We start from the raw sequence: 102056 nt of genomic DNA, 5'->3' as shown, positions 1-102056 counted from the left end.
CAGTAAGCATTCGCTTACTAACTACAGGCAAAAATGAACAGATAGCCGCTGGCACTCGCTGTCAGAACGCTGGCGTGACGAAGAGCGGCAGCAGCGGCGAGCGAACGCTTCGTGTTGCCATTTAGTCTCAACGCGCCTTCGAAGCTTGAAATTACAGCGTCCATGATGCCACAAGCTATCTCGGCTCTTACTGCTTGGAGATCTTCTTTTTCGTAGTTGCCCGAGCGCCGTGCACATTCATGAGTTTGCGAGAGAGACATCTGGGGACCTCTGGGCAGGTGTGGGAGGGTTATAACTGACAAACCACTAACCCACACCCCTTCCTTGTGGACCACTGCACTTGTGGACTAGAAAATCCAAAACGCGAAAATCCGCAGAAAGTTCTGTATCCGTGCATATTCTCATGTTATCAAAATAACACACCATCACACCTTAAGGACACAGTTTTAACATTACACAGAACCGAAGCAAGCACAAAACACACTGCGTTGAGAAAACGCTGAGACATGCTCTCGTAAGCATGCGTCCTATTGCAGCAATCTGCCTGTAGCTTCCAAAAAAAAAAAAAAGCTGCGATAATTTATTACACTTATATAATGAGAACCATATCTCCATGTTTTACCTCGGTTATTGTTAAACTTATTATGTGCGTTCTTGCTTTATGGTTACGCTCTCTCGCTTTGATCATGGGCTTAATTTTATAGTTCCTAACAGCGCTGTCTCCGTTTGCTTGCTTTTATTTAGTATAAAGGCGTACTTGAAGTTTTGTCTTTCTTAAAGGGACACTAAAGGTTACTATTAAGTCAACGTGGACTGTTGAAATACCCTCCCAGAAACCTCGAAACGATTGTTTCCTGCCAAGGAGAGACTTATTTTAAGAGAAAATGCGTTCTCAAGCGTCCGCGTACCTCTAGCGCAGTTCAAATCGCCCGCCCTCCGATCGAGGAGTACTGACATCATGGTCTCTTAGTGACGTTGCGCCATCGGTGAGTAGAACGGCGTCCGCAGACAGCGCTACGGCTTTTCTGCGCAAAACGCAAACGCACGGCCAGAAACAGAGCCAAGACAGAGCCGACAGGAGAGCGAAAGCGGGAGTATGGTGGCTAGCGGAAGGAGAAACGCGCGACCATAAGCCGGTACTTTATTCTATGACGCAAACTTCGACGCTCGTCGCAACGGACCCTGACAACGACAGAATGGCTCGTGATGCTGGGCTCAACTCCAGCGATTTGAGCACTGACGAGCGCGACCTGCTGCTGAGGGCTCGCGCTGCCGGCGTCGTTGCGTATTACGACGGCGGCCTCGACACCGGCTCTCCGGAGCGGGAAAGCAACGAGGGCTTCCCACGACATCACATGGACGTGGCATTCTCGCTGCTTCTTCCAAATGAAAGTTTCGCGAGCCAGCAGAACCCTCACAGCACGACGCGATAACGAAACTACTGAAACTCCGAAGCGTGCCCGGTGCAAAGTCGAGCGAAAACGAAACCTTTCGACCACCCATATTACTGAAGGGTAACGTCAAAATGTTATTTTTCTTAGAATCGAATAGACGTAGACAAGTAGCATTTTTTTCGTCTTATAATCGAATGAAATTATATTTTTAATACGAGTAGTTGAGTATTAGTAACACAAATTATGAGGAGTGCTTTCGTCATCGGGCTAGTACCGGAATGTCGCGGGGGGGTCTCAAATCGTGTCATGCATTTACCTCAATTTCTCGGTTACTAAAGCTCTGTTCGCGATTATATTGACGCCTTAGACGTTCTAGAACATTGCTCTACCACTTTAACTTGAGTTTCTGGTAGCCTTTAGTGTCCCTTTAATCTTTCCACGTAGATTACGTGTATTGGTCGGCTCCTGCCTGCTCTATAATTACCGTAAGCATCAGAGGTTAAGCCTTTTTATTTCGCACATTATGCTACCGTTTCGTAGTGCGACGGGCACAAATATAAAAACGCGCATACTGCCGTAAGATATAAACAAAACATGTGCCTGCTCCCTTTAATGCCAAACAACCTCAGTGAATACAGTCCTGCGTAGCACGTGTAGCACACTGTATTGAATTATTATCAGATATTTTATTAAAAAAATGAACCTAGCCTATCACACAGGCTGAAGTATATACCCACCTAAGTTTTCTGAATGCTGAAGAACTGAAGAACTAAAGATCAGAAACTAGAAATTTTCGTCACGTAAACCCGTTGCCGAAAGAAGAAGGGTGCACTCTGATATCCGACTATGCGAACTCTGTACGCGGACATAAATTTATTTTTGCTTCGTCTCTGCATTCCCGAAGCACTTGTCCTCAGGTGCGCATATCTCTGTGCTTCGCCTCACCCCACACCAATCCGTATTGTCCTGTACTGCTGCCGAACAAGACACAGGTTCACAGGAAGATGGAAACTAGAAGCGATAAACAGATGTAGAACAGTGAACGTCGCTGGAGTCAACGTTTTGACCATGGTATATACTTGTCCTGACTAAGGCAAGTTTCGTTGCCGAAAAGTTCGACCACTGTTTGTCACTTCTTGTACTACTGTGCATCACAACTTCGAAGTAAAATTCTAGCGCTTGTGAAAAGGGGTCTGATCAAATTAGCATTTGTCGTAGTGGGCACCTCTGACTCTGGAGATCGAGGGCCGAATTACGCAGACGTTTCCTTCGTAAGCGTCTTTTTTAACAATATTTTCATTCCGGCCCATGCACCTCCGTTCCCCTATCCTGAACCAGCTTCACAATGCTGCAAAGACAGGACATCTCGGCATGTCAGGCGCATACAACGTGCATGTCGTCATTTATATTGGCTTGGCATGTTCCCACTCAGAGAGTCGCTCGTGGCCTCGGGTTATGCGTGTCAGTGCCGAAAAATGCTGACGCTCCCATCTGCTGGCCGTCTTCAGCCTCTCGATGTTCGATATGAAACATTTCATTCCATCGGCCTCAACTTACTTGATCTTAGTCCCCTATACCTATCTGGAAAAGAGTGGGTCGCCGTTGCCACTGATCTTGCGACGCGGTTGGCCGTTACTCGTGCTCTTCCCGCTAGCTGTGCCACCGACGTGGCAGACTTCCTGCTGCAGAATTTAGTACTCCAGCTCGGGGCTCCTCGGCAACTCCTAACCCACCGAGGCAGACAGCTCCTTTCGGAAGCGATCGATGATATTCTAAAGCCTTGTTCGACACAAGTTTTCTACGGCATACCATCCAAAGAAGAACGGCTTGAGAGAACGCCTGTGCCTAACAGTTACGGACGTGTTGGCAATGTTTATGTGTCCGCCGACCACCAGGATCGACACTCTGCTTTGGCTATTGTGACATTTGCATACAACACTTTCCGCTATGAGAACACTGGTCATTTGCCCTTTTTTTACGCTCGAAACCCTACCGTGATCATGGACACTCTGGTGCCTCCTTCTGGGTGCCCCACTGAATATGCTCGAGAGACTATTTTCCGTGCTGCACGCGCACGTCAAATTGCACGCGCTCGATTTTTCGTGTACCAGAATCACTAACAGTCTCGCTACAATAGGCACCACACCGACTATGTCACTGGATCACTTGTACCCTGTGGTCCCCAGCACGACGTGTAGGCTGCTACGAAGAGCTGCTCCACCAGTACACCGGCCCATATCGCTTGAGCCGCCAAGTGACCAATGTCACCTATGTAACCACTACTCTGTTGCTTTCGTCCCTATCTGATGATCCCTACACTGGCATTGTACACGTTGCCCGCCTCAAGCCTCGTCATGTCCCGGACACTCCTTAATACTTAGTAAAGGAGCAGTCAAGCACAAAATGTTAGGGTACACGGAATCTGAGAAGAAATCTGAATATCTGTGAAGTCACACAATGCATCTCAGTATTCGCCTTTACAGCCTCGACCAGTATATGTAAACAACATTGTGTTCGGTTTTACTCACTACTGTTACAGGCTGCTCCGAAATTGAACGTTTTCTGAGATCCCGTGGTCCGTAAACTTTCGTGGCTGACTGTACTTTTCTCGCGCAGTCTTTGTTCGATTGCACCGAGTCGGCGCTTTCGCCGCTGGAGGGAAGTGTTATGAGCCACTGTTACGGTAGAAGCTGTCGAAGGAGGACGAAGTGTGACTCAGTCGTCATCTTTGTTGTTGTGACCCCGCTTGCCGTACGTCTTTTCGTATTGTGTACATAAACCTCTTGTTTGAACATTTCCCCGTAAGGATATGACGTTTGACGTTTGAAGATGATTTGCTGAAATTTGCTCATGCTTCTTTGTATACGGTGCAGAAGATGGATATTTTAACCTCGTTGGCGAACCGCGCCGCTGATGATCTTTTCGCGGAAACTTTTGATACAAATATTTGCGCCATTCCAGACACATTGCGGTATGCGCGTGGGCAGGCTCCCGCCTTGTATCGTTTCGGGCCTCTTCAATAAAAAAATAATGGCCCCAACGCATTCCTGCCCAAGCGCCTGATAGTTTAACAATTTGGTCGAGCATTTCTTTTTCTTTCTTATCTTTTGTTAGGCCACACTCTTTTGTCGATTCATCTCATTTGACAATGCCGACTAGCTCTTTGAAATGGCTGGCGTGTGCATCACGTTGCATAGCCCGAGCGAGAGCATGTGCGCGCTTCAATGTCCTTTAGATAATAAACACTAATGGAACGCGCGAATAATAGCAAACATTAGCACTGTCTTTCGCTTGAGTAACGTAGCACAGCAACAAGTTGTTTATGAAAGCGAGAGACCCCCGCGCCAGTTCCTCCAAATATTCCCTCGTGGCAGCTAGCGCCTTGAGAAGCTGTGTTAGACTGCATTCCATTCGGGATCGGTCCACATTCCTCAGGTCATCCCTCGTAGTACCTAGCGCAACGTAGACACTGCGCGGTATTCTGCCGCTTTCAGGATCGGTCCGGCTAACGGAACATGTTGTGAGGTTTCTTCGCAGGAGTAAAAAAAAAAGGAATAATAATCAGCCGCCATGTCATCCCCGCCGCCGTCATGCTAACGTCGTTGTCGTCGTCGTCTTGCTGCTGTCGTCACAACCAGGTTCTTGTAACATGTGCACTATTGCTCGCCTTACACAAACACGTTGGCCCATATGGTAACGCTTTGCTGAACTCCAGATACCTGAAACATGCTTCGCATGACATCGATACCACAGTGCGTGGGATCTGAACAATGTATTAAGTTCCAAACGTCGCGAGTCAACAACGCAATGTTGTATTCATCTCCGTGCTCATGTGCACGGTTCGGCAACGTTTACGACGTACTGTGCGACAACTGGAAACATTTAATATCACCGTGTGCCGGGACGAGAAAGCCAGATACAGAAATTTCTTCTGTCCTATGGAGCCATCGGCGAACCCAAATGTGTTCACGTTTGTGTCTTGCAGTCTTATGATCTTATAGCCCACCATCGACGTGGACAGTTTATGTCCAGGCGCGAGCATTTATACATCTGAGAAATAAATACACCTACCATGTGCACTTATGGCGAAGTAGATTTCAATAATCTATTTTTTTTTCACTAAGTAAGGCGCACTTTTGCGAGTTTTTATTTCCGCACATATATTCGGCATTTTTCGGTGAATGCATTTTCCCAGATAAAATTTCACGGTCGACGTTTTTGGACGAGTAATGTTTCGCGTCAAGCTTATCAGGTGTTGTTTTCTGTGAATATCCGACTCACAAATTTTTACACGTTAAAACGGGTCGTATGACGGCACATTCTGTTTTTATTAGCTGTATGTGTAACCAATACATAGAATAACAAAGTTTTCTCGACGTAGTCGAGCGAGGGCATGGGAGCTATAACGTAAAACTATTCCAAATTTTTCTATTCCAATTCTGCTATCAGCCCTCCACGATTGGTCAAAAACTTTTTTCGACCACCGCCCATTTCACCTGTCTGTCACGCGACGTCACGAGAACCGCGATACCTCCCCATCTGATATGATGAGTGCACACTGATTATGCATGATTTCAGAGAAAAAAACAAAAACAATCGACCCCTTTTCGCCATTAGCCCTTGGTAAAAAGTTGTCGGGCTGAACCCACTTCACCTGCCTGTCACGCGACGTCACAAAACCGCACAAACTCACCGCGTCAAAGTGACGTGTACGCGATAAAGATGCATTAATATGCCGAACAAAACTGAATGTTTTTCGGAATAGCTGCAGGCTGCCCCGTTCTGAAAGGAATAAAAGATGGCTGCCGCCGATCACTGAGACGCTGGCTACTCGCACCTGCCGGAGAGCATGGGTGTATTTGCGTGCAATAAAACTTCTTGCATAGCCGTGTAACGTTTTCAAACACTTTCGGCACGTTTACTACCTCATTCTGCCAACTCTTCTTTGCTGAGGGTCAGTTTTAGCGTCATTCTTAAGCTTCCGTAACATGCCGCCGCGATTTTCGACCAGTCACCACAAGCAAAGTAAGGGAAAGCCGACCAATCGCAGACGCCGGCACCACCCTCTTCATCCAGTTATCGATTTTCAGTGCACTGGCTCTGCCCCAGTGAATCCCTCTCCACTTGAGCGTTCTCCTCGCCTCTTGTCAGCCAATTAGATACGACAAGCCGCTCAGTGTAGGCAATGTTATTCGTTTTTCAAGCAAACAAAAGTGACCTCCTATGAACGAGGAGAGCATTTGATTGGTCTGTTCAGACAACCCTGCGGGTGCCCTCCCGGTGCTTGGGTCGGTGGTTACGCAAATTTGACGTCAGGAAATTGGAATAGAAACGCATTGGAATAGTTTTACGTTATACGGCCCCATAACTCCGTACGATGATGCGACTATACAGGGATTAAAGAATGAGTGCATTTTACGTTGCAACACAAATATGATGAGGCTTTATTTGTGTCTTTATGCGGGTACACAGCTCCACATACATAAGGAAATGAGTAGTTATACACGATTCGGCGTCATCATCAGTGAACTACAAAAAATAATAAAGGATGTCTGCTAATCTGTTTTAAACCTTGGCCTCCAGCACAGATGCACGGTAACTCTGTGCTGAGGGGGGGGGCAACAAAAAGGGCAAATAAACTCGAAATTTCAAGATAACGCTTGAGACCCTTGGCGCACTAGGCGCGTCACATCGCAACAATTTACTTATAAGTGATCGCACGCCTCTTCCAGACGACGATCAAGAGTATTTCCAGTATATATTCATCCCCGAAATTGCGCTCTCATATGCTAAGTTTTATATTGGTTGCAATGCTAATAAGAACACTTGTAAGATCGCCTCCTTATGGGCCATGCTCCCGCAGTGGGTATGGGCCATATCCTTGGAAAAAAAAACAAGTAATTCACTGCACCTACCTTATCATACTGCTGCAATGTGGCGTATTTCTGCAAGGTTAAGCAAGCCGTGTCTTGGGACTAAACACATTTTAATGCCGACTAAATGTACCGCTTACTCTGTAAGATTAGTCCACCATGGTGGCTGAGGGGTACGTTCTTCACTGAAATCGGCAGCGAGCCCCATGCGCAAGCTACCGCTTATAAAGACCTATAGTTGGTTCTGCCGAGATTTTCGCTCCCTCGGTTTCAACCGAAAGCGCTGAACCATAACTATGCGCTACTGAACCTCTCACGCACGCTCTAGTCTAACCAACTCGCAGCAGTCAAACCGAGTTGGCGTCTGCGGCATTGTTCGCGCAGCCGAAGTGCAGGCGGAACCGGTTCACACTAGTGCTTTTCGGTCGCATCACTCGTATGCGCTTAGCCGTTGGTTTTACGCTATCTTTCTGGCGTCGTTACCTGAGCACAGCAACTACGTGAAAGGAAGCCGTAAAAACCAGACCTCCACGCGCTACGTGCATTCGCGAGTGCGGAAGCTGTTGACGACGTCTGTCTAAACGGCTTCCGGTCTCCTTGTGTGTTAGACCTTGACAATTATTCACTGTTACATTTCGGCAAATAGCGTGAGAGACATTTTAAACACCCCCAGATAAGATGCACCGATTGTGGACAACGGTATAAACATTAAAAGGGTTCGATGACGAATCTTGGCGATTTGCTTCTTCGCATTTCTCTCGTACTGTATCTCATATTACGGAATTGTAAACGCACTCGAACACGCCAGGTGCAGCGTATTCGACGACAACGATAAACGGCCAGTCCAGCACAGCCGTACTGCAACTTAGCTTCTTTTATTTTTTCTTATCAGCCAGAGCACATTCTTCGCGCAACCATTCAAACAAAGCTCTTGCATATTCCGTGATGGTACGGTCCGCGAAAACCCCACGCCACTGAGAAAGATGAAAATTGCGAAGGATTGAAACGCAGCCGAGGAAGAGGCGAGCAGGGACAGTGTGGAAATGACGGGTTGTTCAGCAAGCCCGCTGAGCACAAGCTACAGTTGTTCAACAAGCCCACTGAGCACAACTGCCATGTCATTGCTTTTCTTGTGTTTCCTGTTGGCCACCATAAATAGTAATGTCACTTGTTAACGATGCTGGCATTGGTTCAGATATCAATGTTTTTTAAACCCCCGCTTAATTTAAAAAAAAAAAAGCTCCGTCAGTATATACCAGAGATTGAAAGCCACCAAATGCTTAACTCAGCTTTTCTTAGAGCAGATACAAATGTGGCCTCTTGAGTTTTACTCTCAAAGTAGAAAAATATTTAAAAACGAAGGGGCGGGGCACTGCAAGGTTTAGTGCGTACGTGGGTCCAAGAAAGTCCAACTCCTGGTTTTATCGTCCCCATGATCGCGCTACACTGATGTATTTCGCGGAAACAGATCTGAATATTACATTTAAGCAGAGGTCGGTAAACTCTTTTATTAGTCGACGTACTGAGACTGACTCAGAATCAGACCAACTACTAAATGGCAGTTAGCTCGAGTGCATCGCAGAGGTGTGAGTCTGACTCTGAGTGAGCCCAGATGAGTAGAGTTTGGTGAGCTTGAGTCCCAGTAAGCATAGCGGAGTAGAATTTTGGTGAGTCTGAGTTGAAGTGAGCTCTGAGCGAAAAAAATCACGAAGAAACTCCTCTAGTAGTCCTCTAATTATGCCTAAGCATTGTGCCACTTGCTCATCTCATTAGCACGTCACTATCAATGTTATGAAACTTGATCCGACCATTATAAACCGTTATCAACCCTCATTGGTCGTTCGCTTATCATGTTCAATAGCGAACGTGACCACTGGGGTTAATTAAGGTGTAGTCAATTAGCCACAGTTAATTAAGATACAGTTACTAAGGCACTCGCACCCTCAACCTTTGGTGGGAGTCGAACCCACGACCTTTGATGTCAAGTAAGGTGAATTAAGGTTAATTTGGCGAAGCTGTTGCAAAACCACCTTGCTGAGGAATGGAATGGAATGCATTATTTATGGTTCGGATGCTTGTTTTGAGCGTGTTTTTTACTGAAACATATGCTGTTCTGTGTGTTGTATGGGTGATTTCAATGAATGTGCGCACTGCTCGCTTCACTTTGCTGAGCGCTTCTAGCCTCTGCCTTACGTGGCTATGAGCCATTCATTGTCTTGAGTGATGCACAAATTTCTCTACAGGTAGGCATACAAGTGCTTACGTATTTAAAAAATATTTCATGAGTGAGTATGGGTGAGTTTTGTCTATTTGACCGACCTGTGCATGTGGGTGCTTATGCGGCTGAGACAACTCTCGAATAAAATTTAAAAAAAACTGTTATCCCTAATTTTAAATGCCCCTGAATCAAGGCACATTAGTACTCCACGTGACTCAAGATAATCCTGAACCCCTCAGCGCAGCGCGCTCGATGTCCCAGGTGTAGCATTGACGGGCTCAACAATTGGTCACTTTCAGTTAAAAGCCACTTGGCGCCCTTTCTTGGAAGTGACCCAAGTACAACATTAAGGGCTGTCTATGAGCATCAAAGGACCTAGATAGATTTGTTCGATGTTTAGAGTAAAAGCGCAGGAACATCTTGAAAAATGAAATGAACTGTAAGTTTCTCCAACGCTGTGACGTCGGTGAAAAGCACCACGCACCAGCCAAAGGGAAAGTCGACAATTATAGACAAAACTGCTTGTTCGTAAAACGGTCGTGGCGACGCGTAGTGTCAGGCAATAGAGCAGACAAATAATTTGAGATATTTTGCCTCTTCGCTATTCTCAACATTCAGCAACAATATCCATGAAGCAAATTCTTAAAGCGTGCACATGTCTCTTGGTCTTAATCTTGATTTTCGATAAAACTCACGTCTGTAAAGGATAAATGCTTTTCCTTGCAGAGAATATTGCGACAGTCACGGCGCTCTATCTTTGTAGTATTTCGCACTGTTTCTTGCTTATAAAAAACTATAGACATGTATGTATGTATGTATGTATGTATGTATGTATGTATGTATGTATGTATGTATGTATGTATGTATGTATGTATGTATGTATGTATGTATGTATGTATGTATGTATGTATGTATGTATGTATGTATGTATGTATGTATGCATGCATGCATGTATGTATGTATGTATGTATGTATGTATGTATGTATGTATGTATGTATGTAGAGGAAAAGAAGGAGGGCACTATGCTTGTGCTAGTTATTCAGAGAACAAAACAAGCTATTTGCTGTATGTGACAGGCATGAATCACAGCCCTATTGTACTGCAGAGCTGGATTTCTTCATTTAATTGGCGTCTGTGCAGACGCCATATAAATAGAAAAGAATCCCGGTCACATATGTCGCGTGTCGACCATACCTGACGCCGACGACTGTTCTTAAAATTCTTTTTTTTTTGTGACGGACCTTCTGACAGTCAGTTCATATGATGCGCTTGTACGGGATAAATTCCACGGGAAGGTGAAACGTCAGAGGCTGCATTGCTATCCGTGAGCGCCGTTGGTTGACCTGTACTGTGGCCCTTTCGGAAAGCAGCGGTTGAAACCTATATCGTGCTGGCGCCTTGTTGATTCGTGGTTATACGGGCTGCGCGTGCTTTTCATGTGACTGCACACGCTTGTATGCACGTGGGCCGGCGCTGGAATGTTTCCTTTATTTATCTTGTTTGTGCATCAAAGTCCACCATCGAGTTCGACGAGTGCCCATGTAAGTCTAAAATTAGAACTGCTACTGTACGATTAAGTACAGATGCACTGTTCCAGTGAAAAACGAAAATCCACAGACGGCGTCGTTTGCAAATCACACGAAGGCGGTAGAAATGGCGTTGTATACAAGTAGCAGACGTGGCCAATAATCCACTATAAAAAGACGTTCATCAAGGCAATACTGGGTATTTGCTTTACTGTCTCCAGTACCGTTTGCGACGCATAAGAAAAGGTATGTTAAAGAAGTGTAAATATTTCCGTGGAAGAGTGGAAATTTGTGAAACAGGAGCAGCGATATCCAGTGAATTACATTTATTATACTCCGCAAGAAATCAAGTACTTGAGCTCTTCGTGTTGCCCAATATATACGCAGCTTTTCTTTTCCCTCCCCCGATGTTTCACATCACGCCGAAGAGTGCAGCACACAGTCTTAGTTAAACCAGTTAAGGCGCTTCCATGACAATGCTCACAGATATTTAAAGATGGGACTCGATACAAACTAGCAAACTATTTGCTGACTAAGCTTCAAAGCGAACATGAGAATTGATGATGTCTTGTCTCCAAGCACCATGACAACGACTACACGAAAATTACTAAAACTCTTTTCTGAAGCAAACGAGTACACAGTTTTCCATCGAACCGTTGATGCGGTTAGACATCCTCGCTTATACTCGAGCGCTGAAATACGCGGACGTAGATATCTCTACGCAAGTGTCGCCCACAAAAAAATGTCTTTTTTCTATGCTTAATTATAGGAGGAAAGGCCAAAAATGAACAGATATTATTTATGGAACGAAAATAAACCAAAAAGATTTAGTGACGTGATGGTGACGTGAACTCGTTTGATCGCTATAATAATAATAACCAGAAATATATTGCAGCGTGAAGAGAAACGTCACAGGCTCGGACTGTCTGAAGCGTAGTCACCCAGAACGAGTAAACGAAGCGTGCAATTAGTCCTGGACAAAAGGTGAGTACCAATTCCATCACGCACTACACTGGATTGAATCCCGACACACGCGCGTTTACCGAGTTATAAGCACGTACACCAGTCCGCGATGCGGTCCAAGGTGAACGGTAAGTACAGGTAAGCGCGTACAGGTAAGTAAAACACAAAGGCGACATAGAACGCGCGCGTGAGGCACAACAGTCAAAAGTGGGCTTCGTCGCATACGAGGCACAAATATGAATAAGGACAACTGCTTTTACAATGAGAATCCCAGCATTTTTTTTTCACAAGTCGTGTTTGTTCGCATCAGTCGCAAACATGTGTTTCCGCGCTACAAGTAAAACCAATTGACATCTCCATCTGTACCGGCCTTCTGCGTGGGGGGCACGCTGCTTGCCGCTGGCGTAATACGAACGTTATCAAATAGATGACTGCATTCTGCAAGTTAATGTTCTGTCTTGATTGTTTTCTTTACTAAATTTCCGGGCAGATTATCTACACTCGTTACCCGCCGTGGTTGTTTAATGGCTATGGCTATGGGCTGCTAAGCACGAGGTCGCGGGATCGAATCCCGGCCACGGCGGCGGCATTTCAGTGGGGGCGAAATACGAAAACGCCCGTGTGCTTAGATTTAGGTGCATGTTAGAGAACCTCATGTGATCCAAATTATTCCGGAGTCCACCCACTAAGGCGCGCCTCATAATCAAATCGTGGTTTTGGCACGTAATAGCCCGCAATTTAATGTTTTAATATGCACTCGTTATCGAAATTACCAAATTCTATCAAAATCGGAGGCGGGTATTACCACCGCCTCACACTAAACTGAACAGAGCTGAGTCCGTTACTTGGAGGCGACTACAAACAGAAACTTATACGAGTCCCGTGCAACTAAAAACTTTCTACCCCGATATATACGAGAGCGATACGTGCAAGCTATGCAAGTCTGTTAGAGCCACCCTTCAACACATGTTGTGGGGATGTCAAATATACCAAAATAAAATGGCAGTCTCCCCAGAAAATCTACGGGCGCGGTGGTCGGCCGTGCTGCTCAGCTCAGAACTCCAAGACCAACTTTGGGCCGTCCAGCGAGCCAAGGAAGCCGCACGGGAGCCGCAGCTCCCAGTGGCCATCTAGGCGGCCCCAGGCCCGGGCCTCCCAATCGCCGGATTCCAAATAAAGTTATCACACACACAATATGCACTCGTTGGCACCCTTATTTCGTTTAGGACTTGCATTGTGTTTCATTTTCAATCATTGTTTAATTTTGTGGCATGCTCCTCTCACTTCGTTTGCCTGATTTTTAAACTGCTCAGCAGACTTTTCTATATATTTCAAACAAAAGCGATTGTCTGGACCTCCTTCGGCGATTGCAGCAGCAGAACTTGTGGAACGCAGCCACAGAAAGGAATGAATAGACGTAGACGCAGCTGCAACTACGTCTATTCGTTCCCTTCTGTGGCTGTGTTCCATAAGTTCTGCTTTTTCAATCCTCTAAGAATGAACCAACTAGCTCAGTTAAACACCCTTTTGAGTCTCAACCTCATTTCTCTCCATTTAACTTGGCCCCAAGAACGGGGCACTGTCCTGCATAGCCTACCTGTCATTCATTCTTTTCTCTCTCCTTGCCGGCCTAAATGACACTTGACGCAGGTACGCGTATTCTTATTATAAACGGTCATACAAGCAATGCATTTAGTTGTTATGTTGATGAACCGAGGGCTACCAGGGACGTCGCCGTGCGTTCTACATATGCATATTATTTATTACCGCCATAGCTTGCACTGTCGGGAACCAGCTGGTAGTTCAAATTGAAGCGTCTCACTGCTGCGTCCTTCGTATCCCACTACCTTTAAAACACATTCCTTGTTGTTGTCGCATGCTTGACGCAAGCCTAAGCTCGACATGGCTTTGTCTTCAGCTGCTCCGTTCTCAATTTGGCGGCCCAGCTCGGGCTGAGCGGACAGCTGGCGAGTGGGGTCGAGATTACGGGGTGTTGCACTAAACGAGTGCACAAGAGTAACAGGTTCTCGTCTACATCATGCATGTCCTTATTCTGCTCGAACTGTTCGCTTCATTTTTTTTTTCACCGCATGTACACAACAGTCGTGTTCGGTTTTCTCGCTTACATTATGTGCGTGGTGTAAGTAAAATAGAGCAAACAATGCACAGCCTACACCGCGACGGCTAACGCCAACTACCACTTATGAAATAAGTGAGCGAGAAGTCTTTTATTTAATATACTGGGTGTCCCACGTAACTTGTGCCAAAATTTTTAGAAATATATTCAAGTGCCTTTTAGCAAGAGCCAGTTAGGGAGTCAAACAGCAGCTCCTCAGGATCAAATAAAGTTCGTTATCTATCTGCCTTTTAGCTGGACAGAACCAAGGTAATGTTTCTTGCCGTTGCTTGGATCAAGTCAGCATATGTTATTTTGTTTCGCCTAATTATATATTTTGTTAATAATAACTAAAAACCGCTCAAATATTACATTAAGAGTAAAGGTGCCGATGGGAAAATATGTCGAACATCCTGAAAAACTCCGGATCCAGCTTTCTGTTACTCAATACGGGCTGCAAAAAGTTATCTCCAAGCCTGAAAGAAAGCCCGCGAAGCACCAAAAAGTGCCAGGCGGCTAGTGACAGACAGACAGACAGACAGACAGACAGACAGACAGACAGACAGACAGACAGACAGACAGACAGACAGATAGATAGATAGATAGATAGATAGATAGATAGATAGATAGATAGATAGATAGATAGATAGATAGATAGATAGATAGATAGATAGATAGATAGATAGATAGATAGATAGATAGATAGATAGATAGATAGATAGATAGATTTGGTCAGTGCGGTCTCAGACGATTGCCCCATGCGCGCGACAGCATGAACGTGCAAGAGCTCATAACTTGATCCCAGATAATAAAGAGAAGCAAAAGCGCCGTTTCAAATGCATGCCACGAAAGCGACAATCTACGTCATCAGGCGCTGCTCGACCTAGAATGCTCATCAAATGTCGCAAATATTTTTATCAGTTCTGTACAGAGTGGGGTAAAGTTTCTATAAGCAAAGATGCAATGAAAAAGGAAGGAAAAAATTTCTTCTCACACTCTCACAAAGGATGACGTCAACGTGGTGCAACGCAGCGCTTTGGGAACGTGTTGTTCTCACGAATATGTCACGTGTGTCTAGGAGCAAGTAAACGTCTTTCCACAAAACAACTATGCAGCAATCACTGTCACGAGGCCGGCCTTTCAACCCTGCAGGTAGGATCTAGCACACTGCGCAGAATAGCCGAGTGATTTGCGCGGAAGCTAAGTATATGCACGGATGCAGACTGACACGTGACACTGAGGTGTCGTTCGTCAATGAATCTATGCGTGTTTGAGAAACGTGACGACTCCATGACTACTTCCAAGGTCTCCTTCGGCAGATAAGGGGAAAACGCAGTTACAAGGTCCTTCAAGTAGCTGCGGCAAGCGATCACTAGTACATTCGAAAGCAAAATTTCTAGATATTTACACATATCGGTTACCCGCACCGAACAGACTGTCACATTGCGCTGTGTAGAGCCTCGGAGAGCGATCGCTTCCGGTAGAATTTGCGCACCATTTAAGTACGGCCACATGCCTACCATTGAAAACAAAGCATATCTCGCTGAAGTAAATGTTTGCGCAATCAACTGCAACTCACACATTCCGTGTGTGTTCGAGCACGTAAGTACTACGTGATAAGCGGGCCGGACAAGCAGTACCTTGCATTTTCTTTATTTACGATTTGCTTTGCTCGGTGTGAGTAATGTTTTTTTTTCTTCTGAATAATGTCTGCACGTTGTACTGCTGAAGCGGTCGGCTTTATATCAGAATGCTCATTTTGTGTCTCTGTTACAGTTTATCTGAGTGGAGCAGACAGGACGCTTCTAAGTTTGCGCAGCTTCCTGGTTTCCCGGATGTGGAAAACGCGCTCACACCATACGATATATTTGCGATCCAGGTCTTGTTGCCTTAGCTACAGTGCGTTTTTACCTTACCACAAAAATATATACGTAAGCTCTTCCATGGCGACATTCTTTATTAACTTATGCATTCTCCGGAAAAACGAATCTTAGTATCACTGCGAAGCTGCTGACCGTAGCATCTTTCAGTTGTTTTTAATATTTTATTTTTGTTGTTGTTGAACGAATGACTGCCCAATAAAGGTATTTAGCCCTTTTAATGTCGGGTGTTTTCCGTCGGACAACTAATTTGATTTCTAAGTAACACGTTCACAAGTTTTAAATTCAAGTGTTATTTATTGGCGATACTTTCCTGAACATTTTACGGTTTTCAAAATTTGAAAATGAAAGCAAGAACTAAGACCTATGCGAGCTTTTCCTGATACATCATGGCCTCTTTGTCGCTGATTCCCTTAAGGACACCTCTCAATCAACATCGAATACCTCTAAATCCGAATTAATAAGGAGAGCTTCTTTTTTAAATTTCTGCAACGATTACAAAAAACACACACCCAAAAGAAAGGACACGCGGGCTTCTTGCGTAGTTCCGCCATGTCGGAAAACGAAACCAGCGAGGAACACCGACAGTCGATAAGCTTTGTCGCACCATCTGTCGTATAAAAACTAAACCTGCCATAAAATTTTTAGATTAACGAACTCGAGTAAACGGCGCAACCAGTGTACGGGTGTTTTAAGTTAACGTATCATCTCAGGCAAGGCCAGAAATGTAGATGGCCGTCCAGACGAGTGCACTCGGTTACGGCACCTAAAGGGGCAAAATAAACCTCAAATATGCAGTGAACCACAATGAAACGATGGATGCTGCAAAAATATACAAATCAAAGTGCGAAATTGTAGGTTCATAATGCGCATTTATACTGGTGACATTTTTACGAAAGTCGAATAAGTCTTCACGTACCTGTATACTTTTGTATATACATGACTCGTGTGCATGCCTTGTGATGCTGCACGCATTCAGTATACCTGTTTTATTCTTGGCTGCCTTATTGCTGACTTATTAAGGTCTGTGCCCACAGTTTTACGTGCCATGTGCTCAAATACATGCTTGTTGTTCTACAGTCAAAGCTATATGAGGCCGAACGTTCTATGACTACAGGTCAAGTACTCCGTGTGTTACTGCCGCTTTGCATCAGTTTCAATGTTACCTGCATACCTTAAATGCGGGTATTTTGGTCATTCCAAGTCGTTCATCGTGTACGCATTGTAAGTGCGTACGGAAAAAGAAAAAAAGTTCCCGTAGACTTGTGCAGGGGGACGTGGCACAGGCGCGACGCGCTTAATTTCAGCGAAGCAAGGTCACAGACGAAGAACCCACGGTGTCTCGACCATCTTGCCGGCAAACATGCGTACCTCACCGCTTCCAGTCACCTAGCCTATAGCCACAGCTGTTTCGCTGGCGGCACTGTACACTATACTGCCTAACAATTAGCGCTTCGTAGTCAACATTCATCACATGACACACTTTCAAACGCTTGGTTCTCAGCGCATATGTACCCCGAGAAGGACATCGGGTATGCGCCTGCAAATATTCAGGCAGAAATAGTGAGCTGCTTGCTTACAACACATTTAACCGTAACTTCACTGCTCAAGTTAGCGTTTCCAGGATTCCGACAGACCTTTGGAAAGATTCCACGGCGCTGCCAATGCGCCCAAAACGTTCAAGTCTTCGCAGCAGGTGTTTCTCAGCACGCAGTTTATTCCAACGAAGTTTCATATCTATAATTCAGTGCCTCATAGTTTGCGAACGGCAAATTGCTTTATAGCTCCCGACAAGCCTCGAGAAGAGTCCCCAATAGCGCAAACTGGATAACATCCCACAGACGCCTTAAAAGAATCTTACAGTTTTGGAATTTCCTCAACATGCTTCTTTTCTAAAATACAGTTTGTTCTTATTATGCTTTATCGTGATATACCTGATCTGAACCGGCGCACTTCTTGTAGAGCTCCATGCTAGCCATATTCAACAGAAATTTAGCAATTTTCCGCAGAGCGGATAGCTACTACACGCTTTTCTAACTTTTCTCCACAACACCTTCGATATTCCCAACATCCTCTAAATTTCACTATACTGGCTTCAATAGTTTAAAAAAAAAAAGTTTTGTCGACATTTGGTGCGCTCTGACATTGACCACAATATCTAGTCGCAATAATAGCTTCACTGAAAAGTGACAGAGTATAGAAATGATACAGCGTACAGCAAGGACAAAATAATTTTGCTTACGTAATTGCACTATTGTGTTGTATTTGCACTATACAAGATTATCATAGCTTCGCATGTGGTATCAAAAACCGCAGCGAAGTGGTCGCTTGTAGCCATGAGCTGAAGAAACGCGGGTCGCGATGTTAGCCTTTTTTTATGCTTCAGTTCTTCGAGTACAAGGGCACTGAACGAAGCTTCCCACGATATGCAATGCGGTGTAGTGAACTCCTATGCAAAACCACCTTGATAATCTTGGACTGCATCGTGTTCATGTGTGGGTTTGGAAATTATCTATACCATGTGTCCCAGCTAACATTACCCATTCTGTTCAGAGAGAAAAATGATTATAAGAACACAGCCCAACATACAATTATAAGGCCTACGGTATGTCATCAGAGGTCTGACAACAGAACACCGTTGGACTTATAATCTTATCTTGCAACGTAGTTTTTATATCTTTCTTTTCTTTACACCGCCTGGCTAAAGTTAGCTGAGACAACCTGTATATATGTATGTTGGGACTCAATATAGTGTGGGATAGAACCTGTCCTCGCCTCTCGTCTCCCTATGAATTAGTGTGTCCAGGACTATAGCGGACATCATTTACTCCGGGGTTTAAGATATGCTTCCCATATCGCACCCCTCCAGCGCATTCAAAATCAAGCGCATCGTATCATTACTCACAGACCCTAGAGCGCACACATGACCAACATTTTCAGAAGTCTTCATATTCTTCCCGTAAACGAAGTGTTAAGCTTTAATATAAGTGCCCTTGATTGCCAGTTGGTAAAAATCTTAGCCTACCGTACCTCATATCTATACAGCAGCTCACTAATCCCAATAACACAAGATTTCCGTTCTATAACAAAATTTTATTTCCAGAAGCACGCACGGATTATGCCAAAGGAAGAACTGCATTTGCTGCGATAAAATGCTGGAATATCTTGCACTCTACTGCTGAGAGAGCTCCTTTATTTAAGGAGTATCTTCAGACACATATTCTAGCCATTTCGTCTGATGTATTTTGTATTCCGTCAGCTTCTGCAGCAATATCGATGTATCTGCTGGTCCATCAGATTATTTGTATGGTGGTGATTTGTATGGTGTATTGCAGTGCTTTTAATAATCTAAATTTTATTATGCTCTTCTGTAGTACTGCATTCGCGAATGTAAGTTTTGCTTTGGGCAGTTATGAGTGCTTTCTTCCTATGGTGCTTTCGCATTTACATTTTTTCTTCTCTCTCTTTCTCCCTTTTATTTGATACTTACTTTTACTATTTATTTATCATAACTAATGAACTTCTTTGGTAACCTTTGAAGATAAGTTAGATGGAATGGAGTTACCACTGTACCATCTTTGGTCGATTGATTTCCATTGTACAGTTGTATGATCTCCTGCATATAGCTCCTGCAATATTTATATATAACGGTTGCAAGAGTTCCGAAATCATCCTTGAGCTAGCGAACCTCTTTCTGCATGTTTCCATCTAATGTACTCATATTTCGAATGCTTTCTGTAGCTGACTCCGCTGTATAATTTCCGTGCCTGTGACGGCACTTGTTATTTTACAGTATTTTCCTTGCTAGCTAGTCTTACTATTGCGTGAAAACGAGTAGGCATCATCATAATAGGTGTCTAGATCTCCTTTTTTATCTTCATTTCAATAAAAAAAACTCACAGGACGATTACGAGTCTGCAATGTGAATGTTTGAGCGTTAGATGTGGTGGTTTGGGCATTTTCGTTGCCGAATCGAGCTCGCCGAATCGCTTGCTTCGAAGGTCCTGCTTCTTCCTTGAAATTTCAGTGTAAATAATGTTTTATAGCGTTTTGGTTTAAACTTCTACGTTCCCCTCTGATGCACGAGCGCTTGCCTGTTTTCTAAGCATACACTAGCGCAGCTGAATACAGTACGACGGAACGACCATGGAATGCTGATTCTAAAATGATAAATATAGTGTAACGACGACAGCGTGAAGACGACAGAATAACAATAGGATGACGATTGTGAAATGATGAAGATATTGGAATGACGACGGCTTGATTTCGATGGTATGACGACGGCAGCATAACGATGAATGTATGACGACGATGACGTGACGAAGACGGCGAGACGACAACTGTATGACGACGATGGCCTGATAATGATAGCGTGACGAGGATGGCACATACCCTGTGGCCTGACGACATACCCAGCGGCACACACCTATGGGACCTCTAGGCTGCGCTATATCTCCGGGATCGGCCCAGCACTGTGGACGGCACCAACGGCACAAAACTGAGCAGCGGCCTATTAAAAGCTAACGCTATAAAAACACGTGCACGTTTTGCTATTTGGAGAGCTACTCTGTAGTTCTGACTTCGTGTGGCTAATGTTGCTCCTGTTCAAGCCGCTGGGTTGAACTGAAGTTTTAACGTGAACCGTTGTCAGATGGGAAGAGGACTTGGCACCTTTGAAGGCGCCGCGTCCATGAGCGTTCTTGTACTCATCAACCCAGCATCATCCGATACATTGACCCCGGTTCTCCCCCTCAACCCGGGCTGACTGGGTGGGGGGACTTGGTTCGGGCCAACGGTCCTTCCCGGACACGGGGGCTGTTGTGGTGCAGCAACACAGAGTTACCGCATTCAACACACAAACAGCCATGTCGGTCTTACAGGACTCAAGCCTGACTGACCCTCGGACTGCCTCGGCGCAAAAGAGGCCGAGGCATACAACCATGGAGAGCACCAAAGCCGTCCGCGGAGCAGCGCGACCAACCAAGGGTGCGCCACCACCGGTTCCAGCTCTGGGTTCCACTGAACCAAACAAAACCCCGCAGATCTACTGGCGCACACGGCCGAGTCGAGCGACCTTAGGAGCATGCATCATAACCTAATGGATAGCTTTCCACCTGACTCATCAAAAATCACTGCAGGACGGGCCCACACTTGGAGAAACTTCTTTTCGCCCAAGCGGTGCCGCTCCCGGGTGAGATGGAACCAGACCTCCTTCCGTGCTTTCGCAAGCACTTCGTGAAGGCCCGGTGCCCTCCCCCCGAAAACTGCATCGCGGCGTGCCAACCAAACTTGGTAGGAGCACTCGGCGAGGAGAAGCACGAACTGGTTGACCGCCTGATTAGGCAATGGGTGCAAAAATCGAACTGTCTGATAAGGAATGCCTGGGAGATTAAAAAGACTAGCAATCCTACAGAGAAGAGCTGCACGAAGCAAACACTGCGTAAAGGCATGAACCGAGTCCTCACGAGCGCCACAGAACGGACACACTCCACTAGCCGGTACGGCTGTGAAGGGCCTGTAGCCCAATGGCAGGCACACTCGCGCCAGGCGATACATGAAAGTGGCTCGCCTAGCGTCGAGGAAACTGGCCGTGATGAGCTTCCAGTTTGGCCTGTGAATGGACAGGTCATACATTTGGCAATGCGGGGGGAGGCCTGGGGTAAGTATGCCTACTAATTCTTGGAGTGGAGTTGAAACTACGTCGATGTCGGGGCGAACCGTGCGGAGGCTTACCAAAGAGTTGGAAGCCGCCGCATAAATGGTGGACGGGGTACCTGAGCGAGGAACACAGTGGGAAAATGTGCTCTGCGAAAACAAGCGGAGTCGGGTGCTAAGGAAAAACGAGGTAAAGCTTCGAGTCAGGAGCATATCCGAGTTAAGAGCGACCTGGGTCCATCTGACGTGTAGAGCAGTAGCCACGATACCCAGGTCGGGAATTCTGAGTCCTCCCTTATCCCTGGGCAACTTGAGCACCCGCCTAGCTACACAACCATTTGTGCCCTTCCAAAGGAAGCGAAAGAGGACCCTCTCCAAGATATGCTTGGTTCGGGTTGGAACAGGAGACACACACGCCACATACGTCAGGAACGAAAACAGAATTGAGCTCAGGATTGTCGCTCGACCAGTCAATGGACATGACAACGCGCTGAACTCCTGAATTCTGGTTTCAAGCTTCTCCTTAGCCTGTTGCCAGTTTTCAGGAGACAGACCATCTGGTTCGAATTGGAAGCCGAGAATGCGCAGCCGCGTTTTCACGGGGAGACCATGAACGGGCTGCGGACTGGACGGAGTGGACGGAGTGGAGTTCAAGTAGATGGCTGCACTTTTCGACCTATTCAACCTTGCACCACTCGCCTTGCAGTAACTGTCCATGACCTCCAAGACGCCGCAAGTTGATGCTTCGTCCGGGACGACAATGGACAAGTCATCCGCGTAGGCAAATAGTGCAACCGGAGGGGAACCTGGTGGGAGGAGGAACCTACCAATTCTGCTGTCACAGAACAACCTCTGCAGAAGCGGTTCAAAAGCGAGTACGTAGAGGGCAGGTGAGAGGGGGTCCCCCTGCCGTACACCACGTCCCACAATGAACGCCTCCGAGACGCGGTCCCGTATGACAACATCAGAAGTCGGTCGAGAATACAAAGCTTGGACCATCTGCCGAAAACCCACACTAAAACCAGCCTCTTCCAAAACACGGAAAAGGTACCTATGGCTAATAATGTCGAAAGCCTTCTCCTGATCAAAGGAGCAAAGAATACCTGGAAGTTTCCTGGTGTTTGCCCAGAGGAGAAGGTCCCTCACTGCTAAACCGTGAATCTGAGTAGAGCGCCCCTGGACACTACATGCCTGGTACGGACCCAAAACAGTGCTGAGCGCTGGCGTGAGTCGCGTACACAGACACTTTGCTATGAGCTTATAATCGCAGTTCAGAAGCGTGATAGGACGCCATGCTCTCACATCGGTGCTCCTCGACTCGTCCTTACAAAGGAGAGTGATTAGCCCCTCCCGTTGAGACGCTGACAAAGTCCCTTCACTGAGTAGCCTGTTCACCAGTGATGTGAACGGCTTCCCTAACACTGTCCAAAATTTAACATAAAACTCGACTGTAAGACCATCAAATCCTGGACTGCGCTTACGCTTCATAGACTTCAAGGCCGAAAATAGCTCGTCCTCATCTATGGCTGAGTCGCACACTTGCGGCGGCTCAGCTGGTAAAGCAAACGGAAGAACAGCAAACGGAAACTGCCTCGCCAGTGCAAGAACTCCATCTGGTGAGTCGACTATGTTATTATCGCTTGGATCTATTAGGGAAGAGAGTTGTGCTCTTCCTTGAAAGATGTTTACGTAGGACGTTTCTGCTTCACCACGCTTCCATTTCCCACAGCTCTGCTCGGGTTGTGGCCCTCAAGCCATCCCAGCGTCGCTGCAGGAGGAACCGAAGTTCCTTTCGGAGTGAGGCCAGCGCCGAAGCAACTCCAGGCCCGCCGGACAGTGGCCTCGAGAGCAGGAGAATCACGTGGGAGACGATTTTTATCTCCTCACGCTCCTCGCGCGCTCGACGCTTGCCCCAAGACCTGAAGCACTCACGCACCCTGACCTTCACGTCATCCCATACCGTACCACTTAGATTCGCTGTGTTATGAAGCGATCGAAATAGTATGGATGATACCTCTGCGGTTGCTTGCCTATCTTTTAGGAGACGTGGATTTAAGCGCCACGGTCTCTTCGCTCTTGATACTAGGCTAGAATCGGCGATCCGCAGAATTAGGAAGCTGTGGTCGCTAAGAGCAGAAGGAATTAACCACGAAGAATACATACTGGGAGCCAGTGACGACAAGATGTAAAAACGGTCGATGCGGCTCTGCATGCCCCTCCCTGTCCATGTCATTCCTGACTGTCCAGGGCGAAGCACGCGCCAAGCATCGACCAGTCCCAGCCCATCGACGAGCTGTCGCAGTACAGCATTTCCACGCATATCTTTAGATATTGGAGTCCCTCTACGGGAGGGGCGGTCAACCAGTTCTAACACACAGTTGAAGTCGCCTACTAGAACTAGTCGAGAGGGACCGACAAAATAGGGTTCTAATGTATCGAAAAACTCTCTCTGTTCTCTAGCCCGGGTTGGAGCATACACATTAACAATTCGAATGCCACAATCAAGATCCACCGACAAGACGCGGCCCTCGGAATCCCTGGCATGGCGAATAACAAGGCCGTCGAAATTCGGCATCAAAACGATGGCCGTGCCTCGGCTGCCCGTCGCGCCCTAACTCCAGAAAGACCGAGTTCGAAAAATCCGGTCGAAGTGGCTGATCTGGCCTAACCTATGAATGAAAGCTTTAAGAGAGCCGTGTCGCAGAAAATGCGGCGTCGGCCTCTCGGATCGAAAAAGTCGTCCCGAACCACGCATCTCCAGCCACGCAGGGCCTTCCGCGTGGCGCATAGGCGTTACTGAACTTACTGAATTTCTCAAAGTAAAGTATGAGTCAGAAAATTTGTGAAGTACGACTTACACACAACCTAAAGACATGATACCGTCGGATTTTAATCTGAATATACGAGAAAACATAATTCCGTTATTAGAAACTCCAGCACAAACCCTTTTTCCATCTGCCGCTTGAGGTATGTCTCAGTAGGAGCGGCCCAGCCTGCTCGGTTCCTTGCAACACCATCTAAAAAAAGAACAAAAAAACTAGCCTTCTTGCATAGCGTTCCCCGCCAGCTTTTCCAGGAGAACATTATGGTAATAAGCTGCAGTTGCCGGAAGCGAGAGAAGCAGTCAGGAATCTTTGAACGCTATCGCGTTCCACTCCTAAAGGCGACGCATAGGCGTCCTCTCAATTTTTATTAATTGTCAAAGATAGCATTAAAATTGAACCGCTGCTTGCGCTTGGGGATCGAGTATTCTCTTGCGCTCAAAGGACAGGCGGCGTAGTTCTCATGAAAACTATGGAGGGGGTGAGGGGGGACGCTTGCATAAGTGCACGTCCATCAAAACCTGTTGTCGAATCAAAACTAACTCGCTGCTTTTGTTGCGCTGCTCTGGCGCCGACGCGACGCCTGTCTTGAAAACGCCCAAGGCGTGTGCTGTCAAACGTCAAGTATACAGTCCACGCCGCTTCGTACTCTAGCGTAGAAAGATGGCGTCTTCAAATTCTGTGCACTGCGCAGTAAAGGTGACGCGCCGTACGCGGTTCGTGATGGGAGCCTGCAGGAAGTGCCCGCGATGTCGAAACGCGGAAGTTAATATACTATATAGTTTGACGTACCCCAAACGCTTGCTGTCCTGTATTGTGTCCGGCATAATTCATCGCGTCGCATCATCGAACTTCTACACGAGACCTTCGCTTGGTGACGGACTGTATATATATCCAGAAAGAGGCGCTGAAGGCGGAGCAATTGCCGGCCTCGTCTGTCAGGCTGAAACTGCTGTAACAAGATCACCACGACCCCCTGGTACCATTCGAAGCATAACTGCCACTGCTGCGGGCTGCTGCCCGCTTCCTGTGCAGCCTACCAGCTTTGACAAAGCCGAATTGGTGAACTCACACATCGCCCTATGCCATGACATATGACTGAAGTGCTGCATCGTTTTGCCGAACGGCGGAATGAGAAGTACAAGAAAAGAGCACACATTCAAACAAAAAACAACAAAAATAAACAAATAATGTCGACGTTTGCTCAATATTTCACTTCACGGTGTAAACAGCATGTTTTGTCTTTGTACCTTTAGTTGCAGAGCGAAAACCAAATGTTTTCCTACTCCACAGACCCATTCTGAACGACGGAAGTATTGATTGAACAGCTGCGAAATGGATATAACAGAGTCATGTTTAGAGCCGTCTCTTTTCAATGGCGTTGTGGGCTCTTCAGTCACAGGTGGAATGCTGGGGTATGGAAGAGTGGGGGAGGATGAGTGAGTCTTGAACTTAGCAGTTTTTACCTCTTTTCTGAATGGGAACATATTGCTGCTCTTTGAACCTTTTCAGCTTGTATCAATGTCCAGTGTCTAATTACATGGCTTGCAACATTGCACACACAACACTAAGTATGCTAGGGTGGTTGCTTGGGCTAGTTGGTAATTCATGATCAAAAATAACGTACAGCGCGAAGGATAAGGACTGCGAGAGACTACATACACAGCACTGTTAAGAAGACGAAGAGAAAGGGCCCATTGTACTAGACATGAAGTGAACTAGGGTGGTTGCTTGGGCTAGTTGGTAATTCATGAACAGTGCTGTGTATTTCGTCTCTCGCAGTCCTTGTCCTTCGCGCTGTGCGTTATTTCTGATCACTAAGTACGCATTTCATGAACCAGCATACTTGTTTTCACACATTTCTGAGAGCCAAGACACAATGTTGGATCGCAATTTCCAACTATCTTTGAAAGGTCATCGTCGTCTCACGCGGCTCCATCCAGGTAGCGTTGCATTATCCAGTATCAAATAACAATTAAAAGCATTTTGTGGTTCATATCACTTTAATACTGGATACAGCCCAACCTTACAACTGTTGTGGTTAACATGTAGAGCTGTTAGGGAATTCGACCGTGCAAGGGAGACTATGGCTGAAGGAGTCACAATAGCAAGCGAATAATTACGGCCGTTAACTTAAACAAGCAAGAAAAAATATGAAAAGCGGGAAGCGTAGAACCTAGCGTATATATTTCTGATCCGGGGAAAAACAGAAGACATGTCTGCAGAAATAGAGAGAATAACAAAATGTGTTGGGAACCCATCACCGTATCTTAGAATGTGGTAATTGAGCAGCGACTGAAATGCACTCATAAGGACTTGGAAACTATTTTCGAGGCAGTTGTTGTTGTTGTTGTTGTTTTGATCGAGAAGCTTTGTGTCACCGACGTTCCGAACTGCGTGACCACCCGGAGCTGGTTCTCGCGGGGGCGCAGTTACGTCGAGGTATACTCTGGATACACGCGCCACGCATAACACCGTTATCTAAGACTTTCACATCCATCACGTACGAGCAAGCGGTCGTCGTCGCCGCTTGCCGGGAATCTTTATCTACGAAGACGACGACAACGACGAGACAGGACGCGCGTGCGATCGTGCGCTACAAGACAGGGGCGAGGCGAGCGCGTACACAAACCTGACAACGACGACTGTCCACGTCACACGCCCACTGCCGCGACGCGAGTAAAACAGAACTGCTCATATCTGCTTCCTGTGGCAGCGTGTATACGATCTGAAGCGACCTGACACGCTCGGCCCAGCTGCTCCCTCATTCCTCTCGTCCCTCGCTCTCATCGGAAGCCCCCTTCCCCCCCCCCCCCTATGCTGGAGGCTTTAGTGCTTTCCGAGCACACGCGCGCGACATTTGCGCTAGCGCATATATACGGGCTGAGAGAAGGCCGCTCAGCTGTCTTTGACACTCTGTGCGGTGTGTTGCGCCGTTTTGTGCTGCATCTCGTACCGCCTCATTTGGAACAGTGAAGGCAAGATAGATACCCCATCGGGTGCGCCCTACGGAGGAGCGCCCATTCTTCTGCAGGTTCGTGACGGCTCTTCTCGTTGTTGTTTTTTTATTATTATTCTCTTCCTTTTTCTACTTGTTTCCCTATTTTCTGTACCGCTGTTGGTGGCATTGGGATGAAACTTTCTATGGCACGCGACTGGTCACATGGCTTCAGGAAGCACTGGCGTTCTCAAAAGAATACTCCATTGCTGGCACTTCTTGACTGTCGATATTAAGTGTCAGGTAAATCTGTTTCATGGTTTCTCTTGCGTATTGTACGCCTCGGTACATAGTTTATCGACCCTGTTTCCGGCAGCAAGAGCTCGGAGCCTTTCCGATATCGCGCCGAAAATGTTCGAAGGCTGTAAGTCTCAGGAGATCACCATAAAAGTAACTTCAATGTCCACGCTTATCATCAATCATGTATACTTCTGGCAGACTTTGGAATTGTTTTTTTTTTTCAAAACGATTATGATGCATACATAAAAGGTATGCATCATACCAAGCAAAAGCTGAGATGGAAGATAAAGGCGCTAATTTATTCACAATATTTTTTGTTAGACACCGAAATCAAGTACTGGCTTATAAATCATAGAAGACAATTTATGCGTGTCAAAAGAATCCTCTAAACATGATGCCATTGTTACTGTTTGTTAAACGTACTAATCCCCACGTCTGCTACTAACGCGTTGCAAATTTATCAATGTACAATTTTTAGCTTTTTTCGTGCGTGTGCTAATCGAGAGTTATCTTATTCTATTTATAAATTGCTCACGGCTCCTTCACCGCAGTACAACCATTTCATAGCCCTAACTGGTGCCAGAACGTCGTTTAGAGTTCTGGCATTCCGCATGTGTATGGCAGCCAGCCTCAATATTTCTAGTTCATCATGACACTGATCATCAAATTGAGCTTCAAGAGGTCTTCTCCCACGGCCCAATTTCTGAAGCTACTTTAGAGGGAAAGTGTGGAATGCTTCTCGGAGACTCCCGTTGAAATTTCCAATTTCTATGATGGTCCCGACAGGATCACACCGGTGTAATCAATTATCGATGACAAGCAAGACTAATATTCACGCTGAAGAGAACGTACACACTGTGCTTGGCAATGTCTGGCCATTGAGAATAGTAGGTCAGGATGACTGGAAAGATTATACGATTCGAAACGACTCAACCGTCAGCTCTGTTTATGTTGATATCCGCCATCTTGCTTGCGCACCCAACCGTATGTTTTCATCTTCATCACCCTGGAGGTCCCGGGGCGTGGATTCGATTCTTATAATGGCTCATCATGTGTCTCACTGAACTGTGCACCGTTGGCAAGACCTTTACGACCTTCGCTTGGTCTCCAGCATTCTAGGTTGCGCCTCGCCGATCTAGATATTGCGAAGACATAAGGCAAACCACTTGCGATTAGATTTATAACCGATAAGACCGCCATTACTCCACGAGACGTGTGCAGATTTGTGAACGCTAAAGCTGACGCCACTTTTTTGGCCGATTGGTCCTACGTGCTCTGTCATCTCGGCTAAGTGGCCACAGCAGGAAGAAGGCGTCTAGCGCGGAACTTCAACTGCCGCTCTCCTACATCAACCAGTTATATCTCAAGCTCATTCTTCCGGTTATTGCTCCACCACCATCGACTACACTTTCCTTCCAATGTGTTTTAGTCTGCTACTCCAAGATTGAGTGAGTAAGGGAGTGAAACAACTTTATTTGGTCCACTATAGACGTAAGAAAACTCCACGCCACCTGGCTAGGCCCACTCGGGGACCATCAGGTGGAACCTGACGGCCCTGTCGCGAGCCCTCTGGACTGCCAGGATTTGAGAGGTCTGATCCTGGGCCCTAATTAGCTTCATCGTTTCCTCTTGGGTGAAAGGGAGACCGGCAGAGGCGCAACCCCACAGGAAATGTTCGAAGTCCGCATAATCACCACACAGAGGGCAGTCCGGGCTTGGACACCGTTCGGGGTACATTGTGTGTAGCGCCGCGGGGCTCGGGTAAGTGCTTGTTTCTACTCCAACAGAAGCCGGTTATTCGCAGGTATGCCTGATGCTATGCTAATTACATGATAAAAAAGTGAACACGCTTGGTCAGCCCGTTCTCTGATATACTTTCATTCGGCAGGCATGTATTATTTGTATATATATCAAGAAATATATATACAAGGCAGCTGTGCGTGAGGGCCTACGCCCTCACGCACAGCTGCCTGTTTTTTGACATGAGCCGTGCAACATCTCGTATAAATTACGAAAGAAATTTTGGAATGGAAGTATCACTGCGAACATGTTTTGCTTGCCAGTGCGCATTTTAAGGCGTATCTTTCTTTGCCTACTTTCCTGAGTTTGGTGTGGCTGCCTGGCTGCTGGGTGTTGTTGAGCCGGTCACTACCTTGAGGGATATATTTCTTGATATATATACAAATAATATATGCGTGCCAAATGAAAGTATATCAGAGAACGGGCTGACCAAGCGTGTTCACTTTTTTATCATTATTATGCGTAACCGAAAGAAGGATTTCCCACATGAAGCCAGAACGTACAAGGTCGGCACACAGGCATTTCTAATAAGCGCCACTGACCTGTTAGTGGAATGGTCGGTCTCACTTACAGGATTCTCTTGATTTACTTTATTTTATTCGGTTTAGCTAGTCAGTATGTGCGACTTGGTGTGCGCCCGTTCTTGGCCCGTTCTTGTGTGCCCGTTCTTATGGTGGGGCGTGCCAATAATGGGCACAACCCACCATAATTGCCTGCGTAAAGCCTGAACGTATAATGTCGGCACACACTGCAAATATATCTAAAGCGCACCGACCTGTTAATATAATGGCGATTTTTATTTACCGGATATTTAAATTTATTTTCTTAGATTTAGCCATTCGGTTTGTGGCACGGTGGATGTGCCCGTTCTTTGCCAGCCCTCCAGAATGGGCATGTCGCACTGCGACGCAAGAGGTGCAGAATCCCTACATGCTGCTTGATACGTGCCATATTTTTCTGTGTCCGCACCTGTAGTGACTGTTGTTCAGTATGTAGAGTGTGGCGAATAAATGACACGGACACAAGAAAGAACGATGGGAGACACAAGGCCGCAAACTTACAACAATTTTATTTCTAATTTTATTCTAAATTAGGAGATGGGTGCATCAGTTAGGCGTCAATTGCACTGTCAACAAAAGAGATAGCTTTTTTTTTAGTGAATGCACACGTGTGTACAGATATTTACACACGCTGTGTTGTCGCAAGTGTATAAAAGGGCCACGATCTTTCTCGAATAAAATTGTTGAAAGTCTGCGGCCTAGACTGTGCGTCACCATCGTTCTTTCTTGTGTCCGTGTCCTTCATGCAGAGCACTGTACATACTTGTGGCATACCAACAAGCGCAAGTAGCTACCTTATAGTGAAGTGTGCTGTTCTACCCTCGGCCAGCAACATGTATCGCCTTCGTCCTTGTCACATCGCTGCGTACACGTGTCACACAGAGCCTCCGCTTGACTTGAAGCTTCTATTTCGTCATATCTTGTGAGGGAAACCAAATCGTACGCAGCGCCTTTATAGTTGCGAAGCTTTCGATTAACCGCTTAACTAACGCTTTCCGTTCACGTAGATCCCAACACGTACAGCCGCCCTGATCTTTAATAATATAGCGCGAGCGTCGACTGAACTGCTGGTGAGCGCCTTATAACGGCGATAAGCGTGCAACAAGGCGAGAGTTCGCGCACGAGCCTTGTTGCCTTGTTGCACTCGCCTTGTTGCACGCTCTTGTTGCACGCTTATCGCCGTTATAAGGCGCTCACCAGCAGTTCAGTCGACGCTCGCGCTATATTATTAAAAATCAGGGCGGATGTACGTCGGATCTGCACATTTCTTTAAACCCAAGAGTCAAACCTTACGGCCGAGTAACGATATTGTCTATACACGCATGCAAGGCATAAAAAGTAAATTAAGGCGTTAAAAGCGCATTGTCACCACGAGTACGAACGCGAGATATTTTTTTCTTCTGGAAGGAGCCGCCGCAAAATTGACTTTCTGAAAAAAAAATGTTCCAATAATCTCAGCACGATATAAAATCTTTGACGTACGAGCCATCGCGCCATCCCAGACGGCTGTTTTGTATAATAGCCGCTCGTATCTACGTTCCCACTTTCTTTGTTACCTTCCTTAGTTTAGTTTACGATTGCATCCTTTTGTGCTGCACCTGCTCTTGTTCTGCATCCGGCTATTGGGGCAAGTCGCGCGTGAACAACAGTCAGCTGTCAATGCACGTATGTTAAGCCAGGTGCGTTTCTTTCAAACTGGTTGGCCTTTTCACGAATACATCCGTTTCGATACGGCCACTAAGAATGCCTAATAGCACAAGTAAATGTTAGATGAATATAGCAATATCATTGATGATTGCTTGTTATGAGGCCATATCTATAAAGGCATCCTTGAAAAACAGTGACACGTACAGCACAGGTGAACAAAACTGCCATACACACACAAAAAAAAGAAAAAGAAAACAAGAGCGATATAGTCCACAGCTAAGGTTCAGGGCTCTGGGTTTTAAAAAAATAAAGAAGTAACCTTCTGTTTCTTTCCCGAAACGTGCTTTAACTGAACTGAGTCAATGAAAGAAAATTTGCTCGAGTGACAGTTAGTCGTAGACTCGCACACATGCGAGTCTACGTACACTTCTATGCAAGGAGTTGCCAGGCGAAGTCAGCCTGCCACCCAAGCAAACCTGCAGCTGCGACAAAAATTAGAAGTCGGTTTTGGATACACAGAGAAGGTCGGAATAGCTCTGATCCTTCTAGTTTCCGGCCACTGGGGTGGTTGAGCTGCGTGTCACTGACCCTAGGGATACGTTCAGGTATTATTTGTTGAACGTTTTCATCTGTATAATGTTAGATATGAATGCTAGCTCTAATCGCGTTCGACTGTGAAATGCATTCAACCGTATTCTTAGAAAAATCCCGTCGCAGTGTCGCGCTTTGCTTTTGTCTAGACTGATTCTCGAAAACTTTGTTGTATATTGGACGTAACTAAAGTGTTGAAAGGAAGGATCTGCGGTTATACACAACGCGTTTCAACGTCAGCACATAATAGCCAGCTACATATCCACGGAAAAGAAAAAGAAATACTAGACGCTAAAACGTATTCACTGAAGCCGATAAAAGTTCATCTGGAAAGATATGTTCATTGAGAAAAACCCACTAATTGTCGGGTAAACGTAACCGAAGAAAGTATGCGCCAAACTTTGGGAAAATAAAAACCGATAAAGCTGAAACATGCGCTTGGGTAATAACCATGGGGGAAAGAAGCCTATGCCTACAATATTTGTTTAGCTACTTGTTTCATAGGGGCGACATTAAAAAAGTTACAGGATGGTAAAGGAAATGTTACTAATTTCCATCAGACAGCATGCTATAAGATTGCGCTTCCTTGTGCAAACACGGATACAGAAGTGTTTTTTCGCGGAAAATATTTAGCTGTCTAGAATTATTCTTTCAGATTTCAAAAGTTCTCGCACACCTCCGACGAATAAACGAAGCAAGAGCAAAGCAAGGCGCCTCGAACCCTTTCAGTCATGGATTATTATTCCATTTTTATTAAGGCCTCTAAATTTACGTTTGTATAAAAATCAGGCGCGAATTCTGCAGGAAAAAGGTTTCGAACCTTTAGCACGATTATTCACACTTTAGGCCAATATCCACAGTTGGCAAAGCTTATCAATTGCGAATATTGACATCTCATAAATGTTTATTTGTTACAAATGGACGCGCTGCTTAAAATTAGGTTGATGGGCTTCTCATGCAAGAAAAGGCACGAATTGACAGCAATAATAAAAAGCAAATGCTAGAATTAAGTTCTCGTCAAACCAACTTCAAACCAACTAGCTCTCTTAAATTCCGTTTGTTTTTCATTACTCTCTAAAGTCACGTATGACATTGCTTTTTTGGTTAGCAGAGGGTTACATTTACATTCAGCACCATGTTCAAGTTCTGCCTTGTCGTCACCGTCGGGAGATTTAAAAATGTAACTTGCGTCACAAAATGGTGACACCGTGACTGACAGGGTTAAGCATAGGTTCCTTAAACTATTTATTCAGCAAAATACTGCAGGTCCTGAACTGGGAACTAGCAGGAGGGGCACTTAGTACTTAAAGAACGAATATACAAGATACATAGTAAGAGATCCCAAAAGTAGTTCCCAAAAGAAGAAATAGTACAAGAATAACGACTTTAAAGGCGCACCAACAAAGTACAACAAAACATTGTCAATTGGGCACTTGCTAATTGGTGATATTTTAATTAAGGCTAAGAAGAAGTGTTATCGATTAGGTCATAAATAGAATAAATAAAAATGAAATGCATAGCCCAGATCCGCAGAGGTCCATTAGTGACGCAGAAGTATACGGGAAGCCCGGAAAACCCAGACGAGTGTGATGAGAAGGAAATGAAGCTGTGCGATTAAGAAATCGGTGGGTCCGGTTTGCTTTCGGCTGACGCGAGACAGCGGCACACGGATATTTTTGCAGAGGTCCTTGTTCAGCAATGGAACTTTGTCTTGGGTTATGTCTTTGTCTTTGATGATGGTTATAATGGCCGACAGCCTTGTGCATTACCGTAAAAAAAGGAGAGGGCTCCTCGGTAAAAATAATTATGACGACATACAGGTGAAGTGTGCGTTGAGCTTAGCGTTTCTGTGCTTGTCGATGTAGGAAGCATCCGTGACCTGGTTTCAAAATGGCACTGTTTATTTTATTTTTGGAGGAGAACGTCCTCGACGCCGACGAACACCGGAAAAGCGTGCTTGCTTACACACCCACACACTCGGTGATCAAGAGGAAAGGGCAAGCCCATGTGATAAAAATGGGGCAATGCAAGTTCTGTTGCCAGAAGCTAACAGCTAACATGTCAACGGTGGCATGATCCATAACGCGTAAATATTGCACGAGCTACAGGTAATATTTGTGTTGGAGTTCATCATCATCATCATCATCATCATCATCATCATCACCACCTTTTATGTCCACTGCAGGACGAAGGCCTCTCCCTCCTGCGATGTCCAATTACCTCTGTCCTGCGCCAACCGATTCCAACTAGCACCCGCAAATATCTTCATTTCGTCGCACCACCTAGTCTTCTGCCGTCCTTTATTGCGCTTTCCTTCTCTTGGTACCCATTCTGTCACCCTAATGGTCCAACGGTTATCTAACCTGCGCATTACATGACCTGCCCAGCGCCTTTTTTTTTTTTAGTTAGTCCTCCAAAAGCAACAGATTGCCGTTGCAAAAAGCGCTCCTAGCGGGGGGGGGGGGGGGGAAGGGGGGGATTCACATGAACTTGAACCATCTGTCGAACTTTGACCCGCACCCAAAGTGCGGCAGTTCATGCGTCTAGCCCTAATTGCGGTCCCCGGAAGTGGGAATCGAGCCCGCTACCTATAGTGTTCACGAGCCGAACGCCATAGCCACTGGACCACCATGGCAAGTGCGTAAAGATTTGTTATATAAGTAAACGATGTCTGCTCATCAACAACCTCAAAGAGGTAAACGTCTGGCTTTAGAGGATTGAGAGTCTTTAAAGCGACACTTTCTTTGCTTACCCTTCCCGTTTTGGCGTAGGCTACACACCCCGCTTTCTATATCGGATTCGGAAAATACCCTCTTCAGACGACGTACTCTGGGGCATACATAACTCCTCCGTAAAGCGCGTCATCATCGGATGTCCACGATTTTACCGAAATCGGAGGGAAATGTCTAAATAGGCGTCCTTTATCAGTGAAGGAATGTTCGAAAAATGGAGAAGCTCAAAAGGCCTTTCGCAATTTCCATCTGGACAATAGCTTCACTAGTTCCTTCTGAATAGAGCTAAATAAAATTTGTGTGACGTAATTTTTTACCCACTGTAACGTTATGATGACTTTTCCGTGTCAGTGACATGTTTTATACTTAGGTGGGATGTTTTATTACATCTCAGTTTATTGCCACGAAAACTTTTCCACACACACACACACACAAAAAAAAACACACATGTGCTCCTTGCAATAATGAAAAATAAAAAGCGAGGCAATTTCGCGCGGCCACTCACCTGTTGCGAGTGAGTGTATGCGGTGCTTGCGAGCTCTTTTTCGGTATCAGCAGTCACAGGAGCACGCTGTATGGGAACGCACGACAAACTGCTTTCGTAAAAGGTCTGTACACATCAATATCTTATTGCGATACAATTAAATGGGTACTCTAGGCACATTTCAGCCATCGCCGTCGCCGTGAGGTTCCGTATAAAATCCAAGGCTGATAAAATCGTCGCCGCACGCCGTATGCTGTATGCAGGGCCGCTATCTTGTACACGTTCGAAAAGCCGACGTTCGATTTCGCCTTACGCGATTGGACTAGATTGGCCTAGGCCGCGATATCGGCGCAGCCTGGACAATCACGCTAGGCGAAATCGAACGTCGGCTTTTCGAACGTGTACAAGATAGCGGCCCAGGAGTGAAAGCGCGCAAAGGTCAGCCGGCGAACGCGGCTCAATCTCCAGTGTGCTAGCAAGGAAGCCTCCCCCACCCCCCCAACCGCAAACGCACCGTCTCCTTTCGAGGGCGCGAATAGGGAGGTGGGGCGTTCTTCTCCCGCGGCTGCTGCTTACGCCACGGCCGTACGGCCGCCCTATCTTGAACGCGATCTGCGACGGGACCAAAGTGCGCGCCCGCGTGGGCCTCATCTTCTAAGCGATCTGCGATATTTGCAGAACGCGCGTAGTGCCGGTAGCTTCGCATGCGCTGCGCTTTCGACGTTTCGTTCGCGTTGAAGCGACAGCTGCACGTAGGTCAATGGGCTCGCTGCTGTTGCCGCGCTTGTCAGTCCAGCGTTTTGACAGCATGTTTGCGAGATCATCGGATGAGATGTGTCTATGTTTGCTTGTGCGCACGTGACATCATGTTTAAAATATTAAATTATGGGGTTTTACGTGTCAAAACCACTTTCTGATTATGAGGCACGCCGTAGTGGAGAACTCCGGAAATTTTGACCACCTAGGGTTCTTTGACGTGCACCTAAATCTAAGTACACGGGTGTTCTCGCATTTCGCCCCCATTCAAATGCGGCCGCCGTGACCGGGATTCGATCCCGCGACCTAGTGCTCAGCAGCCTAACACCATAGCCACTGAGTAACCATGGCGGGTACATCATGTTTGTTAATTTACTTAGTATGCCTATGTCTACAACTTGATGCGGCCAATAAAACTAATGTCCTTCGTTAGTATAGGTGTCCACTAATTTGCAATCGCAGTCGATGCTTCACCTTTCGGGCGATACTGCTACTTTTTCTTTAGTGTTTACGCTGCTCAATAAAAAAAATATATGTTGCATCGTACTACTCTGAACGCGTTGAGGAGTCTCGTGATAGTACTGCCCTGATGTCTACAAGCACGTAGTGACGACAATCCAGCGTTTATTCGACATCTCCTAGGTAACAAGAGACCTGCTTCTACTGATCTGTAATGCCGCGCGGGAAAGCCTATGAACTGTAATGGCGAGGTGCTGGTGACAGCGCGATCATACTTTTTTACGACGCGGGGTTTTCAACACAAGCGTCAGCCGTCCTATATCTGAAGTCACAGATAGTGCGTACAGGCCTTCTTTTGTACGAGATGTCTCGAAATCCATCAATGTAGATATTCGGGCTTGTTGGTGTAACATTCTGAAGTTTTTCTTGCAGCGCAAAATACACGATGACGCAGAAGAGTGTGTGTCTGTTTTTATCTTCTGCGTCCTCGTGTTTTTTGCGCTACAAGAAAAACTTGAAAAAGAGAGGTCTTAGTTCACTGCGGGCACACGAAGTTAGCAGTGCCTCTTTCCTGGTTATGCTTGCAGCTGCAGTCCTGCTGAATACAGGCTTGCTGTAAGATCGCATCGCGAGAAATTCGCCGACCACTGCGCAGCGAGCACGTGAAAGCCCTCAAGCGATCCCATGGAGTCTGTGTACACTCAAGCGTCGACGCTGCTGCATTTCCCGAGCAGCCAGGAGCTTCTGGCGAGGTTCACGTACTACGATTACGCGGTGTTCGTGTGCATGCTGGCCATGTCCGGCTCGCTGGGCCTTTGGAGCGCCTGGCACGACAGCCGCAGCGACGCCAAGAGCGGCATCTCGCTGCTGCTGAACGGCGAGCGGCGGCTTCCCGCGGTTCCCGTGGGCGCCTCGCTCATGGCCAGCTTTATATCGGCCGCCTACCTGCTGGGAAATGCGGCCGAGGTGTATCGCAATGGAACGCTCTACATGATGACCTTCGTGTCGTACGGGCTTGCTTTGGCCGTGACGGCGCACCTGTTCATGCCCGTGTTCTACCAGCTTCAGGTCATGACAGCCTACGAGGTGAGTGAACAGTGAGCGTTGGGTCATGGAAATGGAAGAATGTGACTTCAAATGTACCTATGTGCGTGATCAATTCATTGCGGAGAGTAGCACAGGGGGCGCTTTGCCCTCGCTAAACATGCTGCGGCGGCCGAAAAGCTCTGCGTCCCGACCAAAAACACGAACTTAAAAGGCTCTCTGTCGAACGTAGAAATGCAAGCACGCTTTTTATTCCAGTAAAACTATGCAATGTCGATATAGTCTGCGTGTGTACCTCTGCTATGATATTAGGTCTCAGAATACGCGATTACCAGAGAAAAAGAAAGCCTGGTAGTACAGAACATGTGTCGACGTGGCTCATTTTCATAGACGCAATGGCATCACTAGCGTCAGCGGCGCCCAGGGAGGTGGCCCGCCGCGACCCCTTTTCCCCCTTCAGCGCATTCTTGTTTCAAGTAACGAAGCACAATTTTGTCTCACTGGCTCAATTCAGCGCGGTGTTCGTTCTGGAGCTAACGACTAATTATCACATCACATCACATCACATCAAAAGCGCATATTTACGTATTTATTTTGTAGCAACAGGCACAAAAACAGGAGCACGCAAATTTTTAAATAAAGAAAGAACCCTTCTCGAAAAATAAACAGAGCAAAATTACTTTCGTCAAATGAATGTCCATATTAACATTATAAAAATAAACGTGCACATAAAACACAGCAAATAGAAACTTTGAAAAATAGACAGAGAGTGCTTTATATTAGAAAACACGTAATAGAAGATATTATTGACGATTTTTATAGAACCACTGACATTCTACTCTCTATAAGGACGGGGAGGGGATTACAAGTCATACTTCACTTGGAGCGCAAAAAAAGAAAGAGGACACAAGAAAGGAAGAACAGACAGGAACGAGCGCTGCTTCAAACTAAAATATATGCTCGGAAAACAACCCTATTTATCAGTCGACACAGATTAAAAGCAAAATACATCATTGGTCAAACGTACTCCAAACAACCCAAAAAGCTTAAGATAGTTGCAAAATTCAGTCGTGACACTGCTATGCGCATACAAACATACAAAAAACTAAAGGCTCCGAGAACGTAAGACAGAAACAAGTCCTGACTCAGGCCCTTATCATGTGGGCAATGGCAGTATTGGATTTGTATCTATGTCTTACGCTCTCAGAGTCTTTAGTTCTTTTGTATGTTTTTCATGTGCATAGCAGCGCTATGATTGAATTCTACAACTATCTTAGGCGTTTTGGGTGGTTTGGAGCACGCTTGCCCAATGATGTATGTTACCTTTAATCTGTGTCGACTGATAAATGGGGTGGTTTTCCGAGAATAAACTTTAGTTTGAAGCAGCCCTCGTCCTGTCTGTTCTTCCTTTCTTGTGTCTTCGTTTTTTATGCTTCAAGTAAAGTATGAATTCTCACAAACTCGCCCGAATTTCAGTTCTTACAGGAATTAAAATATTCCAGAGGAGAGTGAAAAAAGAAAGAAATAGAATAAAAATATGTAGGAAACTCACCAGTGAACCTGATAATTATTTTTACAGGTGAGACGATGGGTGAATTCAGGATTTTTTATATCATACGGTTACTCTTTAGGGCTTTCCGACAAATCCAATTTCTGATAGGTATTGGATCAATAAATCCAGAACCCACCGCTGCTTTGAAGGGCCGGGCATTGGACCTAAGCTGCTAAGTAACGTTAGCGAATAATGACAAATCATGTCCATTTGGCACTCGAAAAAATGTCTTTCGTCACGGTGCGCGAGACATTCAATGTTTGCTCCACTGTCTCTAGCCTGCCGCGGTCATCACAGTAGGGATCAGTGGTACGCCCTGTGCGATACAAATAATTGTTCGTGAATGCTACGTTCAGTCGAAGCCTATGGTACAATGTCTCTAAGTGGCGAGGAAGGGACTGTGGAATTCATCATTTTACTGCAGGGTCATTCGACTGCATAAAGCTACCTTGGTTAAGCGGAAGATTTTAAAGACGATTCTTTTCTTCACGGGCATATATTTTTGCCATACTCGAAGCGTCGGCTTTTGTAAAAAAACGTTCTTCTAAAATTTCGGTATTCAAGTCCATTTCGGGCAGCTTCATCCGCTTTTTCGTTTATCGAAATACCGGCATGGCCAGGTATCCACTGGAAATGTCACAGGCTGCAGGTTGGTTGTTACATCGCTTTTGCCTGTTCTACATGATTTGTAGGGCCGCTTTCGAATCCATAAATATCACCCAGCTCCTGGGCGACTGATATCGAAGTACTGCATAATTCCCTTCTTAATGTTCTATTAGCTCTCAGCTGACGTAGATGATGTCACGCACTCAAGACGAAACGAGAATCCTTGTCCTGTAGAAGGCACAAAAGAACCGCACGACGCGGGATTATGAGTTGTAGCGCATGAGTTGTAGACTATGAGTTGAGCGCGTGAGTTGGAGACTATCAGTTGTAGCACGTGTCAAAATGTGTGCTGCCGGCTGCGTATTCTTTAAATATTCCAAAGAAGTCTGGTGTGCATCGCTGCAGGAGGCATTTTTTCTTGCACTGATTCCAGGTATATATAGCACGATGTCCGGTAGTGACGTATGTTTCGTGGCATAATCGGCGACACCTGAGCAGTAATCGAGACAGATATGCTTCCGAAGGCCTGCCCAATACTACACGTAGAACTGGTTCTAGAAATGTCCTTGGACATATTGTTTCCCACAAGCAAACGAAAACTTGAGGCAGTACGAAACAACTGTCTGCGAGTATGTCTTGGTTATCCGGAGGAGCTTCACAGGAGAAACTTCGAATTCATCTCAGACACGCAAACTTCGAGCACTTGAGCGCGTACAAAGACCTGTAGCGATATGTACGTACATGTATGTGTAAGCATAGTGCATGTAAAACCAGGTGCGTTGCACATTGCATACGTAGCCGCGTAAGTACATACAAGAATAGGTGATCCACACTTTTAAGTGAAGTTGAAAGAAGCACCTCCAAAGGAGGAAACTTTAAAGGGAAAGGAAAGGAAAATGAGGACGAACCAGGAACAGTAGGCGACTAGGCGAAGAAGAATGCAGTCTACGTAGAACGTGTGATATTTTAAACGAGCTTTCGTAAGAACATTAAGGCACAACTTTATGCTAATCTCGCACCATTCGTTAGCGCAGTCGGCCCCGGTGGGGAAGTATATCTACAGCGGTTACAACGAGCCCTACGCGGGTGCTAAACCGATACGTATTATGCGCGTCTCAGGGGTGACGTTGCTAATGCATATTTAATTTTAAATCTACGTTCTAAAGCACCCTAAGTCATTAAGCTTTGCTAAGAGCACTCTCCGACAACTTTCCTGACCCGCCGCGATGGAGTAGTGGCCATGGTGTTGCGCTGGTAAGCCCGAGGGCGCGGGATCGAATCCCGGCCACGGCGGCCGCATTTCGATGGGGATGAAATACAAGAACGCCCATGTACCGTGCAAGGTAAAGAACCCCAAGTGGTCAAAATTCATTCGGGGCTCCTCGCTACGACGTGCCTCATAACCAAACCGCAGAGTAAAACCCCAGAGTTTAATTTTTTTGCCAATTTCCATTCTTTTTTTTTCTCTTCTTTAGCCAGCGCATAGGACCACTGTTCCACTAAGCGAAAGGCGCCCGGCAACTTTTCGCTTCTTTGACAAATAATTCTTTTCAGTTTCCCTCCCCCCATGCCCCTCCTTTCTGTGCCCAGCTGCACCCCCCCCCCCCCCCCCGAGCGCAGCACCCGGTGTGCTCCGCCAATTTCCATTAGTCCTATCTTATTACAACCATCGCATTAATAGCTGTTTTGTATTTCATGTTTGACTCAAGTTACGCGATTAACTGTTTAATTATTGAAAGCGCAGACAGGGCAGATAATAAAGTTGGAGGTCGTTCGGCTGCAACAAAATTGAACGCTATATTGTTTAGCTCACCTACGCAACAATTCGGGCTCGAAAGTCACGGCGCATTTGTTACTTCCGGTCATTCGCAGCTGTGCAGTGCCCGGTTCCAGGCAGGCTGATGAGCGATAGGCTGGCGTCGCTCAAGCGCACTTGTGGTGGAGGTTCACGACTCACATGCGTTGTTGTGCCTCGAACGATAGCTTTTGTCATTACTCTTACGTTTTTTTTTTTTACGAGCAACAAAAATGCGTGCGAAGAAAGGAGATTTATTTCGTTATCATATATGTACTGCTTTGAGCAAAACTTCCCAGTCCATACGAACATGCACTCAGCGTGGGTAAATTTTATGTAATTCAGCAGCGTAGCTTTTGGGGCTTGTTGGTGCATGATTTGAATAGCAATAGATAGCGCGCAGAGGACGAGACAGTAAAATTCAGACACAAACATACTGTTCGTGGGTGTCTGAATTTTACTGTCGCGTCTTCTGCGCGCTATTCATTGCTATTCAAATTTTATGGCAGTGATGTGCTTGCTGGCACTGGTTTGAATTGTAAGGTAAAAAGCTGCAGGAGGCCTGGAGGCTTCTAAGTTTAAAAAAAATGCCATTGATGGCTGCGTTACCCTCACCACACGGCAATATCTCCGAGCTAGATGCCGGTTTGTTGGCCGGGCAATTGCACCCATATACATGGTGCTTCGGCGAACACTTTAAAAATTTCTAAAAACTCCCTGTGGCAGATCGCACAATTCTAGTCCATGAGCTGATTTACTCGACGAGGCGGGCATTACTTGCCCAAGGAATTGAAATGCATGATCGAGTAATTAACAAGAAAATCGATAATTAATTTTTAACTAATTACATTATGGCATTTTATTGCAATTTATCAAATCCAGCGGGCGAAACTTCAAGGCGTATCCGCTTGAAAAGAATTGTGTGGATAACGGCATTACGAGATATGCGCCGTCAAACTTGCAGTAAAAATGCACTGTCGTTCCACTTAATTTCTTAGCACCACGTCGTTTTATGCACTAAAGCACAAAAGTTCGCAAGTTAATATCTTGAGACTGGTGCCATCTTGACAATTCCTTTCAAGTGGATCCACCTTGTGAACTCCTATGCCAGAATTTGTGAATTGAAATATTTGCAATAATGTAATTAGCTAAAAATATATTTAGATATTTTTTTACTTAGTCAATTCTGCGTTGTAAATTTTTTTGTGTGTGAAAATAATGTCCGCCTCTTCGAGTAGACCAGCTCATGAATTAGAATTGTGTTGTCTGCCACAGGCAACTAAAGAAATTGAAAATCTTCGCTTAAGCACTCGGTATAGTAAGCCATGACAGACATTATGAAACATCGTTCCAGCGCACAATTGAATTGTGCGCTGGAACGATGTTTCATAATGCCAATCACAACCAACAAGCCGAGCTGTCCATACTTAACCATGACAGAGCAGTGCGCGATAAAAGCTATCTCTCGAAAGCTCAAGTGTCCATGCTTTGACATGACGTTTGGAGTAGTGAAGTTGATTGAAATAGGCACAATACGGTCAATTAACCATATTGCATCATTAAGATTAACAACTTTCAATGTGTCCTTTCTTTCTGATGCACGGTGTCCTGGTGTACTTTCTTTTCATAGCCTATACTTTGTAAATTAAAGGATATTTTCGTTGTCTAGTAGAAGTTAAAATGTCTAAAAGGCCTCAGACTCAAGAGTGGTGAACATGTAGGATCGTAATGCAATATATTACGTGAATTATGTTGGTATTCAATGTTTCCTGTTAAATGCTGAAGGAAAAATTGCTGACTCTTATTGCTCTCAGCATATTCTGTCCAGATGATTTGTTTAAATACACTCAGCTTTTGTGATACTATACACTTTCTTGTGTGTTTTTCTTTATTTTTGTGCTTTTGCATCTTTTCTGGTTACAGTATCTGGAATTACGCTTCAGTCGGATCGTACGGATGGCTGCCGTCATCCTGTATATGTTCGAAATGGTAAGCAGTGGTGCAGAGCGTGTCAGTCAAATGAATTCAAAAGCGTACAAAGCGCGATACGACGTGAAATAAACCATCCTAGCTAAAAGAAGCATATTCAAGTGCCATGACATGAACGAACGATTGTTTGCGCGGTCGACGTTGGAGCAAGAGGGAGCACAAGTCCACTGCTCTTTTCAACATTCACTTGACGGTTACACGTACCAGAACTGCAGTTGTCGGCGCCAAGCTGCTGCTTCAGTTATCTGCAAAGAGGCGGGGAACTGAGCACTAGGCCAATGGATAGGACAGCAAGGCAAGCAGAGGAGCTATACCTACCTACCTACCTACCTCAACACGCTGATAAGAACTCGACCGGGGGAGGTGTGTCTTCACCGCAAGAATCAGGAAACGACGACGAAGGCGAGCATCTTGACGATGAAAAAAAAACGTTGAAAAGAATGTATTCACTTTATTGGTGCCGTTTTCAGATGGGAAGATGACTTGACACTCAGAGATCCCGCGTTCCAGAACTTTCATGTGCTCATCAATCCAACATCATTCGGTACATTGAACCCGGCACTCCCCCTCTACCTGGTTTGACTGGGCGGGAGGCTTTGGTTCGGGCCAACGGTCCTCCCCGGACAAGGGGAGTGCTATGGTGCAGCGCGACTGAGCTACTGCACCCAAAACACAAAGTGCCATGTCGGTCATACAGGACACGAGCCTGACAGACCCTCCGATTGCCTTAACCAAAAGAGGTAGAGGCATACAACCATAGAGGCCACCAAAGCCATTGGTATATGGTTGTGACTCTATCCGAGTATCGAGAGGTTCTGCCTAACACGTGGGCCAGGACGGCCTTAGATAACCCTTGCGGTCTCGTGATAGGCGATGCCTCTTCGGGAAGCTTGGGGAACTTGAGTGTCAGTGCCTTTGTCAGGTTGTGAAGTCGACGACCTCGTCCCCTTCGTGTCCTCTCCATTGGGTCTGCTAAGGGCGTAAAAGGGTGATGCTTTCCAGGGAAGAAGACAACTATCTCGACGTGGGAAAGCATGCTGGAAAGTTTCTCACACTTTAGAGGTCGAAGTCCATGCTGACCATAAGAGCCTTCTCGGGGATTAGGGAAATGATCTCGACATGGGAAAGCACGCTTGAATATTCCCAACACTTGAAAGGTCGAAGTCCAGGCTGATCACAACAGCCTTTTCGGGGATGAGAACTATCACCTCGACATGGGAAAGCAGGCTTGAACGTTTCCCACATCTGAGAGACCGATAATAACAATGTCTTTCTTTTCCTTTTGGGTTACAATAAAAATAAATGTACAAGGATCCAGTGAAGCACAAAGTGACCAATTGGCTAAGATAATAGAGTGAAGTTTGAATGGGAAACATTTTACTGACTGTCTCAATATCTATTTTCATTGTTTCAGACAATTTACATCGCGATATCTCTGTATGCTCCAGCTCTGGCACTTTCTCAACGTGAGTAAATGTGAAACACATTTTGTGTAGTACGTTATTTCCAATTTCGCATAACATTCATGCGTGAGATCATGTTTATTAGAATCCTTGACTACAGCAAATAAACTTGCTTTCACTACTGATTAAAACGTGGGTGCGCCGATTACATTAAGGTTATGCCGCAAGGCGCCTACTGTCTTTGCGTGGAAGTTGTTTTTTATGCACTTTGACGCAATGTAATTACAAATTAAGTGCGCCTTCTTTTTGTGTGTGGTGGGGTCATGCGGCATTTTTACGACGGCGCCCGTAGCCACGCATAGCGATCCCGGTAACAAACCGTGCACACTTAGAGCACGAGTAATGAAGGGAACTTGAAAGGGCATGACATTTAATGTGATCCAGAATGGCGTGTTGTCCTAACATTTGTTGGTTCGTTCACGTTGCAGTGACTGGAATGACGCTGTGGTCGGCAGTCGTGGCCATCGGCCTGGTCTGCACTGTTTACACAAGCGTCGTACGTGTTCCCTTATTTAGACATTTACTGTGAACATTGCGATTCTCTGTGTGTATATATATATATATATATATATATATATATATATATATATATATATATATAGAACGCACTTGCGCCCTCAAGGCATCGCATGATTAATGGTTAGGTTAGATATTAGACAGCTTGATGTAATGTGTGCTGTGGGAGGAAACCGACTCTCCAAACACAAGCAATGTCAGCTGTTTTCATTATACAAGCTTGACGCTTTCAAACGGCAAGAAGATGATGGCAGAAAAAGTGGGATAAAAGGGAACGAACCGGTGTTCTACCTAAACTGCTCTTGCATAATTCGCACTATTAGGTCGAACTGTGGTACCAGACTTGACAAACACAAGACGGCACCAACAGCTTTAAGAAGCCTCGTTGTGGTTCAGTATAGTGCGAGACTGAAGAACAGCAACAAGGGCACGAGAAAAAAAAGACATGACCGGACAAATTCTAGTCTCCTAGCATATGTCATTCAAAAGACGGTCAAAGAGATAGAGAGAGAGAGAGAGAAACTAAGAGATGAAGGGCAGAGAGGTCAATCAGATTAAAGAAAGGTCAGGATTTGCAGTGTTTGCTCAGAATAAGGCAGAACGCTTCCTTATGCATACAAATGTGTTCCCAACGACTAGCTTTGTTCAAGTCATAGTATTATCAGACAGTGCAATTGGTAGCACAACGACACATTTATTTCTAGCTTTTCGTGCTCTTTTCGTTTGGCATGCGGTTTTTTTTTTCTACTGCCATTTTTCAAGCAGCAGTGCTTCTCTTTTACGTAAGCCAGAGGTACACAGTCAAGTTAGAAGGTTGCAATAACTGTGTACAGCGGAGTACATAGCCGCCTGTAAAGATTGTAGTCGTTTGTGATCTCGCACTCAGCGACAGTGCATGGTATTCCGCACTTTATTGCAGGGAGGCATCAAGGCAGTGGTCCTGACGGATACCTTTCAGGCGGTGGTGACAGTGGTGGCTATGCTGGTCGTGATATCACTGGGCATGTACCAGATGGGAGGACTGCAGGCAGTGTGGCGGACTTCACTCAGCGGCGGCCGCGTGCAGTTCAATGTGTGAGTTGCTGCGGCGAGCTTGTGTCTCTGCATGTAGGAGAAGCGCTGCTCAGCATGCATCAAGTTGGGAAAAGATACAAACTTGACCATGGAAAAATTATCTTTATTTGTTGGCACAAATACTGATAAGAAGCAGAACGTTTTGGAAGCTCTAAATAAACAGTGAATTTCTATTGAAATGCAAAAAAAATGATTTGACGACTCGCGGCAGAATTCTAAAGTTTAGGATCCCCTCAGAAAATAAAATATATTTGCGTCACTCTAGCTTTTGTTTGGTGTTTTCATGTGATTGAAGAAGGGACCGCTATTCTAAAACATTGAAATTGGTGTGAGAACTCACGGGTAAGCAACATCCCGCACCTCAGCAACGCTGCTCTAGAGAATAAACTAAACACGCTAATGCATGAGCCCTTTGGTACACGTTGCGACGGGTGATATGACGACGATAATGATGATTATTATGATGATTATGATTATGTTGGTGGTAGTAGCAAGTCTGGTCCAGGCCATGCCAAGCTTACCACTCCGAGTAAATAAACACTGGAACACGCACAGCAAACAGACGCATGAGTATATATAATGGAGGAGAAATAAACGTTTGTTGTACTAAACAGCGAAAAAGTGTTATTTCTTCACCCTAGGTCCAGGAAGCCAGAAAGCCGTTGTCCAGAAAGCAGTCCAGAAAACCGTCGGCAAATGCTGCAGCCCGTTCACAGTTCACCAGATTTCGCTAATCCTACAAGCTCGGAGTCGCTAACATTTCCTCCTGCGTTTCTTCGATATCCTGTAGGGATTCTGAAGCTTCATCTTGAGTGTTTTTCTCGCGGTGTGGGCCCACCAACACCATGTGTTGAAGTTTGCCCGTTGCCTTAGAGAATCGGCATAGGTATGAGAATTGTGTGTGGTGCATCCGGGGCATAATTATTCCATGGACATGCGCAGTCTGCGGAGGGCGGTGGCTTCTTCCTTGCTTAATTTTGGATGTGGTAGTGGATGCTGTCTCCTTTCCACTCGGTAGTATTGTACTATTGCGGCGTAGTTGATGCGAATATCCTCCACCTTTTTCGCTTTCAGGAGCCCGTGCGACAGAAAATTCCGGCTGGTATGCTCTCGGGCGACAGCATGTGATGGTTCGTTTCCAGCCAGGTGTTCATATAACGGAATGGAAAATAGAAAAACTTTATGATTTAAGTTAATGGAACGCTGTCCTATGGTAACCTACAGGAAGAATAGAAATAATACAAAAAAGGGGTCAAACAGATCCTTGTAAGCATTCCTGATTCACGGGCGGAATTTCCCAGCGACTGCACGAACCCGAGTAGCTTCGGCTTGTAGCGGGGGTGAAATTTAGTGTTCGCGTTCGTGAAAATTTAATACATATCCACAATGCACGCGTATTGACTCACTCAGAGCTTACAGAACCATGCGAGCACGTGACTAAAGCCTGAAGTCCTGTGGTTCGTTTGTTTGACCTAGTTTATCCGAACAATTTTTTACTATGTTTGAATGAACTCCTCTTTGTTACAGAACTGTAGCCATTTAATTCAGGGCAACTTTGTCTTCTGCCGTCTCATTACATGTTGTAATAATGTAATAATTCTACTTTTTATCACCCTATTTAGTGCCATCCAAGGCGTTTAGGTTATCTAAACAAATGTAAAAAGCACCGAATCGGAAAGCCTTATTCATGTTCCTGACGCCGAAGTGAATTCATAATATGTGCATGATGTTCGGTGCTTGCGCAAAAATCTCCTAAATGGCTCATAGTGTTTGGCTCGTTCATTTCTCAGTATCGACCCGGACCCCACGGTTCACTACACTGTCTGGGGCCTGGCTATTGGATCTTTCTTTAACAACGCAGCCAGCTACGCGACCAACCACATGATGGTGCTGCGCTACCTGACTGTACCCACACTCAGCAAAGCCAAGTTGTGAGTACCTGTTAGTACGTGCTCATTGCAGCATGATCAATAAGTATACTGGTGCCCGAGCTCAAACATAATTTTAGAAACAAAAGAAGCTGTTTAAGAAACAGCTCCAGGTAACATCTACGTATTGTGAAGCATTACGCCGATGTCATCGTGATTGCGTAGAAGTTGTGATATCCAGTGACCCAAGTTGGCGTCAAAGAGTTTTATGTCTACGGGCGCTGTGGGTAATATGATAAATACATAAAATTGAAGACTGGCACATATCCGGTGGCCCCAGTCGCCCCAGTTGCGAATGCCCAAGTTGGCATCAAAGAGGTTCGTTGAAGAACGGCACGTACCCAGTAATGACACACATTCACGGGAAGTTCCGGAATATTAGGACTGTGCTATCTTCGGAATCAGTTCACGAAAGCGACCAGAGGTCATGTACCGGACAGACAGTCGTCACAAAGTTGAACTCGACAAAAATGCTTCGCTTTAACACAGCTAGTAATAAATTATGTACAATGCGAACTTCAACGAAGCTGCCCAGAAGCAAAGGAACCACATATATATATATATATATATATATATATATATATATATATATATATATATATATATATATATATATATATATATATACTCGCTTTGTAATTTGTTGATTCTCTGTTCTTTGTTTTCCTTTCCAAAGCGTGGTCTGGTTCAACTTTCCCCTGCTGTGCATTGTGCTGTCGCTGAGCGGCTTGGCTGGTCTACTAGTCTACGTAAAATACGCCAGCTGTGATCCCGTGGCAGCACATCAAATTTTTTCAGAGGACCAGGTGAGCTCCCCAGCATGAATTTATACCACGTTCATCAGCCAGCGTGTGTTATACGAGGCAAACAAAAGTGACCTCTCTGCCTACTCGATACCTAATAATACGCATTTGAAACAAATGACGCCTACTGGGGCATTGCTGGTGCGGTTAAAACAATGCATAATTAAATAGTCGTTGGATCTGTTCCAAAGTGATGGGGAAACCTAGACTGCGCACTAGTGCATATTTCATATGACGTAAAGTGGCACTGCTTTTATCTTTATGCACCGCTTTAGAAGTAAAGTTGCCATTCAAGTTATGTTCTATCCTTTCTCGTTCTAGTCTGTACAATAAAATTAATGTTTGGCACGACGCTTCAGTCAGTCGTAATTTCTTTAACCATAGTTATCATTCTATAGGTCTTGTTTCAGCGACAATGCTAATGTATAGTTTTCGGCTGACTAACGTTACATTTATTATTTTGCCTAGCAGGTTCGGAGAGACGCCATCTGCTTTCATAAATTTAATTTAAAGGCGCAGCTGCCCAGAAAACGCGTGCGTTTTCGCTCATAGCTTATTCGAGAGCTTTATTGTACATGTAAGATTCTTTCACTTGCATTTCAGATGTTGCTGTTCGTACTTTTTTTGCAGCCTTTGCATACACTTATTCAGATGGTGCCAGCTGACGTCCATATACTTGTACTTGTTTAAGCAAATGTGCACCTCCGGACGCTTAAGACGTCAATAATGCTTTATCGTTAAAAATCTGAAATTAAATAATAAAATTTATTACATTTAAAAAACCATATAAATATGTATTGCATCCAGCAGTTAGCAGAGTGGCACTATTACTCTTGGTTAATTGACGCTGTTACAATGGAAATGTTGAAGATCCCAGGTGGCACCACCCGGGGATGATCTTTAAAAGCAATCGTTTCGCGCTTAGGGCTAACAAAAAAATTAGTTTCGTTTACCTTGTTTAATCAGACAACAAAGTGAAGTAAACATGACGCCGATTAATGTTAAAGCCATGGTCTTTCGGTTTCCGTAGCTGCTGCCCTACTTTGTGATGGACGTGCTTGGAAAGATGACCGGAGTTCCTGGCTTGTTCGTTGCCGGTATATTTGCGGCTTCACTAAGGTGAACGTCCCCTTTGCAGAGATTTCAATCGAGGTTTGATATGTCTAAGCAGTGACTAAATGAAGGTGCATCTAAATTTTGAAATTTCATTTGCTGACAAGAAAAGGATCAAACTGGGAAGTATTGAGTGAATGCTTACTCTTTATGAGACATCTTTTATCTAATTAAAAGCACACAACTCAAAATATTCACACACGGCCGTACTTCTGTACTTGGTTCGCGTAACTACTAGGAATAAATCTGTTGAAATCCATGCATTGGAAATGATTCGCTTGAAGAAATATTGGACAAAATTCTCACAAACGCGAAAGCATTAGAGGCTGATCTCATTGTCATCAATACAGCACACTTCCTCTTGCCACGTCTCAGTGCATCGTCGAGCAGCTTCAATGCCATTTTGTCATCTATTCACTGAAGCTCTAAGTTTCGCAACAGCTATTTCACTCTCTTCATCATCTTGCCATTTTAAGACAGAATATCTTCCCTTATATTCTTGCCCCATATCCCATGAAAGTGCCATGTAATATGGACAACTTTGTCTTTCGACCCTTGCAAAAAACTTACTGATATCATTTTTGTTTCATTGTAATGCCTCTATAGCTCCATATCATCTGGAGTCAACGCCTTGTGTGCGGTGTCGTACGTGGACATCATTGCCCTCATCAAGCCAGACATACCAGACAAAATCGGCGCAAAGATTATTATGGCACTAGGTAGGTGATGGCACTTCGTCACCCAAAGAGAGGGGAAGAAAATCTAAACATAAGGAAAGGTGATGCACGTTACACCTTTTCGTCGGTCTCGTCCTAAACCTTTACATTTGTCAACGAAACATTCGGTGTTTACACCCGCATTATCATTTCTTAAGAAATATATTGCCGTCTTTAACTTCAGAAAGGTCAGAAAGTAGCCCCACGACTCACTTTTTTTCTAAACGAGCATAACAAATGACAAAGATAACGCCTTTTGTCATTCTGCCTTTTCCAGCCGTAGCTACTCCAAATCAAGGCTTCAAGAGGGCAGTTGTAAGGGTCCGATAAAGGGATTTTTCAATTATTTTCTGTTGATGGTAGTATAGTGCCGCAGCTGACGACGCATAGTTGATAACGCTAATGAGAAATCAGCGCACTAGAGTTGACATTATTGTGGCCGCACGGTTCTTTCCGCCCCTTTCTGAACACCGGCTCACAGCGCTGCAACGCGTCCCAGCATCACTTTGCGCCAGTGTCGAATGACGCGTCGATAACGTGAGAAGACCCGGAGGACAGCTGACAAAGCCAATCGCGAACGCGTCCATTCGTAAAAGGGCAATAAATTTATTGCACTTAAGACACACTTGTACGAGAATGCACACCTTTACATTTTACAACGAAAGTGTGAGCTTGCAAGCAGACCCTTCAAATCTCTGAAAAGTAGGCTTTCCACGGGGAACTGCTGTCGTATAGCGCACCACCATATATGGAATCATCATTCCGAGAAAAACCGCGCAGCAACAGAACCAAAGAAAGCCAAAAAAACACAGGCGGGTGTTTTTAACGCGAATAGCATTCTTGGCATTTTCACAGTAGCTTCGTTTCAGGTTATCTCTTATACGACGGCCTCCATTCCCTGCAGGATCGGCCCACGAAAACTAACTGTATTCGTGAGCCGATCCCGTAGGTAGCGAAGTCCGATATATGGGCTGATCCCGCCGATAGCGCTGTGTAAAAATGTGTGCCTAACCTCGCTCACGACGCTCTTTAATGAATTTTTTTTCGTACTTCTCCAAATTCGTTTTCGTCTCAAAAGAATGTTATTCGCCTAATTGGATAGTCGTCGCAGATGAAGTTCTGCGTGAATTTTGTTACTATATGTATATATTTTTTATTTCTTCAGTCTAGTTGCTGCCATGTCTTTCTTGGAATAATGTTCTAACCGAACTTTGCACTATTGTAATGAAGCCATGTTTTGATCGCTGGTACGAGCACAAGCACATCCGTGCATCCTTGTGTTCGCTTTAATTCGTCTAGAGTGCCGCCGTGCAGCTGTCAACTCCTGGGTCGTCTTGCTTGTGCTTGCAGGGGTGTTCTTCGGCCTGCTGACGATCGGCCTGGTGGGCATCGCTTCGAAAATGGGCAACGTGCTCGCCGTGAGTAGACGCTTGCGCTTCCGTCTGCCGGAGTTTGCCTCCTGGGCGTTCGAAGGGTGCTTGTATCGGAGCTGGACTGCCTCTGCAGGAGTGTTCTCGGGAAGGGACGCCGCACCGGGATTTATTTATTTATTTATTTATTTATTTATTTATTTATTTATTTATTTATTTATTTATTTACTTACTTCTAGTGGCTGCCAACAATTTTGCGGCCTTGGTGGCTGCTCATACGTCATATACGTCCCATTTGTTGCACAATGGGAGGATAATAATGCGAAAGAAATCTTTCAAATAAATATTAGTACAGCGGAGAAGTAAAATGCGATGACAAAGCTAACCATGAATAACACGGTTACAGAGTCACGCAAGAATACATGCATAATTTCTCGTGATATAATCTCGACCGGTTGAGGTGGGTCTTCATCGCAGAAATCAGGAAACGACGCCGAAGCCGGGCATCGTGATGATGAAAAAAAAAAGTTGGAAAGATTGTGTTCACTTCATTGGTACATGGATGTGACTCTCATGTGAGTTTCGAGCGGTTCTTATTAACACTGGGGCCAGCACGGCCTTAAATAACCTCTGGCGGTCCTGTGGTCGTCGCCGTCTTCTTCCGGAGCCTGTCTTTCCCGTTTCCCGTCCTTGGTGTCAGCTCGGGGAAAAGGGTGACGTCGTCTTGACCTTCGGTTTCTGCTTCTATCGGTTTGTGTCAGCTCGGGGGAAAGAGTGGCGTCGTCTTGACCTTCGGTTTCTGCTTCTATCGTTCTGTGTCATCTCGGGGAAAAGCTCGACGTGGTCTTGACCTTCGGTTTCTTCTTCTATCCTTTTGTGTCAGCTCGGGGAAAAGCATGACGTCGTGTTGACCTTCGGTTTCTTCTATCATTTTGTGTCATCTCGAGGAAAAGCGTGACGTCTTGACCTTCAGTTTCTTCTTCCATCCTTTTGTGTCAGCTCGTGGAGAACGAGGTGGCCTCGATTCAGAGAAGCGGGCAATTATGTTGACGTGGGGAAGCACGTTTGAATGTTCCTCACACCTGACAGGTTGATCATAACAGATGTAAAGTAAGAAAGAGGTGTCCCTGTTCAGAAACATAGAATCACATGTTCAATGCAGTCGTGTCGTTGGGTACGGTAAAGGAACGTCAGGCTAAAATGTACGCACAAACTTAATTTTACCTGGTAGCATGCGAAAGCATAAGGACGTGAGTAGTGTGACGCAGTCGAGTTCACCTCGCGCAACTTAGCGTAGAAATACCGTGTCACGGTCAATCCGTCTTCCACGCGGTCGCAATACCGAAGTCTGACAATATCAGTTTATAAATATAAAACCGGCGTTGGCCAGTGTACCTCTGATAGACCACGCGCACAAATATATACATTTTTATCTAAGTTGCTGTAAGAAAGTGACACATAGTTCCAAATAACTGATGCAACCTCTATAGCCGTGAGAACTTCAGCCCACAGTACAGAGCAGGAATACATTGATATCTACGAAAGTTTTTTTTTTTTTGTTAACCTTGACCCAGATATTATAACGAACAGTTCGAGTTCAGATACAGCTATTTATTGTGGGATAACTTGTGCCCGGGGAGTAAATAAAATTATGACTGCCGCCTTCCAAACAGGAGATCAGGAATGCCTTCTTCTCTTTTTCTCTCGAGTGGCGCTCCACCTCTTCCTCTTCTTGTATTGCCCAACAACACAACGGTCACGTACGGTGCGAGTGCGTGCGGCCAATGCAAGTGCCATTATGTCTTCGTCTTTGTTTTTTCACCAATACGCCGTTGTCCTCCTGGAGGGCGCATGAACCTGCGCGCGTGGTTTAAAGATGGCTTCTGCCTTGTATCAGTATCATACGATCACGTCAGCAATACTCAACAGATGTAGACAAAAATGCAGCTTTCTGTCTGTTCGAACTTCGTGGTCCCTTACATGCGATACATGTGGTATCTCACCCCCTGAAAACCAATAACTGAACTTCCCTATATCAAATTTCCTAGTGAATGACATTACTGAAGCTTTCTTTTTTTCGGGTTTGAATTGGGCCTGTTGAGTAAGCACCATTCTTCAGTGGAAATGATGTCACATTGTAACGGTCAGCAGTCATGAGAGCATTCCACTTTGCGTACAGCTCGAGGTCATCGGAAAGCGGCAAGAGCTCAGAATGCTCAATGTACAGCGGATAATCACTTATAAACACAAAGAAAAGCAGTGGCTCAAGGTTACGATCATCGGGCATTTCACACGAAGACACGAAAGGCTGAGAAATACAATCCTACACACTTCACCCGGTTTTAGCGATTTGACAGGCAGCTAGCAAACTACCAAAGATAACGCAGACATAATCTGTATGCCTGTAATTTCGACAATATCTAATGAGAAATGGCATCAAATGCTTTAGTCATGAAAAATTCACTGTCTTTAGTGCTATTGGTACACTATAGCCAAGAAAAACACGCGTTTGTTTCTACTGGTGTTCCATTATGAAAACCATGCTGCATGGGCGAGGTCTGCTTAAAGTATAAATTAAGATTATTGTAAATAACCATTTCCAGAACCTCCGAAAAAAGCACAAAAGACACAGGATGAAAACGACTGATATCACAGAAGGTCCAAGATTTAATCACCGGGGCAATCAAAGGTAATTTACACTGCGACGGTGTTTTCGAGATTTGTGCTTCAGTCGGTATACATTATTGCTCATTATTGGAGCTTCGCGTTCGCTCATGGGCGAGGCACGTGATCTAGGTACCCAAAGCTTTGACAAGAACATCCTACAATAAAATTGGTAAAGTAATGCATCAATCAGATGTTAGACGTCCAGTCAGCGCTCCATGAATAATTCAGGATAGTCTCTAGAACTATAGATATAAATTTTTTTCGCTCGCATAGCTCCGAACGGTAGAGCAAATAGCTGACTTCATCGCTAAGTGGAGGCCAAAGACCACAACATTTGCATAACAAGAACAAGCCATAGAATTTCAAAATGCGGGCACTTGATTGGCTGCGCAGAAAAAAAACGACAGTGCTGACAAATGAACGTAAAGTGTCATCCCCAGTGCGGCTGTTGGAAAAAAATCGAAAAATATCCAGAGGGGTAAAGAAATTACTGCTTCCTCGCTGAAGTGATAATAAGTTTATCTTAGGACGGCTTATGTTCTGTTGATTTTCTTATACTGTTTCAGGATTACAATGATAAACACATAAACGATTGTCGGAAGTTTCCGGACAATACAGTCATGGAGATAGCTATTAATAAGCCAGTTGGTGGCACTCATGTTGAATTCTAAGGCAGAGAGACATGCAACGTGAGTTGTTACATTTTAGAGATTTAGTACGCTGTTTTAGACTCCGACCCATGACCTGAAATCTTTTGTGGTTCCACACAGTATTCACTGGAATCTTTTGACAAAAGAGACAGAAAATTATTTTCTATATTATTATTTGGCTTAAAGGCATATACACAATTGAAGGAGTGGAGAATAAGTGAAGATTAGCAACGGTCACCGGAGGATCCACAACGCCCGCTTACTATTCAGGAATGAGGGGACAGAATCTTACAAACTGAAGACAGAAAGAAGGGAAGAAAAGATGGAAGAAAGAAGAGGACGACAGATTACAGACACTAAAGTAAAGCAATGACACAAATGTCGCACTAATTGCAAGACAATACTGAATAATAAGAAGTTAAGTGCTGAATAAAATACTGAAGAAAGAAGTACGAGTTATTGTCACTCACAAAGAGAAAATATGCTACAAACGGAAAGCCAAGTCAGTTTCTTCTAGACAAGCAAAGACAAAAAGTGGCAGGTTGCTTGCGAACACGCGCATTAATAGCACTCCGCGTTGAGACCACTGACCCTCGCTCTTGCTCCTTACGCCACTGCTTCCTTTTAACGTCACTTGACAGTCCAAAAAATCCCAAGTATCCTTTAACAAGATCCATTTTCGACTTCATGAAAGCGCGTATGATTAGAGAAAACGAGTAGAATTAGGAGCAAGGTCACGCGGTCCTTGTGATCAGTCCACGTCGCACACTAAGCTCGTCCTGCGGTGGACACCAGATTGATGGTGGGCGCGCTATTTATCAAGATGCCCTCCAAGTGGGGCAGCCATCGTTGTGCATAGCAGTTGCTATGTACGACGTGCATATACTGCTACAACAGAATCGACTTTGATGAGCATTGCGTTGAACATATGGAGACAAGTTTTGTAATTGAAAAAAAAAAAAAAAATTCTTGCTGTAACAGAACTTCGCGTCCCAAAATTTGAAGAAAAAGAACTGACTTCGAAGACCTCTCCAGGTCTGAACTATATTTGGCTTTTATTAATTTTGAAGGGGGGATTCACCGTATTACATATGGATAATAAATAAAAATCAAATAATAGCTTGCAACTTTGCATCGTGCAGAAAGAGCCCAACGGCTAAAGTTTTCAGGTACGCCTGGCTTCAGTGCAGCCTTTCTGAAGGCTTTTTATCTGATCGGCCGCGTTCCAAGGTACAAAGTAGTTGTCGGGCGTCTCACGCTGCCACTGTAGACGAACACTTGGGACACGTTCCTTGGTCGTCTTTTGTCGATACCCCAGCCCATGTAAGGGATGGTGTAAGGGCCACTCCAGCCAGAAGCTTCCGAAGACGTACTTCCTGCGCCCGGGTAATGCTACACAGAAGGAAGCAGACAGGCGAGGAAATTAAGGCCCGTATGACCCGTCGAAGGTAACAGTTCAGTGCTTGGTAGAGAATGCGTTGATCCAACGGAATGGATGGAGGTGTCTAATTTATTATGACAGCAGCGGGCTTTCATGGTGGGCACCTCCATCTTCACTAGTACTCAGCGCATCTCTGCGATGCACGCAGCTTCACCTTCATTCACTTAGCATTGCCTGCTGTTGCTTATTAAATACATGCACAGACGATTCCACTCTCCGAGTCTGTGTGACGCGCAAATCGCCGCGCAAGTTACCAAGCGTCGAAATTCGCCGAAGTGGAGGGATTGTAGCGTCCAGCTCGAAAGCGCACATCAGAACGGGGGCATGGTTTTCATCACGAGAGGCGACAGTTTGCGGATTTCCCCATTCGGTGAAGGCGAATTCTTCAACGACATGGTCTGACCTGGCGAAAAGGGCGGGCGCACCAAACACAGATTTCTGTCATAATGACAGAAACTTTGTTGTTGTCGTATTGGCTGTATAGACAGTGATTCTTTTGCCACAAAAGCGCCTGCACCAAGGAATGTTGTTTTTTTGCGTGTGTGTGTTCGATGGCATTGCCTTCGACTTCCCTTCGTGATTGCTTATAAACACACTTTGAAAACTGGGGTCGTATTCACGAACTTTTCTTTCGTAAGTGTTCCTTGCCTTTGGCGGGCTGCCTTCGCTGATGATATGTACAGTAGCTGGATTGGTTGAAATTTTTTTCGCGCGAAGAGCTCTCACGTAAATTTTTTGTGTGTGAATACGGGCCCTAGTGCACAGCTTTATATCAACGTCACACGTAAACTTTGTTGTAAATAAAAGCACACACTCTGAATCCTAAGATGATGGACGAAGGAATGGTCACTCGGTTTCTTCCCGCGTAGGAGACGTATTTGCGACGAAAGCTTCGGTTGCGGCTTCGTTCCCGAGCACGAATTCGTTCCATGTGCTTCGAAAAACACCTTGTGAACGCCCCGAATGCAAAACCCGGACAATGACGGAAATGTGAGTTGTTTCTCATTGAGCGACTGTAGACTGCTCAAGCAAGTATTGGAGACAGAAGGCGACCGCTGAGGGTAACGCGAAAGCCGCGCTCCTATTGAAGCACTCAGTTCGGCGGAATACATTGATGACCGTGGAGGAGCCCATACCGTCTTTGGTGGCTGCCTGCTGAGCTTCGCATCATATTTTGTTGCAAAGCCTAGAGATTTCCCTTTACTGCAGAATAATTACTGATTAATGGACTCTGGTAAAATCACCGGATTATTATGCTGACGCAATAAAAGTACTGAACGATTGCTAAGCTATCGATCGCCCAAAATTTACAGAGGCTAATCTACGCATAACTCAATGGAGGGATTACCTTCGGTTAATGACTAATACACAACGAGCCACCAAGATAAAGCTCTAAGCTCACTGCGGCGAAGCTGAATGTCGCCTTCTGTCCGTTTTATTGGCGAGTGAGAAAATGTGAACAAATTAAATATTCTTAAATCTGACTTCTGCGTTACTTTTCATATTCAAATTAGGCAAAAGAATACCACTGCTTTCACCTAACCGCATTTGTTTCATTCACCGTATTCACGGTGTCGCAATGCTTTCGGCACGTTTCACCCTTTCACCGAACTTTCCAGGCATCCCAGGTCATCAACAGCTCAATCGGAGGACCTCTGCTGGGCCTCTTTACATTGGGAATGTTTGTTCCATGTGCCAACAGCAAAGTAAGTACCCTGAGAGGCAGTCTGTTCAATGTGTAGCACAAGTACGAATGTATGTACTATTGTGCCTACATAACTGCACTGAAGTCAGGCTATGCAGCCGTTCCTACTATCTTAAAAATCATCATGCTTACCATTGCTGAAACGCACGACATGTCATCTTGTACCATAATTCCAGACAGGCGCCAGCATCAACACACCCGTTTATTGTCTCGTGATTGAAAAACCACATTTAACGCACCTATAAACTAGGCCATCTATGCGCACTCCACCACATTCTCAGTTCTTTGTATATACGGAAGCAGCGATCTATCCTATTAACAGCAAGCTTTAGCTCGGAGCCAACTCCTATGCCGCCTATTCAAATACATGTAAAAGGGGGAAACGCTTTTATGAAACAACCTCTTGACAAATTTGAATGTCTTGAATTTAAGAGAAAAGGTTAGATTCTAGCGACCGTAAGAAGCGGAATATTGATTTGGACCTTAAATACATGAGATAATTGCCGGAAATTGGCATGCTTAATAAAATAGAAGCGCGAAAGTTACAAACTCGTAACTTTTCACCAAAAAAAGATATCACATTTCTGTAAACTGCATCCTTTAGAGCCTCTGAAACGGACAAATGTGAAATAATAATTTACAGCTCACATGAATTTGTTGCAATGTTTACAAGGTGTTTGCAAAAGCCCTACTCACTTATTACTTGTATAATTAATAGGAGCGTATAATACACCAATTTAGTCCCCTTTAGTTGTTTTAAGAGGCAGTTTTAAGAATTATGATATCATTGTTATTGCTGAGTTAAAGAGTTGTAAATTTCATAGCTTAATTTCTTGAAATTGCGCTATTCTTCACATAGTTTATTTTAAAAACTAGGGCACGTAAATAAACGATCCACTTCCAACAGCCACTAGATTTTCAAATTTTCTTTTAAATGCCACAAACCACATAAAAAATTATTTCTGCGTTCCCATGGTTTTAGATGGAAGCCCCGAGCTAAAGCTTCATCTTATTGAATCTATGTCATTCGGAATACACGTTCTTTATGGGCTGAGTCACTAAAGAACGATTCTTAGTGAAAGAAGCAGTCCTTATTTTTTCAGAATACTTGCTCTTAATGTTAGTCCAGCAATTATAAGTCCAATGAACTGTGCCACTCCTGATTAACAATGCTTTTTTTAAATAATGCAGAATACAGTTGTTAGCCCAGTGGTTTGTTGTGTGTTGTGTTCTATCTAATATTTGTTAGATTATGCTGATTAAAAAATATTGCAGCACCAAGCAGTCCACTTAACCATTTTTATGCAACATGAGTACTTCAGTTTCTGCTGCCAATAATCTCTGTTTCTGTTTACAATGCTGCGCCGTAATCTCTCACAGTATGTCGACCTCAATGAAACAATTACAGTAGCTTGCGACATTCACATGTGCGCGAAAGCCACACATTTCCCATTCTGCGCAGGGGGCCATCACAGGACTCCTAATTTCCCTGAGCTTCTCACTCTGGATAAACTTGGGTCAATTCGTCACCTCCATGGCTCTCGCTAAGCCACCTCCATCTATGGACGGCTGTCCCGCTGAAGTGCGAAATGCAACTTCAGCCACCTTGGGCGTCGTCACGGAAGTCGTGAAAGAAGCCAGCCGGTGAGCCCACGGTGGTGTTAAGAACCAGCATTCTCAAAAGCAGCATGGAAATGCTCTTTGAGTGTGGTAAAGCTTTGGTTCCTACAATCACGTAGTTGGAGGTCAAAATGATGGGTCTCCTTACAAATAAATTTGTGGATCCCACTCAATATGGGAATCGGTGCACGCAAAGCTTTCATGTGCCGGAAAGGCAAAATGGCATAGTACGTTAACAGATGCACTGGACATTTCAGTGACGAAGTGGTCGCTCAGCCATCACGCTGCATCTTGTAGAGCAAGGAGAAGCTTCATATAGCATTGAAACGTGTTCAATCACAGGACACCACGTGTTTGACTTTGTAGGAATGCACCACACCGCCACAGTACGATCGGAGGAGACGCGAGTCAATTTCGACCGACGAACGCGTCCTTGACTTCAATTGTCATCGCCGGCTAGAAGATGCAGGTGCTTTCCTTTTATAAGTAAATTGTCGTTGTTGCGAGAGGCTAACGCTTCCATGGCGGCCAGGCGTCGCTGGCGTGCACGAGGCAAATCTTTAAGAGATATCCGTGGCTAGAGCAGCGGGCTTCGGTTCCAGGGGAACAGGGTTCGAAACCAACCATAGGAAATGTAATTTCTTACATATTTCAGAAAAAAAGAGCACTCTTACGAAGAAAGCACATTCACTTGCTAACGTATTGCGGTGGTGGCACGGCCTTTGTCAAACTAAAGGTCTCTTTTATTGCGACAGCGATTATATAGACACACCAAGCGAATTCTAATCGCCATCATCGCCGTCGCCATGGAACTCCTTATACATTTAGGCGTATGTATGCCATGTGCTTACAAACGCCGTATATGCGGGTTATATTGCTATTATACTATATCACTAAACTTGCTCATACCGTGGTTTTACGCTCGTGACTAAATTATTTCTCGGAATTTTGAGAATGGCAGCCCACTAACAAGTGTCATGAAGCATAGCATTCGCAGCGCACGCTTTTTGTCTTAAATCTTCTCAGACTAATTAGCATTACGAGTACAAAACAATATCGGTGCTCAAACCTGAAAGTGATGTAATTTTACTGGCGCGGCCCTTTATGATCTGTACCTGTTGACGCCCCCGCGTATGTCACCTCCTCATCAGTCGAACCCACCTATAGTAAGAAAATCGTGCGAGAAGTTCCAGCACAACACTACATCGCGCTATAGCTGTCAATGCATATATATATATAAACGAGGAGAGGGGGTTAACCGAGGGTCCCGACTTTTATTAGTCGTATTATAAGAAGCCAACAAACACTGACACCAAGGACAACATAGGGGAAATTACTGGTGCTTAATAAATGAAATAAAGAAATGATAAATTAATGGAAATTAAAGTGGATGAAAAAACAACTTGCCGCAGGTGGGAACCGAACCCACAACCTCCGCATTTCGCGTGCGATGCTCTACCAATTGAGCTACCGCGGCGCTGTTTTCCCATTCACTTTCTTGGGTATTTATGTGTCCTAATAGAACCCTGGGAGTGTTAGCCAGCTCCACCACTCACAAACCACTCATGACATGTGTCGTGAGATTTTTCGGAAGGGATATAATTAATTCCTTTAATGTGTTTTTGTGCAGTGGTCTGTCACCAGATATTTACGCTCTCTCAAGCCTTTGGTACAGCATGCTAGCCTGGTTCGTCTTGATCGCGGTGGCCGTTCCAGTCAGCTGTTTCACTTGTAAGTGTATTTTTGTTACCGAGCATTGGCCAACACTTTGTGATCTGTTTGAATAAGGACAAAAAGTAGCGTTACATTGGCAAGATATGTTCTTGTCCTAAATGCAATGTTCTTTTCTACATATCCTCATAGATTAAATTGTGATGATTGAAGTCACGAACAAGGCTATGCGCACTTATAGAAAGTTCACCGACGGTTACGATGCTGCCGCATGCGAAATTTGAGCGCGGCTTTATACGTCTGTTTATTTCGCGATATACTGGCTGGCGCGGACAGTCTCTCGCGCGGTACATTGCAAATGGAGCGAAGCGTGGCGCGACTGCCTCGCTAATCGGCAGATCGCGAGAGGCCGCGCGTGGGTGACGCGCGGGCGCGATTCACAGCAGCCGCCGCCGACTGACCTCCGAGACGAGGCGCGCTGCTCTGGCGCCATCTCGTGGCCACCGTCGCCGCACTATACGCTTTTCCTCTCACCCTTTCGCCATACCCTCCTCCTCCGCTTTCCTCCTCACGTCTTTCATCCCGCGCAGCGCTCGATCGGCGTTCGCTTTCATCTTTAACTGTGCTCGTTCGCTTGGTTACGAGGGACAACGCCGACGCTCGTCGCAGGAACGGGCACCTGATAGCTGCGCTCTAAAGCGGAGGTATTTACTACCCCTATTCAACCTCTCAACGTGAAACCGGTGCGCCGACGCTAATACTGGCCCCGACCAAGGAAATGTAGTGAAAAAAAAAGTAGATTGGGGTGGGGGGAGGGGGGTTTAAAGCGCAATGTCATCACCAGCCCGAACACGATATATTTACTTCAGGAAGGAGCCACCGCATAATTTACTCTTGGAAAATATTGAATAAGTATCTTTTTGGTTTTCCTCAATTCGGTTACGATTGCAATCTTCTGGGCTCACATGCCCTTGCTCCGCGTCCGGCTATGGAAGCTGCGAAATGACGCTGAAGAACACGAACAGTAAGCTGTCAAGGCACCAGCCGCATGTGTTTGCTTCAAGGAAACTGTGCTTCTTCACAAATATGTTAGCTTTATTGAGGCCGGTAAGAACGCCTAATAGCAGAAGGAAACGTAATATGAAAATAGCAATATCATTGAAAATTGCTTGTAGGGAGGCCGGATTCATGAAAGTGTCCTTGAACAACAAGCAATACAGCACACATGATCAGAACTGCCAAGTGCAACAATAAATTTGACAGACTAAATTGTAGCTGACGCCTACGTTATGCGAAGGATACATGATTTGTTGAGAACGGCTGTATGACTATAATGTAACTGCTGTGCAGCGAACTATATGTATATATTATATGCTGTAGTGCTTATACTTTACAGAAAATAGCACAGAATGTTTCTAATGGCGAGATGTAAGGGTGAAAGCTGTCGCCCAGTGCGCCTAGTGCACATACCCAATGCACATACCCAGTCCCCCCTGTGGCACATATTCTTAGACATCACTATCAAAGGGATCGGCTTTCCCGAAAACAGCGAGATACGCCAACCACCTGAAAAAAGTGGCTGCACTCAAAAAAGAATTCTTCGCCCCCCCCCCCATTAAGAAATCTAACCGAAAAAAAAATTGGCGACACGTTCATCGTCTGGAGATAATTGGCGGCGTTAATAACGCCGCCAATTATATATGTTTGTTTGTTTTATATGTTATATGATGATATGTTTTATATGTTATGATGATTATTATATAGGAAGAGCAGCACATACCCACTGTGGCACATATCTTGCGAATCGAGGTGGCGTCAAAGAGGTTCATTGAAGAGCAGGTGACCGCAATTATAAACACTGCCGCATTCCTCTGTGCGCTCTAGTATTGTGGAGCCAGAAGCAGCAGCATAATTGATTGTATTTCTGGATTCATTTCTTTCTTCCATATATACATGTGATTAATGGGTAAAGCCAACTGTATATTTAAAGGATTGCAGACATGACATTAACGACTTTTCATTTCTTTCTTTAAATGAAGGTCCTGCACCTCGATGCCCCAGAATACATATATTGACAAGCCTAAGAGCGTCTAAAAAATATTACGATAACGTTTCTGCGAAGCAGGCTTTGGTTTCGTTTCTCAGCAGGCGTATATTCAGGACGTTATCGCGTCGAAGGTTTTCGCGCTAGTGTAGCTCATTGCGAGATTTTGGCACTCATTACGGACCACTCTGTCGTCTGTTGTGCTGCTGCTCATTGGATGGCCTGGGGTAGTAGCATGACAGACCACTGAACAAGCCGGAGGGAGTGCCAAAACGTCGCGATGTCCTGCTCCCACGTGACCACCTTCTGTATCATGATGTCATGACACTTACACCTTCTCGGAAACGAAACCGAAACTGATTCCTAGAAAGCTGCTATAATAGGCTATTCAGAGTGATCTAGGTCTTGTCGACATTATTTCTAGGAATTTCAGGTACAGGACTTTCATTTAAGACAAGAACTCCTAATAATAAAAAGCCGAAAATGACTCGTCTGTATTCCTTTAATGTAACCGGTTATAAGACATGTTCACCTGTACCCCTTTTTTTTTTCGTATGCAGCGACATCATCTAGCACAGACACCATGAACCCAAAGCTGATATGCCAAGTAGCTGATGTAGTCTTCTGGTTTGCGCCGGAGAAATTTCGAGGTCGCCTAAGGTTCAACATCGGAAAGGACTACGTAAGTAATGCGAGAATGTTGTCACTTATTGTGGGGACATCAAATTTTTGGGAACTGGAAAGAAAAATAGCACGAGGCGAATTGAAAGACCAATTACCCTTCCCTAAGCTGCTTAGCCGAGCAACTGCAGTAGCAGTAAGAGAAAAAAGGGTAAGAAGGCCTAAACTGTTTCGCAACAGCTTGGTAATACCCGCGACGGGGTGTTCCAGGGCAAGACGATCATTTCTAATTATTATCTGGATGATGACTTCGTTCCGCGTGAAATAAAGTGAAGGTGTCCTCACGCTAGTATGTTCGGAAAATGTTTGGTAACAGTAGACTGCATTCCCTATCCGGAACTAACACGTTTTTCTTTTCAACTCTTGTTTGATTCTTGCAGGCTGAGCCAGAAAAGCCGACGAGCCTCGAAAAACGGGCCTCTGCGCCACAAGTAGTCTTTGACTGCGAGAAGAAGGCAGATAAGAAAAAGCACGAGAGCTCGCTCGCCGCCGTGTCGTACATCCGACGGGGGACGAGCGCGTCTTTAGCGGTACCTCCACCTCCACCTGCCCCGCGGATACCGCCATCGTCCTGTGACTTTAATACGCACATGTAGAGAGCGCACAGACGCATCTACTGCCAACCACTGCAGTCTATGGCTCCTAACCGTCTAATGCACGCTCCGCCCGCGCGGAAGCCGTGATGTTTCATGGCCTAGAGCAGTTAACCATGAACTAGGATGTCTGCTTCTTGAAGTTGTGTAACATTCCTCTTTTGCCGGTCTGTTGCTAGACCGGCAAAAGCGGTTACAGCGGGGGTAATGGAGGGAATGAGAACTAGCGGCAGCTGTGGTATGCTAAAGCGACCTGAAACTGCACCACCACCTCGCCATCACCATCGCTGTGCCAGTGTACAAAAAAAAGCGATCTCGTGCCTAGAGTGCTACACTGTGCTAGGCTGGCTAAAACTAACCAAACGCAGTTCTCGCCACCCTAACTGTGTCGCACGTTATACCTTGGCCTCTAGGCTTCTTGTTTTCTGGGTTGCTTTCTGAGCTATTACGTCGGCTATACAAACTGTGAAATCAGTGCCGCCAGATGAAAGTGACAGTGAAGCCGTCCGCTGCCGGTTTTGAAGGCCGGATGATGGGATTTGGCAATCTCTAAGGGCCTTCAACGTGCGTCTGTGCAGGGATGCTCGTAAATGGAAGCTCATGGCAGAATTAGAAATGTGCCCGCATTTGTGTCTCTCTGCAGTTGTGTACAGTTGTGGACAAGTGCTGGCACTCCATTCTACTCCTGAGACCGGCGTTCTAACTGGGAAACTGCCGATCAATACAGTTAGCCTCAGATCGCGTGTAACCTACCAGTCATCAACACTCACCCAGCAGTAGCGAATCAAATGAATTACAAATATGAGGTTGAGAACATAGTCAGTGTAAGCCTCGCAAGACACAAGTTTGTGGTTACACATAGTGACAACTATTAAGTGAAATGTTACCTGAAATCACTGCCTCAATTACCTTAATTCACAGCTAGGCATCTTCACCAACTTATTTTTCTTTTTCATCGACTAAACAACACCCACCTAGCCACCAAGCGAAAAGTACCTTTACCGTCAATAGGAGAGCACGTTCATGATCTAGAAAACATTTTACATTCATACCGATGTATAAAACACGATGTGGCAAATGAATTGTGCGACTATCCACAAGGGGAACAGAGTTTCATGAAAAGAAAAAAAAAAAGATTCCTTCACCGCAGTGTAGCCCAAAGCTACAAACGACACCCATATTGTTTATCAAAAAGAAAGCTTTGGAGTTGAGAAAAAATTCGTGGGGGTGGTGATCGAATTCAGGCTAGAACGATGTATTTTTGTGCTACTGTCGGGCGCATGAGTTTTTCCCTTCCACGAAATGTCCTTCACCTTGCCGATTTCAGCAAAGCTTGTTTGTCATATTGACTATCCCTGCGGTTCGAGTTCTATAGTTTATTTTGCCCTCGCCATGTGATCTGCTAGCTTCCTGAATAGCCACAATGACAGATGGCCGCCCCGTCAATGCTTTAGTTCCATGTTCAATCTGAGACAAAGTTTTTTTTTAACTGCGAAGGTTTCTTTCTTAGAGACCCGTGTTTATTTTTTGTAGATTTGTGGTACTTTACGATTTATGACAATATTCCCTTTCATCAAACAGCTACAAGTCGAAAGCGTAAAGAAATGTTCAGATGCAGTATCCTGTTAGGCAAACCTCGGTTGTAACTTTCGTGGCTTTAAGTCGCCGAACATCACACATTCATTGGCGAGGCTTATTTATTTAGTTCTTGGCCCGTTGTCTAGCTATAACTTATCATGCAGATTTTCTTTTATATGAAGGTAGAGCGCCATAGGCCGAGACTCTTAAGTCCAAACTACACGTACGCTTGCGGACGCGCGAAAGCTTGCACCGGCGCGGCTTGCGTTTGCAGCGCCTCGCGATGAATGACGGTATTCATCTGCAAGTACGCGCGCCCACTTTGCTCACTCTTCACGTCTTGACAGACACCATTTCGTGCTTCGTTATTGAGATTGACTTGAAATGAAGAAATATTCATAAACAAATTTGTTTTATTTGTTCGTTAGACAGGCGCGAAACGTAAAGAAAAAGCACATTCTCGCATGACATAAATCTGCCTCACTGAGTGTTGATTGCACGACGTAGCTGCATGGAAAGACGCGTAGAAACGTGAGACACCCAAGCACCGACTATCCGTGCTTGCGCCGCATTTGGACGCGTACGATCTGTCCCGCACCATCTGCGGATGCGTAGGCGCGCCGGCGCGAGCTATCGCGCGCCGGCAAGCATACGTGTAGTTTGGTCTTTACCGTAGACGTAACTTATTTGTACATACTTGTCATCTTCTTTACGACATCACGCAAAAGGTGACTATTTATTCAACGTGTAAATAAAGATTGTAAACATTCATTGCATCCATGTCTCTTTTTGCTTTTAGTTTGTTACGACTCGACAACACTAAACGAAGTTTGTCAACGTCCACATGTTCACGCACAGCATGTATCTGATCAATAATATAGCACACGTGTACGCACTTTAGACAACAGAGGACAACACCAGCAGCAATGCCTCCAACTCAGCTGAGATAATTTTCTTCTAGGGTTCTAAAGTAAGGTGAAAATGCGCGCTTTCTAGTTGGGGACTTGCACTAAACTTCACTCTTCCGCAGTCCCTCTTTAGAGTTAACGCAAAGGTGCTGCAGGACTTTAGATCACAGTTCATGTCGTGGCACCCTCATTTAAAAGTGAATTCATTGTTGGAATGAAAATCCGCCAACGGGGTTGATATGTGGTTGTGGGAACAAAATGACCTTTCATGGCGCCCTTTCCTTATCAATGACGTCGGCAGCGTGTTCGTAACAGGCTCGCTACACAATCTAAATATTTCCAGTCAATTTTAAAGTTTCATGCAAACGTTTGAAACTGCGTTGTCAATCAAACTGCCCGGCCGTGGTTTTCTTCTTTGTCGTGTTTTTATCTACCACGGGGCCACTACGTGTGTATTTCGCCACTGTTGCTCTCCGTAAAAAAAATATTCCTTGTTGCACCGCAAATCCACTTTGCCTCGTCGTTCCGTGCAGCAGTGCACATTCCCAGTTTGCTCTCTGTCGATCAACAGTTTTGCTGTACACGTATGACTGAGTTAGAGCAGATGATGTCTGTCCGAAATAGTCACTTACTGGACGAGCATGTCAAGCATTACTGAAAATCCAGCGTGCCTTCTTTCTTCCACCGCGCAATTTCGCGGGAAAATTTATTTGATCGTTGTTAATCCAGGCAGCTGAGCCGTCAGAAGTGTCTCTATGACGAGCGTCTCTTGTGTAAAGTGATCCTGCGAAACCTCTCGCCGACGCAGCTGTTTCTGTGTGTACCCATCTTTTTTTCTCGTTTTTGTTTCATCGCTGATCATGTCGTGAGCATTACATTAAACTACTACTCACACACTGAAACCCATGGTTGCTTTCCATCTTTTTTTTCCCCCTGACGAAGAGCCTACCATCCCATCCTATTCTCTCGCTCAAGAAAACATGCTGACGGAACCTTTCGTCTGGTATGATATCTACAAAGGACAAGCGAAAGTGTCGCAGAGCCCTTCTAACTTGAGCTTCCCACAGAGACCCGCCGGGGTGGCGAAGTGGCTTTACCGTTACACCTCGTCCGTTGGCGCGGAATCGAATCTCTGCCGCAGCGGCCGCATTTCGATGAGGGTGAAATGCGAAAACGCCCGTGTACCGTGCATTCTTCGGTGCACTTTAAGGAAACCCGGGTATTCGAAATTAATCGAGAGTGCCCGACTACGGTGTGCCTCGTAAATATACCACGGTTTTGTCACGTAATACCCGATAATTTCGTTAACTTTCCCGCAGAGCTTCCCCAGTGGCATTGGAACGTCACAGCCGTCAGCTCGCCGACCACAGATATCGCTATACCCTCGCCATCATCGATCTATTGTATGTCCTCCGCAGGACTAAGGCCTTTCCCAGCGATATCAAATCACACATGCCTTGCGTGTCATCCAACCACAACCCATCCCTTCAAATTTCTTTATTTCATCATACGACATACTCAGCCGCCTTCCTCAACCTCCCTTTACTTGGAACCCATTATCTTACTATTACATCGTAGATAGCGCACAGCGCTCTGCACAAGTGGAGCTCACACGAGCTAGGTGGCTTAGAGTGCGGGTATTTATTGCCACTTTACGCCGCATATACATGTATATAAGCATGGAAAAAGAGAAGTAATTGGTTGTTAGCGATAAGATGAAAAGTAAGTGGATCTGTCTGCTTGAGCTTATCCATGAAAAGATAACACAAAGAAGAAAAACAGACTAGGAGTTAGTTCCGACACTTACTCAAAAGAAACCACTGGTTTACGCATTACAGGACGTGCTCAACTCCACTTCTCTCTCTTAATCTCTAGTATTGGGATGATCGCCAGTCAGTCTCTAGAGTCCGTGCAGGAGTATATTTATCTATAGGTCAATTAGTCGCAGGGGACCCTGATCATAAGAAGAAAATTTACGGAAGAATAAAGATGGGTTGGAGTGCACACGGCAGGCATTACCGAATCCTGACGGGGGGCTTACCACTGTCGTTGAAAAGCGTACAATCACTGCATTCTACCGGTACTAACATATGGGGCAGAGACATGGAGGTTAACAAAGAAGCTCGAGAACTAGTTAAAGACCGCTCAAAGAGCGGTGGAACAAAATATACTAGGCGTAACGTTAAAGGACAGGAAGAGAGCGATGTGGGTCATAGAGAAAACATGGATATGCAATATTGGGTAAAGCAAGAAAATGGAGCTGGGCAATCCATGTTATGCGTAGTGCACATAACCGGCTGACTATCAGAATTACCTAACGGGTACCAAAAGAAGGGAAGCGCAGTCGAAAACTGCAGAAGATTAAGGGGGGGGGGGGGGGGGGGTAGTGATGAAGTTAGAAAATATGTAGGCGCAAGTTGGAATCAGCTAGCGCAAGACAGAAAGTCATAGAGGCATAAAGAAGAGATGTCCCGACCTGCACCACTAAACCACTAATGCATCGCAGGTGCTAGAGCAAGACAGGAGTAATTGGAGATCCCTGGGAGAAGTCTTCGTCCAGTAGTAGACATAAAAAAATTACCGACGATTACGTTACTTCCTAATGCGAAATTTGAGCGCAGCAAATGAGCTGTTTCACCTTTTCGATAGATTGAGGCAAAGAAATCGAGCAACACATGTATGCGCTATCATAGAATTTTTTTTTTATTTTTCACACGTATTCCTTTAACAAAGACTCCACTAACAGTTCTTGACAGTCATGAAGGAAGCTTTGTGGTCGGAGAAATAGACTGATATATGTTCGACTTGGTACACCAATGCTTGATTCTCAAAGACGAGATCTATACAAGTGCCTCGCGAGGTTGTCACAGCCGTGGGACGCGTTACGAGCGAGAGGAACGGGATGTTCTCCCGCAAAAGTGTTAGGAAATTGCTGTTTGTCTTTATGTCAAGCCGCCACCGATCTAGCTCTCTGATTGCCACCGCACAGGGCGAACGGCAGCGGCAATTTCGGCTCGGGCGGTGCACATATACAGATCCGCCGCCACCGATCTGGCTCTCTGATTGCCACCGCACAGGGGTTGCATTGGAGGAGGAGCGAAGAAAGGAATTAAGTTCGAGCCGGCGCTTTGACAACCGGAGACTCGCAGGAAGAGGGGGGAGGGGGGCGGCGTGTACACCCAGCGGCAAACGATGGGGGCAGAAGCGCGCGCAGCAAGCGGACAACACGATAAAGGGAGGAGGGAAGAGATAGACCTTTCCTCCTCTTTCTGCATGGCGGCGACGGTGTTCTATGCAGTCACGTTATCTTGACTCTCTAGCGGCGTCAGCGGCATCCAGCGGTATCAGTCGGTCGCTGCTAGCGCTGGGGGGATGAAAGGGGGGCGGAGCTGGTTACGAGGCCGACGACGACGCGAAACCCAGGAACGGACGCCAAAGAGCTGCGCTCTAAAATGTGGTGATGGTGATGGTTATTCTAATTTTAGCCACACCGGCTTGCTCTGCAATTCGTACTATTGTCATCCGGTCACTGAGAGCGAGAGATAAAGAGGAAAGGCAGGGAGGTCAACCAGATATCGGTCTCCGGTTTGCTACCCTACACTGGGGATGAATATAGCTTTCATTGATTACGAGAAAGCATTTGATTCTGTCGAAACCTCAGCAGTCATAGAGGCATTATGGAATCAGGGTGTAGACGAGCCGTATGTAAAAATACTGAAAGATATCTATAGCGGCTCCATAGCCACCGTAGTCCTCCATAAAGCAAGCAACGAAATCCCAATAAAGAAAGGTGTCAGACAGGGAGATACGATATCTCCAATGCTATTCACAGCGTGTTTACAGGAGGTATTCAGAGACCTGGATTGGGAAGAATTGGGGATAAAAGTTAATGGAGAATACCTTAGTAACTTGCGATTCGCTGATGATATTGCCTTGCTTAGTAACTCAGTGGACCAATTGCAATGCATGCTCACTGACCTGGAGAGGCAAAGCAGAAGAGTGGGTCTAAAAATTAATCTGCAGAAAACTAAAGTAATGCTTAACAGTCTCGGAAGAGAACAGCAATTTACAATAGGCAGCGAGGCACTGGAAGTCGTAAGGGAATACATCTACTTAGGGCAGGTAGTGACGGCGGATCCGGATCATGAGACGGAAATAATCAGAAGAATAAGAATGGGCTGGGGTGCGTTTGGCAGGCATTCTCAGATCATGAACAGCAGGTTGCCATTATCCCTCAAGAGAAAAGTATATAATAGCTGTGTCTTACCAGTACTCACCTACGGGGCAGAAACCTGGAGGCTTAGGAAAAGGGTTCTATTCAAATTGAGGACGACGCAACGAGCTATGGAAGGAAGAATGATAGGTGTAACGTTAAGGGATAAGAAAAGAGCAGATTGGGTGAGGGAACAAACGCGAGTTAATGACATCTTAGTTGAAATCAAGAAAAAGAAATGGGCATGGGCAGGACATGTAATGAGGAGGGAAGATAACCGATGGTCATTAAGGATTACGGACTAGATACCAAGGGAAGGGAAGCGTAGCAGGGGGCGGCAGAAAGTTAGGTGGGCGGATGAGATTAAGAAGTTTGCAGGCATGGCATGGCCACAATTAGTACATGACCGGGGTTGTTGGAGAAGTATGGGAGAGGCCTTTGCCCTGCAGTGGGCGTAACCAGGCTGATGATGATGATGATGATGATGATGATGACTGGGGATGGGAGATAGAGGTTATAAAGAGGAGAGAGAGGAAAACGTGAAAAAACAAAACACGCACACATGGAGGCGCACACACACAAGAGGCGTTCGAGTTAAAGTCGTTCACACAGGCCGGTAGATCGCAAAAAGCGCAATAGTGCTTGCACGGCCTTCTTCTGTGACGGTAGGTCCTTTCGATGGTGTAAAATCCGGTCACTGAATATTCGTACACGGGCGTTCTCTCAAGCCGCCTTCGTGCGTAAGGCTTAAGCCTCATGGTCAACTCCCTGTAGCTCTCCTTGTACAGCCCCACTTCGGAGGTACCAGGACAAGCAGAAACACAACACACTGTTTAATAACAAGCACAACAATATTTTTTTTACCAGGTGATTCGCTTGGAAGAAGTCATGTTACGACTGAGACGTTTGCCAGGGTCGTGTGGCAAACAAAGACAGGTCGTGACAAAGGATAGGAATGAGATGTTTGCTCTAGACCCTTCCTTCGTTGTGCACCATGGCTCGAAGTCTTCTTATGTCCGGCGCTCGCCAGTCTCGCCGATTTTGGTGCCTACTGCTGTGTTATTTTCTCGGTCCAATAGGCAAGGGGCTCAGCGGACACGTGATGACCTGTGACCGGTTCGAAGGAGGGCAGACGCAAAGCAAATACTAGTTATCGCAATGTAAGTAGCACTACGTTAGTGTCTCCAGAACTGTTTTGAAGAGTAGCTTACTCAATTCTGAGTGTGTGTACATTGAGAGAGAAATGTCGAAGGTTGTCAAACGCGAATTGATTCTGCTCTTGTAGACATTTTGTGAGACAGTTGGTGACTTTTGTTTACTTCACATGCCTGGACGTAAAATGAAGCCGTGGAACTTACATAGGTCGCTGATGCATCAGTGACGAAATACGTATACTTCTTCAGTTGTCGGCTTATATGCAGGAGTGTCAAAAATCCTGCCTGCAGTGAATGAGTAGAAACCTCCAATGAATGAGTAGAAACCATCGCGCAAAGCAAACTTCTTTCGGTGTCCATACTTCTGCTGCAGCAGTCTTTTCGAGCCTACATGCGCTTTGTTGCTAGTTCCAGATCGCCCTCTAGCTTCAAGCTGCACTCCTGGAGGGCGGGGGGGGGGGGGGGGGTATTCAGTGAGAGTCTACCTAGTGGACTGTCCATTCCGGCCACTACTGATTGGATGCAGCTGTACGAGAGAGGAGGAGACGAGCGGCCCTAGCCAATCAGCAGCGGCCGAAATGGACAGTCCACTAGGTGGACTCTTGCAGAATACCCCTACTGAGGTACGCAGCTTGCTCCTACTGAACTATAAAAACCCCTCTGTGCTGACGTAACCACCATGAAAACTCTCTCTGGCCGATCGTTACGTCAGTGCCTAGATTCAAGCGCAGAAGAAACAATCATGAACCAGCGCTGACAAATTTTGCGCTCGAAGATATGCATAATTGCTACAATACTCACCATCACATATATTAAATAAACCAATGGTTCCGTCACAACTGCATCATTTGCCAATAGAGGATAGATTACATCTTTGTGTCTCTGAAATACTTAGCCACCGGACTTCAGCCACATCCACTGAACTGTCCCCACTGCCGGCAGCTTTTGTTTATATTCAAGACTAAAATGCTCAAAGGTGGTTCACCCTCACCGACTTATTACAACGCACACAGGACCCTCTCGTCAGCATCATACGCCTGGGTTATTTAATAGAGCCTGCGAACGGCGTCGCGGCATTGTGTTGCAGTAGAGTATATAGCTGGCTAGTGATGTATACTTTAGGCCGATCTCTCTGCCGTTCATACCAATAAACTTTTTTCTCTCTCTCTTGTCTTGCAGTAATTGTATGACCACTGTGGAATAAAAGGCAATGTTCATGCCGACCGCCTTGCCAGAGCCGTTCATGGCAATTTGACGCACTCTATTGTATTACGCTTTTCAAATACAGACTCCGTGACTCGGATGCCTACTGTCGCGTGGCGTTGACAGCGCTATGTGTGGTGCGATACGAACCTTCAGTACTGCCCCATCACAGAATAATTCCATCTTGCGAATACAAAATTCCGCGAGGCCTGCGCAGACAAGACCAAGCATGCCTTCACCGCGTCTGGCCCAACATGACATACATCACTACTATCACCAATACACATCGACGCAAACTCCAGTTATTGGACTCACCGATGTACTCAGTGTCCAATGTTGCTGAGGACTCGCAGCATGTTTTACGTGACTGTAGTCGGTATATAACAGAATGGCAATTTCTGAAGGCTGCGTTGCACTTGTACCACGACTCTACGTTAAACCTGCGGGACATTCAGCACCTCATTGCAGGATAGCAAACCGGAAACTCATCTGGTTAACCTCTCTGGCCTTTTTCTCTCTCCCTCTCCACCTTTCATTAAGGTCATCCTTCCTCTCTTTCTTCAGGGCCCGATCCAGTGGCCCACGTTCTTCCGGGGCTTCCGCGACTCCGCCTGCCCACCACTAGGCTTCGCCTTTGCTTCTCCTCAGAGCTTCATGGTTTCCCCGCATCGGTTTCCTTCGGCGCTCGATGATTTCCAGCTATTGGTTCGGAACTCCGTGGATTCCCGCGATTGGTTGAAGTTTTTTTGCCGGTTGCTGTCTTTCCGAATATAGCTTCCCCCCAGGACGGCACTCCTATCTTTGCGACGCCTACTTAATAGTGCGTGTACTAGTGTTGTTGTTGTTGTTGTTGTTGTTGTTGTTGTTGTTGTTGTTGTTGTTGTTGTTGTTGTTGTTGTTGTTGTTGTTGTTGTTGTTGTTGTTGTTGTTGTTGTTGCTGTTGTTGTTGTTGTTGTTGTTGTTGTTGTTGTTGCAGCCTGGGACACGTGTGGCGCCTATATACCCACGATGGGAGATTGGCCGAGAAATCGATGGATTATTCCAAATTAATATGGAGCATAAGTTTCCTAATATCTATGGGAATAGCATTGAATAGCGTAGAATTACCTGCTACAATAAAATCAGGAAGGTCATATTGAATGAGCAATAATTAATTTAAAAGTAAAAACAAAAAAAAGGAATTTAGCAGGGCATTCGTTTAGATTCTGTAAGGAATGTTTGGACAGCGAAGCATGCATCCCTGTGGCTGAATCCCAAAGTGGACTCACCGAATGGAAGAATTGCAGGTTCTGTCAAGTCCAGGCCAATTCTTCGAAAAGGTATTTCCAACAACCTTTTTCTTAACGCAGTAAAGCGGCGACAAGATAGAAGGAAGGTGCTGTATCGTCTCCTCCTCGTTACAAAAAGAACAGAGGGTGGAGGGAACCAAACCCGACCTCTGTAAATAGAAATTTAGGGAGGGAATGCGGCAGCGTAATTTGGTGAGGCAGACCTCAAACATCTTTGTGTAACAGGATTCGCTATGTCAGGGAAATGCCACGTGCTTATACTCTAGAGAAGCAGTCAAACGTGGGTTTGATAAGGCTAATCTAATTGATCGCATCCGAAATCGTGCTGCCGTGATCTGTGCTGTCACTGATAGAATAGGAAGAACAATGCCGGATAGTGATTCATTTGCCAGTGAATCGGCAGTTTCATTAAAAAAAACCTTTATGACCAGTCACCCAAATCAAATGAACACATTGCACATAGACAGGAACTAGTAAGTGGAAGAGTTTTAGCATCGGTGACTCGTTAGTAGCGGTAAGGCAAGAGCATACAGAAAGAGAGTCAGTAAGAATAGCAGCCGTTGTAATCATTTGGCCTAATTTACGTAAAGCTAGGATTACTGCTAAAAACTCGGCCAGAAAAATACGCACAAAATCAGGCAATCTTAAAGAAAAAGACCAGTCGAGTGCAGGACAAAATATTCCAAAGCCAGCTTTTTCTTCGCACTGTGAGGCATCTGCTGCAATGATGCTGTTTGTTTCTAGGGTGCTCAGGTGGTCTTGCAACATGACATTTAAGATGCCGTAAGGGGTAGTTTTGCGTGGTTTGGAAAAATGTCATCGAACCTGATCCCTGGGTAATTTGAATGAGTATTATTAGGAAGTACATCGTGAATTTGCACATTTAGTGGTTCAAGTAATGTTTGCACAAGTATGTGTGGTCCATGAAACCTGGGCCAATGAACAGGAAAAAATAATTCTGGATCGGAGATGAAAATAATTTCAGGGCGGTTTAATGGTGATTCCTATAGCCTTAAGAAAGTCTGAACGGTCAGAAAGTAAAATTGGCATAAAATGGGCGAGATTCTTGCTTCCAGGTATAATACGGCATTTGCAACGTATTTTTGTAGGCCTAAGCACAGCCGTAGCGCCTCTCGTTCTAACAAAACTAGCGGCCGAAGCTTGTATGATGGAACACCTGAGAATAAAGCACATCCAAATTCCAACACCGGACGAACGTACATTTTATATACCACCAAGAGGGATTTTCTTCGTATACCTGTTCTTCGATTGGTCAACTTGCGCAAAGTGCCCATTGTACGAGCTCCTTTTGTAGCAATATATGCAATATTCGGCCGCCAGTTAAGATTTCCGTTGTAAATAACTCCAAGGTACTTGATCATATCATGAGAAGCCAACAAACACTGACACCAAGGACAACATAAGGAAAATTACTTGTGCCGAATAAATGAAATAAAGAAACGATAAATTAGTGTAAATTAAAGTGGACGAAAAAACAACTTGCCGCAGGTGGGAGCCGAACCCACAACCTTCGAAGGTTGTGGTATATATATATATATATATATATATATATATATATATATATATATATATATATACTTGTGATCATTCCTGCGTCATCACCTCACCATTGTCATCCCTGATGACCTGACGACTGTTAACTACACTCTTGCACTTTTGGCCGGTACTGGACCTAGAACAAACAAACACCGCATATAATACGAATCGAGGCGGCCCGCAGGGGCAGGTGACGCACGTAAGCGCGCACTTGAGCTCCAACACAGACGCGCCGTTATGCAGAGGCAAAGAGTATATAGTAAGGGCTTGATGAATAAGTGCAACATTGAATAGTATAAGCAGAGGTTCAAATCTGCCGCCAGATTCGATGCCTGTTATGTATCGAAGCACATTCACACTACAAATAAAGCTTACACCTTAGGAATGTATATTGTCGCCAAACAATAATCGCCATCTCTCTTACTTGCGTTTCCTTTCTTGAAAACTGCGCTCCCTACTTTCCTGGCAAGAATGCAATGTCACGCTCATAACGTGCATTGCCGCTCGTGACCCGGAAGTACTGGGCGCGCAGCTTTAAAGAAGAAAAGGCAAGCAAGGTAGATGACGAATATTGTTTGAGGACAAGATAAACCCCAATGAGTGGCAACTTTTCTTGTGCCAAAGTGATGTTAACAGACTCCTCAAAATATGTGAATGCCTCATGAAGGTGAGCTATTCCAAGAAAACAATGTTTTTAAGGAATCAATATAGTTATCTCGTTTGTGGTTAGGGGAATATTTTTAAATATCTTTTTCTAAAGATGTTGACTCGCTATGAACATAAAAAACAACTTAAGTACACAGCCATGACGCAGAGCTCCGGCGCAGCCTGTCGTCCCTATGAAGTCACGTGGAGGCTTGGCGGGCGAAGGAGGTATCAGGAACGTGCTTTGGGTCAGCGTGAGCATGCGAAAGAACTGTCAGCGTATGTGAATTCTATACTATCCATCGTAAGAGGCGCTCCACAGCTCCGGTGGTTCGTTTCTTCTTGCGCAGCCGTTTCGTGATCAGCAACTCAGGCTCAGTCATGCGTTTGCACACGTACGAGCTTGCGTTTCTTGGTTTCAATAACAGCACCTGAAACATTTATAAGAAAGATGGTCGTCGAAGCCTGTGAATAAATACATCGATGAAGCAACCAGTCAGGAAGAGCAATGCAAACAAAGCTTGGCGAACGATAGTGTGAGACGGTCAGATCAGAGGAGAGTGTTTTGCAATCCTAAGAACAAGCGAGAGAAAGGGAGTGCACATGAAAAGTTCGATCAGCATTACTTCAAGGTGAGTTCTCAGGTTTGCTGGGCACAGAGCGGTGAACCATAACTGCCACTAAGCACACGCGCTCTCGCAGTTAGACAAACGTAATGCGAGCCACGTTTGTTCCGACAGCATACGCGCACGACACTGGTGCTACACTGGTGCACGACAGGTGTCGAAATGTACATACGGCCATTCGCGAGAGTCCAAAGAGAGACATGATAACGGCAACTGCATGCAGATTTAAATGTTCGGAGCCACAGCACGTGACTAAATTGTCTTGTTTAATAATAACCCGATATGTATATACATAGTCGTCCAATAACGAAGTGCAGCTCTTCCGATGTTCTGAAAGCGCGTGTTAAGAACATTACCCGGCTTCCGTAACACATTCTGGTTTGCTTGCCTGCAGTGAGACCGTGTACATTTGTTAACATCTTTATAGAGCACGATGCCTTCCTGCTATAAGGATTTACACTTGGCAGAAGACCAGCATATATCTTTTATACTATATATTCGCCAAGCCAATTTTAACCTATACTGATAATAACGTAATAATGTATAAGTGCGCGTATAGTGCCTCTCTTGATTTTTGAATATTTATTTTTCATTGGCCTCAGCCTGATCGATTACTTCACGGATACGTTAAAGAGCGGGAGTGTAAATGCGCCGAAGGGACAAGGATGAAATCGAGGACAACACGCACGTACGTACGCACAGTTTCAACTGATTTATTTGAAACCCTGTCGTCATGTATATATGCGCTCGCAAATGCGACGTTTGAGCATTCCATTTCACTCATGATGTGTTCAAAAGCGCATTTGTGAGCGTACAGTATATATGACGACAAAGGTTCAAATAAATCAGTTGAAGGCATGCGCTAGCTGTGTCTTGTGCTTACTTTCGTCCTAGTCTCTTAGGCGGATTCACACGTCTGCCATACTGAACCAACTCGCCTGACTAGCTGAGCTGAGCAACATTAAATGACCCCCTGAATTGAAGCTCGGTCTTCTGCCTGAATTACCATAGTGTGAAGAAAGTCTGCTGTTGCGTCGGTGGCTGTGTGTAGCTTTCACTCATATTATCCATATTATTATTATTCATATTATTGATATTTTTCATATTCATATTTAACATTTATTATTAGTTATTCATCTTTTTTCTTAGTGGTATGACTCACAACAGTACTTGCGGTATGCGCGGCTTTGAGACAATCGCACACCTTCTGTGTGTCCGTTCAGCTTTTAGTGCGGAGTGGCAAATGATGTGTACTGTGCCAGAGATGCTGCACGGACGGCCTCTCAAAAAAAAGCTGCTAGGACTGTCCCCAAAACGGACGTTTGCGCTAAAGGCAGCTCTTTAACAGTGGTTGGCCGCTTTCGCTAATAATATGTCCAGCATCAGGATTGGCTGAAGTGTTCTCTTACGAAATATTCTGGCGTAAGAACGTTTCGTGAATACAAACCCTGGTTTTGCAGTCCCGCAGCCCTGGCGGGCTGCGGGACTGCAAAACAGGGGCTCTATAACGTAAAACTATTCCAATGTGTTTCTATTCTAATCTCGTGACGTCAAATTTACGTATCCGCCGACGCAAGCATCGGGCGGTGACCCGAAGGGTTCTCTAAACTGACCGATCAAACGCTCTCCTCGTTTAAAGGAAGTCAGTTTTGTTTGCTTTAAAAAAAAAGTAACATTGCCTATACATTCAGCGGCTTGTCTTATCTAATTGGCTGACAAGAAGTGAGGAGCATGCTCAAGTGGAAAGGGATTCGATGGGGCCGAGCCAGTGCACTGAAAATCGATAACCGAATGAAGAGGGTAGTGCCGGCGTCTGCGATTGGTCCGCTTTCCCTTACTTAGCTTGCAGTGGCTGGTCGAAAATCGCGGCGGCACGCAACGGAAGCTTAAAAATGACGCTGAAACGGATCCTCAGCCAAGAAGAGTTGGCAGAGCGAGTTCGTAAACGTGCCGAAAGTGCTCGAAAACGCTACACGGCCACGCAACAGGTTTTATTGTACGCAAATGAACCCATGCTCTAAGGCAGGTTCGAGTATAGCCAGTGCCTGAGCGGTCGGCGGCAGTCATCTTTTATTCCTTTCGGAACGGGGCAACCTGCGGCTATTGAGAGAAAAATTCAGTTTTGTTCGGCATATTAATTCATCTTTAACGCGTACACGTTACTTTGACACGTTGCGTTTTCGCGGTTTTGTGACGTCGCGTGACAGGCAGGTGAAGGGGGTGCGCAGTACGAAAACTTTTGACCAATAGCCGAGGGCTAACGGCGAAAAGACGTCGAATCGGAAATAACTATTTTTTTTCTTTTGTTCAGTCGAATCATGCATAATCAGTGTGTTCCCGTCATGTCAGATGGGGAGCTATCGCCGTTTTCGTGGCGTCGCGTGACAGACAGGGGAAGTGGGGTGGTCCAAAATGTTTTCTACCGATCGCGGAGGGCTGATTATAGACTTGCACTAGAAAATTTTGGAATAGCTTTAGTTATAGCGCCCCAGGCTACGTGTTTAATATGTGCTGCGTCATATATTCGTGTGTGTACATTAAGACATGCAGACTGTAATATAGACTCTGAGAGTTGTAGCTCATTCAATCGTTCTTATGTGGACATCTTTCATCATTCCTTTACTTATCTCAGCTATCACATCACTTTTCATTCCCTTTGACCCCTTTTCCACAGCCCAGGGTAGACAGCCTGTAGCTACATAATCTTCCTGCTTTTGCATTTGTCTTTCCTCCCCCTCTAGCTCTCTCTCCTTCTTGCTTTCTCTTCAGGTTCATTTTTCCTTTTGCTCCGTGCAGGGCGGCAATCCTGAGTTTTGCTTGGGAAATACCCCAGAAAGTGGATGGGAAAACGGCGCCGCGGAAGCGTAATTGGTAAGAGCATCGCACATGTAATGCGAAGACCTGGCCTCGTATCCGAACTGCGGCCAGTTGTTTTCAAATGCGTAAGCATATCTATGCCTACCCAACGAGGAAACCAGTCCGTCCGTCCATTCGTCACGTAAGGCGAGATCGCTTTCAAGATAGGGCCCGCGCGTCTCGCTTCAATGCGAACTAAGTGCCGATAGCACAGCGCACACGAAGCTATCAGCAGACGGCGAACTCTGTCCCCATTGCAGATCGCTTTCCATGCAGGGTTCGCGCGGCCGCGCCATACGCAGCCGCCTCAGAGGCGAGAACACAGCGCACAGCCGCAGCCCGAGTACAGTTGATCATGGCTGATTATGATTCGACACGGATCGATATGACACTAAAGAGTGATAACGGCTTATAATGATCGGAACGTCATCGGCGCACCTCGCGTAGCCACCTACAGTAGTTAGCTTGAGTCATCAATTCACCTTGAGCCTCATTCCGCAGCACTCCTTGTCTTTTCAGCGCTGTCGTTCATACCGGTCGGATCAAATTTCATAACATCGATAATCATACCGGGCTGCGTCAAGATGAGAAAGTGGCACAATGCTAACGCATACTTAGATAACCCCCAGAGAAGTTCCTGCGTGAATTTTTTTCATCTACTTTCATTTCCATTTATTTATCATTTATTTGTTTCGATTCAAAGTTTCAAATAATTTCGCTTATGCTGTCATTGGTGTCATTTGTTGGCTTCTTACCATTTAACTAACAATATTCGGGTCCCTCGGTTTTCTATCTTGTCGTTTATATATATCAGGGGCGTAGCCAGGGGGGGGGCGCTTATGGGGCTTCAGCCCCCCCCCCCCCCGAAATTTTTTCGTGCTGTCCACGCACCGCAAACCCCCGGCGCCGGAACTGATTCTGGATTTTGTCTAGAACGTCTTTTTCTCGCTCGAAAAGCCATTTCACTGCGAAAATTGCGAACTCGGGCTGGATTTCGCGGCAACGCCCATGCACCGGGAGTCACATAAGGCAAGCAGCCCCATCCGTGCACAAAGTTTCAATGACGTTTTGATGGCGAACGGGCTCGCCGCGGCATGTCGCGGAGGCCGCGGAATCAACACTTTATCATGGAATCTACGGAGCGCGTGGATGTCAATTCCGAAACTTTATGGGTATAAAGTTCTCATAAACTCTTGGCGCGAAAGGTGCATTGACATTTCCAAACGAGTGCCTTAGATTTTCAATTGCGGAACTTTGTAAGCTTAATGGTCCGATAAATATTTGACGCCAAAGGTTCATTAACTTTTCCAAAGTCGTACATCGGGCCATACGACGAGACAAGCCAAATCAACGCACTATCAGACAAGTTGACAAAGCCCGCAGCGAGGCCCGATGAGACGAAGCGTTGTGGTGGTTCATTCGTGCCGCCATGTCAAATAAAAAAAAATATCACCATTTTTTTTCACCTGCGCCAAAGCATCCAGTGAAGACACTACAGCCAGCCGAGGAAACTACGTTCTTATTTATTTTTTCTACTTTGACTTTTAATCGCGAGGACACATTTAGGCTCTTCAAGTTGTTTGTTCTCGCTCCCCTACCCGCGCGCTCCCAGAGCCAGCCAGAGCGCATGCGTTTTTCTCGTGTTGCCCCGACCACCGCGCGGCGCACTTCGGTGCGCGTTAGGTTTTCTCTGGCCGAGTGCATTTTCGCCTGGCAGATTTTTGGCCGCTTTATAGCTAGCAGACGAGAAAAAGAAACAATGTTCCCTCGCCGCCATCACTGTGGGGACTCGACGGATTGCACCGCGTTCGCTTGAGCGCAACCTTTCCAGAAAGGCTTGTCTAGCCGGTGTAGGATACAGAGCAGTATGCGCATGGTTCTTGGTGGACCAAGCGCCTCGTGTTTTCTTCGATGTTCCTTTAATAGCCACATTAGTTCCCCAAAGTAGGCATTCGATTGTGACGAACATAGTTTCCTTTGCGTTTTTTTTTTTTCATTACGGTGCCCCCGCCCCACAAAAGGAAAAAAAAGAACGTTGCGGCGCAGCGAATTGTCGCATGGTGAAAGTTCTATTTTGTTACTTCTTTTGCGGAAAGTAATGGGCCGTGGGACGCTTCAGCTGCCGGATACGCTTCATATATTATTTCGATACCAATTATATGGACACTCTGGGCGCATTCCTGCCGTCGCCGTCATGTTCCACATAAAGTCCAAGGGCGATAACATCGTGACCGCGCGCCGCATGTTGTATGTGCGAGTGAAAGCGTGTGGGGGGTGGGGGGGAATGGGTGAGCCGACAATGGTGGCTCAGTCTTGTGTGTGCAAGGGAGAAAAGTGAGGAGGAAGCGCGCCGCCTACCGTCGCGCGCGATACATAGGGGGGAGTGGATGGAATGGGGGCGGGATCTAGAATTCTGTGAATCTGTGATTGCGCAACATGTTTATTTGCCTTTGTTCTGTATCGGCCAGGCGGTATGATAAGATTGTACCGTGAATGACGTGTGCCTGACCGGCATGCAGCGTTTTCTATAAAAGTACGCTGCTGCCTTGAATAAAGGGCTTTTTGCGTTGCTGCCACCGAAGCGTCTGTCTGCTGCTTAGAATAGAACAGCCTTGTTTGGCCCATTATATACTGTGACTTTTTCTTAGATACGTAGATTTATTGGAGACTTACACGTATGTTTAGATATCTTGTTGCGAGGTTTTGTGCATACGTGCAGTGAACTATGTTTCCAGTGGCACTTTCTTGCCCTTTATCAATCTGTATCTTCGCATTTGTATATTCCATTGTATCTTCACATTTCCAATGTACGAGGGCAAGTCAAATGAAAGTGTGACCCTACCTACCGTACGCAATTATGGTTCTGTTCATTATCTGCAAGGCCTGCGCGTAGCACACAGGCATCTCTCATTTACAAGAGTGACACGCAGGTGTGAGGATAAATGTTCTTTAATGCGCTCATACACTGGGTTGAACATGGTTGCGTGACGTAATGGACGCTCCAGAAGTTGAGCAGCATGGTGCCGTGAGGTTTTTGACAGCTGAAGGTGTTTCCCAAAAATAAATTACTCACCGTATGGCTGCCGTGTACATTGAACATTGAATTTCATTGGCCACTGTGAAGCGTTAGAACAAACGGTTCAAAGAAGGACGTGAAAGTTGCAAAAGACGATCCCAGACCAAAGCCATCGTGCAATCACCCCTAACAAAATTGCAAAAGTTGATGAGCTGATGACACAAGAACGGAGGATAAGCATCGATGAACTGGCAGAGCGTGTGAACATCAGCCACGGTTCGGTTCAGCGTCACCGTTCACGCCATAATTCATGAACATCTCGGTTATCGGTTCTTGTGTGCGCAATGGGTGCCCAAGATTTTGAACCACCGCCAGAATACGGAGAAGTTCGGCGCTGCCTTTACTCATCTGGTCCGGTATCACAATAAGGGTGACGATTCCTTGTCTGCAATTGTCATCGAAGACGAACAATCATACCACTACTACGAGCATGAAACACGGCAGCAACGCTTACAATGGAAACATTCGAATTCACCACCCCTAAAGAAAGCAAAGGCCGTCATTTCCGCCGGAAAGGTGTTGTTGACTATTATTTTTCGATCATCAGGAGCCATTACTGATAGAATTTGCTAAATATTGAGAAACTATCAATTGTTTCCGATATTGTGAAATGCCGGATCGGCTGCGTGTCGCAATCAAGAACAAACTACGTGAAAAATTGACAAATGGGGTCATCTTGTTCCACGACAATGCCCATCCCCACGTCGCTGGTATGGTTAATACAAAACTGGCAAAGTTCAAGCGGGAAACGCTACAACATCCGCCATACAGCTCAGACCTATCGCCTTGCGACTTCCACATGTTGGGGCAACCGAAAAAACAGCTCAAGGGAACCAGATTCGTCTCGGACGATGACGTGAAAGTTAGTTGCACACGTTTTGAAGCAACATCCCAAGGAGCTTTATGAGACGGGAATTACGCGACTCGTTAATCAATGAGACAAATGTCCAAATGCTCATGGAGGCTACTTTTAAATAAAGTACCCCGTTTGTCATATATTCGCATTGGCTCACTTTCATTTAACTCTCCCTCGTGTATTCTGTAGAATTCCTGCTTTTTGTACGTGCTCCCTGTTGAGACTATAATTTCGTTGCAACTACTCATGATACACGACCGGTGACAGCTGCTCCTGCATAATACGTTGGAACAAATGACAGCGTCATTGAGATTTTGTTGGAAGCGGATTTTCAATTTAGGGCCCGAACTTTGTTTAAAATATTTTGAAAAATTCGAAACTTAGAAAAAAATAGAAGCACGAAGTTTACAAATTAATAGCGCTGCATCAAGAACAGATATCGCGGTTCTGTAAGCGGCACCCATTGCACTATTCAAAGCGGACAAATTCGATATGTCTATTTGCATCTTACGTGAATTGGTTATGTTATGTACAAGGATTCTGCAAAAGCCGCTTTTCCATAATACTTAATTTTTCGAGACTCATGTGTAACATAAATTTTGTCCGCTGTAGATCTACTATTATGTGCAATTCACAGAATTGTGATATCACTTTTCATTGCTGGTTAACAGAGTTGTAAACTTCATTGTTTCGTTGTCTGAAAATTTTCGATTTTTGCCACTGTTCAATAAAATATTGGCGACCTAAATCGAAAATTCGAAAGGAACAATCACTAGAATTTAAGGTTTTCTTTTAAATGCAACAAACCTCATAAAATTTGGTGCAGTGGTTGCTGAGAAAAACGAATTATCCTTCTACACGTATTTATATAGGAGCATCCGACCTGTTTCCCCTTAGGAGGAGGCCGAGCTGCATTGTGAGCAGCCCCCCCCCCCCCCCCCGCCCTGGACGAAATTTCTGGCTACGTACGCCACTGATATATATATATATATATATATATATATATATATATATATATATATATATATATATATATATATATATATATATATATATATATATTGTGTAACGCACCTTACGTGTGAAGCTGATCTTGGTGTTATTTGTAGATATGGTCTCTTCCACGCACCGCTGGTACCAGAAGCTCATCCGCCGCTCCAGAAGATATACTTCCTTCTTCATGCGACGCCGGCCAAATGCCTCAACGTGCCGCTCAAAGCGCTTCGTGAAGTACTCGTAGAGGAGCGTGTCTACCGAGTTCAGAGCCCGTAGCTCGGCCGTCAGCTCTGCGCTCCGCGAACGCCGAAAGTCGCTCTGCGAGAACACGTGGAGGGGTAGCGGAGAACGTTTAAGCAAAGTGCGCGAGGGGGTGAGAATATTATTTTGTCCGCATGGCAGCCCGTAATCATTGCAGGTACGGACTACGCGGTCGCAGTCATATCTGACGCTGAGTTGCTCAAGCGGTATCTATCTTCGAACAACACTCGGCAGTGCTCTGATCCGCCGTTGTATCGACGAGGCCTGCGCATCCGCAACCTACGATAGCGGTACTCAGTGATTACTGGGATGATTACAGGTCATTCTGCGATCATATCAACGGAGAAACTCAGACATCCTGACAGGCCGAATTCTGTTTAATAGAAACACCTCAGAAAGAAGCAAACGGACCTGCCCCTAGCGTCGTCACCTGTCGGCTGCTATATATTTACCAGGAATTTGGAAAAAAATGTCGTTCTAGGTAATCGCTGTTTTCCATTTTTTTTCACAAGGGAGCCACAGCTCTTTACTCGCTTGGATATGTTCAAACTTGTCGCTGCCGTCAGAGCCTTGGAAATACGTTCTATACACATCATCATCATCATCATCATCATCATCATCATCATGTTTTATGTCTAGTGCAGGGCGCTGGCCTTTCCCAGTGATCTCCAATTACGTCTGTCTTGTACAAGCTGATTCCAAGTTACGCCTGCAAATTTGTTAAAATTTGCTGTGCGTGTGCGTGTGCGTGTGCGTGTGTGTGTGTGTGTGCAGACGATTTGATACAGCATCAAGATACTGACCTGTCGCGCGTTGAGCTTGAACACGATGACATCGTTCACATCCCAGCAAAGCAAGTGACGTAGAAGAACTAGGGACTCGTTCATACGCTCGGCCACCATCACCAAGTCGAACACGGCGTCCACTCGCTCGATGAAGTGTCTCACAGCGCTGTCGTTCTGCGATTGCTCGGTATCGAAGCCCAGGTCGTAGCTCATTTGGTTCAAGCCCAGGCTACCTCCGCTCCGACCAGGTAGGGTACGAAATATCTTCTTGACCAATGAGGCGTTTTTGGTGGCATCCTGCAGCTCCTCCAGTCTGACGTTATAAGTTTTCTGTCATTGCAGAGATAAAAGTAACGGTTCAGTGCACGTTTGGGCACCCTTGAGAAATGAGCTCAAGGCTATATAGTGAGGCCGACGGGTCACGCTAAAGCAATCTGCTAAGAAAATGGCTATTGTCAAGTGCCCAACGGCACAAAAACTCGTATTAAAAGGTCGTTTGTTTACTCCCTTCAACAATATTCCACTTAAAATGAAGCTGCGAAATGTGCTTTGGCGCTAGAGAAATAGAACGTGCTGGTGCATTATGCTCGGGTCTAGGAAAACGGCGCTATGACGCGGATTGCCTTAACGATGGAATGCTCGTAGAAGGCGTCAACAAGGTTTCTTCGTATATGTTCTCTAAAAACGTTGCTGAAGAACCGACAAATACAACTCTCTGCTCATCGCCACCGCGACAGCGACAGGTTTCTCCACGTGTCCGCAAAAGCCCGTGCTGCACGCGGTCATGTGAAGGGTTTCCCTGTTTCATTGCTCGCATCGCCGGATCAAAACTCACGGATCAAAATTCGAGTTCTCGGAGATGTTGCACAGATGTGGACCGCATTTTCACAGCAACTCTTAGCGTGCGTTTCAGTGGACACTCAGAACAGTCCAGCATGCGCTGAACGTATTCGTTGTTGGACTAATTTGTTCATGCTGCACAATTAAGCTCAATGAGCGCGAATTTCAGGACAAGGACCAGGTTAGAAACGAGTAGAAAGCGCAATGTTCACTTCCAGTTTAAAAAACAGTTGAAAGCGAGCCATGTCATGTGACTCATACGTCCACCCGTTATGTCCACCCGTCCACCTGTTATGACCACCCGTCCACCCGTTATGTCCACCCGTTTCTTTACCATTGCCGCTCTCAGGTAATTCTTTATAATTGCCTAATTGACCGAGCGTCGCACCATTTTGTCAGAACTGGAAGGCACCAGAAGATGGAGATGTTCTAGAACACGCTATAGCCATATGTATTAATAAGTGCATCTTGCGTCCGGTGATCCATTTTACGGCCTTCAATGATCAACGCCGGTACTATATACCTAAGATCCGGCATGTCGCCTGCTATCTGGCAAAACCGTGCCACCCCTTCTGATTGAAAATTTATCCACCGGTAAATTTAACGACGAACAAAAGGATCCGCGCAAGGGACAAGAACCGCGGCACTGTAAGTTGTCGAGCAGCAGAAGTAAAAGGTTTACCGACGCTGTCACTATTCTGTCGCTCGGCAACTCACTGCTCAGTTAACTTACTGACACTCGCGCGAGGCCTTCGACGCGCGGGAAATCCTACCGTTGGGTGAAATTAAAGAGGCGAGAATGCTTTTCACGAGGGGCCATGTGCTGCTCACCTCGAGGTCGTAGAACGAATAGAGCGACTCGAAAAGCGACGCAGGTTCTCGCACGATAGTCACGAAGACGGGGTCCGGCTTAAGCAGGGCCCGCGCCTCGACCTCCTCGAATCGCGTATGGTGCACCAGCATGTCGAAGGGGGGCGTGCCCTGCGCCATACTTCTGTTGAGAAAGTCCGGGTGGCCCAGGTAGACGCCGGACGGAGGCAGCGCGAACGTCAGCCCGTGCCGTTCACCGTAGCGCACCAGCAAATTCTGCACCGTTGAGCTGGCGCACTTGTGCGTCTTCAGGAAGAACACGGTGTGCCTCGGCGTGCAGGACAATGGCAGGCGCCCGCGGAAAAACTGCAGCTTTGCCCACCAAGACCTGCCGACCAGTATGCACGCTTTCAATTGCAGATGTTGGCTGGCGCCTTCGTTTTATTTTGTTGTCTACGCATAACTCTACACGAATACTGTATATAACTAGTAGAAGCACACAAACTTATGTGTGTGTGAGTTTAGATTAATTGTAACAAGCTATTGAAGACCTCAATACGCGAAATTCAAATGATTAAATAATAATATGCACGAAACTAAAGCAATGTTCACTTTATTTTTTGTTTCAATGATAGCAGTAATCGACCGGTCACGTTCTGGCAATGGCTGCATTTGTCGTGAGAGAAAAATCAATTTCTTTATTCCTGTGTGGTTGGAAATTTGCGGCCTGCAATTGACAGCACTTTTTTTTATTTCCGCAGCGTCAACGTCTGAAATGTCTGAAACGCACACCCGTTTGTGCAGCTGGGTTATCGCTTTAACTCCTTGACCCCGAGATGAGAAGGCAAAATGCTCAGGAGCGTCACCTTCCAGTGGCGCTGAAGGCAGTTCTTTTTAACTTGGTTGGTCTCAAGAGGAGGAACCAGGCCGCAATCAGTACAGATGCAACAAGCGCACGGCGGCGGCGCCGCACAGCCATTAAGCGACCCGGAACCTGCGAGCATTACAATCACGAAATGCATTAGCATGTTCGCACTTACGGTACTGCGTAGTCGCGGCCCTGCTGCTATATGATCTTCCAACTTCCGATACTTCAACCTTTATTTACGACGTTTGCTCCAGACCTTTTCATGAGGCTATAGCATGCATGGTGTATGTAAATAAACGGTCGTCCTCAAAATGCAACCCCATTTCTGACGCCAAGACAGTCACGGGAACTTTTGAGAGTTGGCTTCCGGTTCTGCCGCTTCTGCAGCGTGTCAGCGTCCAACGGTGTGTCGGTATGGGCCAAGAATGGCAAGCTTGATAGAGGGAGTGGATATGGCCGAGCTTGGATAACGCAATATTCATAGTGTGAAAGGGAAAGAGAAAAGAATATGCAGATCCAACGAAGATTTTGTAATCTGTGTGAAGCGGTTAATGAAATATTATAAATCTTCCTATTTCATTACTGCGTCATTGGCATAAAGGATCGCAGCAAAGAGTTCTCGTTCTCCAGATAACGAGTCTTCGCAAGATGGTGCGAAGCCTCGCATTTCTTTTCCTTCTTTCTTTTTTTTTTGCAATTACCTCGCTCCTTTTGTGCATAATAAAAACGTTACGGTTGACTTGGTCTTACCCCCGTGTTCACAAATTCGCTTGAATCAGCATCCGCACAACAAAACGATTGTGTTGATATATGTTAGTTGATGAATCCTCTGAACGCCCAATTACTACTCGTCGGTCATAAAATCAAACAAAGCAGTTCTACCATAGCTCCACCAGAAGTTACCAGCCAAGGCCGGTAACTTCACTGACACCTCGGCTGCAAAGACTAGGGAAGAAAAGCAGTCATCACTGTGCAAATATGCCAGTCGATAGCAGCATTCAGAGTTCCAACAAACAACGATGAATATGGTAACGGAGTAGCATGTGACTTGTTGCCAGAAGTTCTTTGCAACGTTAGATTCACCTGCGGCCAGCAGCACTGTTCCTCTTGCCCTTGCACACCATTTCGACCAATGTGGTCACTGATCCGCTGACTCCGGTGATTAATGATGGCTGCGGCAGATTTGAGGAGTGAAGAATAGGTGGGATGCGCAAAAGCGCTCACCTGCACAAGTTGGGATAACTTCATGACTACTTCCTAGCAGAGCTGGAAGGAACTAATCTGGCATCTTGTTGGTAGAAGCACTGCCGCAGGGGCTGCCACTGCCAAAGCCGAAAAAGCATTTCAGTACTTGATAGTCTATCAATTCTGAAAGCCTTGTAAAAAAAAAACTTCTGCACAGCCTATGCACTGTGGGAGATGATATTATGCAAATCATTTTGCAGGGAGCTGGCTATCAAGCATCGTAAAAAGCGCTACCACATGGATCAGCATATTTGTGTAAGGTGAGCAATTGTGTATGTGACAAAAATGTTTGTATTATGACATAAGCAAGGTAACGGCGTTGACGACAGCATGACGGGTGACGGTGATGGCATGATAGCTGGCTTATTAAGGCGATCGAAAGCCTTAGTGGCTCATGGGACGAAAAATCCAATGCCAGGCGTTACGCCGTCTGATGTTATGACACCAAAATTCATAGGGAGTCGAACCCTCGACCTTAGGTGGGAGCCGAACCCACGACATTCGGTGTTGAAGACCAAATTTGGCCATTCATTTCTTTATAAGGGAAAGCATGAAGCGGAAGCAGAGAAGCGTCATCACGACCTCTGATATTAAGACAAAGTTAATTAAGGCATATTTAATTAATATAGAGTTAATTAAGACACTTCAACCCATGACCTTTAGTAGGAGCCGAACCCAGTTGGGGATATGGGCGAACCAGCAATATCTCCAAGTTGGATTCTAGTTGCCATCGTGAAGGACGAGAGTCGAACCCACGACTTTTGGTGTTTCTAAGGCAGCGTTAATTAAGCTAGAGGTAATTAAGGCAACCGAACCCATGACCTTCATTGGGACAAAGCAAGTAATAGGAAGTTACAATGCATTAGAATGCAAATGTCAAGTAACGTAATGAATGTCTCGTGAGCGGGCAGGTTAAAGTGACTCAACTTCGTGTACTTCGGCGAATAAAAGTTGAGACCGAGACCTATTCTCAAGGTGCGTCTCAAGGCGTCTGTTAGCTAGCGTTTCAAAGCGCAAGCTGCATTGACCGAAGGATGAGGGAAGCTGGCGGTTTCTCAGTTTTGCATGCGCGTTGGCATCAGTGAGCCCACAACTCTACGAAACCACCACTCCCGTCTGAATTTGCTTCCGTGGTTGGTTATATACAAGCCAAGCCAATTTGCTTGACTTGTAATTGATGACTTGTATATTTACCAGGGTGTCTACCAAGTTGACATTTCTAAACTCCCTGAGTTTTTCAGGTTTTCCCTGAGTGCCATTGCAAATCCGATTTTTCGGGCTTCCTAGGGGCCGCGAAAACGTCTGAAAAATTGGGCAGACCGAAAAGATTAATGCATGTCTTTTACTGTCCTTGAGGCCTCCAGTCGCCACAGGCACGTCCGAAAAAGCTCTGAAGGCCAACCAGTACACATATTAGGCATACCGGTGCTCGTACTGTGACAGGAAATGGCGGGTGCACGCGTGTATATTGAAGGATTACATACTGTTTCCCGTGACAATTGCCTCTTACCACGCTTGTTATGCTTCACTGCAATAACTTTGCATATGCTTCACCGCGTAACACTACTAGAATAAGGAGAAGCTAACTTTGAAAAAAAACGGCATTATGCAACGCGGTGTGCTTTCCGAGCTTCGGAGCCAATCGCGAGGACCACAAAGGGGGAGTCGGTGCCATTGTTTACAGCGGTGGTGGATACGGCTGGCAGCGGATCTGCGTGCGAGAGCGCTGGTTCGAGATGGCGACATAATCAATATGGCGGTGGTGGTGGCTTTGATTAATGCCGTTTCTGACGGAGGGTCACGGCAAAATGTCCGGAAAATCGGACGGCGAAGGGTTCTTGCATCCGGAATTTCAAACGTTCTTATACATAGGCTCTACGGGATACGTGGTGGTGCCGCGAAGCCGTCCGAGTTATCAAGCGCCTGAAAAGTCGATCGTTGACTGTACACTGGCAACTCCTCCAGCGGACGACACGGCGTCAAAGAAGATTTTTTACGATTCCTCTCTGTTACTTGAGCAAGCATTACTGCGACTTTCGTTCTCTTTCAATGAAATCACAGCTAATTTTTCCTAATAGAAGCCCAAATTCCCTGAGTTTTCCCTGAGTATTTCCCAGACTATTCAAAATCCCTGAGAATTCCCGGTTTTCCCGGTTGCTAGACACGCTGAATATAACCATAGAACAAACAAAGAAGCCGATAACAAGTTAGGGACCACGCAAAGGGCGATGAATCTGGAAAGGTGAGGCGTATGCGTTAAGAGACAGGAGAAGAGCGGTGTGGATTAGAGAGCAAACGGGGATAGCCCCACGTGCGTTACGCGCAGCACCGTACGTAACGCATAACGGTACGAGCGGGTACACAGTAAAGCGCGTTAAGGGTTACATGCAGTGCTCCACTGGAGCTTTGGAAAGTGATGCATTGGCTAAACTTGGCGCTGCGTTAACGACTGAATAAGAGAGCCCGCGAATAAATCAAGGAAGGACGCGAGTGCGCTCTTGTCTGCGTATTGCAGGTCTTGTCGCTGTGAAACGCCGTTTTCTGATGTCGGGATCCTATAGGCAGAAACAAAAACAAAACCGCGCGTTAGGAGCCTATCACATCAAAATCACTGGTCCAGCCTACGTGACTCAAGCTACTGTTACGCGTTATGATTCGGAATTGAGATTGCTAAGCGCTTGAAAGCGATGACACTGTCTTCGGCTGACCGGCTTTCTTTGTGTATTTTGTAAGCGCAGCGGCAGCACACCCGGCTAAATGCTATGTTTGTTTGTACGAGGAGCGTTTGGGAGTGCTGCAATCACAACGCGCAAGCGGGCAAGTCACGTGGTTTTTTTTTTGTATTTCATTAGAATCTGAAGTAAGCGGAAAAACACTAATACCTAATCGATAGAAAGTTAGAAACCGTTTAATCGGACGTTTTGCAAAGCGCTCTACAACTTTCTAACTGGAACGTTTTGCCTATATAACATCGTTCCTTCAGAAGCGACCGCAAACAACATTACCTCGGTTCTGTGCAGCTACGTGACATTTGCATATTTTTAAAGTTTGGCTAAAGTTCCGTGGGACACCCTATGCACACAAACACACACACACACACACACACGCACTTTAGAAACTTTAACAATATTTTTAAAAACACTTGTGCGTGTACAGCACTCGTATTTCCTTTCTTCTCGTTCTTCTCACTGTTTCATTTTCGAGCACACACACACACACACACACACACACACACGTATGTGTGTGTGTGTGTGTGTGTGTGTGTGTGTGTGTGTGTGTGTGTGTGTGTGTGTGTGTGCGTGTGTGCGTGCGTGTGTGCGTGTGTGCGTGTGTGCGTGTGCGTGTGCGTGTGCGTGTGTGTGTGTGTGTGTGTGTGTGTGTGTGTGTGTGTGTGTGTGTGTGTGTGTGTGTGTGTGTGTGTGTGTGTGTGTGTGTGTGTGTGTGTGTGTGTGTGTGTTAGTGCGCGCGCGCTTCGTTTAGCTTCGTTCAAAATTATAACATCTCCGTCCAAGTATCCAAACCACTGATAAACTCCGCAGATGACTTGGTGCGAGTGAGTATAAAATGCTTATTATACGCCACTCACCGGGAGCAGCAAGAGAGGAACACAACGATACAGAATATGCAATTATTACCCCGGTTGTCATGTAAGTGCGTAGCTTACTCAATGTCAGAACAACAGCTAGGAATTCCACCAGGAATATTCGAGTGATGTCTAGAAGCCGAAGAAAAAAAGTCAAATCCAATGGCGATGAACAAATGCCATTCATTTTGTAAATGTGATCTGATAGACGACTATAAACGACTCTTTCAGTTAATTTTACACACAAGTTACAGCAATTGGCCGAACGTTGCCCGAACCAAACCCTTTCCCGGCTTTTTTTAGAACCAAGACAATTTTAGCTATCTTCCACTCGTAGGAAGCCATGTTTTCTCAAAAGAAATGTTCACAATATTTAGCAACTCTCTCGTAAAGTTATGCCCCAAGAATTTGAGCAAGCTAACAAATATCACATCATAACCCGGAGCGGCCGATCTCATACAAGCTACAACAGATAGAAATTCATATGAGTTGACCTCTTCGAAGTCATTGCGCTGAGACGGCATCCTGAACACAACTGAGCACTGTGCCTGAAAGATAAACGAAAGGCCGAGTGATATGCAATCATGATTAGTCTCAGCTTCCACTGGGGTCAGTACAACGCAGTTCAAAACGGGGTTCACAGAAAATGTCTTGTTGTGCTCCACGAATATGTGTAGGGCTTTCCTATATTCTTGGATCAGATAAGTAAGTGTTTACATTGGCTTTATAATCATCCTTATAGCTTTCGCAGTTGTCCGCCTAAACGATTCAGCATAAAACTTGTAGCTAATACAATTTAGTGGGCTTTGATTATGAAGAAGGCTCTTCCGAGCAGCTTTCTTAAGACGATAATGCCTTTCACACTCTTCAGTTCACCACGGGGAAGCATTTTTGTTTCTAGTGGAAAATCCTATAATAAGTATGGACTCCTTTGTCGTGGCAATCAGACATTTTAGAACCTGCTCGGCGCGTTCAGCGTAGAAGCGCTTCGCCGCGCGCTCAGCGGCGAAGTTAACCAGTCAATAGCAGACTGCACAATCTTTTTATACGTACCGCTGTTGACAAATCTCATCCTTTTATTACTGACTCTCTGCGGGGAACAGACGATTGAAAAAAAAAAGTATACGGCAGTGATCACTGGAAGTAACACTATCTGGAGATGTCCATGATGTCAGGCTAACTCCAGCACCAGTCAGAGCTCACCACTTGTATCTAAGCGATAACCCCATGTGACATAATGCGAATTAAAGTCGCCTGCAATGACAACTCTGTCCAATTTTCTCTATGAACCCTCAAAGTAGTTTGTTCTACGGACGCCCGTAGGAAAGTAAACGTCTACCTATGGTAACAGGAGCACATCTGGGAAGGGCTAAATCAATAACCAACAATTCACATTCCTGATTCATGATTTCTCGATTGACAACAGCCGTGGGAAATATTTTTTAACTAAACCAACGCGGAAGCCACAAATTCTGTCTACCCCGGACACGCTAAAATTACTAAAAGAAAATGATATGACAATGTCATCCAATATTCTTGTAAAAGAACTATGTCTGGATCATAGGTAAAAATAACACGTTGAAGACTAGTTAAAGAAGATAAAACATAGCGGCAGTTCTACTGAAGAATTTTTAACTCAGTCATGATTACTCCAGTCAGAAAAGGCCACAGCTTCTTTCAATGCATCAATCTATTTCATGCTCGAATAACCTTTCTTGATTTTTGTCTGAGAATGTTCGTGTTTGGTTGGGAGCATTTTTAGACACACAAGCCAGGTCTGAGGATTTGCAGACAATTGCCCTCCTGCCAAATGATCTGACCACCATTATTTCAATATAGTGACTAGCAGCTGTACCTAACTGTTCCTGAATCACTTTAGCATTCTTTAATTTGATGGCCCCGTCACCAAGCGAAATGAACGCCACAGTTATCTCGTGAGTGAAAAATTCCAGAAGATAGCTTTAAACCTGCAAGCTGGCAAACCAGACAATCGATAACCCCTCCCCCCCTCAAAAAAAAAAAAAAGAAACACTGAAAAAAGCTCTATACCTAGCTAAGGTACGGAAAAATCTGGTCAGTCACTCACTCACGGGAACAGCAGCTGGTCAACCCTTCTTCTTCTGGTGCTGTTAATGGTGATGATGATTTCACCGTCAATGGCGCAAACCCACTGTGGCGGATAAGTCACGAACTTGGTGGCTTCGAATGGAACACTTGTAGATGTATATGTACAGTCGCGTACACTATGACTTGCAACACCCTTCTTCGTGGTCGAAGGAGCTCCAGGGCTGCGCGGCGGCTTTGACATGCGAAATGGCGGCGTAATAGATACTAATTGAAGTGGTGTTTAGGTCTGGAACTTATCCTGTGTCTGAGCAGCCGTACAGTCTTGGAGCCCCTTCGACCACGGGCACCGGTGTTGCAGGTCATAGTGCGCGTGACTGTACATTCTTGGGAAATAATGACACGTACCCAGTCTGGGGGAATGCATGGCCAAGAATCGGGTAGGTCAAAGTAAAGCACTGAATAAGAGTAAAATATTTTATAATGTGGAAGTTAGAATCGAAAGATACAGATTGAAGAGTCTGCATGATTTCATGGAACGCTTCTCTTTACCTCGCGCCAGCGCGTCTTCCTTTTTATTCCTTTTTTTTTCTCTAACCACGCCGATCACACGCTGTACATGCAGATGCCTGGAGATCACGCACTGTGCACGCGTACCGCCGCCATCGTCGTAACTCTTCTTGCCCATCACACACGGGCACCGCCAGTATTTTACGTGCACCTTTCGCTCTCCCCCCGTTCAAGTCGTTTGTTCATCAGGCAGAGTAAACAAAAGGCGAATCATGTGCCCGTCACACTATGATACACAAAACACTCCAAACACCAACCCAATCATTTCCCAACTTACACTCGACCTCTAGTCTAAATACGGCTCATTTATTCTGCTCCGACGTTTTCCCCGCCCCTTTTACACTGCACCGTAAACGTGTACTCTTGCGGCAATAAGCTCCAGCGGAGTGCCCTGCAATTCTCACGTTTTGCTTTCTGGAGGTACTCGAGCGGTTGGCGATCCGTCTGTACAATAAGATGTTTAACATAGAGATAAATATGGAACTTATGGATTACCCACACCAAAGATGGCCAAAAGCAATTTGTCCACTGTTTTCTCCAATGATCGGATTTTTCCTTCGCCGACACGGTGGCTAAGAAAAACCGCGCTGTGGAAACTAATATCTCGCACTTTCGTGTCTTTATGGTAATACTCGCTTGCTTGATTATCTCGAAAAGCTGGCCTATAATTGACACATGCTCCTCATACGAGTCTGTCGCCACAAGAATATATCGTCGATGTAGTACTGCACCCCGTTTAAGTCTCGCAGCAGCATCCTCCTCAGTCATGTAAACACCACAGATGACATTTTGACGCCAAAAGGCATGAACTTAACTGGTATAGAGCCCCGACTGCGTAGCGGAAGCAGTCTTTGCTTAGGAGTCTAGATAAGGGAACCCGCCAGTACCCTTTTGACAGATCCAACTTGGAGAAGAATTTCTTATTGCAGACTTCGGTAAACACAAAACCGTTTCGCCGAATAAGTTCCGCGTCGGATCCGAGTATGCTGTTGATTTTGCGAACATCAATGCAGGCCCTGAATGAGTTGTCGGGCTTTTTGACAACAATCATGGGTGGATTTAATGTGATGTCGATCTTTAAACGATCTGTAAGTGGAGCATCTCTTTACACGCGTGTAAGGCCGCATGATTGTTTTGTATACTTTCTAAGTGGCCGGATCGAGTTGCCCATGTGATTTGTGTACAGAGAGGGGGTTCGCTCCCCTACGCGTCCGAGGGGCAACCGTTTGTGTCTTGCTGAGGCCGTCACTGACAACGTGGAAATAGGAGAGGGGAGCGGAGTTTTAGGAAGAAGGAAAACAGTTTTGTTTTCCACTATGTTTACTTTTAAGAGTAAGCCCATCCCTTGGGGTTGTATCTTAAATGTTTAACTCTCATTGGCAACTGTATCTGTGGGACGGGCCAACGGCCCTACCGCCCTTTTTCTTTGTTTGAGCTGCAGTAATGGGGACGATATGCTGTCCCTCAGACTGGGCTGAAATGAGGATTGCTGACAGGTCAGTGAGGCTCCGTACCATGTACGTTAAAACGGGTCTGGGCTCTAACAGTCAATGAAACAGTCGCAGAGTGCATGAGACTTTGTTTCTCAATTGTTCACTGTAATGCATTTGTTTTATCTGTCGTGTACATAGAAAAGTTCAGCTATAAATATTTCTTGTCCATCTGATTTCTATCGTTTCCTGTCTGCAATTGATCAACACTACGGATCATCATCCGAGAAACTTCACGTTCCAACGGAGAACCAAGAAAGACAGCCGACGAACGAAACTTTACTACGCGCATGCCAAAGTGCGATAAACTTCGGAGTAAGCTTTCCTAAGAAAACGACACGGTCATGCCTAATGTCAATAAAGTTAATATAGTAACGAGTGACTGAAAACAAACTTTTCTTGATAGCGCTCGTCTGTCGTCTCCTTTTCTGTCAGCCTGTGTACCGCTACCATTTGTCGCGTCAGTTTGCTATCATGCTAAGGGATATACTTAGGGTCACGTGGTCTTCGCAACATTTTATTTCTTTATAAATAGTGCAGTCATCTTCAAAAAAGGTCAGTTTGCATTCCATGTTGGTGGTGATGTCATTATTATAAATTAAAGACCGAACCCTGAGGCCGAACCCTGGAGCACTCCAGAAGTGATGGGAACTGTTCATAATCGTATGTGATCGTGCATGGAAGTAAGTTTTTAACGAATTACCTTATGGCACATATTACAATTTACAAGTTCTAGCCGGGGAGTTCGCAATGCGGAGTCACTTGGGATGAATTCTCAGGATGACACCAGTTTCGAGATATTGATTCCCGAACTTTGCACAGAAATGCATTGCGTTCCAGTTAGTTTAGTGCTTCAGTGCATAAAACGACGTTTTGTTAAGAAAGTGGAACGACAGTGCATTTCTGCAGCAAGTTTGACGGGCCCGGCATATCTCGTAAATGGTGTCATCCGCACAATTCTTTTCAAATGGATATACCTTGCAGTCTCCCCGCTAGAATTTGTGGATTGCAGTATGCGCCCTAAGGTAATTAGTTAAAAACTTAATGCCACAGGCAATCTAAAAATATTGAAAGTGTTCGCTGAAACACCCTGCATTTTAAATAGGCCCGGAAAGTCGTAAAGATGGCATTCGGGACACTATACTTCAATTTATTACCTTAATATACCTCATTGCTGGGGTATTACATAAGGGGTGGTTAATAAAATAAATATTTTAGAAGCAGTCTCTTATTTTAAAATATGGGTTGCAATAGCTTCGGTAAAGACAGATCAGCTTGTGATGGCTGCGATGGCGTGATGGAAGGCCGTTCCAGTCCCTTGCTGCTCGAATAAAAAATTATGCTTGAAAAGTGGTGCTACGGGCACGTGTCCGTGCAACTTGAAGCGGATGACCGGTGCGATGAGGGGGCACGATGTACGGTGGGTGATTAAGGGAGCTGTAAAAAAATAAGCAGAAGTGAGAGAGGGTGGCAATCTGTCGACGAAAAGGAAGCATTGCCAAGCCAGATTCCGCTTTCAACGATTAAATGCTGATATCATATGAATATGATGAGTGAATAAACCTAGTAGCACGATTTTGTAGTGACTCGAGTGCATTTACGATATGTTTGATGCGGGTTCCAGGTGAAGATTCATACTTAAGTTTCGATCTCACAAATGATCGATAGGCTAACGCTTTTACTTGTTGTTGAGTGTGACGTAGATGTCTCCAAAGAAATCCCCGTGATTTATTAGCACCTTAGTAGCGTGCCCTCCCCCCTCCCCCTCAAGCGCCAGGACAGATCACAACACAGAGTGACACCGAGGTATTTCAATGATTGGACTGGTTCGATTGAAACTTTAGCGACGGAATAGCTAACTCTGAGGGGGTTACGGCAGCGAGTGAAAACGTTAAAGCTTTCGATATTAGCAATGTAGCGATGTGAACACTGATTGATTTATACGCGCATGTCGGCTGTTATAGGTGCGCCGTGCATATGGTTTAAAATCACTTTTATTATATTTTATCGGCATGCGCGCTTTTTTTCCTATACGTTGTAAAAGTGGGGTCGGACATGTCACAAGGGTCAGCTGACCCATGCTGTCGTCCTACTCATCCGCGCTAAAGACGTTGTTGAAGGGATGAATTTGTTCTCATCGATAACTATAGGAGCTAGTACTGGATTTATTTACATTATCTACATGAAGAGTGCAGAACGTTACATATCATCACTCTAGCATGACTGAAAACGAAGCAGACCGAGGAGCTGAAAACGGCTGCTTAAAACCCCCTCTGTCCTCCCTAGATCCCTAGTTCAGGGAAACTGCCTTCCAACCTTCGTCCAATCGGAGCGTTCAAAGTTGTCGAGAAACCAGCTTTGAGGGCGAGGGTTCACACACCCACTCCAGCACCTTTGTTTCACTGAATAGACAGAAGGAGGGGGGCTTCGTAGACAGGGTTTATCACGCGTGACTCAAGCTGGCGCGTCTTGGTTCCTGGTATGACACCGCAATTAGCTGGGGCGTTTGTCAAACGACCGTGGCGGTTACCGGAGTCCGTGAGGGAACGCCGTAGAACATCATTTTCCAGGAGCTTTCTTGCTCTCATTGGTACGTGAAGTGACAGTGAACCAGTTACCAATACATACTCGGTCCGCCAAATGTGCCTCGCCTTGCGGCGCCAGTAGAATTTCTTTCTCTGTGCCAGTAGTCTGTCCGTGGCGGACGCATTATTGGCTTCATGAAGCGATTCGTCGCAGCGGGCTAGCAGAGGCTAGAAAGTCAGTATACCCCGCTGGCCGATCGTAACAGCGTATAACAATGTAAAGACAGCTCACGCATACAAAC

The 102056-nt window shown here is 45.5% G+C and overlaps 2 protein-coding genes across 2 annotated transcripts; one reads left to right on the top strand and one right to left on the bottom strand.

Moving 5' to 3' along the window:
- Nucleotides 1–27318: 27318 nt before the first annotated feature.
- LOC142572344 (sodium-coupled monocarboxylate transporter 1-like) lies at nt 27319–68110 on the top strand. The gene is made up of 16 exons (XM_075681391.1): nt 27319–27482; nt 37303–37801; nt 43636–43701; nt 45116–45167; nt 45593–45660; nt 46600–46754; nt 48545–48685; nt 49359–49488; nt 50516–50604; nt 51205–51317; nt 52665–52732; nt 59062–59148; nt 60610–60791; nt 62398–62498; nt 65043–65164; nt 65544–68110. The coding sequence occupies exons 2-16, from the start codon at nt 37400–37402 to the stop codon at nt 65757–65759; spliced, it is 1992 nt and encodes a 663-aa protein (XP_075537506.1). The 5' UTR covers nt 27319–27482; nt 37303–37399; the 3' UTR covers nt 65760–68110.
- Nucleotides 68111–78112: 10002 nt separating this feature from the next.
- Nucleotides 78113–91401, bottom strand: LOC142570370 (galactosylceramide sulfotransferase-like). The gene is made up of 5 exons (XM_075678760.1): nt 91361–91401; nt 89410–89797; nt 87778–88056; nt 86792–87031; nt 78113–78190 (listed from the first exon to the last, which is right to left on the bottom strand). The coding sequence occupies exons 1-5, from the start codon at nt 91399–91401 to the stop codon at nt 78113–78115; spliced, it is 1026 nt and encodes a 341-aa protein (XP_075534875.1).
- Nucleotides 91402–102056: the final 10655 nt, after the last annotated feature.

The sequence above is a fragment of the Dermacentor variabilis genome, chromosome 2 (assembly GCF_050947875.1).
Source record: "Dermacentor variabilis isolate Ectoservices chromosome 2, ASM5094787v1, whole genome shotgun sequence".
In the NCBI taxonomy this organism is placed as follows: Eukaryota; Metazoa; Arthropoda; class Arachnida; order Ixodida; family Ixodidae; genus Dermacentor; species Dermacentor variabilis.
The sequence above is the reverse complement of the archived record's forward strand: the minus strand, read 5'-3'. Positions and strand labels throughout refer to the sequence as shown.

Excerpts from the sequence above, each read along its gene's own strand:
- LOC142572344 (XM_075681391.1), top strand. The coding sequence starts at position 37,400 with ATGGAGTCTGTGTACACTCAAGCGTCGACGCTGCTGCATTTCCCGAGC. Across the intron at positions 52,733-59,061 it reads AAATGGGCAACGTGCTCGCC|GCATCCCAGGTCATCAACAG; the intron begins GTGAGTAGACGC and ends CGAACTTTCCAG. Across the intron at positions 65,165-65,543 it reads TCAACATCGGAAAGGACTAC|GCTGAGCCAGAAAAGCCGAC; the intron begins GTAAGTAATGCG and ends TGATTCTTGCAG.
- LOC142570370 (XM_075678760.1), bottom strand. The coding sequence starts at position 91,401 with ATGGTGTGCAAGGGCAAGAGGAACAGTGCTGCTGGCCGCAG. Across the intron at positions 87,032-87,777 it reads TCAAGCTCAACGCGCGACAG|AGCGACTTTCGGCGTTCGCG; the intron begins GTCAGTATCTTG and ends GTGTTCTCGCAG. Across the intron at positions 78,191-86,791 it reads AGATCAGCTTCACACGTAAG|CTGCGCGCCCAGTACTTCCG; the intron begins GTGCGTTACACA and ends TCTTCTTTAAAG.